General features: G+C 37.2%; 7 protein-coding genes and 1 long non-coding RNA gene across 15 annotated transcripts; 2 read left to right on the forward strand and 6 right to left on the reverse strand.

Moving 5' to 3' along the window:
* Positions 1 to 13,767: 13,767 nt before the first annotated feature.
* LOC127169945 (uncharacterized) lies at positions 13,768 to 15,063 on the reverse strand. Its single transcript, XR_007828293.1, has 3 exons — positions 15,000 to 15,063; positions 13,975 to 14,084; positions 13,768 to 13,807 (listed from the first exon to the last, which is right to left on the reverse strand). It is a non-coding gene; the product is annotated as an uncharacterized LOC127169945 (long non-coding RNA).
* Positions 15,064 to 15,665: 602 nt separating this feature from the next.
* pwp2h (PWP2 small subunit processome component) lies at positions 15,666 to 24,998 on the forward strand. Its single transcript, XM_051116244.1, has 21 exons — positions 15,666 to 15,813; positions 16,028 to 16,140; positions 16,281 to 16,375; positions 17,036 to 17,135; positions 17,234 to 17,377; positions 18,953 to 19,088; positions 19,202 to 19,470; positions 19,628 to 19,771; positions 20,151 to 20,221; positions 20,308 to 20,444; positions 20,517 to 20,665; positions 21,105 to 21,252; positions 21,495 to 21,645; positions 21,759 to 21,939; positions 22,385 to 22,532; positions 22,949 to 23,057; positions 23,204 to 23,269; positions 23,425 to 23,643; positions 23,740 to 23,890; positions 24,147 to 24,221; positions 24,299 to 24,998. Exons 1-21 carry the CDS (start codon positions 15,796 to 15,798, stop codon positions 24,486 to 24,488), a joined length of 2,814 nt encoding a protein of 937 aa, XP_050972201.1. The 5' UTR covers positions 15,666 to 15,795; the 3' UTR covers positions 24,489 to 24,998.
* A 331-nt stretch (positions 24,999 to 25,329) lies between these two features.
* LOC127169062 (nicotinamide N-methyltransferase) lies at positions 25,330 to 28,212 on the reverse strand. Of its 2 annotated transcripts, XM_051116246.1 has the most exons (3): positions 28,002 to 28,212; positions 27,710 to 27,917; positions 25,330 to 26,922 (listed from the first exon to the last, which is right to left on the reverse strand). In XM_051116246.1, the coding sequence occupies exons 1-3, from the start codon at positions 28,159 to 28,161 to the stop codon at positions 26,496 to 26,498; spliced, it is 795 nt and encodes a 264-aa protein (XP_050972203.1). In that variant the 5' UTR covers positions 28,162 to 28,212; the 3' UTR covers positions 25,330 to 26,495. The 2 variants fall into 2 exon arrangements, with proteins under 2 accessions (XP_050972203.1, XP_050972202.1); XM_051116245.1 differs by having other exon boundaries at positions 27,710 to 28,212.
* A 366-nt stretch (positions 28,213 to 28,578) lies between these two features.
* gk (glycerol kinase) lies at positions 28,579 to 41,897 on the reverse strand. Of its 5 annotated transcripts, none has more exons than XM_051110307.1 (21): positions 41,727 to 41,897; positions 40,318 to 40,391; positions 39,688 to 39,794; positions 39,516 to 39,593; positions 37,870 to 37,949; positions 37,492 to 37,629; positions 37,004 to 37,113; positions 36,117 to 36,183; positions 35,785 to 35,802; positions 35,073 to 35,108; positions 34,792 to 34,859; positions 34,595 to 34,637; positions 34,404 to 34,484; positions 34,143 to 34,221; positions 33,952 to 34,048; positions 33,606 to 33,690; positions 32,361 to 32,481; positions 32,092 to 32,235; positions 31,357 to 31,443; positions 30,721 to 30,807; positions 28,579 to 30,137 (listed from the first exon to the last, which is right to left on the reverse strand). In XM_051110307.1, exons 1-21 carry the CDS (start codon positions 41,817 to 41,819, stop codon positions 30,127 to 30,129), a joined length of 1,704 nt encoding a protein of 567 aa, XP_050966264.1. In that variant the 5' UTR covers positions 41,820 to 41,897; the 3' UTR covers positions 28,579 to 30,126. The 5 variants fall into 5 exon arrangements, with proteins under 5 accessions (XP_050966264.1, XP_050966257.1, XP_050966272.1 ...); XM_051110300.1 differs by having other exon boundaries at positions 28,579 to 30,140; XM_051110315.1 differs by lacking the exon at positions 35,785 to 35,802 and having other exon boundaries at positions 28,579 to 30,140; positions 41,727 to 41,896.
* A 5,470-nt stretch (positions 41,898 to 47,367) lies between these two features.
* timmdc1 (translocase of inner mitochondrial membrane domain containing 1) lies at positions 47,368 to 55,120 on the reverse strand. Its single transcript, XM_051118343.1, has 8 exons — positions 55,049 to 55,120; positions 52,763 to 52,981; positions 52,340 to 52,505; positions 51,997 to 52,085; positions 50,507 to 50,574; positions 50,284 to 50,362; positions 47,969 to 48,079; positions 47,368 to 47,871 (listed from the first exon to the last, which is right to left on the reverse strand). Exons 1-8 carry the CDS (start codon positions 55,078 to 55,080, stop codon positions 47,724 to 47,726), a joined length of 912 nt encoding a protein of 303 aa, XP_050974300.1. The 5' UTR covers positions 55,081 to 55,120; the 3' UTR covers positions 47,368 to 47,723.
* A 779-nt stretch (positions 55,121 to 55,899) lies between these two features.
* Positions 55,900 to 61,503, reverse strand: poglut1 (protein O-glucosyltransferase 1). Of its 2 annotated transcripts, none has more exons than XM_051118322.1 (11): positions 61,390 to 61,503; positions 60,618 to 60,720; positions 60,358 to 60,501; positions 60,113 to 60,248; positions 59,538 to 59,659; positions 59,370 to 59,429; positions 59,192 to 59,291; positions 57,571 to 57,629; positions 57,287 to 57,454; positions 56,898 to 56,954; positions 55,900 to 56,548 (listed from the first exon to the last, which is right to left on the reverse strand). In XM_051118322.1, exons 1-11 carry the CDS (start codon positions 61,463 to 61,465, stop codon positions 56,392 to 56,394), a joined length of 1,182 nt encoding a protein of 393 aa, XP_050974279.1. In that variant the 5' UTR covers positions 61,466 to 61,503; the 3' UTR covers positions 55,900 to 56,391. The 2 variants fall into 2 exon arrangements, with proteins under 2 accessions (XP_050974279.1, XP_050974288.1); XM_051118331.1 differs by having other exon boundaries at positions 60,618 to 60,708; positions 61,390 to 61,497.
* Positions 61,504 to 63,141: 1,638 nt separating this feature from the next.
* LOC127172477 (calsequestrin-2-like) lies at positions 63,142 to 70,474 on the forward strand. The gene is made up of 11 exons (XM_051121760.1): positions 63,142 to 63,490; positions 64,705 to 64,789; positions 64,931 to 65,031; positions 65,540 to 65,651; positions 68,090 to 68,163; positions 68,293 to 68,423; positions 68,518 to 68,563; positions 68,674 to 68,728; positions 68,876 to 68,976; positions 69,064 to 69,138; positions 69,829 to 70,474. The coding sequence occupies exons 1-11, from the start codon at positions 63,254 to 63,256 to the stop codon at positions 70,030 to 70,032; spliced, it is 1,221 nt and encodes a 406-aa protein (XP_050977717.1). The 5' UTR covers positions 63,142 to 63,253; the 3' UTR covers positions 70,033 to 70,474.
* A 4,088-nt stretch (positions 70,475 to 74,562) lies between these two features.
* LOC127166411 (vang-like protein 1) lies at positions 74,563 to 141,848 on the reverse strand. 2 transcript variants are annotated; one of them, XM_051111662.1, is made up of 9 exons: positions 141,693 to 141,848; positions 123,096 to 123,336; positions 112,685 to 112,814; positions 91,831 to 92,262; positions 90,772 to 90,947; positions 88,083 to 88,216; positions 78,210 to 78,360; positions 77,312 to 77,546; positions 74,563 to 74,864 (listed from the first exon to the last, which is right to left on the reverse strand). In XM_051111662.1, the coding sequence occupies exons 2-9, from the start codon at positions 123,164 to 123,166 to the stop codon at positions 74,604 to 74,606; spliced, it is 1,590 nt and encodes a 529-aa protein (XP_050967619.1). In that variant the 5' UTR covers positions 123,167 to 123,336; positions 141,693 to 141,848; the 3' UTR covers positions 74,563 to 74,603. The 2 variants fall into 2 exon arrangements, with proteins under 2 accessions (XP_050967619.1, XP_050967628.1); XM_051111671.1 differs by lacking the exons at positions 112,685 to 112,814; positions 123,096 to 123,336; positions 141,693 to 141,848 and adding an exon at positions 103,110 to 103,415.
* Positions 141,849 to 144,179: the final 2,331 nt, after the last annotated feature.

Genomic DNA, 144,179 nt, shown 5'->3' on the forward strand with positions numbered 1-144,179 from the left:
CTCTTATTTACGATAAAGTTTCACCTCTGCAGATCAGAACAGTTTGTAGAATTTAACAGTCTGCATGTTTCATCTTGTTCTACAAAATTAGAGACTGAACAAGAAGTAAGGAATGAACGTACTTTCATTTTGAAAGGACAGACAAGTTTAGCTGGACTGAAACTAGCTGTTACCTACATCTAAAAAATGTGTGCCTTACTGCAGTGAACTAAAATCTGTAAATAATAATAATAATTTAAAAAAACATATTTACATACATGGATTAATAAACAAATTCTATATAAATTTAATGTAATATGTTCAAAATCAATATAACTAAATTAACTTAATCAGTAAATTTCAAATGAACTAAAATTGCTGATAAAAATAATTTTAAAATTGTCCTCACCCATTATATTGTGGTGTTTCCAGAGTACATTCATATTTGATAATGGTCTAGCAATTGCTATAATTCAGGTTTATTACTGTTTTATTGCATTTGTTTATCTACAAGTTTGAGCATATTAGATTTATTTGTTACCTTTTTATCTCTTTTTATAGGCAGAGTTTGTTGATGTCATGTATTTGACCCAGATCTTACTGATTGGCACTTCTGAAAATATTGATCATTGTGCATATGACCTTCATTTGTTTCAGTTAAACTGGAGATCAAAGGATGTATGAGAGCATGCGACTAACCTTATGTTTGATGAAAACTAGATGATTCAGACTACTTTCAATAGACTCAAAGGCCCGGTTTCACAGACAGGGCTTAGACTAAGCCAGGACTAGGCCATAGTTCAATTAGGACATTTAAGTAATTTTTATAAATGTGCTTAGAAAAAAAACATTACTGGTGTGCATCTTGAGACAAAACAAAGGCACTGATATATTTTAAGATCAATCAGTGCAAGTTTCTTTCAGCTGAAACAGCTCAGACTTACATTTTAGTCTAGGCCTAGGCTTAAGCCCTGTCTGTGAAACCGGAGGAAGGTGTTCTAGTTTTATAACTGAAATTTCATGTGATGTTGATGAAAGGGGACAAACTGTTGTCAGATTTGTGATTTATGTAATCAGTCATGATTTTGCCAAAAGAAATCTGCTCCAAAGTCTTTAATAACTTGACACTTATTGAAGAATGAATAAAACAATTAGTCTTTAGCTCTTTTAAACTGGACTTGACCTCAGAGTTGAGGTCAATTCTGCTATCAGCTGCCATGGAAACAGCATCCAAACCAGCCATCTTGAGGAAGCTAAGACAGTGAGACAAGAGACCACAGCAGGAAAACACAGAAAAACTATCAAAGGCACTATTCTGCATAAGAGCCATCTAAACTCTCTGTTCCTCTTTGACCTCTTCTAACAGAGCGTCCTTTGAGAAGATAATAAAGCCCAACACACGCACACAAACACTTTGTAAAGACACAGGCTAAGTGAATTTAAATAGTAAAGATTAAAATGTGTATGAGGAACCTTTAACATCAATTGAATCTTTCCATTGCACAAAAGGTTCTTTATAGTGGAAAATGTTTTTTTTTTTTTTTTAGATTATTAAAAAATTAGACTAAGACAAAAGGGTTATTTTTAAGAACTAGTCACTGAAAGTTGTTTGAAGAACCACAAATGTTCTTCTGCTGCATTGCTGTGAAAACCCTCTTTTGAAAATCATGGGAGTAAATGGATTTAAATGCCTAATCATGACAGGTAAGCATTGCTGTAGATCTAAGTTAAACGTTGAAAAACTCATATAGGCCTAACATAATAGTAATTTTGAAGGAGAAGCAAAGATTCACATAAAATGTACTCACCCCCTTGTCATCCAAGATGTTCATGTCTTTCTTTCTTCAGCCTTAAAGAAATTATGTTTTTTGAGGGAAACATTTCAGCATTTTTCTCCATATAATGGACAGACATGGTGCCCCAATTTTGAACTTCCAAAAAGCAGTTTAAATGTGGCTTCAAACGATCCCAAATGCTGTTGTAAACAATCCCAGCTAAGAAAGAAGGGTCTTATCTAGCATAACGATCAGTTATTTTCATAAAAATAATACAATTTATATAGTTTTTAATGTCAAATGCTCGTCTTGTCTCACTCTGCCTGAACTGTTTTTTTCCCATTCATGACAGGGTATGTCAAAAAACTCCCATCTCATGTTTTTCCTTAACTTCAAAATCATCCTATATCGCTGTTTTACCTGTTTTGTTAAGGGTGTTTGATCTTCTTTTCACATTTACTTTGCAAAGACTGGGTCGATACTTCTGCAGTGATGTAGGATGATTTTGAAATGATTTTTGAAGTTAAGGGAGAAAATACGAGTTTTTTGACATACCCTAACTGTCTTGAGCCAAAATACACAGAGTTTAAGGAGAGCAAGACAAAACGAGCATTTAAGAATAAAAAGTATATAAATTGTATTATTTTTATGAAATAACTAATCTTTTTGCTAGATAAGACCTTTCTTCCTCGGCTGGGATCGTTTACAACCACATTTGGGATCGTTTTAAGCTGCATTTAAACTGCATTTTGGTAGATCAAAATCAGGGCATCATACCAGTCAATTATATGGAGAAAAACGCTGAAATGTTTTCCTCAAAAAACATAATTTCTTTACGACTGAAGAAAGAAAGACATGAACAGCTTCGATGACAAGGGGGTGAGTACATTATATGTGAATCTTTGTTTTGGAAGTGGACTTCTCCTTTAACTCCTCCTTGTTCCAGTTCAGCTGCTGCCAAATGCTATAGTATGTGCTGCTGTGGTGCAGCATGCATTTTTCTGGATATTAATGCTTTGGCTGTCGTCAGGACTCATTAATGAGAGGATTCACCTCTACTTATACAAAATAACATCTGTGTTCAAATACCTTGCATGCCCAGACAGGTAAAATCAGTTGTGTGTATCTGTCTTTAGAGTGTCTCTGTCTGTACACGTTTGTCAACTTTCTGTGTACTTTCAGCATACTTGTACAGTATACTGTAGTGCATTTTTGACTTAATCAGTTAACATAAACAGCTGCTACTTCATATTCATATTTTTACACACTTACATGATTTTAACTTCACTAAATATTAATGATCAAAACTCCATTAAATTCAATCTAAATAGCTAAAAGTACCCCATTATTTCTACAGGGACAAATTTAGCGTGCAGTCCTCAGCCATAGCTGTCTCTGTTGGTGGTCGCCTCATTATGAAGTAATGAGTGCAATAAGAGAGCTTTGGAACAATTTCTCTTCCTGTCCTCGTGCCAGACATTAAAAAAAAAAAGCAACACAAGGTGATGAGATTAATAAGCTTTGCATATAAGCCAAGCTTTCACTCCTAGATACGTATCTGTGCCTGGACTTATCAGTTTGTGCATTGAATGTATGTCTGCACTGGACAAATAAGAACGCTTAGTAAAGACTTTTAATCTGATTCATGCTTTTGATTTGTATTTCAACCGACACATCGGGGCAATTACTAAAGCCTTATAAGTACCTGTGATCCTCCCTCTCCCACAAGTTTTGCTGCCTTAATAAAAAAATGAATTATGATAAGACCAATAACCAAATGCACTAAAAGCTTTTTTTTTTTTTTTTCTGTATCCTGTTTTAGGTTTGCAGGCATACATTTCCCATATCTATTAACTATTACAAATGTCTGAGCTTAAGTTTTTTCATGACTGGTTGGCCCAACACAATGTCACTATGAGATTTCTATCCATTTAACTAAAGCTCAAAAATGAGAATGTCAAGTAATTTATTGTAGCTTCTCATTATCACTTAAAACATAAGGATGTTACAGTGTGTTGTGCCTGGTTGTGAATATAAACCCTCACGTAAACCTCAACAGAATAAATAATCATTGTTTCCAGCAAGGCTACATCCCACTGCATGGCTACTGTATACAAATCTTCTGTAGCTTCTGAAGGGTAGTACTAAATGAAAAAAATATGATATTTAGGCAAAATAAGAAAAATGTACACATCTTTATTCTGTTCAAAAGTTTATACCCCAGGCTCTTAATGCATCGTGTTCCCTGCTGAAGCATCAGTGAGCGTTTGAACCTTCTGTAATAGTTGCATATGAGTCCCTCATTTGTCCTCAGTGTGAAAAGATGGATCTCAGAATCATACAGTCATTGTTGAAATACACAAGAATGCTGAAAAACCAACGAATTTGTGCGACCTGAAGGATTTCTGTTCAGGACAAACAAGATACTCATGAACAGCTATCACAAAACAAATCAAAACAAAAAACACAGCCGTGGATCATTCAGGTAACAACACAGTATTAAGAATCAAGTGTACGTAAACTTTTGAAATGGGTCATTTTTATAAATTACTTTCTCTTGTGGACTGTACACATCTTTTATGTAAAATATCTTATTCAGGTCAGTACTAAATAAAAATTACATATAATTTGCATGATCCCTCTTATTTTGGTAAAATAATGAACATTTCGCAGTTTCTGCAAGGTGTATGTAAACTTTTGACTTCAAATGTATGTTCACAAAAGAAGTTATTACTTGTTATCAAACATCAACATATCAACATTATGTTATTAAACATCAACATATGAAATTATGAAATTTACTTCTTATGCATTAAAATGTAGAAATATCAAGTTTGAAAAAAAAAATTTTAAGCAGAAAGTTTTGTGTTAGGCTTAGGGGTAGAGTTAGGGTAGGGGGATAAAACATGCAGTTTGCACAGTAAAAAAACTATTATGTCTATGGAAAGTCCCTGTAATTTGCATCATCGTCAACCTGCAAATATAAGAACTCTGTTATCATTCGGTCTGTTGTTTACATATTCATCCTTCAAAGTTTCTACTCGCCTACATTGCTGTTGTCCTGCTGTTCAATAAATGGTTCAATAAACTCAGCCTTGTGTTCTCCAGTTCTGCCTCTCTCGCCCCTCTATCTGTGTAATGCATTTATAAATAAAGACATTTGAGAGTCTAAAAGTTCTATTATGAAATAAACAAATAAAAAGAATTAAAACCAGTTCATGTAATAAATTAGTTATTATTTCAGTTCATAAACCTTTTGTATTTTAAACAATGAACAGTAGGAACTAGCACAATTAAAACTGGAAGAAATTTCAGTTGCAATGCATGAACTGCCATGTTGTTCAATAGGGTCTGGCTGCAGACATGCACTTGCATTTTCACACTTGCACTCTCAGATCTGCACTCTCAGGCAACAGCACTTTCCGCAAGTGACATCACTTGAAGTCTTTTTTGTTTTTTTATTTTCTTTTATTTATTTACTATTTTTTTTAATTGAATCTCTCAACATTTTAGAACAGTAGCCAGGCGATTAAGACAAGAAAAACGAAACTAAATTACAATGTCACTCGCAATCGCCACTTGCACTCTATGCTACTTGTGACGTCACTTGCAATCCACACAAATCGTGTTTGTCGCAAATAGAGACAAGACGCTATGGTGGTTAAACGATTAAAAGTAATTTAACAGCATACCGTACAGGGTCGTGCAAGTCATCCGCAGGAGATAAAGACAAGACCCGCAAATCCGTGGCCACAGAACAGCAGAATATGAACGCAATGCGCAAAGTCTCTCGTTAAGTGTTTTCCTCCCGTATAAAACCATTAACACTTAATATGGCTTAATGTATTAAGTGCTATTAAAAGATCAAATTCGATATATAGTTTATTAATATAATGTATATGTAGGCTATATAGCGTTTTCCTCCGCAAACGTGGCATAATGTGGTATAAACGTAACGCCACGTATATTCGCGTTTTCCCATAAAGAATAATATCTACAGCCCTTTTATATCATTGTGTTTTATTCATATTGATTTTCTACGGGAGGAAAACATCTATTTAAGGCACTGCGTTCTGGGCTTGTCTGCTTGCCTATACGCAGTTGGTCCTTTTAATATCACTTAATGCATTTCTTATTGCACGTTCATATCGGCTGGTATATAGTTTCTCAGCAATAAGGTTTATACTGAATTTGATCTTTATCATCTTAGTCCGTTTTGCCACATTAAGTGTTTGCAGGGCAAGTATAAAAATGAAAGTCTGCGCATTGTGTTCATGGCCATATGCTTACCTTGAAGTACATTAAATGGCTTTCTACATAAATGTTTTTCTACAGGAGGACAACGTTTAACAAGAGACGCACTGCGTTCATATTCTGCTGTTCTGTTATGCTACTAAATTAGTTTTAAGAGTGCAAGTGGTGATTACGAGTGACACTGTAATTTCGTTTCTTTTTTCTTGTCTTCACCACCTGGCTAACTGCTTGTAAAATGTTGGGAGATTCAATAAAAAAAATAATAAATAAATAAAATAAAAATAAAATAGACTGCAGAAGTGCAGTTGTCTGAGAGTGCAAGTCCGAAAGTGCAAGTCTAAAAAAATGTAAGTGCATGTCTGCAGCCAGACCCTTCTCATGTTGTTAGATTATAGGAATAGACATTATACCAACATTGTTTGGGGAAAACGCTCTACTGTAATTAGTCATTAGTCTATTGTAATTTAGTCACCATTAAAAGCTTTTTCTAATCTATAGTTAATATAAGTTGTCTTTGGAATTCAAAAATGTAATCATAAATCATTGGATATTTAATTCAGTGATGAGATATGAGTTAAAAGGGGAAGGTTTTCTCAAAAATGTTACAATACACACTTAAAAATAAATAAATAACAACAACATAATATAGTAATAATAATATAGTAAATAATAATAATTTTTCAGAGTTGTAAATACTGCAAAATTCATATTTTCATGTTTAATTCAATGTGTTACTTGCCATTTCTTTGTAATTATTTGAGAATTTTTCTAGCAGTGTCTGTGGGCTAGAAAGATATTATGTTATAAACATGCATTTGTGTATTTAGGCAGAACTTTATGCAGAGTACGGAGAAACATTAATCTGCAGCAAACTATAATTGCTACCTTCCAGGTGTTGACATCAAGACAAGCAAATGGTCTCTGACATGAGTAAATATGGAGCAAATAACAAATCTCTTAGGGGAGTCACTGGCTAGAGATACAAGAACCCCAATTAAGGGCAGATAATTTCTCTTGTCTAGTTGAGAAGCAGGGGCATAAATGAGGAGTTAAGAACTTGACTCATTAACAGAGTTACCGCTGATCTAGGGTCAGCAACACATAGGTTGGATCCTAGATGATGCAGAATGCCTTGTGCTAATTAAAGTCTTCTCGACATGAGACTGGCATGCACCATTATTAAAAGGCCTGTGGTTAATTAAGCTGCAGTCTCTCTCCCTAGACACACTTTTTCAATGTAATTAACATACATTACATTGTAGCTGGCACTACATTGTAGAGGTCCCTGCAAATGTGCTTTGAATATTTTGGTATACTCCAATACAGCAATATTTGCAAGACAAACATTTGAGAGGTCCACAATAATAAGTTATGTGAAGGAACAGCCATAGGTTTGTCTACCTATTAACAAGTCAAATCATCTTTATTTCTATAGCATGTAAGATTGTGTCAAAGCAGCTTGTATTAAACAGGACTTAATCGTATATGAGACAGATTCAAATTCAGCTGTAAAGCAGGTCTGTACAGAAGACAATAGTGTCATTATTCAGATCAATTCAGATCAGTGTTGTTTCAGTTCAGTTCAGTATCGAGGTGGAGTTCATAATTTACTGAATGAAAGAAAACACTAATCAAGAGTACAACAAATCATCTGGTAACCTGAATATTGTATACATTTTCCTTAATGTGTAAAAACCCTGCAAAAAGTGATAATCTGCAATTGGTTAAAAAAAATATGATTTAACCCACATAAAATGGATGCATTTAGTTTGATTCAGCAATATTAAATAATATTTATTTTAACCTTTTAAACTTTTACCATTTTTAGGTTACCATTTTTTTCAGTTCAGAAGGAAGTGATAGTTAAAAAATTGAGAACAGTGCCTGTTCGTGTTGTCATGTCGCTATGAGGAAGGAGACAGTTGTCTCAGTGGTCAGCAATGAACTGTATCCTATATACACACTCTCTCTCACATGCATTGCACTACAAAGCGAAATTGTAGTTGTTCTAGTAAATTTCATTATAGCTGCTGACTCATGGACTTCTTAGAACTAACAAGTGCTTTTACTGCTAATCTCGAGGAGATGCAATGATGAAGCAGCGCGTCTTATAATGATGTGGGACTGAGAAAAGCAGACATACACTTTTGGCCTGTAGTTTCGCGACTCCATAATGGGTGAGTCTCTCACCACAGTACTAGCACTGAGTCTGTCAAAGCAACATTATTGATTAGTGCTCCTGACAATCAGTGCATCAGTTCAATACATTAGTGTCCATTTAATAGCTGCTGCACTGATTTATGTTCAGATGGCAGAACTTAAGAAAGAACACTCTGTTTGTGATGTACTGTATCAACATTGATCTTTCATCTTCACACATGACTACAGTATAATACCTCAAAGCTTTCTGTGCCTCTCCCATTTTGGGAAATGTCAGCTGCTTGGCTGGCACATGGTATGAAAAGCACAAACTATGAAGCTGGAGAAAAATGATGTCATTATGACAACAATGACTGGGTAATGTGTCACCACAAGGACATGCACAATCCCAAACCCTTCACTAGGGACAGTCCTGCCTGTTGCATTAACTGTGTTTTTGGGAATGGGAGAGGGAAGTTTAATGTTGTGATGAAATGGAAGCAGCATCAGATCTTTTGTTCCATATAGTGATATATATCTGAATAAAATAGATTATCGAAAAGAGGGTGGGAATTTATATGTGTGGGTTGTTGATTGGATGTTAAGATGCGGGTGTGGCTCACACTAAATTATTAAATATGTTTTGCATACGTCACCAGAAAGAAGACTGGAAGGTTTTACTTGGAAGATCCAGTTACAATAATCAGATCGAAATACTATGAAAAAACAAACAAATGTAATAAGATGTATAATATGCATACAGTAATTATGGATTAATTTTTTGGAATGCTCAAAAATGTTACAACAAAAACATGTACTATTATATAAGGAAATATCTGTTATTCTATGTTGCTTGCAAAAATTGTTTATTTCCTGGCTGTCTTTTTGCCCCCAGAATGGTTTAGTTATGGGATCTACCAGTGGATTACAATGTATTTAATTAATTGTTTTTTATCACTAAACCACATATACAGTCTAAGAATTTTTTTTTTAAATATGGCCCAATGTACTGTGTTAGTATGAATGGATTCTCTGTATTGCGTTGTATTGTGTTTTAGGGTTGAAAGAAATGTCCATAAGCTTAACCAAAAAGTTACTAGTAATTTTTCCCAAGGACTTTATCATTTTTTTCACATAAAAGCATACATGTATAGTAGACCAATACACTATCTGTAGACGCCAGTGATTGAGCAAAGCCTCTTGACTGTAGTTGTGGTCGTTATTGCACATATTTTAGGTTGTGTCTCTTGCTCAAAAGGGAGGCTATAGTAAGCAGAACAAAAGAAACCACAGGAATGATATTGAGTGAGGTTATGCAACACAGCAGTGCAAATGTCGTATTAGTCTATTAATTACATGATTTGTGTAAAAGAACATGTGGTGTTTCTAGATCAGATGATAAAAAAATCCAACTGAACATGGAACGTTGCTCAAATGTGGAATATTTAATCATCTCTCCAACTACCACAAACTGTACTGTTGTCTTGCTGTTTACAAACATAGCACTTTGCAATACTGAAACTGTAACCATTGTTAAGACTTTCACAATATTACACAATACTAGCCCAGCACATGAATCATACCGTTAAATAGAAAAGTATGGCTGGGAGACTATTTTATTTAATATCTGAGATGATTCAATTACTTTGAATTATACAAAGAAAAGGCAAAGTGACACCAAACATATAGACTCTAAGCAAATGTTTTTAATTTTTTAAAAGTGACTACAACACTGATACTTTGTCATGTAAGTCTGGTTACTGTGGAAACAGCAGTGCAGGCCTCTGTTTTCCTCAGCTAATATAAGAAACAAGTGTGATCAACAGATGGAACACAGCAGTGAATGGATATCTTACTAGTCTCATAATAACTATTAAAGATACATTATGGAGCCAACTTAACCACTTATATCTTTTACCTTATTCTAATTAATAAGAATTATCTGCCATGCAACTGTTAATTTGCCAATTTAAAAATCTGCTCACTTAAAATCAGAAGGTTTAAAATAATCCCCTTGGAGGTCCTTTTCCAGTACACTCTTCATTAAGTCATCCAGCATCCCAAAGGCTCAACTTCATTTGTCTGTCTGAGCCAAGCACTGAAACATGAAAGATCACTGAACCACAATTGTATGTGCAACGGCTTGTGAAAAGCTAAATGGCCTCCCATTGGCTTCAGTCGGGAGTCAGGACGCACCGGAACGATCAGTGGGACAGTCAGGCTGCAGCTTTCTGCTGAGGTCACACAGTGGGACAGCTTTGAGATGGTGCCTCAACAGATGTCAGTAACATTAAGGCAGACAGTTGGGAGAGAGGAAGCTTGATTCCACATGAATTGCATTCCACATGAAATGACTGTAGGTCTTAATTAAGAATATAGATACATATGCAGTTTGAGTTAGTGCTTTATGCTTCTTTTAAAAGGTGCTCATAACATTCTTAGCATTATACTGTACACTGTTATTTTTCTGCTAATCGCCTTATTTTAAATATTGAAATGGCTCAGCTTAATGTGCATGGCTGCTGATGTCAATCTCTTCCAGTTATTTTAGCTGTACAAAAATATAGCGATTAATATACTCTGCTCAAACAGCTATTGACAGAGTCTGTGGCATGCCTGAATTTGCACTTCATTTAAGCATCAGCCTTTGGCATTTCTTGTTTTACCAGAATAGTAATGCTTTTTTTTAATCCTTGTATATGACATGATGTATAATTGATTGGGTAGAATGATCTAATATGTAGCCCAAAGCTGTTTTCATTTTTGATTAAGATCTTAAATGGAATGGATTCAATGGATTGAGATAGAGAGTGAGAGAAAGGAAGAGAGAGAGATAGAGGGGGGTGGGGTAAGAATTAGAAAGAGAATGAAGAAGACTTACAGAGGCAGGAGAAGGGTCTGGCTGCAGACATGCACTTACATTGTTTTAGACTTGCGCTCTCAGACTTGCACTCTCAGACGACTGCACTTCCGCAAGTGACGTCACTTGCCATCTGTTTTAGTTTTATTTTATTTATTTCTTATTTTTGTAATTGAATCTCCCAACATTTTACAACAGTAGCCAGGTGGTGAAGACAAGAAAAAAGAAACGAAACTACAATGTCACTCGTAATCGCCAGATGCACTCTCTGCTACCTCCTTGCAATCCACACAAATCGTGCATGTTGTCAGTGGAGACAAGACGCTGTGGTGGTTAAATGATTAAAACTAATTTAATAGCATAACAGAACAGCAGAATATGAACGCAATGCACAAAGTCTCTCGTTAAACGTTGTCCTCCCATAGAAAACCATTTATGTAGAAAACCATTTAATGTACTTCAAGGCAAGCATATGGCCATGAACACAATGCGCAGACTTTTTATTTTTATACTTACCCAGCAAACATTTAATGTGGCAAAATAGACTAAGATGATGAAGACCAAATTCAGTATGAACCTTATTGTTGAGAAACTATATACCAGCAGATATGAATAAGAAACACGTTAAGTGATATTAAAAGGACCAACTGTGTATAGGCAAGCAGACAAGCCCAGAACGCAATGCCTTGAATAGATGTTTTCCCCCCAGTAGAAAATCAATATAAATAAAACACAATGATATAAATGGGCTGTAGATATTATTCTTTATAGGAAAATGCAAATATACACAGTGTTATGTTTATACCACATTAAGCCACGTTTTGCGGGGGAAAACACTATATAGCCTACATATACATTATATTAATAAACTATATATCGAATTTGTGGATTGTAAGTGACGTCGCAGACAGCATAGAGTGCATGTGGCGATTGCGAGTGACATTGTCATTTAGTTTCTTTTTTCTTGTCTTCACCGCCTGGCTACTGTTGTAAAATGTTGAGAGATTCAATTTAAAAAATAATATATAAATAAAATAAAATAAAAAAGACTGCAAGTGACGTCACTTGCGGAAGCGCTGTTGTCTGAGAGACAGGTCTGAAAATGCAAGTGCATGTCTGCAGCCAGATCCTATTGGGAAGAGCTTTATGAATTTATCTGCTTGTGATGTCACTGACATATAATGGACACAAACACAGAATCTTCTAGCCCATCGTCTTTCTCAAGAGATTAATACAGTATTAAGTGTAAATGACTTAACACCAATCCACTTACAAGGACACATGCTACAATCCTGGTGGATAGTGTGCTGAACACAGTTCTTCTGTAGAGAAAATCACCAGAGAATGAGTTGCTTGTTCTATCAAGGAAGTTGTGGCTGTTTTAATTTCACATCAAGAGGAAACACTATGCCCATTGTCCTCTTTAATTACATGCATACTTTGGTTGTCCATGAAGACAGAATTCAGATAACAGTGATGGTAGCAACAGTTACGGTGTGGATTAACATGTCTAAATATTACTGAGAAAAGCTGATTGTGATTATTCAGTGTCAGATAGAGCTAAAAATGGTTTACTTTGAGTTTCACTGATATCTACTGTACTGCATGTACTTTTTACTTCAAACTTTTTTTTTTAAACCTGAAGTTTGTTTTATACCAATTGATATATAGAATCTGTGTCACTATGCTAATGTAATTAGGTTTCAGAGGCGACACTAATCCATGGTGCAGGAGGCAGCTTCAGAAATCCCCATCACAATGGATCATGGTCACAAGCTAATTGCATGGTCAGTAAAGGAAGGGTGAAATGTTTACACAGTGTTAGCATTCTCATTGAACTTGATCTAGTTTCATATCTTGCATAAAGGCAAGTGACAACAAATTAAGACTAAACACAAGAAAATCCTGATAACAAAGTTTTTTATTACAACAGTTTCAGTTTTCCATTATTGATAAATGGTTTGTGGCAATATAACATGGTTGCTGAGGTTTATTCCTTTTACAAAACCCAAGAAAACAAAATTGATCTACAGCTGAAAGCGATCACATTGAATTTACATTTTGAAAGGTGATAACCGCCGTACAACAAGACAACCAAGACAGGGTGCGACACAAAGCAACCCCGAAACCACATCAATAAAAAGGGCACAATCAATTAAAATACAACACCTGGTCCATAGAAGTGTTTTCACATCTAGACTGAATTTGCTTTTTCCTCTTCCTCTTTCTTACCAATAAAAAAGCATTTCACTGAAGCAGCACTAACAAGAAGGTGTTAATCATTACCAACATAAAAACCAAAGATTGTGCAGTTTATCCTAAAATTTGAAATAAAAAATATGATGCCATAACTTTGTGAGCTGGTCACTTGTCGACAAAAAGCCACGCCTCAATCGGATAATGAGAATTTGGGGATATCCGCTAGGCCACGCCCCCTTGTCCTATGGCAACAGTCGAAACCAATGTAAAACAGCCCATGGTGGGCACCAGATGAATCCATGCCACATGCTCCTGGAAATGGAAGCGTTCTGTTCTTCTCATCGCTGGACTAGACAAGGGAGGCGGTCCAGATGCATCTAGGTGTTGCTAGTGGGGTCGGCTCATCCCATCTGACAGTGATGCAGCTTTAGATTTTCTTTTTTTTTTTTCTGTTTCATATTTTCTTTTTTGACATTTTGGTTACAAAGTTATACTGCTAAAAGAAGTGAATGAAAAGAAGGCAATGCAGGGAAGGGAGTGTGCACAGTGCATGATGGCAGCTTGTGTCTTCACGAGGCCGCCTGCTTCTCCTGTTCAATGGCTGTGGACAAAGAAGAAACAGTAGAATTCACTTAGATTCTGTGTAAGTGTCATATAATAGCATTCTAGGAGAAAATTACAAAGTATAACCTAAGGCCACAGATGTCACACCTTACTGTTGTTAATACCAGACAGAAAAAAAGTACAGATTTGTGATGCAATTCTTACTTTCTTTAGATGGCAGTGGGTTTTTCTCCTTAGTCTCAGTCTTCTTCAGCTTGCTTTTGTCAAAGCTGGTGACCTCTTCAAGGTTTGGTTTGTCAGACATGATTGGTTGTCTGCTCAAGGAACAAAAGAGAATACAAATGTCATTTCTTTTCTCTTCTTTCTTGTCTGCAAAAGCATTTAAGCCATAGCGAGGGTTGCTCCTCTAAAACACCCGAGGCAATGAAGCTCTAGAAATCTTTTGTTCATTTAGAGGAGATTTGCATCACATCCCGCTGATTTTCCTGACACTGCCACACAGCACTGAACAAAACCGCACCCTTTCTGAATGGCGTCTGAGGCAGCAAAAATTGAATATTTACATAACAATAGCAGTTCCCACGCGGAGGTTACAATATGAATAATTAAATGCGATAGCATTTATTATTATCTTTTTTAATTATTATTCTTTTTTTTTTTTAACTAAAAATCCTTCGTACTTTTGCTTATGATTCCATTTCTTTCGAGTGCACGGTCAGGGAAAGCATTCAAGACTGCCTTTCGCAGAATGTGATTGCATGCAGGAAAACCACCGCCCTGTAATGACTGCTTTATCACTCACAGCACACAATAATGCCGTTTCTTTCAACGCCCTCTTCACCAATCACACGTTATAACACATTAGCCAACTGTGCTTTTCATACAAGGCAGCAAATGTGCCAAATGACATAATGAGTCACATCCTTATTAATGCATTTGCAGCACAAAGAGGCTTAACAAAGGAAAATAGGTTATCCGCCTTGATCGCCTGAAGATATCGACTTTAAAGCAACGTTTAAGCATTCATTATTACTATTTGTAACATTCTGAAGATGTTTGAACACACCACGTTTTCAGATAGAAAGGCATATGCTTTGTTTTCCAGTATTATTTGGAAAAAAAATCACGTTCAGTGAAAAAGTGATATAACGTTAACGGTTTGCATTTTTACCTATCATTAACGCGGTACCAATAGCATTATTTCATATACGTAGTTCTAAAACACATACCTTTGTAGACGGATTAGAGTTTGAAGTCGTTAGCTGAATAACGTTGCAGTACTGTGGCGCGCCAATGCGCAAGCATGAAATATATAGCTGGAGATATGCTAATCAAACGCTGACGTCACTTCTTTCGTTCTCTTGAACAGAACAGGATTTAGGTAATAGGAATTTAATATTACCCAAATTATTCGTTTTAATCAGAGACACTCGCAAACTGGAAGACAGACGTCATATGGTTTATGACAAGGAGACCAAATCATCTATCATTTATTTTTTCCTTCTTTTTTTGAATTTTGCGTTGAAATGATTTCAGCCTCGTGCCAAGACACCATCTGGTGGACATATTAGACTGTAACTTCATTTCATGCACAAACTCTATCTATCTATCTATCTATCTATCTATCTATCTATCTATCTATCTATCTATCTATCTATCAGATAGCAACATAACAGCTTAGATCGCGTTGAATATGTGTTTTATTTGATAAATAAAGTAGTTTCTTAGCATCTAAAAATGTTAAATTAAAACATATTAAGAGTGAAAGATATTGCATATGCAATGTAAACGTTAAGTCTGTTTTTCTCTACCGTTTGTACCTACTTGTGGCAATATTTGTATTAAATACCTTGCGCAATAACTTTTGGGAGACTTTTATGTGCTGATGCTGGGTGCTTTTAGTTTGGTATTCACCCGGAAGTGTTTTTGAACCCATGTGCGTTCATGTATTCAGAATACCTCACGTGTAGAACGATGGATTTGTGATGTTTAATGGATAATTTATAATATTACATCTCAGAAAACATGAAGTTTGCATACAAGGTACTACAGACACGATTTTACTTTTGATGTTCTTCTCTTCAATAATTGTATTGATTTTATTTTTATTTTTTTGTCGTAGACATTTGTGTGAGACTTTGCCTGCTGCTTATTAATATTTACAAACAAAAAATAAGCAGCAGATTGTTTGTCTTAAAGCAGAATAATATGTCTGACAGTGAATATTTTAATTCAACGTGTTCGTATATTCTTCTAGTTTTCCAACTTATTAGGGGCATTTTATCGCCATGGGAACCTGTGTTTCTCTAAAGATGGGAATTCTGTCATCAGTCCTGTTGGCAACCGCATCTCCGTCTTTGATCTGAAAAAGTGAGTATCAGTCTTTTTAATAATAACACTGATTTAATTGCAATACTAACTGCGTTTGTGTTGAAAATGCTATCTCGTTAGCAAGTGAACGTTTTGAAACCGTTTTAACCGAGGAAATGTTGTATTTCGTATTTCTAAAGTAACAAATCAGAAACTTTACCAGTGTCCACAACAAAGAACATCAACTGTTTGGGAATCTCTCCAGACGGGAATCTTGCCATACTTATAGATGAAGGTATGGAAAAGTCCACCATTCTTAACTGCTTATTTTTTCCTGTCATAAACACTTTAAGACATTTTGAAAATAATTCCATCTCATTTAAACCCAAGAGTTAACAGTTTAGAGATCATAAAAAGTTTAAGTTACGTAAAATGTTAATCACAGAAAAAAAGGGAAAGAAAAGAAGAAAAAGAAATATTCCAAAAGTGAAATAATTTTTTATTACAAGATCTCACCAACAATGACATTTTAAGCCAAATGGCTCTTCATCATACCATAAAAGTAATCAAGATGAAGACACTATTGTCTTTTGTATTGCTGCTTAATAGGTGAATCAAATTTTTGCAACATCGACAATTATTGAACTGAATCAAATTAACACTGAGCTGAATATTGACACTGTTGTTCTTTAGAGCTGCTTTACAGCAGAATCTCAACTGTTTCCTTAGTTAAATTTGCGTAACTGATTCTACTATTTTCATGTTTATCAATGTGAAGCTGTTGCATTGACACAGTCTGTATTGTATAAAGCATATAGAAAATAAAGCATATAGAAAAAAAGACATTTCTCTTTGGAACATGCTGGATATCATGGGTCAGTGTAAAAACGAGGATTTTACTTGTGAAGTTTTGAAAAACGTTTTTTTTACACTGTTTTGTTGTGTTGTGTTTCAGATGGAGCAGCCATACTGGTCAGTTTAGTCACTCGGGCAGTACTTCACCATCATCATTTCCACAGTCCTGTTCACAGTGTGTCCTTCTCCCCTGATGGAAAGTCAGTTATTTTACACCGCACTTACTATCTTTATATTATGATTTTATGCATGAGCAGCTCTAACATTTTACCTGGTTGTGTTCCTTTGTTTTTTAAAGGAAATTTGTGATAACAAAGGAAAATGTGGCACTAATGTATCATGCGCCTGGAAGAAACCGAGAGTTCAATGCATTTGCATTAGACAAGAGTTATTATGGACCATTTGATGAGACAACATGTATCGACTGGACAGATGATTCCAAGTGCGTAACATCTTTTTTTTTTCTCTATCCTTTGATGTATAAATGCTGCCACAAACAGCATTCACTTTTTACTGTACACTTTCTTGTGCTCTTAAAGGAATAGTTCAGCCAAAAATGAAATTTTGTTAAGGATGTATTCTCCATCAGGCCGTCCAAGATGTAGATGAGTTTATTTCTTCATGGGAACAGATTTGGAGAAATTAAGCATTAGATCACTAGATCACCACTGAATAATCTGCACAGGGTTCCTACGTGGTTTGGAATAGTATAGAATTTGATTTAAGTAATTTGGTCTGGAAACGTATGAAAAAAAATGAGAGTGAGTAAAAAGAGAGTATAGAAAAATATTTTAATTTCCTTTGTTTAAAATAATTTTCTATTTAAAAAAAAGCTGTTTTTTTGTATATTAAGAATTCAATCAATCAATGAAAATACCCCTGAGAAAATAAAAATATTTACAGAGGATTGTATTAAAAATAATGCTGTATGAACTATTTTTTAAATATCATCTGAAAATTTTGAGTCTGGAGAACTATGGAATTTTGAAGTGGAAAATGTGTAGGAACCCTTGTGAATGGGTGCCATCAGAATAAGTACAAACAGCTGATAAAAACATTACAATAAAAGTGTCCATGTGACTTCAGTCTGTCAATTAACCTCTTGTAAAAGCAAAAAATCAAAAAATCCATCCATCATTTGATATTTTAACATCAAACTATTGCTTATGGCCAAGATAATAGTCCATAATCCATAATAACGCTTCCTTCAGTGAAAGAAGTTCATCCCCTGTTGTCCTCTCATATCAAAGTCCACCCACATATTTGTTTAGAACTGTTTTAGCTTGTAAACAAAAAAAATCTGTGTTGAATTTCTCTCCTGATTAAGATGGAACATCTTTTTCACAGTACATTTTATTGGAAACAGTGGTTTTGACGGTAAAATGTCTTAGTGATGGATGTGTTTCTCACAAACACGCAACTTTTAGCTTCACAAAATGTTAATTCATTGACTGGGGTCATGTGGATTGCTTGTGAATTATCAGCCGTTTGGGCTCCCGTTCTGATGGCACCTATTCACTACAGAGAATCCACTGGTGAGCAAGTGATGTAATACAAAATTTCTCCAAATGTGTCTCCAAACTCATATACAACTTGGATGGCCTGAGGATTAAGTATATTTTAACTAATTGACATTTTTGGCCTAACTATTCTTTTTCTTCATAGAGCAGGCATAGGCAACATCAGTCCTGGAGTGCCAATGTCCTGCAGAGTTTAGGGTTGGAGCTAAACTCTGCAGGACATTGGCACTCCAGGAACCGACGTTGCCTATCCCTATCATAGAGCATGTATAAATATTTGTTTAATGCATTAACATAAGTGATTTACAGGTTTAGTTTTTAATACTGGTTTCTCACATGATGCTCTAGCCGTGACTTTTCTGTAAATTTCTGTAGTAGTGTGTTTGAAATGTAATGAACTGCAAACAGTGCAGATGAAAATAATTGAAACAATAATTAGACCATATTTTACCACTATGTGACTGATTAAACTCTTGCTCTCCTTTGGCGATAACTAGGTGCTTTGCCGTGGGTAGTAAGGACATGACCACCTGGATCTTTGGAGCAGAAAGATGGGCGAATCTCATCTACTACTCGCTTGGTGGTCATAAGGACATCATAGTGGGCTGTTTCTTTGAGAAGGACAGCTTAGATGTATGTTTGGGGGAAAAAAAAAAGTGTCTGCTACATTTGTGTAGCATTGTAGCTGTAATGACATACCTGTGCTCATATATGCCACCTTTAAGCTGTTTCATGTGTTTTCACAGATGTACACAGTGAGCCAGGATGGCACTTTGTGTGTATGGGAAAGTGACACTGAGCCCCATGAGTTAGTGAAGGGCCCCAAATACTCTGAGAGAAAAAAGATGGAGGAGGAGAAAAAAAAGAGAGAAGAAAGGGACGGAAATGAAGATGATGATGTTGAGGATATTGTAGGGGAGGATGGAGAGACCAGAGGAGATGTGATTAAAGGAAGCGCAGATACACCGAAACAAGTGGAAGGCATCAAAAATGTCCGCTATTCACAGAAGAGCAAGTGAGTTAACCACCCCCCGGCCCCCCGAAACTATCCTCATTTCTTCAATCCATGGGTTTTTTCTTAAGACTTGTTTACACCAAGATCAATATTCTTGTTATGAAACAAACACTCTCATGTCTCTGTAATTACATTTTAAAGCTGTCTTTTATTGCAGACACTATTTTAATAAGGAGGGTGATTTCAACAAATTGACAGCTGCAGCTTTCCACAAGAAAACACACATCCTTGTGACAGGTTTTGCATCTGGAGCATTCCACCTGCATGAGCTGCCAGAATTTGACCTCATTCACTCACTCAGGTTTGTCATATATTTCCAGTGAATTTTGTATTTGTCAAAAATCTCCAACAAGGCTGGGAGTAAAGTTATTTTTATTTTCCGTGACTCAGACCGCACTGTTTACAGTGTATGTATTTGTGTGCAGCCCACAAGGACAATTCAACAGAAAGATAGAAAATAGAAAGTGTTTTATATAGAGTAAAACATCTTGGGAGTTGTAAGAAATTGTAAAACATTCAGATGAAGAACGCTATGTTTTTGCTTAGCCCTAACAACCAGAGTGTTGTTTATTTAATGTATCTTTAGTTATAGTAACAAGTAACAGTGTTTGTCACTACATTGCTGTGGCTTTATTCCATGCTGATTATTGAATTGTAATGTAGCATAATATCACATCTAGTATTTCAGATCAGAGGATTTCTACCATTGCTATGAATCCCACTGGTGACTGGATTGGCTTTGGCTGCTCAGGTATTGTTCTTAAACAGGTTTGTTCTTTAGAGCACAACAGTGTGCTGTCCTTTACTGTAATGCCTTGTTTCTGTCCTGTGTTAAAGGTCTGGGCCAGCTGCTGGTCTGGGAATGGCAGAGTGAATCCTATGTGTTTAAACAGCAGGGGCACTTCAACAACATGAACTCTCTGGCTTATTCACCTGATGGTCAGTATCTTGTTACTGGAGGGGATGATGGGAAGGTAAGTGTTCTACCACTAGGTTTTTGTCGAGGGAGTAAATAAGAGAGATATAGTTAAACTTTTGCTTTCTAGGTTAAAGTGTGGAACACCAACAGTGGCCTCTGTTTTGTGACGTTCACTGAACACTCCAGCAGTGTCACCAATGTTGCCTTCACCTCCAGTGGCTTTGTGGTGGTCAGCGCCTCACTAGATGGCACTGTTAGAGCTTTTGATCTGCACAGGTATCAGCTGTTCTTGTACTCACTGTTGCACAATACTTGGGTTTCCTCTGTAATGTTTATTACTTCAGCCCTTATTTTCATATAATTTTGTGGTTTTAGTTTTCATATTCTTTTTGTAATATAAATGTGGTTATAAATAAGATAACTGTGATTATTTAATTGATTTTTAAATAAAGTTTAGTTTCAAGTTTTGGTTTGATCTAAATGATCCTTAGTAATCTTATGTTCAAAACTTGAATGTTAAATCCGTTGATTGTGAGTCAAAAGTAGGCCGCTCTAAAAATGATTTGCTGATTTCTCCAGTTAATAGCTCTCTTTAATTGTAGACTTGTAGAGATACTGCTTTTAGAACTATAGCTTGAAGGGAATGTTTCCTATGCACTTTCTGTACTGCTGAAGGCTCTTCTGAATTCTTACTGTTTTCATTCTGTTCTCTCAGGTACCGGAACTTCCGTACCATGACGTCTCCACGACCGGCTCAGTTCTGCTCTCTGGCAGTGGACAGTAGTGGGGAGTTGGTGTGTGCAGGTTCTCAGGATTCCTTTGAGATCTTCCTATGGTCCATGCAGACTGGACGACTGCTAGAGGTCAGATACCACCAAATTAGTCTACTTGTTTCTGATCATGTGACAAGTGTGTGTGTAATATTCTAGTTTTTTTCTAGTTGTCAAATTGTCGATTTAGAATTTCCTTCAGATTTGGCTTTTGGCCCAGTGGGTCTGTAAAATTCTGTTTCAGCCAAGAATAACCATTTCAGGCCAAACGTCATTGTTGAGCCTTGCAGTTGATATGTAATTGAGTTCTTTGTCACACTTTATTGCTGGAGCAGGTGCTCAGTGGTCATGAGGGTCCTGTCAGCAACTTGTGCTTCAGTCCAGTCCAGTCTGTGCTCGCCAGTGTGTCATGGGACAAAACAGTCCGTCTGTGGGACATGCTGGACAGCTGGCAGACCAAAGAGACCTTGCGGCTCACCTCTGATGGCAAGTTCACAAAGTGATTGCTTATGTAAACCGGTTTAGAGAGAAATGGAGCAGGTGGATTGGAAAGAAAAGGATGTGTTATTTAAAGATGTCTTGCACCTGTTTTTATTCAGGACTTGTTGTAGCTTATCGCCCTGATGGTCAAGAGTTGGCAGTTGCCTCTCTGGATGGTGAGATCACATTCTGGAACCCTCAGACTGGAGGGCAAACTGGCTCGATTGCTGGCCGTCATGACCTGCAGATGGGCCGTAAAGAAACAGAAAAAATCTCTGCTAAACAGTCTGCCAAGGGAAAGTAAGTCACAGATAGCTACAAACAAAAAATAAATGTATATAAAATATTGTCATTAGCAACACTGAATAATATACCACTTCTTTCACATCTCTCACACCTCTGTAAAATTTACTTTAAAATGAAACCAGAGGCTTTAGTTTTAAAACTAGGCCTGTGGTGATGTTGTTGAAGTGTATATTTAGGGCAAATATTAAAATGGTTTCTTCGCAAATAACATTTTTGTCCTCATTTTTATTTAATTGGTGAAAATGTTGTGCCTGATTATGTACTTATGTGGCAAGTAGCCATGTAGTAAGTGAGATAATGTACATAAACCCCTATTTGTTTGTTTTGTTACGATAACTGGCTGGATTTACATTACTCCCAGTAAACCTAATTTACCCTGCTGAACCTGGAAATGTACAGAACTGACATTAATCACTTATTTCTTCTAACTGATTTGTAGGTCCTTCACCTCCTTGTGCTACTCAGCAGATGGTGAATCGATCCTTGCAGGTGGACAGTCAAAGTTTGTGTGCATTTATAACATCAAGGAACAAGTTCTGATGAAGAAATTTGAGATCTCCTGTAACCTCTCTTTGGACGCTATAGAGGTACATGCATATTAAGCAAACTTGTTTGTATTCACTGCAGATATAGACAAACTCTCTAACACAAAACTTCCCTTTTTGATAATGGTAAGAGAATTTCTTAATAGCGTATTCTTTTCAAATAATTTACTTATTAAAAGAACAACATATTGTATTCTGATAACTTACTTAATATGATCTTGTGACCTATAAGAGGTGCTAAAAATATAGAAACATACTGTACATTTCAGAATTCAAAACATCCTCATTAGTCCAAAAACCATGCTCCCAAAATGACTCATTTTGTACTTTTGAGTTTTTATTACTAAATAGAGGTAACACAAATCAACACATAAATCCTACTGACATTATACATGCACCTAAGGAAATATAAAATGGAAAAATTTAGCTTAAGTAATTCTGCTATGTTCTTTTCTCAGGAGTTCCTTGACAGGCGTAAGATGACTGAGTTTGGTAGTCTCTCTTTAGTGGATGAAGGCACAGGGGAAGGAGACGGAGTGGAGATCAGTCTTCCCGGAGTCAAGAGAGGTGAGTCTGCATCTGACTAATTAGTAAACCTGCCAATCAGTATAGCTGAGCATTTTGTTTTTAAGAGTACTGAATGAATTATTGGATATATAATGTATACTGGCTTTTGCATGCAACTCTCATGCCTGTCTCTCCTCATCTGTCAGGTGATCTGAGCTCCAGACGTTTCAAACCAGAGATCCGTGTTAGCTCTCTCCGCTTTTCACCCACCGGTAGAGTTTTTGTCTTTACAGCACAACACACTGATAGATATTTCAGTATATTTAACAATTCAGATTCTGCATTCAATTCTGTTTATTCAGACTTCCTAATATTTTCGTTCAATACTGAACAGAATGATGATGTTTTGAACTACTTCTTCATGCAGGGCGCAGTTGGGCGGCAGCTTCTACTGAAGGGTTGCTGATCTACTCTCTTGATGCCTCACTGGTGTTTGACCCCTATGATCTAGACATGGATGTCACGCCAGCAAGCATACGGCAGCAGGCGAAGAAAAAAGAGTGGGCATCAGCCATTTTGCTCTCTTTTCGGCTAAATGAAATGCCACTCATAAGAGAGGTTCTGGAGGCAGTTCCTTATGACCAAAGTATGTTCCCTTTTAAAAATGTCAAATATATACTTGTCATATTCTAAATACATAATTTAGTTGTCATTGTTTTCATATTATTGTTTGATATTTCAGTTACAGTTGTATGTAGCTCACTGCCAGATGTGTATGTGGATAAGCTTCTGAACTTTGTGGCCTCAACATTGGAGAAGTCCAACCACCTGCAGTTCTACCTCAGTTGGGCTCAGTGTCTGCTCACCTTAAATGGACAAAAGCTCAAGAACCGGTCAGCAACATAGCTCTTTTCAGAATGAGCTTACACTAATTTTAAGTTATTTAAGTTATTGTCCTTAAATTACCCATTTTTGCACTCACATTACCAGTTTGGCACAAATAGAAGATGATAAATATATTTGGGGGGTTAAACACTTCCTTTTACTGCTTTTTTGTATTCAGAAATGTAAGGAAAAATGTTTAATGTCCAATGTGTTTTATCTGTTGTTGGTGAGCACTTTAAGACTGTTCATGTGTCTCATTTTCAGATCTGGAGCTGTATTGCCTACTGTACAGCAGCTGCTGAAGAGCATCCAAAGACACAGTGATGATCTGTCCAAACTGTAAGCTTCACAGAAGGAAACAATGTCCTTTTTTCTTTCTGGATCAAGTTTAAATATAACTTTTGTTTTCTTCCCAGTTGCGACTGGAACATTTACAACATTCGTTACGCCGCTGCTCTGTCTAAACAAAGAGGGATGAAGAGAACAGCAGCAGAATCTCTAAGTGATGAAGAGGAGGAGGAAGAAGAAGAGGAAGTAGCAATGGACTCTGGAGGTGATGAGGAGAATATAATGAATGAGTCTTTAATGGTGGAAAACCAATCATGAACACTTCATCTGAAAAATAACAGAGCCATGTCAGGGCTTGGACAAGCAGTTAGTGTGCAGGTTTATGCATTTTGTCAGTGTAAACATGGACAGATAGCACCTACAAACTTGTTATAAGTGGCATGACATAAGTTTAGGTTTATATATATAGAATATGAACATTGATAAACGTGTTGATGATACTTTCTTATTTTTGTATGATGAAAGATGTGGAAGCTTGTTTTCTGCGAAGTGAAAAAAATAATAAATAAGGTAATTGCAACTTATTTCAAAATTCTGACTTTTTTCTTGCAATTCTGAATTTATATCTCTCAGTTGGTTCAATGTTACTTTATAATTGCAAGGGAAAAAGTCTCAGTTTTGAAAAGTTGCAATTACCATTTTTATTATTCTTTTTTTTTTGTTATTATTATTTGTTTTTAATCATTGTGGAAATAAGCTTCTGTAGAACGATGTTTTTTTCTTATTATAGAGAAATGTTGATTGAAATACAGAAAGAGTGTTCACAGAGTTTGTTTCACTGGATTGTTTTCAAATAGAAACAGGCCACCACTGCTTCTTTACATGCCTAATAATGGTGTCATTGAGGACAGTGTCTCCCAAATGATTTATGTTCCATTTTGCTGCAGCTGTAATGTCAGGTTGCATGGCAGACTGACCATAGAATTTGCATAGAATTGTATGCACAGTATTGTTTTCATAATGTATACTTTAAATTTGCTGTGTAACAGGATAGTGCTTTGAAACATCAATCCTTAATACAACCTCCCTACATCCCTAAGGATTGTTGATGAAGTCTCAATTCGGTCAATCTTCATGATCTTATGCATGGGCATTTCACCTACAAATATTAAACTGAAAAATGCAGGCATTTGTATATAATTGGCACATTTTAATATATGGTCATATGACAAATGGTCACCCCATTAATCTGCAACATACGTCTTACCCCACTCTCGCTTATTATCACAAAAATTAAATAGTGGAATCAGTTCAAGATACAGTGAAATTAAATTAGTCAATTCCAAGCAGAATGTTTGAATTTGTACTGAAAAGTTGAGAAAATATCTCTTTTGAATGCACACAACTTAAGCAGTTTTCTGTATTAACTATATGAACTCTCCACGAGAAGCAGGCTATTAAAGTATTATAATCAAAGAATGAAGCCTGTGAGAGTCACAAATTTCTGCTTGAGAGCAAGAACCAATCAGTTCATTTTTTTTTTAACTGTCCATTTGGAACACTTGCTCTGATATAAAGCAGATTCTCACATTCAGTTTGATTCAATTTTATTTATAAAGCACATTTAAAATCAACTTAGTTGGTCAAAGTGCTGTACATAAAGGTGAGAAGGAAAAGAAACATACATACAAGAAAAACATACACAATTACAAATAATTAAAAGCAAAAGAAAACTGTGTTTTAAACATGGATTTGAATTCAGCTAATATAAAAGCAGTTCTGACAGGTAATACTGCGAAGACTGGGTCTCCCCTGTGTTGCTGGTGAGATTGTGGTACTAACAAAAGATGCCCATGACCTGGAGTCATGCTGACCGATACTACACAAGCTTAGTCTTGGTTTATTTCCAAGATATACTTGCTTTATTTCCTTCGTGCTGTTGGTTGTTTCGTTGGTTATTAAAATTGTTCATAAAGAGGAATGTTTGGATGAATTCTCTAATATTCTCCGAGAGCACAGACGAAGCTCTCTTTTGTACTATTTGTGTAAAGAAACAAATCATTTAATTACTTCATTAGTATATTTTAAAAAAGCGAACATTTTAACCAAAATGATTTTCTTCTTATGATCCATCTTTTTAAAAGCCTTATATTATAAAACACATTACAAGTTTCAAAAGTCAAAACTCATCTAAAATGCCAAATCTAGGGGGCCGCTGTAGCGCGAATGTGATGCAGACGCATTTTTAGTGAGCTCCTCTTTGGTATGCTTTAGCTTTAAATACAACTGTTTTGCTGTATTATGTAAATCTTTCTGTTTGCTCTGTCATTCAGAGGGTTTTCTCGCTACAAGATGAAAAATAGCCTCAAAGTCAGACACAGCATTGTTCTGTCTGTCTGCTGCAGGCAGTATTGTAAACTCATGGATTGAGAGGCCTAAACCACTGAGCACTTCTTTAATGTTATCTTGACTCAGTCTAAGACAAGAAAAGAGCTGTTCATCCACCTTGTAGAAGCTCTCACCCAGAACACCTATCATGACCAAAAGTCCACCAGGACCCAGTAGTTTGGTCAGCCCATGTAAAGCACGACAGTATGTTTGGATGTCTTTACACGCTGCTTCCAGACACAGAGATGTAATGACACAATCAGCTGGTTCCAGTGTGTGTGGATCAAATGGATTCTCCAACCGCACATCACATTTTAAAACTTTCTTGACTCGTTGTTTCAGTGTAGCCTCCAATTTGGATGGGCTGCCATAGTTCAAAGATGAATTAAAAGATAAATAAATTAGGTCAAAATACAGAGTCAGTATTATAAGATGTAAAAACTGTAAATTCAGAATTCAGAGGGGAAAAAAAGAGTGAAAACTGTGTAGCACTTCACAGTAAGATTCATTAGTTAACTACATTAATTAACATGAACTAAGAATGCTTCTCCAGCATTTATTAATTTTGTTTGTTCATTTCAGCATTCACTAATGCATTAAAATCTCAAGTTGTGTTTGTTAACATTAGTTAATTGACTGTATTTTTATTAACATTAACAAAGATGAATAAACAGTGTAATAAAAGTATTGTTTATTGTTCATGTTAGTTAATACAATACCATTGTTAACAAATGACACTTTATTGTGAAGTGTTACCAAAAATTGCAACATGTAACATTGTAGGGGAAACGTGAGAAAATGCGCAATTACCCTTTAAAAATTGGTTTGTTTGGTATAACAATACAATTGGTATTGTTATTAATATTAGTATTAGCTGAAAAGTCTACAGAAAAATAAACTGAAATAAGAGCGTGCGGTCAAAATTGTGTAACTAATTACTGTCTGTTAAACATAAAAACAACAACAACTCTGTTTATGAATTATGAATATGTTGGCTACCATAAGGTATAAATAAAGACTTTTGATGACATGAAACTGCGGTCGAAGTTCAATCATCGTGATGGGGTAGGGGGGTTATCTGCTGATATGTCCCCACCAACGTCAAAATCAAATCTACGCCATTTCAATATACAGTATAAAAATATAATTACATTTTCCCGTCCAGTTCACAGACATACTGCAGCACAGGTTTCCAATCTAAACTTCCTTCTTGGTTTTTCAGCCACTTTTCAATTTCTCTGCGATTGTTACTTGCGAAATCAGACAGCACGATCTCGTCATAATGGTCGCACGCGCTTAAGACGCTGTGGATAGATGGTCCACTGCCCACATCGATCAGCAGCTTGCCTTTATGTTCTCCTTTAAAACAAACATTTGTGCCAAAATAATCTCGGAATAACAGAACATTTAGACCTAGCGATTCGATTGATAGGGATTGCTTACCCGCTGAGAAAACTCTACTAAGGCATCTCAATACGAAAGTAAGGAAATTCTTCTCGTCAGCCTGACCGCTAGGGCAGGAATAAAAATTCTTCGCATATGCTCTGGAGTCAAAATGCCCCTCATAGAACTCTCCCTCAGTGAAGGTCGTGGGTTCACTCATAATTACAACACGTTACAAAACTGTAGGCTACTGTCCGTACTGGCGCAAATATGGTTTCCAGACTTGCGCAAAATTATGACGTGAATTCGAAATATACCTAATCATATAATGTTATCAGTAGGTTACAGGATGTTGATTACAACGCTACGATGGCAGACGGATTAACAATTTGAAAGAACTAGCCAATTAGAAATTTAGACCTGCATCTCTCTCTCTCTACATCTATCTATCTATCTATATTTATGTATCTATATATGTATATCTCTCTCTCTATATATATATGCTATCTTACCTTAAAAAAAATTGCTCTTGAATTTAACTGGACACTATATTATATATGGCATGTTGACAGACTAAATAGGCTTTTCTTTTAATCCCCAGAAGCAGTTTCAAAACAGTGAAGTACTAAAAGTGTAGTAATAGAAATGGACGAAAATTTATTTGAAATCCTGGTGAAAGAACTGAAATGCAGGAAGATGTCCTAATGAACATCACAGCGTGACTAACATCTACATCCCTGATGTAACTTATGTAAGCATCTTAATTTTGAATTCACCTGTTCAACAATCAAAACCACATACAGTGAAGAAAACAAATTACTGAAGTGTAATACTGGCTACTGTTTTGTAAAACAATTTCTTAAACATTACTTTTGCATTTCAAGTATTCATGTACACAAATCAAAGACAAAGAAAGTACCATTTAGAGTTCATTATACAAATGCTTCTCACAAAACAGATTGGCTTTTTAAAATGCAAACTTATGCATCAAAGACGACCACTAAATAGGCAATGGTATTATTAAAATTAAAAAAGTTTAAACATTTACGTTCATAAATTCTTCATTGTCGTGGAACTTGTGACATTTCATTACACAGACATCATGTATGATGGAAAATTTCCTTACCAGTTCAAGTTAGATATTTAAACAGAAATCAGTTGCTTGAACTGAAAGGAAATACTTTTATCAAATTAATTTTATATTTTAACATCATTGCTTCCTTGAGCTGCACAGTAGTGTAATTTACACACTCAATTTTAAAGATTAAATTACAGTGACTTGACAAAAATAAGACAAAATAGTGCTCTACAATTGTTAACAAAACAGTATGTTTGTTCAAATATCATTACACAGACTTTCTAGTAATTGTTCAGATGTTGACTCAATACTGCACAAGTGACATCCTGTTTTAATGGTCTCTCTTATAGGCAGAAACTATGCAGTAGTGCAACTTCGATCAGGAGGGCCACAGTGTTTTGGACTGGTTAACTTGACTTCTACACAGTGTTTTTTTTTTTTTTTTTTTTCAATGAAATGACAAACATTTCCAAACAGGCATATGAAAATGTAAAAGAGGAGGAAAAACATCACAACTTTATGTACATGAGATTGTACAGTTCCCTTGCTGTTACACACAACAGCATAATACATTATAAAGTGCACTAAAACTCTCCTGAATAGGTTTGAGAAGTAACTAAATTGTACTTATAGTACGTCTTGCTCTTTTAAACTTCAAATTAAAACTTCACCACCATACACAGACACACGTCTGTTAATGTATGACCGTTAGTGCCATTAAAAAAAATTGACAATGACTGATTTGCACAGCCAAGTTTCTTTGACAATTCCATTAGAATGTACTGTAAAATACATGCAAAATATCAGAAACACCAAGCCACAGCAGCTTCAGCGCCAAAGTATGGAGCTCCTTCTGGAGAACAGTATGCAGTAATACAGACGTGAGAAATAATGATGTCATCGTACCAGATACGGTCTATAAGCTTCCTGCTACACGGTCTTAATTTATAATTTTGAGGTACCACATCTGCAGGAAGCTTTAACAACTCTTTCAGTTGGAATGTCTTTTGCCAAGGCCACTACAGCACATCTTGAGTTTGAAGGGGTAAGCCATGGACCTTCTAATGACTTTATCTCCTGTCTTCAGAAATGCAGAAAGGTTCAAGTCTACTTCTGCCCTGCTGTAGTGAGGGGAAAATAAAGAAATCTTAGAACAGCAAAAACTGCATGTTTGCTCAAACGATGAGCAGAGAAGTTTTGAGCATGCACACAAATGTTTAAGATAGTTTGACACTAGATGAGGAAAGAAGAATGGAGACTGTGAAGAAAGGAATAACCAACAGTGAACAGAAGTGACAGCAAAAGTAATTTGGGACAGACAGGGAGATTTTTAGAACAGGTACCTTTTTTTTCCCCACCAAATTCACCAAACCAGGCCACATATTTACAGCCAATGCACTGTCGAATTGATCAAATAATGGAGAACTGTGGATTTTTTTTTTTTTTTTTTTGAGTATATCCCATCACACATGAGCAGGTCCTGTTCTAGAATTTCCTCCTTACATGAAATGCTATTCTATGCCATTCATTCACACTACTACAAGAAATCTACTGGAAGAAAACGAATGTGTGGTGGTTATCCCGTGAGTACACTCATGTTCACCACTCTCTCTCAGGCCGATGGACTTTAAGCAGGACACACATACGAAAACATGCATCTGTCTCTTTCACCATCTCTCATTCACTTGCTCTTACACTGACCTGCAATGTACTTTGCTCCAATTAACATAAACATGCTACCCAGAATGTAAAAGCCCAAGGGAACACTACTGAAGATACTAGTCTCCTCTGTTGGTTGTCCAGAACACAGGTCCATGTCACACAAGACAGTGGAAAGAAAGAGAAAACAAGTGGGACGATTAAGTAACTACTGATTTTGTCAAACCAAAAAAAATATGTTATCCTGTTCTACTTGAACCAGATAATCAATAACTTTGCCGAAAACTAGATATCCAGAAAAAGGACTTTGTATCATCGCTTAAAAAAAAAGTCTTGCAAAACATCCATTCCCCCTGACTTTGGACATTCTGGGTCAATACCTTTGGTTATTGATTACTACAAACCTACATCAATCTTTGACTACTGTTGTGGGCCTGGTTGAATTTTTTTGGGGGAAATGAAACAAACAAATTTGAGCTAAAAAGATACAATTTTCCGGATTTGAAAAAATAAATAAGTAAAAATATCAGCATGCATGTCATTTTGTTACTCATTAAAAAATAAAACAAGAACATTTAATTACATTAAATTATTCTTTTCTTGTTATTTATTGCAGTTTCTCTGATTAGTTGATTGGTCAACTGAGTCAAATCAACAAAAAAATAAAAACATACACACCATTTCCATTGTTTACTGGCTCTGTGGTTTCCCAGTTCATAGCCCTCTGAACAGCTTTCTTCCAGCGAGCATATCGCAGTTCACTCTCTGAACAGAGAAAAAACACAAGTTTCATCTGCAGCTAGAGTGCTAATCAGTTTATGGGATTTATTTAGGGCGTTCACACTTAGCAGTTTTAGCTTAAACAAACTCTGGTGCAACTGCTCTGTTAGTACAGTTAATCTGAATAATTGTGAACGCTGCCATCCAAAACTTGGTGATCACCAAACAAGGGAATAGAGATCACTGAAAAGGTGGCTCTCAGTCTGCTTCCAAACTTGCAGTGTGACTGATATATGAATGCAACCTGGACATAAGACATCTAAACTAACCAAGTTGCGACAAGTGATGAAATATACGATGTAACAAGATGCGAACTTAAAAAGGACAGAATGCTCAAGCATACCTCATCATCTCATCATAGGAGCCATGTACCCATATCCTTATGCTGTTAAAAATTACTGTGTAAATAGGCAATGATGTATTTGCCGTTTTAGTCCAGCTCAAAGGAATTAAGAGAACCAAAAAATGTGATTGCACCCCTAGTCAAGAACACAATGTTATGCCCTGGAAGAATCCATTAGGTTTGTCCGTATTACACTGAAACATGCTGCAGATTTAATAACCTCAGCAAGTGTTGTAAAACTCAGCAAATTAGTTATGCGTTGGAGTGTGGTGCACTTTAGATTTCTTTACCCTCTGGGTTAATCTGGGGTTCAAATTTTTCGGAAGTGACCTCTGTGAGATCTTCTGGGTTCAGGCTCCACACACTGACCCCCTCAGCTGCTCCTGCTGCCATGGCAGCACCCAGAGCTGTGGTCTCAGGCATGGATGGCTTTACTGTAAATAAATACAAATTATAATCACATATCTGCCCATCTGCAAACACTAGTAAAATCACATTTACACCAGTGTTTATGTACATCCTCTCATAAAGATTTACAAGCTGAAAATGTCCATCTTACCAACTGGGATACACAGTATGTCGGCCTGCAGCTGCATCAGTAACCGGTTGGACGTCATGCCTCCATCAACCTGGAGCTGGGACAGATGAATACCACTGTCCTGGTTCATTGCATCCAGAATCTGAAATAAATTTGAACATCCTTTAGCATTCTACATTCTGCATTCTTTTTTTAATAGTCACTGATTTATTTGTGACATATTCAAATTTAGAAGCACCTCTACCCTTAAGAGTGTAGGGATAACATACAGTAAACTGACCCTACAAAATACAGTAAACTGACCCTGCATAACCTCAACAGGGCAATTAAGAAATTAACTGGACTGTATATTATCCCACATATTACACATCTATTTATAAAACAAATTATCATGAAATAAAGATTCTAAATTATATATTAGTTTGCAGAGACAACAGATGCTATGTAGAACACAAAAACATTTCCTTCGACAAGTTACTATTCAGAATTAATTATTCCAGAGAGCCATGTAATAAGTAAGGGAAAAATTAACGGCTTGCCGAGCATTAACAGATTTTAAATGCAAGACGCAGATGCCTTTGTGAAGTGCATTTAAAATCCTTTAATGCATGGCTAGCCATTGATTTTCCCACTTATTCCATGGTCATCTGCCAAGTTCCAGACAAGTTAAAACTAGCATTGCTCTTTGCAGTGCAATATTTGACCAAATAGGTAAAAATTGTATTTTTGTCAGTTACAGCACGTTAGCTCTAGCATTCTGCCCACTTCAAACCAGACACAGAGATGAAATAGTGTGGTAAAATCACATTTATTTGAATGAATTATAGCATTTATTTCAATTAATTAATCGATCAAGAGAGAAATAGAGAGATGACAGTTGTGTGTGTGTTACCTGCATGCTGCGTCTGCGCGCCATTTTACCACCTCGTTGCTGAGGAATATAATGTAGCGATCTAGTATTTAGACTATTTTAAATTTATTTTATTAATAAAAATCACAGGAAGCATTAAAAAGTTTGTGTGTGCAGCGTAATCTGCGATCTCCGACCTCTCTTTCTATCTCGCTCTCTTAATATGTGTGAGTGTGTGTGTTGTTAGTGTGCATTAATTAAGAGCACTAATATAGAACAGTGATCAAACTGACTTGGAACTACCTGTGCATTAAATGGTTTTACTGCACACCTGCCAGCCAATCAGAATCCAGTATTCAGACAGACCATGGAATAAGAACATATAATCATGCAGTGGTCAGTTCATGAAGGGATACCTCTCGTGTCTGGAAACAGACAGCTTCATGTGCTGCGAAGGCCAAATGACTTCTGTTGGTGAACTGTGTTAGACCACAGATGATCCTGTTGTAAGCAAGAGATAGAGGTTCAGTGCTGTACATTTCACTTGTAATAACACAAAAATTGCAACTGGACTTTACATTATAATCGGAATTCATTATGAAATTCACAAAAGTTTTTTTTTTCCTGCGTATTATTAAACTCATTAAACATTAAACTAATGGCTTCCTCTAATGTAATGGTCATTATTCTCAGGCTTTAGTGTTCCTACATCTCTTACATCAGCTTGAAATGATCTTTTAAATGGATGTGTCAGTCACTAACCCTCTAGCACTTGGTTCCCAGTAAGGAGCATATAATCCAGAGAATGCAGGGACAAAATAACAGCCATATGATGTGCCAACGTCAGCAGCTAGTTTCTCTGGGGTGAAAAGTGAAATGTTTAAAATGAAATATTCCAAAACTGGGCTAAATGCTCTTGTATTATGGTATAAATAACCTTTACCAAAACACACCTAGTTCTGTAGAGGTTTGGATAATTCCGAGATTATCCTTTAGCCAACGCACAACTGCCCCTGCAATAGCAACAGAACCCTAGAAAAGAAAAAACCCAAATAAGCAAGAGTGGAGAACTGGTTACATCACTATAAATCACACTTTTCATGTTTTTGAGGGGTGGAATAGCTACCGCATAAACAAAACACATACATTGCCTTGGTAAGAAGTTATCTGCCGGGAATATGAAATAAACAATGTCAACATTCAACAACATTTACCTCTAGTGCATAGCAGGCTGGCTTGTCACGCCCTAGTTTATAGGCGACCGTTGTTAGAAGTCCATGGTCCGACATTACAGGCTTCAAGATATTACAAAAAAAAACAAAAAAAAAAAACAATGTAGATTAAATAAAACAAACAAACAAAAAGAAAATGTATTTTTTAAGCTACATATATGTATGTTGAATACCTTTGTTCCTACGTTCTTAAGCAGGAAGCAACCGGTCCCATAACTGTAAATAAAAACTTTAAGTTACACACTGTAATCAAATATAAAAATCATAACATCTTAATTTAGTTTAAGTACACATTTTTGCATGTTGACAAATTATAGTTATACTACTGCATATGAACTGAGAAGACAGATTAACAAAACAAAAATCATACGTATTTTTGGCTTGTCCATCCTTGAAACACATCTGTCCCACCAGCGCAGCAGACTGGTCACCAAGACACTGTAAACAGATGTAAAGTTACTTTAAAAGGACATCAGAAAGTATTTGAGAATTTGTGTGTTATTTTTGTGTTCAATTTAACTGTCAAACAATTTAATAACTCAACTTAAATAACTCATGACCCAATGCATTATATTTATATACATACAACTAAAAGTAAGAACAAGACAGAAAGAAGCTGTAATCTTTCCAATAATACTCTAATGATCTTACCCCTGATATGGGGACACCAGTTAAAGGGCCAGATTTCTGTAAGGGGAAAAAAAAAAGAAAAAAAAAAACAACAAAAAGTAAAGCATTAGGGAAAGACTTTAATAACATACAATTTAATGTAATAATTAACATGCATTATACAGCCCTCTGCTTAAAGCCAAAACTCAAACACTTGAATCAGATTAATAATTATCAAGTGTAATACTTTAGTGGACTTAATCATCTTTGGCAAATCATCTGCTGCTGTGTGCTGCAAGTATCTGCTCTAAACAAACTCCACAAAAAAAGAAGAATCAGTGGCTCTACAAGTATGTTAAAAACTAAAATAGCTGCTTCATTTTCACCACTGCAACTCAAGATGGTGCGGCTTCAGCCATAGTGAATGAATAAAAAAGAAAAAAGGCGACAAAGAAGAGGACCACAGCCATAAAACTAAATGAAAAAAGTTCCTAAACTTCAAGAATGGTTGGGAAGGACAGGCAGTGCATCAGGTATCAAGCCAAAACACAATGAAAAATAATGACAAGTTCACCATCCAGTACATTTCCAATAAGACCTTAACTCAGGAACATATAAAATGGATTTACAACCAAAATATGAAAAATATATATTCCATGTGCTCCCTATTGGAAATGCACCAATTTCTGTGATGACAACATGACACAGCAAAATTTTCCCAGACATGACACTGTGGACAACTAAAGATACTCACCAGATTAGAGCTGATTTTCTAGCAGTCAGCCCAAAGAGATCACAGGACACAAAATATAATCAAGATAAAGAGGGACACACTAAAATCTCCAAATGGTGTGGGCTTGTGGGTTTTGTGTATGTACAGTTAAAGAATAAACAGTTACTGTTTGACAGGTACAGCTCTGGAGCAAAGATCATTTCTCTCTTGCCCTGCATTCAAAGTAATATTTATATTGCACCCTGAATAGGACACATTCACAGCAATGTGACAATTTACCACATCAGAATCCTACCAATGCATCATGTAACAAGTACAGAAAGCAATTCTCTCTTCGAAAGTAAAACACTTACCATTAAACCATAAATCTCTGAAGAACTTCTCACTTTTGGCAGTATTTCCATTGGTATATCAAAATATCTGTTTAAGAAATATATGTTATAGTAAAAAGATTTTTAAAAACAGTAAAGGCTAGAATACTTTTTATATAGACAAGAAAAAAAAAAAAAAAGTGTATGATGGGTGCAGACAAGATTTTTTTATTGTCAGACTATTCCAGAGTCAAAGGATGTCTAACAAAAGCATAATGAGCATTTTGGGCAGATTTTAGAACAATATTGTTTTCATTTGCCAGGTGTCTGCTAGAAATGAGGTGCATGTTTCTGTGCGAGTTTATGTTTGGAATGACCTGAATGTCTGGTAGTGTTTGATAGTCAATTAGTGTATGATGGTCAGTTTTTCTCTGTAACCATTTACAAACAGGGAAGTGTGTAATGTGCAGTGATTTTGAAGTTTATTCCAGTATTAAAGAGATATTCCATATCCAAAATCTTCTCATAATTTACTCACTATCCTGCATATTGTTCCAAATGTATGACTTAAATTCTTCAAATAAACTCAAACAAGTGAATCAAACTCTTAAGGTTTACGCTTCAAAAACCACAAAGAACAAACATGATGGTAATCCATATGACTCCAGTTTATGAGTCTTCTGAAACAAAACAAAAGGTGTACATAAGAAAAATATATTTTAAACATTTGTTTCTGTTTCAGAAGAAAAAAAGCTGTTTACATCTAGGGTGGCATGAGGGTAAGTAAACGATGAGAGTTCGTTGGTGATTTTCGCTGGTAATTTTGGGTAAGGAGTATCAAAAATTATTTTTCCTATTTGCATATGCAAATAAGCATTGGTCCAGAAAAAAAATGATATAAAACTGTATGTATGCACATTTGTACTTACGAGCAGAGCTCTGGATCCCAGTCCATTGTGTGAATATTGAAGAGCATTGTTCGACTGGCATTGGTCACATCTGTGCAGTGAACACCTCCCTTCTTCCCGCCCGTCAGGCACTAAAATTAGGGATTATCACAGATTATTTAAACAAGTTAAAATGTTTACATCATGTCTTCTTTGTCTGACACATCCATTTCAGGTCTTAGAGTCTCCACTAATATGCTGATGAGCTGAATCAGGTATGCTTGATTAAGGAGACAGGCAAAATGTGCAGTACTGGGGGGCTTTAGGAATGTGGTTGAGAACCACTGGATTAGAGCATTTGAAATCAATCCATGACCAAGTGCTTGAGTTTATTTTGTAGTATCTGCAAGCGTGAATGTTATCATTAAGCAGTCTGACAATCTTGGATTGCCCCTAATCCCTTAAACCTCAAAAAACATATACACAAACATTAGAGATGCATAAGAGAATGACACTGCCACTGCTCTTACCCAGATAAGCCAGGAGTCCACGGTTCCAAACATGGCCCTGTGAGAGAGCACGGCTTCATGGACCCTTTCCACATTATCCATCAGCCAGCGTAACTTCACTGCACTGAAGTATGTGCTGATGGGTAGGCCAGTCTTGTGCTGTATGAAGTAAAAAAACAAATATATTATTCACTTTTGCCAACTTTGTGTAAAACAACATAAATTTAAAACAACCCGAGTACACTTAGAACTGGCTTTATAGGTGCAATTTTTCTCAATGTTTTGATATATTTCCATTTGAAATACAATAGCCAGTTTTCATTTGAAACTTGAAATTTGCAAATTATCTTGAAACTGAAATTTTCAAAATAATTTACAAGGAGACACTGTCACTCTCACCTTGAGGTGGTTTTTGTTTCTGCCTGGAGTTTTGTTGATGAGCCTTTCTACTGTCGACTGGGTCCGCAGATCAAGCCAAACTAAACACATCCAAACAAATCAAGGATTATTTGGTTATTTGATTCCGGAGAGTAAAGCAGTAGATATGATCACTCATATACAAAATGATGTTCATATACAGGGGTGGACTTGGAATAAAAAGTTGCAAAAGTTGCCCACCACACCATAACACCAGCTGATCATGCATGGAGCACTTTAACCCCACTTACTAAAATGTTTTAATTTAAATAAAAAAAAAGCTTATTAACATGAATTACTGACATTCTTCTTTAAACTATACTTTGCCTATTCTTTCCTGTTGTACATGGCAAATAGAAGAATTTTTACAAAGCTCTCTTCTATACAGGGTCGCTTAAGATGAATTAAAGTTAAAATCAGCCCATATAACAAAATGCTCAAAAGTGAATAAAGTGCAGAAGTCATGTGCACTGTCTTTATGGTGCCTTTCTAGTAGTTATATTTGTTCTTTTTGGAGCTTGATAGTCTCTGCTCACTACTTCCTATGGAACAAAGAGGAAACATTCTTCTGTATTCTTTATCGTTTTTTCATAAAATTCTTTATTTTATAAAAAACTGGGCCACGTGGGTTCAAAATGATCTAAGGGTAATAAAATGCTGACAGATTTATCATTTTTACGTGAATTTAACTGGAGGCTTCCGTTTAAGCACAGACTTGAAAAGAACAAACCCAAAATAAAATGTTCAATAACCCTTGTGTGAAAGACACTTGAATTTGTTTTTTTCTAAAATGGAGAATTACCACTGTAAATAGTTACCTTATTTACAATAAAACAATGCATGTGAACTATTTGCAAATAATATTTTTATTTTAATATATGACACCATCCAAACAATGACACGCTTGAGTGAAAGCCACAAGTTACCTTCTAAAGATGATAACATTCCCACTACGAGTTGTATGAATAATTTTCTTAGACAAGTGAAATTACCGAAAGCCTACCACAAAGGCCAAGTAACATTCACAATATGCAAACATTCACTCTTTATCTTATGCCTAATATGCTGAAAATGGCTATAATTCTTTGTCACTGCTTGTTATACACAATTAAGAATTACATTGTGGGACAATTAGCAAAAATGACATTCAAATTGGAGAAATTTGCTAAAGGTCAACAGTAGTTTGCATCCCTGTAAATTACTGTCAGTTGTTTAACATTTTTTATTCTAAACAGCTGGCAAATATTTCTAGATTCAGCCTCAATATGTTCAGCTGCTTACTGTTCTGGAATTCCTGCTTAGCTTATATGAACAATGTCATTCCCACCTTCTTTGATTTGTTTGGCCATCTAAATCATTTTGACATTGACAAGCACTGTTTCACTGCTGCACGGAGTCTGAGCACACTAAATAGATAATTCATTTTGATTTAAGTGCGCTGTGCAGGCCATATGTCTGGTCCAACAAAGGAAACGTCACTGTATTATCATTCATTCTTTATAGATTAGAGTAGCAACGGGATGGCCAACGTTGTCCAAGCGCCCACCAGGAAAACTCCTGGTGCTCCAGATGGCCAGTCTGCCCCCGGTCATATAGGTCATATATAATACGAGGGTAATGTTACTTACCTATAGCATTATAAAGTGGTTCTCCTGTTTCCTTGTCCCAAACAAGGGTGGTTTCCCTCTGATTGGTCACACCAATAGCTGCAGACAGATTAAAACATATGAAGAAATTAAAATAAACAACCAAGAGCATTTAACAGCAGATGAATGTAGAAATAACAAGTTGTCTTCACACCTTTTATGTTCGAGATGTCAATGTTGAGCTGGGTCAGTTTCTCACAGGTTCGGTCCATACACTCATACACAGATTGAAGAATCTCTTTTGGATCCTCCTCCACCCAGCTGAGAGAAGACAATAAATTATTTTAATAGGTTATTATAGTTAACTAAAAATAATAAACAATTTTGATATTTGAATTAATAAGATTTAGGTAAAATAAAATATATGTTAGCACTTTTTTTTATACAATTTTCATTTAGTCTACTAAAATAACTAAAAAGAAAAAAGAAACATTTACTACAACTTTAATTAAATTAAAATAGAAAATATAAAGTTAAAAAAAAATCAAAATATTAATAAAAAACGATAACAGTATCTCAATGAAACTAAAATAACACTGGTTCTCACTCCAACCAGCCACATAAAATTTGCATGATTCTTAAATATAGCACACTGTGCATAACTAAACACAGCTGACACCTTTGCCATCAATGTGAATGGAAGAAATCCTATTCAGCTCATCCAAAATAACATTATGAACCAATAGTAAACTTGTGATTTGAATCACAAGTTGTACTCCTACTTTATTGCACAATGCATTGCCCTATTGAACCAGTGCGTCAGCACAAAAGACACAATACTCACCCCTCTTTAGGAAAGCTCTGTTTGATCTCAACCTGATGGTGACTGAGAAGCTCTGCTGTTTTTGCATTGAAAACCTACAATTAAAAGAACAGAGAAATTTTAAGTTATCAAAAACCTTTATGTTTTTGATAATATAAGAGTCAGTTATTTGTTTTTCCCTCCAATCTGCCCCTGTTCAATGTACAGTATTAGAAAGACAGAAATCACAGGTATAAAAAGTTGTGTTTCTCTAATTTATATCTGATGCATTTCAGCATAGTATTGCAGTGAAATGTCAGTCATGCGGAAAACTGGAATTTCCAGCAACTAGTTACAAAAGAATTAACCACAGTGCTTGACATCATTCTGAGCTTATCTGTTGAGTAACAATTCTAGCCACAACATTTTAACAATATGAGGAATGTTTGCAGGCCTTGGAATTACAAGCACACCCTTTTTTTTTTTTAAACACAAACACACATCCATTTTCCTATTTTACACACAAAGAGAAGATGCTGAATTTCGTTGTCCACTGTTAGTGCCACAGACTTGTCAGTTCTAAAATGTACAACCCATAGTAGCCATCAGTGACATTTCTAAGAAAGCAACACAAGCAGGGTTTCTTCAGGTTTTATGAAGATAAACTACCTAAGACCTTCTTAAGAAAATTTAACAAACACAAGTTCAGGATCCAAGAACTTCCAACAGAGCTTAAGGGTTGAATAGGTCTGCTGCCAAATACTAGAATTTGGAAATTTTACTCTACCTTCTCATCACTGCAAAAAAAAAGAAAAAAAAGTAAAAAATAAAATGGTGTTTGTGTTTAGTATTTCTGTCATGTTTAATTTGTGGAAAGGCAAACCAGAAAAAAACAGAAATCTGCATAAGACACAAACAGAATCAAAACACCTAATGTTACACCATACCTGGAAATATCTTGCACTGTATGGAGAAACAAGTCATTTAAAACTTTCGGACGTTCACACACACACACACACAAAAAATCATAATTTCAGCTCTCATTACAGTGGCACTTAAAGTAAGTTCTAAGCAAACATTTGAACTTTGTAGTGCTGCTCAAATACAAACATTGTGTAACTGGGTAAAACTACAATATTACGTCCGGTGTATTAAAATAAACGTGCATATAAAGATATTCTGAGACACAAGCACTGAGTAAATAGAAAGCTACCTAGAAGGATTAGTATATGAGCATGTATATGACAGGTATATAACATGTATATGAGTAGACTCAGAAACTAAAAGTAATCCACGTGTGTAACTTGCATGACAGAACTCCAGCTGAACCGGCTCCGGTATATTTACCCACACATGTTGGCAAGGGCACGGAGGACTCTCCAATCATTGTCTGCATGCCAGCCACTAAGCTCCACCACAACACGATGACATGTCCTTAAGATGCGACTTACCAGAAAACGTGTGGAACTCGTGCCTTGGTCGATAGCAGCTACGAGGGGGCCCAGCATGATCCTGTTCGACGAAGCAGCCATTGTGCCGTTCATTGAATCAGTGCGTGACCAAAGCAGCCAGAAATATAAGACTGGACACTGGCCTCACTGCTCTGCGCTCCGCCCTTTCTCCCGCTTAGACGTCTGCGAGTGCGCAGCACTGACGGCACGTGATGACGTAAACACACGCCCCATTTCAGTAGAAGGGTTTTTCTAATGAACATCATAAGGAACTACACTATTCACCAAAGGTATCATACGTTGGAATCTAATCTTTGGAGTTTAAACTTTTTATTATAGAGATATGTAATAAAGTTTGTAATAAAACAGTACAAATGTAATACATTAGGCCTATGTAATGTGATGTTTTGGTTTTGTGATTACGCAGCAATGTTTTATACATTACTTAGCACATGATTCTACATTAGATATCATCATTTTTTTTATTTCTTATAATCAGTGTTGGGAAAGTTACTTTGTAAATGTAATAGGCTACAGATTACAAGTTACTCGATTTAAAATGTAATAAGTAGTGTAACTTTTCAATTACTTTATTAAAGTAATGTAACATTACTTTTGATTACTTTTTGATTACATTTCTAAATTTCTAATATTTTCAACTGTTAATCATTTTGAAACATTTAAACCAGGCAGAGTTAACCTTACAGTAGCACTCAACACTGATTACTGTCAGACTTTAAAAATCCTTTATCACTTGAATTAAGATTATAATAAGTAAGGGATAATATACATCTTTATTTTGCGATAACAACTGGCTGGATGTACATTATCCCACTTATTACACAGCTGCTCGTAAAGCTTCCATGAAGAAATGAGTTGCTAGCAAGCGGCAAGTTCAAACTAGACATACATTTTAGGGATACAGTGCAATCATACCACTTTTATTACACAACATTTCACCACATAAATAGTTAAGTAATAGTACTTACAGTACTAGTTTGTTAGTTAATTTATAATCCATTACAGTGTACAGAACAAAATGGTAGCAGCTGCCTTTGTATGAAACAATAGAGCGAGTCCACGATACCGGGATGACAGAATTAAGAAGTTGTACACATAATATTAAATTGAGTTTTAATATTGTATTAGCTAACCAAACACAAAGCTTCCACCAAGAAAAATTATCAAGCGTCTAGCGCCGACTTAAGTTGCCCGGATAGGTCTGTTATTAGCTTTTACCAGTTGTTATCGGGAATAACATATCTTTAAATAGTCATGACCAATCAGAATCAAGCATTCCACAGAGCCGTGTAATAATTTAATTTAAAGCGCAGCCACCACAAATTCAGACGTAACACATTTTATTTACTTTGAGATCATTGTGAGGTTAAATACAGATTTAAAATCATAACAAAAAATAGTTTAATAGCTATGATACTGGTTTTGAAATCAAATGTTTGCATAGTTATGACAGGAAACACTGCCATCTAACAATGCCTTGGAAAAAACAATTTATCTTAAAAAATAAAGTATATGCATAAACCCAAATAGGAAATAAAATAATTATCAAATATGCATGGTTCCTATTCTGTGTCCTAAACTCCTGAAACATTGGTGTCTCATTTTAGAGCAGTCAATGCAATTTATGAAAGAAGTCAATTAAATCTGTATGTGTGTGTGTGTACCTGGTATTTATTACGTTATGGGGACCAAATGTCCCCATAAGGATACCAGTACATTTTGACCTTGTGGGGACATTTGTGAGGTCCCCATGAGGAAACAGGCATATAAATCTGGCAGAATTAGTTTTTTTTTTTTTTTTTTGAGAAAGTAAAAGTGTGCACAGTCTCCTGTGAAGGCTAGGTTTAGGTGTAGGGCGATAGAAAATACGGTTTGTACAGTATAAAAACCATTACGCCTATGGAATGTCCCCATAAAACATGGAAACACAACGTGTGTGTGTGTGTGTGTGTGTGTGTGTGTGTGTGTGTGTGTGTGTGTGTGTGTGTGTGTGTGTGTGTGAAAAAATTCAGATGTAACCCCCATTTGTATTAACATTTTTCAAAAGTAACTGCAATTTAATTACACATTTTTGCTCAGTAACTGTAACTAATTACAATTACATTTATTTTGTAATTAAATTAAGTAATCCCAGTACATGTAACTAGTTACTCCCCAACACTGATTATTATTGGATTATTATTGTTTCTACATAATTTATTATTAGTAATAATATGGACCAATGATGATTTTGAAATAAAATGCGCCAGGAATCAACTGTTGCTATAGTAAAGAAAAACTTCAAGTTCATTATTTTTTCACCTCAAAACAGTTAACTGTGCAACCCCCTAGGTAAGGGGCACATTTTTATTGCAGAATTTAGAAACACCCATCAGCTTGAAAACACCCACTTTTGTTCTGCAGAGACTTCATACTTAACTGGTTTGGGGAATAAATCATATATTTATCAGCCCGTTTTAGAGGTGAGCAAAATTACAATTCAAAATTCAGTCTGAGCTATGTAGAATTGTATATCATATTTACAAGTAAAGCTTAAGAATATATTACGAATACTCATCCTTGATAGGGATCAAACCTTATTTAGTGGGCTCAGTCCCCAAAAAACCCAACCCAATTAGCTGTAATAAGATAATGATACATTTTAAAACAATCATAAGCTTGTGTATGTCTCTGTTTATTCCAAATCTGTGTATTTCACAAACTGTGCATGCCTTCTATTTGGCACAACGCTGGCATTTTGGATGATTGAGACAGTTTACTCTGGCATTCTGACATAGGCTACTGTAGATGAGGGCAGGAATAAGCTTTATTTCTGAAAAATGCCAACCTTTTGCTGCTGACAGAACATGATTCTTTTATTCTTTTTCCAAGGTCACTGTAGCCACCCAGATCCAATCGGTTTCAAAACCAGATGGTGGATGAGCACCTAGATGATATGACCACAACAGCCCTGAATGCCAGTGAAGACCACGACAACTAAATGCACCCCAGAGACAGATCCCCTGCAAAGACCTCATCAGCCATTGGCACAAATCCTCAACATGTTGTCAACTTGATTCCAAAGACACTTTTGGAAGAGAACTAAACTGAGCTGGATGATGGCATCACTGAATCAACAATGAACTGACTTTAACTGAAAGCTTTTTACTATTGTCATCTTTTAAAAAAGTGCTCTACAGCAGAATTGAATTTTTTTTTTTTTTGCATTATTGCCACTGTTTTCTTGTTTGACACTGTAAAGCTCCTTTGACACAATCTGTATTGTTTGAAGCGCTATATAAATAAAGGTGATTTGATTTGATTTGATTTGACTTGACCTGTCTTCAGCTGCTTGTCCAGAGTTTGGGTGGAGTTTGGCAGATCATTCTACTAGAGAGGAACAGAAATGGGGAAGGTTTTGGAAAGTGACTTTTTGACTCGTTGTGAAGGAACATCAAGACATTGCTCTTTCAGTAACCTGAACTGACAGGAGGAAGAATACGCTTTAAGTAGTGAATTAAGGTAAAGGGAGGTGCTGTTCTAGTAGCAGTCTTCAAAGCCAGTGTTAACACAGTATTTATTTATTTAAATTCTGGTCACAACTGGGAGCCAGTGGAGTGAGATCAGAAGGTTTATGACTTGGATTTTCTTGGCAAATTGCAAAAAGTTGTGTTGCCACATACTGGAGTGAAAACATAAGCTAATTTCACTGGACTGTTGAGAGGCCATAGGGAGTTAGGGTCGTGTTATCAGTCTGAATTTTGCCTTTAGAAAGCAGAACAACAGGTTTCTAATTTCTAACTGATTCTGATATTGGATTCAAGGTCATCTCTTCCATCCCTGTTGTCACTGGAAATATGAGTACCTTTTTATAGTGGGATTCCATTACTGTTTTTGTTTCTGATATTTGTGAACTCACTGCAGTATTTCATTTACTCAGATGAGAATGGAAGATTACCTCCTGCAGAGGTCATTTTGTGCAAAAGCTGCAATTCACAATTTGTACTCATGGTGTTGCTATTGGTCTACCACAATTACAGCGCTAGAAGCACATGGAGCACTGAGTCTTGTCTGTTCTGTCAGTGACTTGTTACAAGTAGTGCTGCTGGGCATGTTCTCACTAAAATGATTAGGTTTGCTTGGAATAATGAATAATATGAGAAATATATTTCACAACCATCCAACTTTTCCCATCAATCAGATGGCTCCACTGATTAACTGCACTGCACTGGTTAATCAAATCAAATGTTCCTTGCTTGGGCCAGTAATGAAAAACTTACTGGTGTATCAAATTTGGTTGTAAACTTCATAATATGTATTTTACATAAATCTGTCTTTTAAATGTGTATACATTATTCACAGCCATTTTTATTACTGGGTTAATTCTTTCTTGCCTGCTGTTTGGCAAAAGTTAACTACCCTATTTGGAAATGAGGAATACTAGGTTGTTTGTTACTGTCTCTTGGCCCTTGAAATCTGTCATACATTCCAGACTGTTCTAGGCATTACTGTACATATGAGAAAGACCCAGCTGTTGTCACATCTTGTTTACAGAAGAGATCTAACCAAGCAGCTGACAAGCTCAAGGCATCATCCCTGCTCAATATGCTGTATTGTCAAAGAGTAATTTTGACATAACTATCCTCTTTATTTTTATTTTTATTATTATTATTTATTATTTTTTTTTTTGCAAAAAAAAGTCTTTAATTTGTGCTTTCACAAATTAATTAAAGCCTTATAAAGATGATAAATCAGAGCAGAAAGTCGTAAATTTGTGGCATTAAATGCTGCATGTATTGCAAAAAATCTTGCTCAGTGTTTTTGTTTGTTTTTCAATACAAATACCCATTTTTTTGATTTCTCAAAAAAAGAGTTTTTAATATTATTTAACATAATTTTGCTTTACAAGTAAATGTGTGTTAATTTAAGAAACTTCCTTTTTGCAGTGCGTTTCGAAGGTACAGCTATTTCCATATTCTAATGTTTGGGAGCATAGCTATTTGTGCCATGAGTTAAAAAGTTATGGAGATCTGTAGGAAGTTGCATTGGCAAACAACTAATTTCTTGCTCCCTAGACATTTACAGTTTGAGACCATATTGTTGTATTGTGTTACTTTTCAATTTATCTCTTATATTTTCCATACTTGGTCTTAAAGGTATCTTCATTTACCTTCTTAAAACCTTTTCAACTGTATAAAAACTCAGCAAAAAAAGAAACATTCTCTCACTTTCAACCAATTTTATTTTTATTTCTTAGCACATGTAAACATTTGTTTTAACATAAAATGTTAAATAACTGCTCTTCCTGTCATTCTGTAGCACCATCTTAGGTGTCTTACATTACAGACATTGCAGTTTATTGCAAGCCCTCATGCCTCCTATTGTATGTTCACCCAGGTGAGCAGGAACCCTGGCCATCATTCTTCAGCTGTTTTTCTGATTTTCAGAGTCAGTAGAAAGGTCTCTTTAATTTTCTAAATTATTATAAAAGTGACCCTAAATGTCTCAAGGACAATGCCGGTGCATGTGCAATAATTTTTAAGGTTTGCTGAACAAGTATAAAAAAATATTGTTTTGTAACCGTAAATTGGATTTTATAAATTACAATTAAAATACAGTATCCTGAAAAAGTCAAGCGATGTTGCATTTTTCACTGAGTTTATTTGGCACTGATATTTTACACTGGTTAGACCCATCAGTTAGAATAACACACAAAACATTTGTTTTTTGTAAAAGTGTCTAATCTATCTCTACTGCATCTAACTCTAGCCAACTGCATCAGCTTCATCAGTTTTTTTGCAGGTTTTAAAATAAATAGGGATATGCGCATAACATTTGCATTTGAAAACAAGTATTACATTGACGATGGTGACTGACACAAATACTAGGAGCAGGTACCAGGAATTTAAAACCTAGATCAAGTAGAACATCCTAGAAAGATGGTAGTCAGAATATTGAGCAAGGACTTTTTGTTAATGAATTTTCAAGTCTCTGATGTTACTGGCTGTCAGAGCTCTTTGCACCTTTTTCATTCCTAGGTTGATTGAGCAGCTCCTCTATTCGTTGAATGTCTTTATCAGTGTCCTGATGTTTCTCACACTTCATTTCTCCAATGAGATCATCTGTAAGCTTGAGACGAGCATTCCTGTAATGGACACATCAGCTCAGTTTTCTGTTCAAAGTGACCACTATATCACATCTGTCCAAGTACAAAAAGATTATCTTTTCCTGGTGAAACTAACCATTCAGCGACTCGCATCTCATGTAGCTCTCGTTTTTCCCGTTGTCTCTTGTCATGCATGGTCTCGCCCCCCAGCTTCTGCAGACCAATAATTATAACTCCAGCCGGCAGCCTGTTATAACATCACATGCTTGATCAAGAGCAATTTATCACATGAGTAAAAGTGCTGCATATAAACACAAGATGTGCAGGTAATCACAGTCATGATTATCTTTAGAACGACAGTGTTTAATTCTCTGGTTCATTACAGAATAACTGATTTTTTAGACATGGTATAACCATGCATTTTGTTCATTGTTTGTAAATAAGTTACTCAGTCAAGATTTTTTTTCTTTTTAAATACTTAAGTACAATTTAAAGTTTATTTTTACTTATACTCAATCATGTTTTCGGCCAGGTACTTGTACTTTCAAATGAGAACAACTTTCCACTCAATGGGCCTCATTCGTGAGCAATTTCTGAGAAATCTGCGTGTAAAACAGACCTTCCCGAAAATTCTCCTCCGGGTTCACAAACGCTTCGTAAACGTCCGATTTGCTCGTTGAACGTGTATGTTAATGAATTCCATTCATTCGTAAACAGTGCGCACATGCACGCTCATTCACAATTAGCATAATCCCCGCCTATGAATTACAGCTACGCAAAATGCGTGTCCAGGAACGCAATGGAATATCTGGTCTACTTTCTCACGTTTGGCTCCAGTATATTGCATAAGTGAAAAAAAGATTAATAGGCAATATGCCTAACAATAAATATTTCATTAACGTGTGTCGACCAAAGAGTTTTTAGCCAGATGCAAAAAATGTCAGGCGCTCTTCTGAAAACGGCCAGCCGGTGGCGCAATTGAGAACGCTTTGGTAGCACAGCGTTTTTCCAGCTGAGAGCTTTGGTTGCTATGATTTAGGATATCCACAGCGGCAACGTATTACTAGCATTTCATTTTTAAGAATCTTATTAAATATAAAAAGCACTAACCAGTAATTACGGCTGGGTAATAGTGACACTGACGAGCGCGGTGTTTTATTTAATTATCAATACAGGTATAAAAAATAAATAAAAAAGAGGGGCAAATGAACTTGTATTTATTATGGCAGTGCATCAAAATTCAGTGTCATATGATTGTTAAAAAAAAGAACACAAAACATTTTACGCACCATTTACACGTGGTAGGGAGCAGGTGTACATTTCTTTCATACCAACTAACATTTGGAAAATACGAACATTTTCATGAATTCGGAAGTTTACGTCAGAACGGCTTTACGAACGGTTTACACACAAATTCGTTCTGCTAGTGTTTCATGAATGAGCCCCAATATCTGTACTCTCAAATTATAGATACTGAGTATACAACTGTATACTTTGACACTTGGAGATGGGATAAGGCATAAAACAGCTTTAACTGTGGAGCCTTTGCAGTCTTTTCAATTAAATTAGCAGACAGAAACTAACTGCTGTAAATATAAATTCAATATGACTCATTATTAGTAGTAGCAGTAGTAGTAGTACTAGTATTGTTTGTGTGTTCATTAACATGTGGACAAACGTCAAAACAATCCAAAATTAACCTGTAGCCAGTAGTTGTTTTGGAATAATTAAAATGTATTTCAGTGTTTTTTTTTTTTTATTTGTTAACAACAACACTGATGAAATGCTCCATGACCTTTCACAGAACCTTTTTAAGTCCAATAATAGTGAGCATGTTAACGTGTAACAGACTTCACATTATGTAGAGCATAATGCAAGTATAGCATTTTTCACTTTGTTGCACCTGACTGAAGCATTAAAGTCTGTCTGCAGGCACACTGTGTGCTCCAGGTGTGAGTTAAACAGCTGTGTGAGGCTCTTCTAACTTATGCATCTCTGCTAATGAGGGGAAATAGAGAGAAAGTAGTAATGAACCTAAAACAAAAAGAAATTTAACAGATAAATTGAAAGTAAATAAAACCACAGCACAGCTGATAGTTTTTTCAGATCAAAGACTTCTGTTTAGCATATGGGTACCTCTGGTAATGAGAAAGGAAGAGAAAAAAGAGGAGGACTGGAGGAGCAAAAGGGGGGAAGGGAGTTGTTTTGGCTGGGGGATGCAGATGTAAGACAGAGGGTTACAGGGAAGGCCACAGCTGACTGACAGAACGCCCTCAGAGAGGGAGGGAGATGGTAGTGTGAGGGGGCAAAGAGTGCAGTGTTGCTCCAGGGTAGACACATCTCTCCAGAGAGAGCAACAGCACTGATACTGACTGACTAAGATGTGCGCACACAGACACACACACACACACACACACACACACACAATCTCTCTCTCTCTGTTCTACTCACCCCAGTACAGCTCCTATGGCTGTACCAGCCAGCAGCCCTCTAAATCCCAGATTCAGCCGGAACACTCCTCCTGTCAGAGCTGAACACAAGCACGTGAATATTGTCATTCTTTCCTGTCACCTTAGTATGACAAGCAAAAATTCTTTAAATCACATAACTTGAGGAACAGACACAGGCCTACTAAAGTACCATCACCCAGAGGATAAGGTGTTTGTGAACCTACCTCCTGCAACAGCAAAATGGCTCAGAGCATTTTTATCCCTGTACACTGTCAGTCCAGTACTTACAGTGCTGTAAAAAATAAAAAAATAAAATAAAAGATTTTAACAGCATGAAACCTTTTTTCATAATTGCGGAATTTGACAGGCTATTAACTCTTCTGCAGCAAATCCTAGTACAGTACTTTAAACATGCTGCTCAAATAATGCTGCTCATTGTAGAAGTGTAGTTTGCAATAGTTTGTAAACAAGCAGTACCTATAGAAACTGCAAAATAATAACTGTTTCCAAACAGTTTTCCCCAAACAGTCCTACCACCCTTCTTAGCGTTCCCCAAAATCACACCACTGGCTGAATCAGTAGTGTTTTCACAACTTTCAAAAAGAGGAAAAAAATAGAGAGAGACTGCCACTGGCAATCATAAGAGAAAACTATGTCAAATTTACAGTCACTCCCATAGACACTGTATTAGAAACACCCTCATAGCAGCATTAAGTATTTTTTTTATTTGATGCAAAGATAATATATATACAAAGTGTTATAAATGTACATACATTTTTTTTAATGAAAATACAAAAATTAATTGTTACATTAAAGAAATAGTTCACCCAAAAATGAGCATTTGCTGAGAATGTCCATTGTCTCAGCCATCCATGTTGTGGATGAGTTTGTTTCTTCAAATGAAATTTAGCACTAGCTCACTTGCTCATTAATGGATCCTCTGCAGTGCATTGGTGCCATCAGAATGAGAGTCCAAACAGCTGTTAAAATTATCACAATAATCCACAAGTCACACAATGTACAGATGTTTCAAATAACGTCTTGTGAATTGAAAAGCTGCATGTTTGTTAGAAATAAATTCATCATTAAGATGTTTCAAACTGTCACTTCCGGCTCAAATAAGATTCCAGAATCTATAATAACGTTTTCGCTAGGATAAAAGCCCATCCACTGTTGTCCTCTCAGATCAAAACCCATCAACATATTTGTTTAGAACAGTTTTGGCTTTAAAGAGCTTGATCTGTGCATATATTTATTCTTGTTCAGACACATCTTTTTTTCACTGGAGAAAGCAATATTATGGATTATGTAAGACAAAACAGTCCAGAACAGTTCTAAACAAATATGTGGGTGGATTTTAATGTGAGAGGACAACAAGGTATGGACAAGGGAGGAAGCGATATTATGAAATATGGGCTTGTATTTTAGCCGGAAGTGATGGTTTAAGGTAAAAAAGTCTTAATGATGGTTTTTTTCCTTACAAACATACAGCTTTGCACTTTACAAGATGTTAATTGATGGACTGGAGCCATGTGGAACACTTGTGGATTACTGAATCAGTTGTAAATCAATTTTAAATCTGTTCTGATGAAGAAACAAACTAATCTACATTTTGAATTGGCTGAGGGTGAGTACATTTCCAACAAATTTTCATTTTTAGGTGAACTATATCTTTATGTAAGACAAGTTCATTGAAACATGTATCTAAACTTACTTAAACATGGTCACAAAAGCTGCTACCCTCCAGCTCCACCTCCAGCCAAAGCGTACAAACCCACGAATAGCTGCATTATGGGCTGAGCGCTGGAGAGACAAAATATATACACAAAACATCACTGTATGCACATTTCAGCTCAATAAAATATTAATGCACTTTTCTCAGCTATACAAATTGTAAAAACAAAGCAATTCAAGTATCAAAAAAACACGTTTTCCGGTGCTAAAGTATATTGATGCATTTATGAGAGCATATGTCTGTGTGAATGAAACTGGACTTTGCTACAAAACAGATATATATATGATATGTATATGTTCAGCCTCTGTCCTTTCTGTCTTACCACTGCATCCACTCTGTTTTGGTAAATTTCAGCCTGGTTGAGCTGGATGAATCTCTCGCGGGCATGTCTTGCTCCTGGTAGGCCTCCATAGACCATCCCAACCATGGCTGCAGCAATGCCACTCTTTACTATATTCCTTAACTCCTCTGAGTACATCTGACCCTCGCTGTGTGGAGAGCAGAGCAGAGTCAAAAAGAGGCAAATACATCATGCCCACAAATATTCCATAAGAGTGTCTCTGATATTGTGTTACAAATATGGCATATCATCTGGCCATGATTAGTTAATTTTGAATTAAATATTATATCACATGCATCAAACAAGACTGGTGAAAGGTAAAGAACTACACATTTAAAGTCCAATTACAACAACAGAGCAACACAACTGTGTGTTGTGCATACTGGACACATCACTAACACTCACCCCCTGTAGAAAAGATCTTTGATACGATCCCATCCTGTGTCAGGGAACTCTGGTTTGCTTAGGTGCTGTGGTAAGGTCTGTGTGGAGGTGCTATCAGACGCATGGACACTAGGTAGACTGAACCCCAGAGGACTCAGATGTGAGCCCTCAAGTCCATGTGCATCTGTCCCCCCACATGTGGGTGATGAATCCTGCCAGCCTGCAGTACGCATCAACAAGCTGTTCAATCACAGAAACACAAGGCCAGAGGTATAAGTGCGTGTTTATACATGTTCATCCACACTGACACGCATGCCCTATGGTTAGATGACAGAATCAAACAGACAGGCAGCATTTTCCACCTGAAGCAACACAGCTGTCAAAAAGAGTTTCTGCATCACAGAGGAATAAATTATGGAAGCTTGCTTCTGCCACGGGATAAAAAAGTAATTGGCACTTTCTATATCACAATTCAGACTTTATTTCTACCAATTTTGAGAAAAAAAGTAAGATAAACAAAAAATTTCGCTTTTTTTTTTGCACTTACGAGTTTACATCATTAATGTAATATTTCAAATATTTCAAGGAATTGTAACCTCCCTGGTGAAATATATATACATATATATATATATATATATATATATATATAGATCCATTTATTTTGTGTTACGTATACTATGAATACTAGGGATGCAACAATACAGTTAGCCCACGGTTCAATACGTATCTCGGTTTTTAACCACAGTTTTTGGTTCGGTTCGGATATTTGGCCACTTCAGTTTTTTTTTTTTGCAACAAATTAACAAAATATTCCCGTATATGATATAATAAACCCATTTAAAAATCTTAATAAAGCATTACGCTGTTGTAAATTCACAAACGCTATGATATATGCGATGCAGGTTTAATGTATTTTAAGTATTTTTTTTTAAAGGCTATTGTTTGCTTAGGTCTATTTTATTTTCCACATAAAAAAAATTAATAATTATAATAATAATAATAATAATAATAATAATATATATATATATATATATATATATATATATATATATATATATCATTTACCTAAATTCATTACTTCAGACTTATGTGCCCTCTAGAAGCTTGCACTCTGCAAGTAAATGGCACATTATTGTGCCATCCCAAAGACGCACAAAATCGTTTTTACAGACTTTTACATGAAATGTACCATCCTGGTGGAATGACCTGCCCAACTCAATCCGAACAATCAGAGTCTTTAGCCATTTTCAACAATTGGCTAGAAACACATCTCTTCCATCTTTATTTGACTCTCTATCTCAAAAAAATACTTGCCCTTTTAGACTTATACTCTATTCATTTACATTAAAAAAAAAAAGAAAGAAATTAACACTAGCTTCTCTGTTCTTTTTTATTTTTTTTTTGTAAGGTATATATATATAGCCGATTACTGGTCAGAATAATCGACCGATCATTTGTAAAATAATAGTTGGTGACAGCTTTAATAAAAATGCCATGCAAACCAAACTGTATACCAAACTGGTATACTTAAAATGAAATTTTACTAATTAATTTGCTAATTTTGTGCTTAATGCACTTTAATTGTGCATAAGTAGTGCCAACTTAATATACACATAAATATATTTGATTGTGCTAAAGTGGAACTACTGCAAATATAGTTCCGTTACAATTTAACTTTTTGCATTTAAAGAAATATTATAATTATATTATACAGAGATCATACGATCCTTATTAACAGTGACATTAAACATATTTTAGGCATAACATTATATTATATATATATATATATATATATATATATATATATATATATAAGAATAAGTGCAATAAAGAAGTACTCTAAATAAAGCTTAATTATAATTTTATATCAGTAAATCTTAAGTGATGTCAATAATTATGTTAAAAGATTTGAAGTAAAGTTAGTATGAAATAAATGTATTTTAAATAAATGATAGCATACCTTTTTATCTCACAATTCTCCCTTTAAACCAAAAGCAATATGAATGCTGCTTTGAAAGAAAAATAGCCAAACACAAAGTAAACATATTCTAAACAAGTGCAGAGAAGCATGTTAAAGCACAAAGTTATATTCTACATTTGAAACAAGCACCATTCTGGTCGTACGTATTCTACAGTAACGTTACTGAGCATATTTAGCGGATGACATCGCTTGATAATTTAGAATCATTTGTAAAAATGACAAAAAAAAAAAGTAGATTTTCAGATTGTAAACGTCAGTAGATATACAGGAGCAAGCGTAGTATAAATCTATATGAACTAACTCTCACAAAATCCGACTTATCTCACCTGCTTTCATTCAATGCTCCTTCAGCGACCATTACAATGTCAACATGTTCACTTCCTTACACAATGGTCCAGTTCCGCCATCTAGGGGTGGAGGACCCAACTAATTGGCTAGTTGTGCTTAAACAAACGATTTGAAATGTATTTTTTTAGTCAGGGGTTACTTAGGATTTTGAAACCTAAATATTAATTGTAAAAGCATGTTCTAAATGAAAGTGTGTGACCTTCGCACTGGTTGCGTCGTTGCATTTGAAGACACTCACTCAATAACTTTAAGACGTCTTGGGTCTTCCTTTATATTTTTAATGTCTTGTTTATCTTCCTTATCAATAAACGACTAGTTTGAGGTCATATAAAAACGACAGAAAAATGTTTAAATCTACAGACAGTGACAATTATCTACTGGAATACTAAAACATATTCAACATCTCAGTATCACTTAAACTCTGCTTACATTCAAATATTACTCTACTGGCACTTAAGTATGGAATCAAAATTAACATCGATACTTTACTACTAATATTGTTTTACTGAGGTTTTGCTGGTATTGTTCCACTAATAGTGACATAGATTAGATGTAAAATGGTATGAGCTCATCCATATTCACAAATCATCATCCGGATCAAGAGATTCTTTTTTACTACAAAATTCTGCATTCTGCACTTGATCAAAGTAATTTACTAACATTGTTTCACATATTCAACTGAACTAACACCATAAATCTGCAATGTAAAAAATGTCTACATACAAAACATCTGACAGGAGAAAAAAAAAAAAAAAAAAAAAAAAAGTGTTGCTTAAACAGTAACAACTCCACTTGGGCCATGACAAAACCAATCATTTTTAAGGAAACGTTTCTTTCTTTCTTTTTTTTTTTTTTTTGGCAGGTCGTTGTTATGTTTCACAATAAATTCTTTTTATAGTTTATTACACCTGCATCATATTTAATACCACACTTCATACTGACTTCTTATGACCTTAAGAATTTGTGTTGAGACTGATGAATACTATGAAGACACAAAGCATATTTTAGCTGTGTTATATTTCTGACATCCAGAGGATGAGGGTCTGAACAGGTTTTTTTTTTTATTTTTTTTTATGCAGACTGCTATATGGTAAATTAACTGTAACTTGACTGATTTTAAAACATTCAAGAGTCTCAACCTTTAAAGCAATATAGACAGTCTTAGAGACATTTGGCAGGATTCACTGTATTAACTACACAGAGCTGCCTTTAAACACTCTTTTCAGCCATTTAAGATCAGTTTAAAGAGCAAGAGAATGAAAAACAAAAATAAAGGCATACAAAAAAGGAGGATGATCTCCCCCTGAATAATTTCTTCATGTCAAAGTTCAGATCTGCTGGCTGTGTGAATGATCTGATTGTAATTTGATTTTCTCTGGGGTTTGTATTTGAGCAGCTTGCTGAAGTCAGTGAGGAGCCTCTCCCAGTAACAAGACACGTCCTCCATACGGAGATGATCCAGAATAAACTTCTGACCCCTAAGGAAACACAGAACCATAAATATGAGTATTAACACAGACAATGTCTTAAAGGAATAGTTCAGCTAAAAATGGAAATGCTATGATCACTTACTTATACTCATACTCAAACCTATAAGCACTTTTTTTCTACTGCAGAACAAAACAAACAATGCTAAACAGTTTGCCATTGACAACCATTATATGAACAAGAAAAACACTAAAACATGTCAAAATATCTTCTTCCAGAGAAAAAAGTCATACAGGTTTGGAACAACATGAGGGTGAGTGAACCATGATGTACTCTCTGTATACACCTTACAAACTAGAATAAAGGATAAACTCATTAAAAGACTGACCAATTTGTTACCTTATAGCAATTTCTTCTGCTACACCATCATTTTCTTTCACAAACTGAAGCAGCTCTCTAACAAGAGAAGGAAAAACAGTTTATATGCAGTTCTCTGCTGGTGTTCTCATTCCTTTTTACCATTCGTTGTATATGTAAGAAAATCTAAAAACTGAAATTGGCACATTGACTGCTCATGGTCATGTCATTTGATATAGAAATATAGATATAACATACTTTGTGATATGCAAATGATTTCGAGATTTGAACCCTTTATCATTGTTACTAGGCCCATTAATATAGTTTGGCAAAAGTGTTAATGGAGTCCAACAGGCTAATATTATTAAAAGCACAGAATGTAAAACACATTTACCCAAAAAAAAAAAAAACTTAAAAATGTTAAAAGTTACCTGAGATCAGACAAGTCCTGTTTGACAGGAATATAGTGAACCCAGGGCTTGAGCTGAGGGTAGAAGAACTCAAGCCAGTCCTCGCCGACATGAAAAACCAACGATCCACACAGGAACAGATGTTTCAAACGGAAACTAGCAGCCACACCTCGGAAGTTAAAAAGGTATCTGAGAGATAGGGAGAACAGACAATCTATAACAAAATATCTTAATGATTGGTTCACTGACAGACATCTGTTTCAGTGCTACTGCTCATGCAAAAGCAGAAATGAGACAGGTCTTACTTGTATTCACAGTGGTCAACTAGGGGGATTTCTTTGGCTGGGGGTCCACCCAGAGTATCCTGAGGAAAAACAACAAAACAAAATTGTAGTTCTGACATGACAAAGTGTAGGGCAGAAATATAAAACAAATGATTTTGAGTTTGCTGAAGATATTAAAGCACCTCTAGCTTAGTCTAGAATAGTGTTTCCCAAGCCTCAAACTCCAAGCAATGTCAATATATACACTCGGAAATACAGCACTATATAGTATATATACACTTTGGTGTCATCATGCTTTTAATCTACAGTATTATGCAAAAGTTTGGAAACCCCTTACAGAATCTATGAAAATGTGAATAATTTTAACAAAATAAAAGAGATCATACAAAATGCATTTTATTTTTTATTTAACACTATTTAGTAAAAGATGTTTACATATAGTCCACAAGACCAAAAAATAGCTGAAGTTATTAAAATAACCCCCTTCAAAAGTTTGGGAACCCTTGGTTCTTAATACTATGTGTGGTTACCTGGATGGTCTACGACTGTTTTTTGGTTTTGTGATAGTTGTTCATGAGTCCCTTGTTTGTTCTGAACCAGAGTCCTGGTCTTGCAGATTCTTCAGTTTTCCAGCATCTTTTGCATATTTGAACTCTTTCCAGCAGTGACTGTATGTTTTTGATATCCATCTTTTCACACTGAGGACAATTGAGGGACTCAAACACAACTGATTGTTCTCCAGAAGGAAACACGATGCATTAAGAGCTAGGGGTGAAAACTCTCTGAATTTGAAGATCAAGGTAAATTGTACTTAATTTGTGTTCCGGGAAACATGCAAGTATCTTCTGTTGCTTCTGAAGAGCAGTACTAAACGGAAAAAACAGATACTTCTACTAAATAAGAAAAATTTGTACATCTTTATCCTGTTCAAAAGTTTTTATCCCCCGGCTCTTAATGCATCGTGTTTCCTTCTGGAGCATCAGTGAATGTTTAAACCTTTTTTGATAGTTGTGTTTGGGTCCCTCAATTGCCCTCAGTGTGAAAAGATGGATCTCAAGTCACTGCTGGAAAGGGTTCAAATATGCAAAAGATGCTGGAAAACTGAAGAACAGTATTCAGTAAACTCATGAATAACCATCACAAAACAACAACAAAAACAGTTGTAGATCATCCAGGTAACCACACACAGTATTAAGAACCAAGGGTTCCCAAACTTTTGAAGGGGGTTACTAAATAATTTCAGCTTTTTTTGGTCTTGTGGACTATATGAAAACATCTTTTATGTAAAATATCAGTACTAAATAAAAAAAATTAATAATAATAATAATAATAATAATAATAAGCATATTATATAATCTCTCTTATTTTGTTAAAATTATTCACATTTTCACAGATTCTGCAAGGGGTTCCCAAACTTTCGCATAAAACTGTATATAGACTACTTCAACAAGCCTTGTCGAGTCAAGTTATATTTATTTCAATAGCACTTTACACAATACAGATTGTTTCAGGCAGCTTCACAATAATAAACAGGAAATAGCAGAATCAATGATGCAAACTCAAAGACGACAGTACCGCTTCTTCCATTAAGCAACTCTAAGACACAAAATGCCTTTCATATGTTAAATAAGGATAAACAAACCTTCTCTGACTTCCAGGCCTGGTTCTTAGTGTACTCGGCATCCACAAGGTCTGGGGCTTCTCTTGAGAGAAGGATTAGTGGGTCCCTTTCTGAACTGGTTCTACAAATATTGGCAAAACTGATCAGTTTATGCTGAAAACAACACTGCATTTAACTGTATGTTGGAGACACAACTGACCTAGAGCCTCTAAAGAATCCTTTTGGACTTTTTTTCTTCCAGGGCCATCGAGCAGCTGATCTGAAGAGTATGAACTAAACATTAGAATATATCTAATGGCCTGAAATGGACTGTAATGCAGTTAAACCTCTGCATAATCTCTAGCATTCTTAAATCTTTGTTACCCACTTTTTCAGGTCATCCCTCATGAGGTCCCATCGGCCCAGCCCAGTGGGGTAAATGGGCCATACAGCAGGACCTCCCTCCCAAAATGTCCATGCAGGGTACATGATGTCCTGGTAGTCTGCTGTCTAAACAATGAACAAAACTACAACTATGTTAATAGACATTAATACAATTAGAGCCCTACTAATATTAATTTGTTGTGGAAATAAATAAACCAAGCACTTTTTGAATGTTGAAAATAGGATTTTCAATTCATGCATAAAAAAGATATATATTTATTTTCTGCATTAATAGAAAGTGGAGCTATGGAATCAGTCAGTATTAGTAATCTAAAGGCAGAGGCACAAAGTAATGTAACCTGCATTAATATAAGTAAGCATGATAAATCACATACTACTGATGAAATTAGTACTTTGTTCAGTGGAGCTATAGTAGTCAACATTTGAAGTGGATCAAAAAAATTCATCAAAGTTGTCCTAAAACAAGAACGGTTATTGTTTTAGTTTTAGGACAACTTCGATGAAAAGTTTTGATCCATGTAAAATCTTGACTACTGTATACTGTGTGGTTGTACACACCTTACTGAAAGAAAGTACAGGCAAGACTGGCTGAACCCATCCAGGAACCTGTGGATAGTCACGAACATTAATCACCACCTCCAAATCTGGCAACCGTCTAATCACTTTTAGGATGAAGTGCTCAACACCACTGCATCTGCAAATAAAGGATAAATATTCAACATGCATAAGGACACAATAGGATCATGATTTTGCTAAAAAAAAATAAAAATAAAAAAAAAATAAAAGAAAAACACTTCACCAACCTTGCTGGAAACATGCAGCTTTGTTCTCTGTACAACTTGTTTCCGATGATCTGGTAGTGCGTACCAACACCTCTGTGCACTGTGTCTGCCATCAACCCCTCAGATATACCATTTTTAAATGGCCTAAGGTCATCTTTCAAGACACTGCAATCAAAAGAGCGATGGAGGATAGTCTACATTATACAGCTGCATCTGCAATGTGGGTATTTATTGGTAAGATCTGCTATGAACAATGGCTACTTTAGATTTGTAAAGCTGACCTGAGATGACAACTGCAGTTCTCCAGACTGCATGGCTGGTAATTTTGTGTGGCTTCTGTGATCTTCGTGATGAATGACTGCCAGCGTTTGGCTGATGGAAAGACTGGGAAAATAAATCTTCAAAAAATCTGTTCAAAACTCTCTGTTCATTCAATATTTATTCTAAACACACAGATCGTTGACTGTAACAGTAAGATATGCTATATTTTCAAAACAGAGTTTTTACATTTATGAAGTTACATTTAAAACTAGGAAAACAATATTTAAGGATTAAATTAAATGGAACACAATACATTAATAGGGTCTCTAAATGCAAATGTCTTGTATAAGCAATACTTGAAAGTTTGAAAATGCATTTTCAAAAACCAATTACCTTCTGAGTAACAGATCAAAATAAAGTGAGTTTGTGATAAAAACAAACATATTTGCCAGTGGTCTCAAAAAATAAAAACCAAAAATATTCCCCCACTCAAATATTTATTGTTTTAAGCATAAACTTCATGTCGCATCTGTATCTTGTATGGATGACTTTATGTGGCAAAACAAGACAAATACTAATGCAAAAATACTAATGAAGATTTAGGGCCAGGACTATGAATTTAAGACCTGCAAAAACATCAGTAGATTTGCTGTCTAAACTTTGCTAATGCTAAAGACGCAGGTACAAAAATCTGCAGTATTAAGATTCAGATGCGAAAATTAACAAATTAACACGCGACCGACCAAAGACAGATAACTGTCAGAATCAAACCAAAATTTTGTAAGTTCTTACCGTTATCTGAAAGACACAATTCAACTCCATTCAGCAAAAGAATAAAAGACGGCAAAATCAGCCATGGCAGCTCCATTTTTCTGCATCAATTAAGCGTGACTGGCTCGATTTGAGGAGAAGTCGATGAATGTACTAGTATGGTCTGAAACTAGATTAGATCCCACTTTGACATAAAGGCTGTTAAACATAATATAATATTTTAGTGGATCTCTAAACATCGGAATTTAAGTGAAGTAATCATGCTGCACTTAATAGACGCTTTCTAGGAACACGCAAAGTGTTCTTCATGGGTTTAAATCTAGAAAAGGGGCATTTATCACTACAAAGAAATTCCAAAATAGCTTAGCAGTTACTATATATAATTACTATTGTTGCATTATTAACATAAAGTTGTAATTTAATAAAGTCCTTGACGTCTCCCTAGGCACCAAAAAAAAAAAAAAAAAAAAAAAAAAAACTTCACATCGGCCTGCAGGTGGCACTTTGGCTCCATGCAATGATATATCAAACTGTAAATCAGGGGTCACCAAACTTGTTCGTCGAGGGCTGGTGTCCTGCAGAGTTTACCTCCAACTTTCCTCAACACACCTGCCTGGAAGTTTCAAGTATACCTAGTAAGACCTTGATTAGCTGGTTCAGGTGTGTTTGATTAGGGTTGGAGCTAAACTCTGCAGGGACACCGGCTTTCCAGGACCGGGTCTGGTGACCCCTGCTGTAAATCAATATCCAATTAAGTAACTAAAAAATAATTTAGTAGGGGCCGTTGAATTATTGAAAAATAATGCACACCCGACGTGTTAAAAAATAATAATAATAATAATAATGCGCTGACCGATGAGATCAAAACACTTCACCTCATTATTTTTCAAATTTCCATTACCACATTACCAAGCCCTAAGAAGCCTTACAGTGAATTTAGTGAAAATAGTGAAAATAACACTGGTCTGAACCTAAATCTGGAGATTATAGTTTCTTCTTTTTTATTTCTTCCTATTCTACCTAACCATATTGTTTATTTGAATGCTATAAAACTATCTACCCGTTCTATCTTCCTCCTATTTTTTTTTTTCATTTGTTGCTTAATCATACCCTTGTAATATTTAACATTTATGCCTGTATCTCTTTGCTTTGCGAAGTGCTTCTCTGAGTTCCATTTGCTAACTTCTTTCCATTTTCCTCTTCATGAGTAGGTACCCATCATTTATATCCTATATACAGTATAATCTTTGTAATATTTCAATCAAGATGTATGCTCTTCTGTCAGTATGTTCCCAGCGTTAACCCTATATTCCTATTAGCCTACACTCTCAGAAAGAAAAAAAAAAGTATAAAAGCTGTCACCAGGGCTGGTACCTTTTTTAAGGTATAAATATGCACACTTATGCACACTTTCGGGTAAATAAGGTACAAATGTGTACCTTTTAAAAGAGTACCGCTCCCAAGACAGCTTTTGTACCATTTATTCTGAGAGTGTACCCTAACTGTGGATACATAGGACTCTTTGTCATGTGTTCAGGTGACCTATATTTTGAGTTTTTTCACAATGATTATCATCTACATGTTGAGAGATTTGTACTGTCATTCCCTATGGTACTCATGTCTGTCCTCCTTTTCTTCAGATCATGATTATTTTTAGCTTTTAAATGACTGGGTCACTAAAAGAGGCCTAAATTCATCAGGGGAATACTCATTGGAATGTCTATCAAATATCTTATCCTATCATGTCTTTGCCTATTGTTGGGAAGAGGTGAGGTGGTAGAGTGAGAAAGAGAGCTACACATTGAGTCTCACTGTCCTGCAGGATCTTACCTGGACTCTTTCCATCAAACTCTTCTTTTCATTCACCTGTTTAATCATTGCTATTATGCTGCCCATCTGGCTTGTCTTGGTTTCCTGCATGGATTTTCTCCTGTTCTCTTCTGCAGAGGAGGGTCTGGAATTTCCCAGTTTCGATGGCAAGGACAGAGTTCTTAATGTCAATGAGAGGAACTATAAGAAGGCATTAAAGAAGTATGACATGATGTGTTTGCTGTATCATGAACCCCTGCGTTCAGATAAGGAACTCCAGCAGCAGTTTCACATGAGAGAGATGGTTCTGGAGGTAAGAAAGCATTGAGCGAAAGAGGAGACTGAGGAATTTAGTGGATGATTTAGGTTAGTTTGTGTTGTAAAATATTTTTACCTTTTAAAAAATATATTGCAAAACCTAATTAGAATGGTTAAGATCTGTACACTCATATGTTTACAAGGTATATAAAAATATGTATCAGTTTTTACTTCATGGTTATGTAAGGTACATTTAAATGTAAATAATAAAATTTTTATTTAAAACTGTATAAAAGTTTTTTAGCATTTTATAGTATGATACAAACATTATATTTATACCAACATGGCACATGCATTTATAGTACATTTTTAAATATTTTTATCTTCCTCATTTTATTGTATTTATTTATTTATTTATTTGGACATTAACCGTTTGTCATTGACCCAGTTTCAGTTTTTTTTACCTAAGTGATCTCTGGAACCTGTATAAGCACCCCCTGGTTTCAAATGCTTGAAAACACTAGATCTGAGGAAGGCTCTTTGGGATAAGCAGCTGAGTGAAGTGCTATAATCCAAATATCAAAAATTGTGTTAGATGTTAGCTCCATAAAAGAGTTACAACTGACTGGATCAGGGTGTCAGATTGTACATCTGCTTTCTGTGTCTAGACAGTACCTGATGTGCAATTTAGTGTGAAGACTGACCTGATTTTGAGGCTGACAAAGGCTCCACAAACACCAAACACAATTCTGGGTCTGCTTATGATAACAAAGTTGATCAGTATAGGATTTGACTAAGCAGATATCAGCCATACATGTAGCGGCCTAAAAGCCAACCAAAGCCGCAGGAGCTGAGTGCGAGAATAACTTGACATGTGTCAGTCATCCATTACATTTGCATCTTGAAGTTTATTTGATTGACCAAAAACTTAACATTGAAGGATTTCTTGAAGCATTTGAAGATTATTTTTATCAAGGCAAAATTTTATTAATTTACGGTCAACAAACCAATGTGTGCTCCCCGGCTCCTTCCTACCAGCCAACCTCTCCCCACAAAAGGTGCTTTAATTCTTACACAATTAATGACACTCTCAATTTTTTCCACGATCACAAGACATTACACATGAATGTTTACATGGCTTCTATAATACATTATACAAAATTCCTTAGATATACTGTGGTGGTGTTGCTCCAGACTAAATTGCTATTATAGACAGCAGCATTTCTCACACTATGAATGTACTTATGCGTCTCTTCCATGCATCACCAGCTTGCTGCTCAAGTTCTCGAAGACAAGGATATTGGTTTTGGATTGGTAGACTCACATAAAGATGCTAAGGTTGCCAAAAAGCTTGGTAAGCGGCATTGAGAATTGCTATTTAGATAATGAAGTTTTCTTACATTGCTGTTTCAATAACAAACACCTAATATGTTACGGTATTGTTGAGGTTTGACACACAACATCCTCACTGAATCATGTGATCTTTGTCCATTAGGTCTGGAGGAGGAAGGAAGCATCTATGTGTTTAAGGACGAAAGAGTGATTGAGTTTGATGGAGAGCTCTCTGCAGATACACTGGTTGAATTCCTGTTGGATGTGAGTAAAATTTGCTGGGCTGGATAAGTGTCGGGAAGTTGATTAAGCAATATTAAATTATTCATTTATATTATATATTTTTACTAGGGCTGGCAAACGATTAATTGTGATTAATCGCATACAAAATAGAAGCTTGCGTTTGCCTAATATATGTGTGTGTACTGTGTGTAATTATTATGTATATATAAATACAAGCACATTCATGTATATATTTAAGAAATATTTACAAATATATGTATTTATTATATTTTTATGGAATTTATATTATATATAAATAAAAATATTTTGTACATAACATATTTCTCTTAAATATATACATTAATTTGTGCGTATTTATATATAAATAATAATTACACAAAGTACACACACATATATTAGGCAAACTCAAACTTTTTATTTTGTATGCAATTAATTATTTGACAGCCCTAATTTTTACATATAAATAATATTTTTGACTTAATTTTGTAGTTAATTTTCAGTGATGTGTGTGCTTCACATCATTCTTCAGCTGTTGGAGGACCCAGTGGAGTTGATTAGTAACCCCATGGAACAACGTGCCTTTGAGCGAATGGATGAAGACATACGCCTTATTGGCTACTTTAAGGGTGAAGACTCTGAACGTGAGTGGCCTTTTTGCTTCCCAATAAATGCTGCATGTAAAATTATGATTTTGCAGCTATATGTTCTAATCAGTAGCGTGTTTAGGCACCACGCAAACCAGTGGGGCCCCATGGTCCATGGTGGCCTCCCGGAATGCTACTTCTATTGAGGGGGACCTCGATAAAAATCTAACAAAGAAAAAGGAAAGTGGGAAAAACCAACTCAACGTCCAAATCAAACTCAGACTAAAATGTAGTTTACTGTGATGTTACCCCCCTTCTAAAAGGCGTGTCCATGTGCCTTATCATAAATCCAACAGAGGAGGGAAGGAGGGAGTTTGGGAAGGGAGAAGGGACACCACGGTCAAGGGAGGATCCAAGGAGGAGAAGAAGTCAGGTGGAGACAATGGTGGTAGAGACCAAGGCATAACTACTGAGCCGAAGACCCAGGGTGTCTCCGAGGTAGAGACAGGGGCTCAGCAGGCCACGTCAGAGCTGGAGGGAGTGAGTACTGAGGTGGAGACGGAGGGAAGGAGGAGCCTGGCAGAACAAGAAGGATGGAGGGACAAGGCACAGCCAGAGGACTGGTAGACCGTGGTGGAGGCAAGTCAGCGACTAACCAAGCCAGAGCCAGAGGAACGAGGGAGCCCAGTGAAGTCCGAGGACTGACAGAACTCAATGGAGCTGAGGGAGCATGGAGCCAAGGGAGAGCCAAAGGGTCAGAGGGCCTAGGTGGAGTGAGGCTAGGAGGCCTGAGGTATAGCATGTGGGACTGAAGGGATACAGTGGAAGTAGGGCTGGATTTATCAGAGGAAGAGAGAGAGAGAGGCTGAGTGGGAGCAATGTCACTGAAGGGGAATTCGTACTGGTTAATGAAGTACTGGTTAACAGAGTACTTTGTACTGATTCACGCACCTGGTCAGACTGGTAGGCTGGCTTTGTCCCCCAGGATGGATGTGTCTGCAGGCTCTGGCTCCTTAGAGGGCATAAGCTATGGTACATGGTTTGTGGTGAACATCAGCTGTGGCTCTGGGTCTGTTTTGTAAATGGAAGATGGAAAGATGGAACACAAATAGACAGAGAACAAGCTAAATATATACTACAAACCACTGAAAGCAATGAAAAACAGGTGTGGTGAATTAATCAAACAATTATGGTAACAAAAGCAAACAAAGGAAAACTGGAAACAGTGAAACTCAAAGTCCAAGTTGAACTCAGACCAAAACATGATTTACCGTGAAACCTGGTAAGAATCATCAAAAAGTAGAAGAAATGTAATGCAACCATCCATAAGTTGTTCACATGATGAGAGTACAGCAAGCTTTACTATCATTCAGCAGACTTGAGTGTTTTTAGGAAATTTGTAACAAATAATGATAAATTATGTGTTATGATTATGAGTTCCCTGTTGATTATCTGTGCTTTGATAGTGTGTGCGTGGCATGAATTATGGCCACAGCTCTGTTAGGTATTTTCACAGTATCTACATGTCATTTTAACCTTCTGGTGTTTTTCTGTCATTTTGATTTTGTTTTGTATTGTTTTTGTTTTTTTTCCCCTCCAACTTCATTGGAATGGTACGAAACTTGAATAAAAAAAAATCACGGACTTGACTTGAAATAGTTAAATGGTCCTAAAAAAAAATAGTCACACTTGTATTGCTCATGGTCAAAAATGACCACATTGGAAATTAATGGTAAGTTCATCTAGTGGAAATGTTTGGTACAGTGCCCAAAAAAATTTACTGAAAGCATTTTTTTTTTTAGATATCAACCTCAAATTTGAAACAAATTAGATTTAGATTAAGCTTAGAGTAAAAAAATGTTTAATAAAACATATTTCATATATTTTTTTTTTCAACAATTCAACTTAATTCAACTTAAATTCACTAAGTGTCTTCCAACTGTCTTCTTTAAAAAGAGACCGAATTACATTCTGTGCTCCAAAGCATTCAAGATTCACTACAGTTTAAGTTGGAAATTTCATTTTTATGTCTATGCTCAAAAAGTGGTTAACAGGTAATAAATGGATCACTATTCCATAAAAATATTTAGTACCCTTTTTTAGTAAAAACATTATCAGTCTAAAATATAGTACATTCATTTCACTTGGGGGGGAAAATGTCACGCACAGCAACATCACAGGGTTAACCAGGCACTACGATAACCACACAGACTATTAAATGCTGTCTAATTGGTCTAAGATTTCAACACAGTTATAGAGCCATTCCCCAAAAAAAGGCACAGCAGAGAAATGGCAAGAGGGTTTATTTTCATTACATGACTGCTATAAAGCTTTTATTAAAAATCCCATTTCAGCTGGGAAGACTTTGCTGTAACCTCTGGTTATTTTGTAAGAACAGAAGCTGTGTGGTGCTTCAGCACTCCAGTGTTTACCATGTTTTTACAGTTTTTTTAAATGTGTGTTTGTATTCTGCTAACTTTCTTTTTATTTCTCAGATTATAAGGCCTTCCAGGTGACTGCAGAGAAGTTCCAACCTTACGTGAAGTTTTTTGCCACTTTTGAAAAAGGGGTGCGTAAAGTCCATTCCTTTAAGAGAACAAGAATGAAACCATGAGATGTGTTATTGTGGTATACAAGAATGTGTATTTATAACCACAAGAGTGAGAGGACAATAAATTGTAAATGTTTCATGCTGCAGGTGGCTAAACAACTGACTCTAAAAATGAATGAAATCGATTTCTATGAGCCCTTCATGGATGAGCCTGTCACCATTCCTGGGAAACCCAACTCACAGGAGGAAATAGTGGATTTTGTCAATCAACACAGAAGGTGATATCAGTGGAATCCTCAGAACTTTGCCATTGCCAAAGATCATCTAAAAATGAATTTAATTCTAAAAACAAAGTGTTTGATCTTCACTCAGGCCCACTCTGAGAAAGCTTCGTGCTGAGGACATGTTTGAAACTTGGGTGAGCAAGACTGGATTGTGGGAGCATCTGTAGGCCAACTGAATGTTAACTGTCAATTAAATGGCTGCTAATTCTTTGCTTGAAGTGATCTGTCTCTGCTCAATCAACAGGAGGATGACATGGACGGAATCCACATTGTTGCCTTTGCTGAGGAGGAGGATCCAGGTTTTCAGTTCCTTACAAGAGAGAACAACAAGCTGACAATTACTTACTTACTTACTGCCATCACCAAGACTAGATTTAGTAGCACAGAATGATTTTCCTAATAGCATTTAACATTTAATTTGTGCTTATTTCTTTTTCATTTCATAGACGGTTATGAATTCCTGGAAATTCTAAAGGAGGTTGCAAGGGACAATACTAAAAACCCAGATCTCAGCATTGTCTGGATTGATCCTGATGAATTTCCTCTGGTGAGACAATATTGCTACACGTTTCTCTGCTTGATAAAAAAAAAAAAAAACATTATGACAATGGTGTAATGGTTAATTTGTCTCCAGTTAACTGCATACTGGGAGAAAACATTCAAGGTGGACCTTTTCAGACCCCAGATTGGTGTGGTGAATGTGACTGATGTAAGTTGGTTATGATGTTATTTTATTCTTTCTATCCTCACCTTCATCACTTTGTTAAAACACTTTCATTTAAAAGCATCTCTATCCTACATTGAAATGTATGACACATCATACCCTTTTGAGAGAAAGCTTCACATAACATATTAATGACCTATAACATAATAAACCATTTTAACACACATTTTACAGGCCTAACGACTGCTGAAATATTATTTTCACAGATTTGAGAAGCATATGCTCTCTTTATGCTTATTTAATAGCTAAATAATTCATTCATTTATTTATTCGTTGATTTATTCAAGATTTTTTGTGGCCAGCTGCTTAGACTAGGCTTAATTTAGTCAACTATTTTGTTTTAACAAAGTGGCTATGTTTATGCAAGTGGACTCTGGTTGCTGTTTGTAACTTGAATGTGCAAGTCATTCCTCATTCGCTTCCAGTTATTTGCTGTAAAAACAGTCCATTGTGCTGCTTAATATTGCAAACTGGTATTTCTTATGCTATTTTAAAGTATTTAAAAGTTTTAGTTTACTGCACTTTGTTACTGTTCTAGTTATTTTCTTAATGAATCAAAAGTCTCACATGTTCACAGAAAACAGCTTACTTCTGCTGTGCAAATTAAGATATAAAGCCTAAGTATTCTAAATTCTTCCATCATCTTTTACGTGATTGTGTGTGTGTGTTAACTAGGCTGACAGTGTGTGGTTGAACATGCCTAATGATGAAGCTTTACCATCAGCTGAGGAGCTGGAGGACTGGATAGAGGATGTTCTCTCTGGAAAGGTCAACACTGAGGATGATGATGATGATGATGATGATGATGATGACGATGACGACGATGATGATAGTAGCGATGAAGACCATTATGGTGATGACGATGATGATGATGATTAAGTGGTATATAGAAAAACTATAACCACAGAGTTCTGTAAAAATCTTTCCACAGATTGTATTGATTCTTTTCATTTTACTGATGGTTATTAATTGCAGAGTTTACTTGATTTATTATAGAACTGTCTGCATTGCCAGCAAGAGACAATTGATAATGCAAAATGCAAAAACATATAATGACATATTATAATTCTGGTGCTGCTTATTCATCTGGAACTGTATATGACTGGAACTGTAAGATGGCTGCAAAAAATAAGGTGTTCTGTAGTATTACTTGTGAATTTTTTGGCACACTTGAGATGTATCAACATGTTCAATAAAGGACACAACATATTATTCTGTTATATAGTCTGTTTTGGTATATACCTGTATGCTTAATCATATTTCAGGGGCAAATTTGTACCTAGAAATGAGCTAAATATGAATAAACTTCCTTTTGTCGGCATCCAGCAATACCCTTATTTGTAAAAGCAATATATAAAAATATATGAAGATTTCTATTTGGATTAGTTATAGTATTTCTGCCATGACAGCTCTCGGAGTGATTGGCATGGTAATGTACATGACAATGTTAATGTATTTGGTCTTGGCGGAATAGATCTGCTACGCTGCTGCTGTGGCAGATCAAGTACCGAGACTTGCTGCTGCCAATACATCCACAACATGCTACTGTGAGCATGTAAGAATACCGCTGATGCACATATAACACTCATGAAATAACCCCCACTAGGCATACATGAAACATCCCATAGCAGATCTATACAGGTGGAGCTGGGAAAGGTGGAGGATTTCTGAAGGACGTGGCAAACTGCTACAAACAAGCACCAGTCATATATTTAAATGTTGAGCATTTAGCAGTAGCTTACTGGCTACCGATACGGGAGAGAACCAATCAGCTGTGCCATGTGATGATGTCATCAGATTAAGTTAGACCTATCAAACTGTGCCATCTAGAGTTGCATGCCAGAACTTTGTATTTATAACTAGTTGTGTATAAAAATATCAGAAGTCTACACTGTCAGAAAAAAAGGTACAGTTCTGTCGCTGGGGCGGTACCCTAAGGTACAAAGTGAAAAGGTACAAATATGTACTTGTGTATACTTTCAAAGTACTAAAATGTACCTTTAAGGTACTTATATGTACTGTTTAGGGGTAGGTTAGGTACAAAGATGTACCTTTTCACTTTTGTACCTTAGGGTACCGCCCCAGCGACATAACTGTACCTTTTTTTTGAGAGTGTATGGAACAGCTCTATTTAGATAGCTATGTAAATGTGTTTGTGGGTTTCTTATGAACGTGAGAGCAGGGTCTCATAATGATTATAGAACTTAGAATTTTTTTGACATCTGTGGAGGAACATCTACAGACGAAGCCGCAAAGTAATTTAATTCTGCAGAAACTACATCTATGCACCATCAGATTAGGGGATTAAACTGGAATGCAAAACACTTACACTCACCCTCAATATGTATGCTCTTTCCAATGAGATTTATGACATGATCCAGATGAATCACACCCATATGACTCGCCCATATGAAGCAGACCAACCACATGACTGATGCAACCTTTGAGGGCAGCCAATCTCTAGCAAAACTGAGGTGAAAATCCAGTGTGGCAAGTTTGAAATAGCAGCTTTACCTCTGTAATGAATCATAGAAAGGCTTCTTGAGTGATTTACTACCACGGCATGTGTTTGCACACAGAGTACAGTGTCTCACATGATTAGAAGTAAACTCTAAACTTGGAGCGTGACATTGCTGATTGGCTTACACTTTAATTATTTGCAATCAGAAGGAATGAATATTTATAATCTGGCCCACATGAGTAATAAGCTCATGAACTAGTTCAGAACAAAAGATCAAAGTACAGTTGTTATCATGTAATCAAAACATGCCTATAGTTCAACAACCTCAACAAGTACAGTATACATACTTGGCAGTAAGAAAAGTTACAAATGAATTTCAGTGTTATTCAAAATGTCTGTTTTATTCAAATGTTTAATGTGAGCTTTGAAGCATATTTGTTATAACAAAATCAGGCATATAAACAGTGGCCTTCGGCAAGTGAGATGTGAGCTGTAAATTGTGAATGACTTAATAACACACATACATACACACACTGTGTAAAAGAGGCACAGTCACATTATGAGTGGTTTATATAAAGTTACCCAGTCCACATCATAGTCTTAAAAAACGTATAAAAGTTTTAGCAAAAAATAGCATTCGATAACATTGGAATATAGAATGAGGGACAAGTGAAGAATAATAATAATCCATGATAAAAAGCCATAATAAAAAGTGTAACTTAAAATGCCAGACTACATGAAGAAAAGAAAAAAAAACAGGTAAATGGCAATGTTAACACATCAATTTTTCCCCTGAAGAGGGTGCTGTGATGGGTCAATTCTTCCAATGACAGAAAAACGTAAAGTGATGAAAAATAACATTGTCATCAAACTTGCATGAACAGACTTTCTTCTGTGTAACACAAAGAAGATATTTTGAGAAATGTCTCATTGTTTGTATTACGCATATAATGGAAGTCAACGACAACCAAAACTGTTTGGTTTCAAACACTGCTTCAAAAGACCTGTGTGTGTGTGTGTGTGTTCCTCAGAAGAAATAAAGTCAAACAAGATTGAAATTTTAGTTTTTGGGTAAGTTATCCCTTGATATAGATTTCAAGCAGTCTTATGTTTCTAAATAAAATAAAATTAAATTGTATTTGTTATGCATAGATATGACATGTTACTTGAACACTTTTTGTGATAACCCTTTGAAATTCCCCACTCTGAAAAAAATATGTTTTAGAACTTTTTTTTTTTATATATACCAATTTTTCTGTCCTTAACAAGGGCTGACAGCAACAACATTCTAAATCCAGGTAAAATGACCAATGGTCATGATGACCAATCAGTTGTTTTTCAGCAGTATCTCAACATTGATAGACAAAACATTCCAGTTCTCTAAGGGCAAAGACATTCTTAAATTTCATAGACCTAGATGACATTCTCATGAGCCATTCATGACAGTTTTTATAGCTACACTGCTGTGAGGCATAGAACAAGAAACAGGACAGGACACAAGAGATCACACATCATCTCTACTCATCTGAACAGCTCAAATTGAGTCCATGTCCAATTACAACTCCCTACAGTCTGCTGTAAAGAGCACTTCTTAAAATACACGACATACAGGGTATAGGCCAAGCACCTTTTTATTCCCAGAGATCTGGGATTTAGGCATATGGTTTTAGTGATCATATTTCTAATTGTCATGAGGACAAATAAAAATAAATAAATAAAAGCAGTACAGGTACATGTTCTCTGTAAAGTCATAACAGTATCCTTAAGCACCATTATCTTAACTGTATTCTTATCCATTCTATTTCACCAAAGCCTTTTATCTCAATATCAGCTTTTTAAGCCATAACTATTTTTTTTGACTTTGTCAAAATTATGGCTTTTCATTTCATAATAGATTTTTAATCCCATAATTATGGACTTTTATCTTAAAATTAGACTTAAATCACAATTAAAAAGTCAGTGACATTAATCAAAATTATGACATACTTTTTTCATTCTTTTTTACTTTTTAGAAATGAGGTCCAGTTCTTTGATGTTTACCAAACAACATGTAATGTTATAGTGTGCTATCAAATGTGTCTGGTTTCAACATTTGCCTTAATGCTTGAGAGCAGGTTGTGATTTTTTTTTTTTTTGTCACCTCTCGTGCTTAAATAATCCAAAACTATACAATCTTCACAAGTCCAACATTTACTTATAATAGAAATGATTAAATAAAAGCATTAGGTCTGATCAAGAAATTTAAAAATGTAAAAATGAAAATATGTATGTGGATCATTGTTTTGATTGAGCAATGTCGCTCTCTTTCACATACACACACACACACACACACACTCTCCAATATATATATCAGACATTAGAAAACAAAGACATGTTCCTATCAGCAGAAAAAGTTTGTTAAAAATGTGCACTGGGAATTTTTGATGTGCATTTACAGTAGTAGAAAGTCATTTGGCTGAGATGATGTGCTTGTGATCCATAAAATGTGAAAACCTGTTGCTTTTAACGATACAGTAATTGGCCATGTGTCTCAAAATCTCATTTGTGCAGCTCCAACTGCACTATGGTGGATCTTGCAGAAAGTCTAAAGATTACATTCCCAGACTCTTTATGAAGAGTAGTGAGGCAGAGAAAATATGCCCACTTGAGTCCATCCATTTCTCTGTGGTCCATTGAAGAAGTATTTGATTGCACCCACTATCCTCCATCCTTTACTATTTCTGTATTTTACAAACATTGATAAGTAGTCTTCAATTATTATTCAACCTCCATAACAATTTTATCTAATCTGATTTTGTTTGGTTTGACTGCAAATGTGTTAATTCCAAAGAATATGTAAGCGCAAACAAACTGATAAATGAAAAAGAATATACTAAAATATTTGATATATATATATATATATATATTATTTGAAAGTCAAATAAAAATACATCCCAGAGGAAAGAGTCTTTGCTGAAAAAAAAAGAAAATGAAAAAAAAAAAAAATTCTCTAAACTGAAGTCTCAGACTGCAGTCGAAGCACAAACTTGTGTGACTTTGGGTCGATGAATTCTTCAGCAAGCTGAATGTAAGGTATCTTTTTGGTAGTGACCACTAGACTGAAGTCAATGCATTTGAGCAGAAAAACGGTCCCATCTTTCAGACCACTGGTAACTGACGCTTCGCTGATAAGGGTCCACTGTCTGGCTAGCCAGCGGTCCTTTCCATATTGCAGTGTAGGGCCTGTGGTCAAATAACTCTCCAGAAATGCCTGAGAAACAAAAAGACAAAAATACACAGCACTTCAGCAATACAGTCATCTAATATTAGACACAAGTTAATAAGAGCTTGATAATAATGAGTCAACATATCTTTGCAAATACATCTTTGACTCCACTAAAGGTTCCACTTACTTTTTCTGAAACCTGGCACATTGTATCAGTCTTAATCAATACATTTTGCATCCTAGATTCTGCTCAATCATGGCATACTGTTCTCAAATGTTTGTTCATGAGACTAAAACTGTATATTTTTCTAGTTATAAGTCTCTCATAGCACTCATAATAATTAAATACACTTAATGTCTATAACTGCATCTAAATGCTTAAAGTAGAAGTTCACTTCCAGAACAAAGATTTACAGATATTTACTCATCCTTTCACGCTCGTGTGTAGGAAGGAGACGTAGAACGACAAAATATAACAAAATGGCTTTAATAAAATCCAACAAGGGGTACATCCAGACAGGAACAGCAGGGAAACACACACTAACATAACTTTAAGATCGGACGACAACCACAGAACTGAATACAACTTATAAAGGGGTGCTAACGATACAAAGACAGGTGTGGGTGATTAACCAATAATGACTTAACAAGGAACGGAACAGGAAAGACCATATAAGGGCACAGAAGGGAGACACCAACAAAACAGTCCACAGGGGTGTGACATTACTCCCCCCTCCCGGAAGGCACCCTGGAGGCTGGTGCAGGGGGTGGGCGCCCTGGAGGCTGGTGCAGGGCAGTCACAGGGCGGAGAGAAGGAAGGCCTCCAGGGCGGATCAGGGAGCTCGGGAAGCCATGGCGGATCAGGAAGTTCAGGGAGCCATAGCGGATCAGGGAGCTCGGGGAGCCATGGCGGATCAGAGAGCTCAGGGAGCCAAGGCGGAGCACACAGTCTGGGAGGTCATGGCGGATCAGGGAGCTCAGGGAGCCATGGCGGAGCACACAGTCCGGGAGGCCATGGCGGATCAGGGAGCTCGGGGAGCCATGCTGCAGCACACAGTTCATGCATATGCCCCCCCCCCCCAAAATTTTCTTGGGGGAAATGAGGGTACTACAAGCCTGGGAGAGTACAGGAGGACCGGGCTCTAGAGGGCACTCAGGAGGCGCGGGCTCTGGAGGGCGCTCAGGAGGAGCGGGCTCTGGAGGGCGCTCAGGAGGAGCGGGCTCTGGAGGGCGCTCAGGAGGAGCGGGCACTACGTTTTCCAGAGGGGGCTGGACGACGAGACTTAGAATTCTCCCTTATTTCTTCGACTTCAAAATTAGAACCGTTTAAATAAAGGAAGAGATTAATCAGTTCGATCAGGGGATACTCACACACGGGAAGATCGCAACGGATAGTCTCGTTGTCCAGCCCCAGCTGAAAACACGCACCTAGAGCAGCGTAATGCCAGCTCAGCTGGTTAGAAATTATGTTTCTTGAGGAAAATATTTCAGGAATTATCTCCATATAGTGGACCCCAAGTTTGAACTTCCAAAATGCATTTTAAATGCAGCTTCAAATGGCTCTAAATGATTCCAGCAGAGGAAGGAGGGTCTTATTTGAAACAAATTGACAATTTATATACTTTTTAATGTCAAACACTCATCTTGAGTATGTCTGCGTGAACTCTGTTTTATCTGGTTCAAGACAGTTAGGGTAGGTTGAAAAACTCCTATCTCGTTTTCCTACATCGCTGCAGAAGTACCGACCCAGTGTTTACAAAGTGAGCATGCAAAGAAGATCAAAGGCGATGTAGGATGATTTTGAAGTTAAAGAAGGAAACGAGATGGGAGTTTTTCGACATACCCTAACTGTATTGACCCGGATTACACAGACTATGCATGTGCATCGCAGAGACGAAACAAGGCGAGCATTTGAGGTTAAAAAGTATATAAATTGTCAATTTGTTTTGAAAATGACAGATCGTTTCGCTAGATAAGACCCTTCTTCCTCGGCTGGGTTTAGAGCCATTTGAAGCTCCATTTAAACTGCATTTTGGAAGTTCAAACTTGGGGGCACCACTGAAGTCCACTATATGGAGACAGTGTTTGTACATGAAGGTGCCTCACAAAACTGATTTCAGACAGACTTTAGAGGCAGTAGAATAGTTCAATGATTTACAACAAAACGGTATAGGTTAGGTGATAACTTTTAGGCACCATCTTTATTTATAAGCTCAACTGTAACGGAATAGAATGCGCAGGATTGTGGGGTATCATAGGCAGTGAAGGACATATTAATGCTGCCTTCAAAAATCATTCAGATGAAAGCATCTCAGCCGATAGGATATGACATGATCACTGTATTCAGACATGCCTGGTTGCCTTCGTACCTCAGTTTGCTGCCAGTCTTCATTGTAAAATTAACTCCTTCAGAATTATACATGATCACCCTGTCTGTGATTATTTTGCAATAAAAACCACCTGAGTGGTATTCTCACTGTCAGTGGTCTCACCTTGGGTGTCATGTTGTTTGTGATGCAGAAGGCCAAGTGCTGCTGTATGCTCTCCATGCTGTGAAGGTGCTGTTGTCTGGTGGTGCGGAGGTATTTCTGCAGTGCTCGAGCCATGGAAGGGAAGATGGCTTGAGCTGCTTCACGTGGGTCCATCACGTCACCAGGTGCCTTCTTCTGCTCCTCCTCTTGCATGCGACGAATGTGTGTAAATGCCTCCTCCACTGCCACCACCAGCCTGCAAAGGAAACCGTGTCGTCAAACAGTCCAGATTCAACATTTCTCTACGTTTCACAATCTTTCAGTTCTCTAGAGCAGTGGTTCTTAAAGTGTGGGGCATTATAAACTGGGAAATGCAGTAAATTTACACTAAGTACACTGTAAAAAAAAAAAAAAAAAAAAAAAAGATAATTCAAAGTTGTGTTTCTTTGTAATTATTTGTGTTTCTTTTAATTATTATACTAGCAATTTCTTAATTAAAAATCAGAGTAAATCCTACATCAAACAAACTACTTTTTTGTGTAGTTCTCAGATCATGCTCACATTTAAATCTACAGTGTTGACAATATATTTGTGTGTTATTTATTCTCTGTCTTCTTCCTGTTATGTTATATGCTTATATACTGTAAACTCACATTCTCATGTGTGTCAGATTCAAATAGAATGTTCAACTACCTTACTAACTATTAATAAGCATGGCCATATTCTACATCCCTAATCCTACCCTATACCCAAACTTAACAAATACCTTACTAACAATTAACAAGCAGCAAATTAGCAGTTTATTGAGGCAAAAGTCATTGTTAATGGTTTGTTAATAGCGAGAATTGGACCTTAAAATAAAGCATGACCAAATTATTTGCAAAATATTTTTTAAATCTCTATAGCAAAGTTCTCTCACCTAGCCCTGCGTTTGCGGACACGTCTCTCATGCTCGGCCTCCTCGTAGTAGAGTTCATTATGACTGCTGTCTCTGCGGCGGGCAGCAGCAGCAATCATTGCTCGAGACTGAGACTGGGCTATACCAGCAGGTGCATTATTCCCTCCTGGACCTGACCATGATGGGACACACATGCATTCAGATTGTTTAGTCAAGTCAAGGCACCTTGATTTGTATAGCGCTACATTTACAGATTGTGCCAAAGTAGCTTCACAGAGACGAACAAGAAAAATAGCAAAAATCATTTATGGAAATTCAACTTTGGAGACTGTTTTGAGAGATTCTGCTGTAAAGCAGTTCTAAAAGACAACAGTGTCACTGCTCAGAACAAGTTTAGTTTAGTGTTGGTTCAGTTCAAATCAATAACTTTGTGAATTTTATAAAAGGCTGTAATATTGTTATTCAGCTTTAGTCAGTTCAATGTTGATTCTGCTCAATTCGTTAACAGTGTCAGTGTTGCAAGTACAGCTTGATTCAATACAAGCGTTTGTTCTCATCTGGTGATGTCAGTTAAATAGGTTTATGCTGAATCACATAGTCTGTATGAGAAGCTACTGTGTAGACAGGTGTGTATAGTGGTTGCAACTTAAATCATCATAATAGATGAGATTATGATCAGGAAAATTAGTAATGAGAGAAACACCTATTACATCTAAAAGGAATAGTTCACCTAAAAATGAAAAGTCTTTTACTCTTTTACTCTTACTCTTGCCTAATATGGCTACATGACTTTCTTGTTGTGCATATCAATAGTCTGGTGTCAAGTAACAATGCTATTTAAACAAAGTTTCTTTAAATTTTGTTCTATAAGGAGTGTTATTTTCTTTCAGCCAAAATGAAAAAAGTTTAAACCAGAAACGTCTAGGTTACGTCTGTAACCCTCGTTCCCTGAAGGAGGGAACGGAGACGTTACGTTGAGTGACGTATTTGGGATCATACTTGGAGCCCTATCACCTCTGAACTAAAGAGAAAAGGCTAATGAGAATTGGCGAGTGGAATTTGCATCGCAAGCCGCTCCCCCGTACATACGGGTATACAAGGCGGCTGTGTGCATTCACTTACTCAGGTTTTTGCTGAGGAGCCGAGCCGAAACCCGGCCTTCAGCGTAGTTCAGGACTGGGGCAAGGGGACGTAACATCTCCGTTCCCTCCTTCAGGGAACGAGGGTTACAGACGTAACCTAGACGTTCCCCATCAGTCGTTCACTCTGACGTTACATCGAGTGACATATTTGGGATCAACCCATGGAAAACGCCACAATCCTGAACCACGTTACGTGGCTGAACACAAAATGCTGACAAGCAAGCGTGTCAGAACAAAATGGTTCGACACATAACCTTCCCCACGCCCTGTAGGCCAGCAAGGACTACCGGGGTGCCAGATTCTGAAGCTATTTTAGGGGAATCGGAGCACATTAAGGAATTTTGTCAAATGTGGGATAATGAAAAATATATATCTTTATTAAGGGAAACACAGACTAAGGGGTTTTCCTGTGGAAAATATACTGAGACAGGTTGCCACAACCGGAGGGTGAAGGAAGTCCACTACCGGAGCACAGTCACAGACTACTCCATCCTATTCCGGGCTGCGGGGCATGGAGGACCCAGTGTTGAGAAGAGAACAACTGGGAAGACGGCGCACGGATCCAGCAGGAATGGCGCAGCAAGCCGACACCTAGCCTACCTCCTTGATTGGTGTTATACCAACACACGGGAGGAAACAGGCTCTACGTGGAGATTATAGAATCTCGCGAAGGTGTTGGGTGTCGCCCAGCCTGCAGCTCTGCAGATGTCTGCTAGAGAGGCGCCGTGCGCCAACGCATAGGAAGAAGCAACACTCCTAGTGGAGTGGGCTCTAACTCCTAAGGGGCACGGCTCACCTTGAGACACGTACGCCAAGGTGATGGCATTTACCACCCAATTTGCCAACCTCTGTTTGGAGACAGCATTCCCCTTCTGCTGTCCTCCAAAGCAAACAAAGAGCTGGTTCAGAGCGTCTAAAGCTCCGGGTGCGGTCCACGTAAACTCGCAGAGCGCGAACGGGACACAGCAACCCTAAGGCTGGGTCTGCCTCCTCTGAGGGCAGAGCTTGCAGGTTCACCACCTGATCCCGAAAGGGGGTGGTGGGAACCTTGGGCACATAGCCCGGTCTGGGTCTCAGGATCATGTGAGAATCAGCCGGACCGAATTCCAGGCACGCTTCGTTAACAGAGAATGCTTGTAGGTCCCCTACCCTCTTGATGGAAGCGAGCACGGTCAGGAGCGCTGTCTTAAGTGACAGAAATTTCAGCTCCACTGACCCAGTTTGCTCGAATGGGGCTCTCCGTAAGCCCAGGAGGACCACAGAGAGATCCCAAGAGGGAAAGAGGCGAGGTCTAGGAGGATTTAACCTCCTAGCACCTCTAAGGAACCTAATGATTAAGTGATGCTTGCCCAAGGACCTGCCGTCCACTGCATCGTGGTACGCTGCAATTGCTGCAACGTACACTTTGAGGGTGGAGGGGGACAGCCTCCGCTCCAACCCTTCCTGCAGAAAAGCAAGCACCACTCCAATCGAGCATCTCTGTGGGTCCTCTCGGCGAGAGGAACACCAAGCAACGAACAGACCCCACTTCAGGGCATAGGCCTGCCTCGTAGAGGGGGCTCTAGCCTGAGTGATAGTATCTATCACGGCCTGGGGAAGACCAGCGAGGTCTGCCGCGTCCCGTCCAGGAGCCACACGTGGAGGTTCCATAGGCCGGGACGCGGGTGCCAGATCGTGCCCATCCCCTGAGAAAGAAGGTCTTTCCTCAGGGGAATTTTCCAGGGAGGGGCTGTCGCGAGGAGCATGAGGTCGGTGAACCAGGTTCGGGTGGGCCAATGAGGCGCAACCAACAGAACCTGCTCCTCGTCCTCCCTGATCTTGCACAGAGTCTGTGCAAGGAGGCTCACTGGGGGAAAGTTGAGAACTTGAGAAGCCCCCGTGGCCAGCTGTGTGCCAGCGCGTCCGTGCCGAGGGAAGCCTCGGTCAGGGAGTAAAAGAGCTGGCAATGGGAGGACTCTGGAGAGGCGAACAGGTCCACCTGAGCCTCTCTGAATCTTCTCCAAATCAGCTGGACTACCTGGAGGTGGAGTTGCCATTCTCCAGGGTGAGTGAGCTGTCGTGATAGCGCATCGGCTGCACGATTGAGCTCCGCTGGAATGTGAATAGCGCGCAGCGACTTGAGCCGCGTCTGACTCCAGAGGAGGAGATGGCGGGCGAGTTGCGACATGCGACGGGAGCGTAGACCCCCTTGGTGGTTGATGTACGCTACGGTCGCTTTGTTGTCCATGCAGACTAGCACGTTTTGTGACGCAGCATCGGCAAAAATCGCTCAAGGGCGAGAAACACTGCTAGCAACTCGAGGCAATTGACATGCCAGCGCAGTCGAGGTCCTGTCCAGGAGCCCGAAGCTGCTTGCCCGTTGCAAACGGCACCCCAACCCGTCATGGAGGCATCTGTGTTGACCACTATGTGCCTGGACACCTGTCCTAAGGGCACTCCCGCCCGTAGGAACACAGGGTCTGACCATGGGCTGAAGAGAAGGCGGCATTCCGGGGTAACGCCGACCCGGAAAGTACCACGGTGCCATGCCCATCTCGGGACCCGGTCGTTTAGCCAATGCTGAAGCGGTCTCATATGAAGCAAGCCGAGTGGCGTCACAGCGACTGTGGCTGCCATATGCCCCAGGAGCCTCTGGAAGTACTTGAGAGGGACCGCTGTCTTGCATCTGAAAAGTTTCAGACAGTTCAGCATTGACTGCACACGATCATTTGTGAGACGTGCTGTCATGTTGACTGAATCCAACTCCATACCGAGAAAAGAGATGCTCTGCACAGGGGAGAGCTTGCTCTTCTCCCAGTTGATCCGAAGCCCCAAGTGGCTGAGGTGCCGGAGCACCAGGTCCCTGTGCTGACACAACAGATCTCGAGAGTGAGCTATTATCAGCCAGTCGTCGAGATAGTTGAGGATGCGGATGCCCTGATTCCAAAGTGGAGTCAGGGCACCCTCTGCGAGTTTGGTAAATACTCGGGGGGGACAGGGACAAGCCGAAGGGGAAGACTTTGTACTGATATGACCGACCCTCGAAGGCAAACCGAAGGAACGGTCTGTGTCGAGGTAGAATCGAGACATGAAAGTACGCGTCCTTCAGGTCGATGGCTGCAAACCAATCCTGGTGACGCACACACGATAGGATACGCTTGGAAGTGAGCATTTTGAACGGTAGCCTGTGAAGGGACCGATTCAGTACTCGAAGGTCCAGGATCGGTCGTAACCCACCGCTCTTTTTGGGCACAATGAAGTACGGGCTGTAGAAGCCCGTCTTCATCTCGGCTGGAGGGACGGCCTCGATTGCATCCTTCGCCAGTAGGGCTGCAATCTCTGCACGTAAGACAAAGGCATCTGTGTCCGAATGGACAGATGTAAAATGAACGCCTCTGAACTTCGGCGGGCGCCTCGCAAATTGGATTGCGTAGCCGAGTCGCACCGTCCTGATCAGCCAGCGAGATGGACTGGGGAGCGCTAACCAGGCCCCCAGCCGACGTGCTAGCGGAATCAGGGGGGATGTACCCGCGGTGGGGCAGCTCGGGAGGGGCAGGGGGCTGACCCCAGAGGAAAGAGTGCTCTGGAGGAAAGCCGGGCTGCTGTGAGCAGCACTTACCTGCTGCTCTGGATCCTGCGTTGGCAATTTGAGGCTCCGGGTCGGAAGCTGAGGAAGCTGAGTGTCGCTCAGGAACCGAACTCGGGGCCGAAGACCTGGAGAAAGAGGAAACTGCTCTTTTTTTGAGTAGGTGGGTACCGCTGACTCAGCAAAGATACTGACCCCCGGCCCTCTGCTTTTGTACTGCCGAGAACTGCTGGGCAAAGTCCTCGACAGTGTCGCCAAAGAGGCCTACCTGGGAGACGGGTGCGTCGAGAAAGCGAACTTTGTCGGCGTCAGACATCTGTGCCAGGTTGAGCCAGAGATGGCGCTCCTGGACCACCATGGTGGACATCACCTGACCCAGGGTCTTGGAGCCAGCACACACACGATCAAGAGCTGGTTTGGCTTGTATTCTTCTTTCTTCTCTAACTTCAAGGCGAGAGCTCCGAAGCAGAAAAACCTGAGTAAGTGAATGCATGCAGCCGCCTTATATACCCATATGTACAGGGGAGCGGCTTGCGATGCAAATTCCACTCGCCAATTCTCATTGGCCTTTTCTCTTTAGTTCAGAGGTGATAGGGCTCCAAGTATGATCCCAAATACGTCACTCGACGTAACGTCGGAGTGAACGACTGATGGGGAACCATAATTTTTGATTAGAACAATATAAAAATGTGGTCATTTCACTTTTTTTTCAGTGCACTGATGGTAATTCAGTGCAGAAATGTAGACTGTGCTTTACCAATCAAGCAGTGGTCTGACTGAAAATATGTTTTGCCTTGTAATATATGGTCAGTTTTCATACCTGGCAGCAAGTCATTGACATGTTTTCCCTAATTTTTTTCTAGTTCAATGCTTTTGGGATGCTTCTGATTCACAAAACTGAAACTGGTATGAACAACTGATTTACAATTTCAGTTTGTTCTACACACAAATCTTTGATACTGCTTTCAAAGTCTTGGAATTCAGAGCACAAGTTGCGTGGATTACTTTATAGTGCTTTTGCATACTTGCTAAAGCTTGAAAGCTTCACCACTGTGCGTTGTAACTGCGTGAAAAAAACGCTACCAGTAAACTTCTTCCTTTGTATTCCACAGAAGAAAGAAAGTCATATGGATTTGTAATGACATATAAGGGAATAAAATATGACAAAACTTCATTTTGGGATGAGCTATGCTGTTAAAATTCTTTCACCTTACCCGCTTTTTTAAGGTATTCAAATTCAGCCTCTCTTGTGTCTAGGTGTCAAATTCTCTTCTCATATTCATCTATAGAAACTTCAAAGATAATATTTTGTGCATGTAATAAATATGCAGCTGGTTAATATGCAGCAGAATCTGTGTCTACCAGGAACTGCTGTCAGTGTGTTGATAGTGGGCTGGATGGTGAATAAGTCATGAGGAAGTTCAGAACTCATCTGTTTCTTTATTCATCTCTGAAACTGAAGGAGACAAGCTGAAAAAATATACTTAAGATTATTACTGTCCATGCAAGAAAAACTCTTGTTTATCTTCAAAAGCAAAAACAAATGATTATATACAACATAACTGTTACATCATGGTGGGTGTAGAAAAGCGCACAACGAGAATCCAAACAATGTTTAATAACATATTGGAATACTCAGGAAACAGGAGCCTCTAGAGACTCAGGAATTTTTGAGCTGGATAGAACCAGTCAATGCTTTAAGCTGGGCGGAACTAGCGGAGTTACAGACGATTTGAAGATGGCTGGGACAAGAGGGGATGGGAGATTAAGGGTAGCATCCTCCTCCAAATCATCAAGAAAAATATTATGGGTTGGAATCTTTTGGAATCTCATGATTTGATTTAAATCTATTATTGGGGTCATGCTTTGATTAAAAATGAATTTTGAAAGGAAATTCGGTTAAATATATGCATAGATTTGATTCTAAACTTTGAATTTTATTTTAATTATTCTAACTAAAATTAAAATGAATATAAAGGAAATGAAATTATTTAATTTAAAGGTGTAGTTCAACCTGTGTGGAAAGACTGATGAACTGTACAAGTCCTCTACTGATATAAAACTGTTTCCGTTATTGTTTAACTTATTAATATCTAGGCTACAAATTTATTTATAATAAATGACTAACTTCTAAGTTACAAATTAAGCAAATTTGTGACACTGATTATGTGAGCTTTTTTGTACAATAGGTCAGTTTTCCTTAATTAAATGCAGAGACTTTTAAGAATATTCTCAAATCAAGCTGGATAACATGATCAAGTGTTTTTTATGTGAAAGCAAATGCAAGACATTCTAAATAATACAAAATGTAAATTTTTCAGGTTAACTCTTAAAATTTCTTACTTATAATTTGTAATAGAAAAAAATATACACTGCTCAAAAAGATGAAGAGAACACTAAAATTACACATTGGATATTGAATCTTAATGTTTTTTTATACGCTTACGCTTTTATATACGTTAACAAAACACAAAACTAAAGACAACTCAGTCAGGAAGGATAAAGAGAGAGCAATTGTCTGTGGGCTATTACCTGCAAAACCATTTCCTTTTTGGAACGTTGTCTTGCTGTTGGTTTTCCAGTGCACCTGTCACTTTCATTTGCACCAAAGTAGGTGAAACGGATTCATAATCACTTATGCTTCTCAACTGGACAGATTGATATCCTTGAATTTTATTTGACTTGGTTTATATTGTGATATGTAAGTGTTCCCTTCATTTTTTGAGCAGTGCACATTAAAGAAAAAAAAAAGGCAGTCTCAGACTTTTGGATCCCACTGCACATATTATACCTTGATGATTGCACAATGACACAAAATAACTAACATGATTACTTTCATTTTGCATAATATTTCCTCAAAATGCAGAATAAGTTTGTTAATTTAATCTTGCTAATCACAATGCAAGAAGAACATAACAGTACACAGTCATCCTATCACCACCCAACTCCTGACAGATTTCATGAGTGATTTCACTATTGAGTAGTTCAGGGGAATTTTTTAGAGTTCAGTCTTAAGCACAAGCTCTCTGTCTTGGACAACAAGCCAAATCTGTTTACTTAATCACTCTTAAGGATTAAATGAGAAGACAAGTACTTGTGAAAAAGAGTCCCTTTCCTAAAATGTTGTTATTTAGGCTCTGCATGTTTCTCCTTCAACCAATATAAACATCTGTTGTGATGTCAATAAAGTCCTCACAGTAAAATTCGGAATGGCCACAGTAGTTAAGTGATAAAAGCAGCAACACAAAAAAATGCTCTGATGACTATGACTAAAAAAAGTAACATTAACATTAATTAACATTAAATAACATTAATTGACTATTATCTGTAACAAAATCAACTTTCTTTTTCTTTGGCAAAGCCAAAGAAATGGCCGTAAGGTGTCTAAGGAGTTTTTACACAGGCAAAATGAAGACAGATGCGGTTTAACAGAAGTAAGACAAAAGAATGTTGTTGTACTTCTGCAGTCTTAAGGCCATGACACACCAAACTTGACAACAAAGAACTGGCAGTGACAAAAGTGTTGTCACCTCACACCACATGCGTATGGGATTAAAAAAGTTGTGTTTAAACACTGCAAAGAACTACAACCAATGGCCAACTAGCATGTACATTCTGCACCTGTGTGAGAGGAAATAACTGTCTATCTCAGCAGGTGGCAGTAGTCTATATTTGTCATTCAAAAAGAGAAAGCAAAACTAGGACTGCAGATATACAATCCCTCAGCAAAGCAGCATTTGCATACCGTTTTGAATATGAATTATGTTGATCAGTTTTTTCATTTCAGACGGCCATGTTGTTATGAAAATATAAGCAAAATTATATGCTCAGGAAAGATGGCATGACAGGAAAGAAGAGTTTCTGTTTATGCCCTTTTGACTTGCTTGCTTTTATCACTTTTTTTTTCTTCTCATGCACTGGTTCGCTAAGCTGAGCAGCCAGTCAGAGTGATCTCTATCACTGGCTGCTCAATGCTGATTCAACCATGCTGAATTGGCTAGTAAATCCTCTATGACAGCTGACTGTCAGCTTGGTATGTCACGGTCTTAATCAGAAGCCAGGATGAAGTTTCACTAAATGTCTGTTACCATGAACAACTCTGCAAACTAATAACAGCACAACCCAACCATTTCTAATGCAGGACAGAGTGGAATTGTTTGTGGGCATCTTGGAATGTGTGTCTGGTCAAGTACAAGGAGACAGACAGGAAGATATACAGATCAAAGTAAAAAAGGAGTGTGGAAAAGAGTATGGAGTGAAATGTGCTGGAAATCATACTTACAGAAATGTATTTTTGGATTTTTTTTGTGGAAACCAGTGTGAAAGTTTTCTCTTAGGGCATCTAAAAAGTAGCCAAAATCCCACAAAGGAGGACAGATTGCGCTACAGTGGTAAATTATTCAGCACATATATTTTATTGCCTCAATCAAACCCAAATCGTTTTCCCATGCTGAAACGATATATCTCATATAAAATCTACCATTCTTCACCATGTTTTTCAGGTGATTGTCACCAAAATTTCTTCAGAACTACTGTACATACGAAGCACTGGTTATTCTTTATATATAGTAACTGCATCAAAAATGTGGCAATTAAATACATAAGTATGTATGTATAATATACAGTATACTCCGGGAACTTTTTTGTCCAGGTGCTATTACAATATTTGTCCAGGTGACATTACAATATCTGAAACTTGGGGGATATGAAATAACTATTATGCGTTCTGTGCAGTTTTTAGGGAAATATGTGATTTCACTAGTGCAGACAAACAAATAAATATATGTACAAATTTCTCACAAAACTTCCACTTTGGTGCCCAGCAAATGTGCTCATTCATCAGGGATTACTGTGCAGCCACAAAGTGCTCAGGGCCAAAATAAATGGACAATACAGTTTAATGATCAACTTACTGTCCAAAAGGTAAGCTTTCATTTTCATTTTAAAGACTTTTAGGAGGAGACACAAAATAAGAGAAGATAAATGTTAACAATGGCATGATCTTTGCTGGTCACAAACAATTCATCACAACATCACTTCAGTACCACTGGTACAGTCATGTCAAAGTCAACAAAGCTCTGGGGTCAGAGTTAAGAATCACTGAACTGGAAAAGCATTTGACAAGAGAATAAGATTTTCTGAGCTAATGGAAATGATTTCTATATACTTGAGTGGTTGTGAACTCACCATCCACGTTGTAGACTTTGAGGCCTGCCAGGTGTTTGGCGGCACGGGACTTGGAAGCTGTTAGCGTTGCAGGATTATGGACAGGGAAGTCTTTGTAGTAGTTCTCTAATATAACCACTGCTGCCCTCTGGATGCTGCACATAGAAAAGACAAGTAGAGGAAGTCAAGTGGTCAGTTCAGTGTTGATTCAGATTCGTTCAATAACTGTGTAAGGAAAGAATAGTATGGGGTTAATATTAATTGTAGCTTTATATTATTATATGTTCCTTTAGAGGACAACTTTATACGGTTATCTCATTTTAATGAAAAACATAGTAAATATATATATTTATTTTGTTCTACTAACTGAGAACCAGTTATCAGACAGCTAGTTTTCTGTGATTTCTATTGATTTATTAATTTATTGTTGAGTCTGTTGGATCATATTATGGGTTATATCCAGCACCATTTCGGTGGAAAAAAGATAACTGCGAACAGTTGATTACACGTGAATTAAAATGTTTAACTGTTTAACAAATTGTAAATGTTTATTTCTAAATGTTTGGTATTTGATTTAAAAAACAAATAAATATGACTTAAAATATTGTTTACATTAATAACTAGTAGATTAGAAGAAGCTAGTATTCCTATTAAAAAAAATTGCATGAATCATAAATGAAAATAACCCACGGCTGGGTTTGTCCATATTTTACTTGCATTAAGTAACACTGCAAATAAAAACTCAACTTGGGTTACTTTCAACTCAATGGTTTTTAGAGTGCAATAATATGTATTTGAGTTTTGCTGCTGTGGATCTCTAAAGTTAAGTATGTCATTCAGAAACATTAGTCAAACAAAAATACATTTTCAAACTGTAGACATTACACAAATGCAATGCTGCTTTACTGAAAATGTGTGCTTTGGGTTTATGCCAGACAGTAAACATAGTAATATAGTGTTGTTCATGTCTCCCAGACAGAAAAGAAAATGACACACTTGGCCTCAAATCAGGATAACAGACTCCACCAGCTGCTGAGTGTGAGTGTGTTTGGGTCACTCAACACGGCGACAGTTATATTGGGGCCAGATGCCTCAGACAGAAGCTTGTATGATTTGTTAAGCCACACTAACCTGATTATAGTGAGCTTGTCCTTGATCATGGCATGGGCTTTCTATTTACATACATGCTACAGATGCTATACTGTCCACCCTGAGGATGAGCAGACACCTCACCACACAACAGAAACTCGGGAGGAAAGAAAATAAAAGGGAGAGGTGGCCTACTTTTCAAAAACAGGTTTTTGTGCCTGTGGCACTTGCTAAGTGTTTTAGGATCTCTCCTTTTGCAGCTAATCTGGGACTAGAACTGCAATGTTTTCAGGATGACAGTATAAAGATAAACAAGCCACTGGGTCCATGGAGGTGTGTAATTATGAAAACATGACAGCATCCATGCCAAAAGCCTAACAAGAGACACAGAAGGCTGTGCTCCAGCCCTTCTAATGGTGACAAAGTGGAGCAGAACAGAAACGCCAGGAAGAGCTTCAACATAATAACATTAGAGGGAAAAGGAAAGGATGTGTAAATCTGAAAGGATCTATATGATTGGTGGATTTAGCATAGATATATTGGAGTTGGATATGATTGGCTATCATATCGTTTCTTGCAAACAAGAAAAAGGAAGGGAAAAGGAGGATTAGAATATGAAAAGAAATAGGGAGACACAAAACTGAAAATGCAAAGCACAAAATAATTGTTTAAAGAATCAATCAAAAATAAAATGTACCACGTCCATATGGTTTCAGAATAGTATAAAGTTAACCCAAAAAAATGTAAATTCTGTCATGATCTACACAGGTTTGATTTCATGTTCCCTTTTTTTCCAAATTTATGCACATTCTTATTCTCAAATATTTTGAGCCTTAATGGACACAATATAAGAAAGAGAGTGAAGTGGTGATTGCAGCCTAAAACTAAACCAACTTTTGTGACAAGTCAAAAATAAATTGCGGGAATTGTGCCATTGGTCTTTTCTCTTATTTTCTCAATTTTTAGAAGATTTATCTAATAGCGTAAAAATTGTATACATCTATTAAAATAATTCCTAAATGTTAATGTACTGGCATGTTGTAATGGGCTTCATTAGCATAAAATGTCAAATTGTTACACACTGCATTATAAAAATTACATGTAACAGGGTGGACAAAATTCCAAGAATGTTAAATATTTGGTCAGGATTATTATGTCATACTAGCCTGAACCTATTTTTCTAATGGACAGTTTATTCCTATGACAGCACTAACAACAATTCAATTAATATTTTTTTCTACAAATCTGTTCAGTCTAAAGTCCACCAATGTGAGGACTGGATACCCAACAAATCTTGTATACGGTACCCTAACCACTCACACAGCAGCTGAGCTCTCAATGGTCAGTGTCTCTTTCAAGAGCTTCCTCAAAACAGTCCTCATGTCTGATTTTACAAAATGCCATGTAACCATGTCTGAGTTTGAAGGATTTACTGAAACACTTTGATCACAAGTAAAGCTGAATGTACAAAATATACATTTTTGTAAATATTTACACTTATGGTATATTATACAAATTGCAAAAGAGAATAAAAATATGTTCTAAAACCCAAATCACTTTAGATGGGTATTAAAAAGGAATTAACTACATAAATGTAGCAGTTTGTTGATGATGTTCTTACCTGAGTAGACCCAAGTTATAATGTTGTGTTGCTCCATCCGTGGAGCGTGTGACACACAGAGAGAAGAACGGTTGTAACTGTCTAAGCTCCAGCAGCACAATGGCCAGGTAGTGGATAAAGAGCAGAGCGTCCACTAGTGAAACGGCATACTGCACAATCCCCTGGTAGTCCTCATCCTGGAACATATAGAGAAACTGTCAGTGCCCGTTACATATAGTAATGTGAGAATTAGCTGGTACATAATATTACTAGAAATTTTTTTTTGTGATATGTTAACATGTTGATAGTTTAGCTACAAAGTTACAAAGTAGAGGAGATTGGGACTAGTACTCACACAGAAAAGAAGTTATTAGAGATCGGCAAGAATGGGATATGCTAGTGAGCTAAATATTTTTAGTGTTGGTGCAGTTAAGCCCAAAGTACCATTTTAACATGCAAAAGCAGTTACACTGCATGTCTTTGTTCAGTCAGCCACATATTTTAACTGTAGGTGATTTTATTATTATTTAAACCTCCTTATCTGTAAATGTAAAATTCATCCCTGGCTGAGATTTAAATCAAAATTCAAAGTAATGGAGCAATAGGATTTAAGATAATATATCAAAATTGTAAATTAAAACCAGGATCAAAATGTAATAATCCACATAGTTGCAACCCACCCGTATTCACAAATATGACTCCTAAGTTTGTGTTAGAGGTAGTCTGTATTTAGTATGGGCTACACTAATAACAGACAGTTTTGGAATGCACATTTCAGTGCACACATCCGCTTTAGACTGAACAGTCCATTAAAAAATGAAAATGCTGTCATCATTTACTCACTACTGTGCAATTCCAAACCAATAATAAATAGGGAAATATTTAAAAAGAGGCTCTTTGTCCATACTATGTTGTGACTTCATATGGACAAAACAGTTGAATTAAAACATTCTTCAAAATATATTACTTTTTGCTCTGGAGAAGAATGATAGTCATAAAGTTTTCAATGAAAGGAGGGTGAGTAAATGATTACAGAATTTTCATTTTTGGAAAAATATGTAGGCACACTTGTAGCCTTACCTGTGAGTCTAGGATGCGTACTCCATAAAACAGCCAATAAGAAAGCACAAACAGTAGCACCAATGTAGCTAGTAAGGCTCGAAAGACGAAGATTCTTGGCAAACCAGCCCTGGGTGGCCTGAAGAATAGAGCCCACACTGCCAACAACAAAATCAGCAGTTTAAATGCCACAGATATAAAGAGACCTTCACAGGCCGTTCCACAGGCTTTCAGTCTATCATGCCAGAGGAGGTGAGGCAGGATAAGGAAGGCAAGTGGAGTCAGAAAAACCACAAGTCCCAAGATGACAGACAGAGCCACATTCAGATAACGTTTGCAGTCCAGGCCCACGCTGTCGTCGAGGTCTTTGCTGATGCGAACAATATCCTCCTGAGATAGAGAGTGTTCTGAGGTGCCAGTGACAGCTGTCGTAGTCTCACCCCAGTTATCATCCTGGAAAGAAAGAGGGATGAGGGCATGGGGAAATAGAGAGAGATTAAAGTCTAGTCTAGTGTATAGTTCAGCATCACTGGCACATGAGGAGGGTTAACCAATGGGACGTGACAAATAAGAGCTAGAGAGGTTAATATAACATCAACATTGTATTAGTTGATGTTTATCTCACCATTTCATTAGATCATCATAGTTTTAAAAATACAATAATTAGTCTTATAATAGATTTCCAGAGTTTAAGACTGAAGGTTTTCTAACTTTGGAGAAGAAAAATTAAATTAAGAAAAATTAATCATTTTAATGTACTCTTTATATAGCAAAAAGTTCATTTAAAAGTTAGTTAATGTGTTCATGTCCTCATATAATGAGATGACAGATAAGCATGCTTCAGTATGTGTAGTAGATTTACACAGCATTTTTTCTTCAAAATTCAGACACTTTCACAGTCTACATTGTGATCTGAATTTGACTAATTGTATTTTTAATTTATTAATCCAAAATGTGCCCAATGTTGTGGATTTCATCAGTTCAATCAATTCTGCTCCAGTTCTGCAGACATCAATCAAACTGCTTCTGCAAGCAAAAATACTGACATAAATCTAACAGAATCTTGTTCTAGCTTAGCTACTGGATCGTAGCTTTGTTTACTTTCCTCCTTGCTGAGTATAATATAAACAAGCCTACATTTATGAGATCGCATCAGCACACACTGAACCCAGAAAAAGAGTCAATGAAGTATTCAGTGCCTCAGGCTAAAGTGATAGCGGTGTGGTGAATACAGGAGTACAAGGGAAACTAAGATGAGTTGTCTGTGTATTCCAATATGCTCAGAGACTGAAAGATCTGAAATTAGCATGTTTGTTTAATTAGTCTGAAGAGAGCTATGTACTGTAATTCAGAATTAATGATATAAAATTCATTATCTACAGCTCTACGTAGGATAAGCGATTTGGAGAATTGATGGATGTGATGGAAAATTCATTACTGTCCGGTAAGGCTGCAGAAATTGAGGAGTGTGAACCAATTACAAGGACTTTATTGAAGATTTTCTAGAATGCATAGGTAAGTAACAGAATAACAAAAAGTATAATAAAAACAATAAGTCAACAGTCCATTGAAAAATTAATCAATTTAGCTTAATTATCTATGTTTCTATAATCATTTAATGAATCTGTTGATTATCTATATTAACTATTTTAAAAAGATGTGTTTTAACAGTTTCTTAAAAACCTATGCACAATGTGGGAGTATTTCTAACAGTAAAAGGAAGTGAATTCCATAGACTGATGTAAATTTGATGAGCTGATGTAAATTTAGGTATCACCAGCATTAAAATGATACCCTAAACCATATTTCTTAATAATTTGCCCTAGAGGAAGCATATAAATACTAAAAAGCACAAGACAGGCCCCTAAAGAACACTGTTTTAGATCTGTTTTAAAAGACGACAAACTGGGAACAATCAGTAAGGTAGAACTTGAAGCATTTAAGCATAGTACTGGAGATATCAAGTCAACTCTCCAGTCTATCAAGTAGAATAGAGTGACACATAGTGTCAAATTCTGCGGCTAACCCTTGAGTGTGCATTGGTTATATACTCATTATTAAGATGCACTGTGGGATTGAATGAATGCATTCAAAGTTTTCTACTGTAACCATATAATATTAAGTAGAGTTGATACACTCTAAAAAACGCTGGGTTGTTTTTTCAACCCAAATGCTGGGCTGAGACCGCTGGGTAAGAACACTGGGTTAATTTAACCCAATTTTGGGTTAAAACTGGTCTTAATTTATAACCCAGCGGTGCTGGGTTAGGAACGCGGACTCGAGAGAGAGCAGTCACGTCGTGTCCACCGTACGTCAAAAAGTGCGAGAAGCGGCCATTTTCTCAGCGTCTGCAGATGGAAGCGACTGAAGGACGATTTTCGGTAAGTAAAGATTAAAAATGTAAAGTCATCATTCATTATGTGTGTCCGGGAGTATTTTGAGACTTAATGGAACGCGGGAAAAGTCGGAAAAGAGCTTTTATTGTAAAATACGCAGACGCGGTTTTTGCCTCAGAAATAGTCTTAATTATAATACAACGTCTGTGAGTTTCTTATGTCATATTTACAGAAGATTTAGGTGTTAATAGAGGATTGTTAACAGATTTACATGTTAATTCGTAAACTTTTTTTCCGCGATTAAACTGAAAGTAGTTTCCTAAAGAGAACGGCGTCGTGTAATGAAGACTAGCTTAATTATTTTAAGGCTGATTAAGTTTTAACTGTTAAAAGTAATGCTTTGCATGTAATATTTCAGACGTGTTGAGCTTTGCGTCTTCATTGTGCCCGCGGCGGGAGTTAACGGCACAGAAGACCGCGTGTGAGAGGAGGCGATCGGCTCGGCTTCTTCAGAAGAGACGGAAAGACGGTATAAGGCAAGTAAAGGTTGTAATTTCTATATTATCATTTTTTTTTTGTTACTATTGTTAAAAGAATGTTTGGTTTTTTTGTAGATGTTTAAAGCCAGAGACATATAAGAGCTTCATTCTTTCAGGATTAATGTGAGTTATTTTTAGAAAATACATGTTTCTGTTGTCTCCTGCCTGTTTACTTTACATTTTGATACAACAACAGTATGGTGACTTGTTCACATTTTATTTAAACCATTGATGTCTGTTTTTTTGTAGAACTCAAACCAACTTTGAGGCTAACACCACAGGCACCTACTTGTGTGAGGAGGCGATTTTCTGACCTTTAGAAAAGAGGGAAAGGTGATTTAAGGCAAGTAAAGGTAATAATTTAATGTTATCTTTTATTTTATTTATTTATTTGTCTAAGAGTAAAAATATGTTTTATGTAGATGTTCAAAGCCAGAGACAGGATAGATTTATTCTTTTTTGATTGATATGAGCTATTTGTAGAAAATAAATGTTTCCATTGTCTTCTGCGTGTTTACTTAATATTTTGATGCAAAAATAGTATGATTACTTGTTCACATTTTAATTAAATAATTGATGTGCGTGTTTTTCATTGCAGAACTCAATCCAGCTCTGGAGTTAAAGTGCCCCTATTATGCGTTTTCAAATATGATCTTTCATGCAGTGTGTCATGTAGCTGTATGTGAACATAAACTATCTGCAAAGTTGTGAAGCCGACAGTGCACGATACATAAAGTTATTGTCTATCAAAAAAAAGAGTCGACTCAGATTTGCCTAAACGAGTCATCAGGAATTCAAATCTTTGTCTGTTACGGCCACACGTCACGAAGCAACAGATTTGCATAATGTCCGCCCACGTTCTACATCGCGAACAACTTGCCCGCCCATATCGTTCAAAATACGTAGTTGTGTATGTTATGTTGTGTAACAACCCTGCACATGTCATGTTAACCGGCTAAATCACGCTTCTTCTGTAGTTCTGTTGTTCAGATGTGGACCCACTGTAGTCTGACAATTTGTGATTGATGCAGCTTGACTGTATGTCTGTCTCATTAGTTTAAGTACTGATAAAAGATGGCGCACGAAGCGGCTTTCACACCGAATGCGGAAAGCGCTGTGCTATGAAACCCATTCGTTTCAATTGCTTCCGCCCCTGCGAGGACGGCTTGTTTGGTCTCGACCAAAGCGGACGCGCAGCGGAGCAAAGTTCAAATGAGTTGTTCAAATGAACTTTTTCCGCTGTGCTCCGAAGGGCTGCACTGAACCCAGCGGCCAGCGCAGCGCTTTCTACGTTCGGTGTAAAAGACGTTTAATGCATTATACAATGTTGAAGTTTACAACATAGAGGTGTGCCCGGTTCGGTTATAAAAGCAAATTGTGAACACTTTCCACGGTAGCCCGTGCTAACTTGTCGATCAGCCACTTCAGCCGTTTCATTGTCAGACTCTGGCTGGAATTGTTATGGTAAAATCGATGCCATCTTTTCTATGTATTGACAAGTATCCAGGGCTGTCAATCGGTTATGGCAATGGGCGTTTCGTTCTCCGACACGCTGTACGCGGTAAACCAATCATAAAGGACTGCGCCATCTGACCAATCACAGCAGTGAGGGCTCACGGAAAGGAGGGGTTTAGAGAGACTGATTCTTCGAACTGCTTCGCACGAGTCGTTTATGAATCATTTAGAAATGGGCAGTGTTGGGGCTAGTTACTCAAAAAAGTAATATATTACATATTACTCTCAAAAATAGTAATGCCTTACTTTACTTTATTACTCCCTGGAGAAAGTAACTAGTTATATTACTAGTTATATTACTAGTTACATTTTTTTTCTTAATTACTCTATAATTGCCTGAGATGCATCAGATGGAGGGAGAACATACAAAGGAGGAGTGTTCTTTAGGGTCTTTATTACGCCAACAACAGACTGGCACTGTCTAGCACAAATAACTACAAACAACTGTACTTGTGCAATCAAGTACAATGGGGCTGCTCGTTCATGTCACTCTGTCGCTTCGCAAGGAGCTTGATGTGTCCGTGCTGTCGCTGCAGGTGCTTCTTCAAGTTGGAGGTAGAGTTACAAGCGGTGGAGAGCAGCTTTCTCCCCGGGCAGAGTGTGCACTTCACCGTCAAGTTATTTTCCTTCCGTTGAACATATTCAAAATAATGACTGAATCTCCACCCGTCAAAACTAGTTTTCTGTTGCTGGGAACTAGGGCTGCACGATTTGGGAAAATGTTCATATTGCGATTATTGAGGTCAATATTATACGCGATTGCGATTATAATAAATGGTACTGTGAGTCAACTTGATGGGTTCTTAAAGAAAATGCACACACAGATTAGTGATAATGCGGAAATGTGTATTTGTAACACTAGAAATGGTTTCAAAATAAATTATTTTTACCAAATGAAATAGCATTTGCATTAATGTAAACTCTCAAAAGTATAGCTAAATTAAATAAAATAAAAACATACACAGTTTCACAAAAATAAGATATTTTAAAGATTTTGCCCAAACAAACGGACATTTATGAAGAATTTAACATGTACTCTGTGTAAAATCTTTTGAAAAGGAGACAGGATATGTTTTTGGTCGATCGGATCACAAGTGGACAATGGAGACACAGTCGTTTACACCTGGCGTTTTAATCCATCTCTTCTGTCCACTTTCGACCACTTCTGACCACATTCCTGCATTTACATACATTACAAACTCCACTGACTGGCGTCTCTCCTGTATGATTTCATGTGATTCTCTTCAGACATTAGAACTGTACATGAATTATGAGCTTCTAGAACGTTTGACCTCCTAACTGAAGATCTTTTTTACAAATATAAATAAAAACAGTTTAAATAAAAATAGTCTAAACAAAAGAATAGCTGTATTAAGTGCAAACAATAGTGCAGCCATAATCAAAGTAGGCCAGGCTACTCTCTCAATGTTCAAAGTGCAAATAGAGACCAATTTTTTTAAGCCTGATACAGAGCTAGACAACTACACAACCTATTATAGGATACATACAAATAACAACATATATATGTTATGTAGCCTAATTTGCGCGCACTGTGGAACCGCTCTCTAAAAGCGCGTGTTAAAATTGCTTTTGAAGGCGCGTGCGCGTTTTACTTTCGGTTTCGTTTTAAGGATCGTGCGAATTCTCAGCGGCGCTGAGCGTGCTTTCTACAATACGAGACATTAATTTAACAAACGAATTTGAAAGTGAGGGGCACACAAACGGGATTTTGAAAAGTAGATGTGGTCAAAAGTGGACAAGCTGAAAACGTTTTACACCCCTATTTACACCTGTACTTAGCATTGTCCACTTGTGATCAGATCGACGCATCAGAAAACGCATGTTAATACCAGGTGAAACAGGGCCTCTAATTCTTGCACAGTACCTCTCTCTGGTCAGTGTCAGTAATCTCAAATCCAAATCCAAAACAAAAAAAAAAAGTAGGTGTTCTCAAGTCCAAACTTATTTAATATAATCACACAGGCTGACATCGCGATTGCGATACGATTAATTGTGCAGCGCTACTGGGAACCTTCCTCTGAAAAAGAGCTTGCCGTTGTTGACGCTTCCATTTTTCCCCATCTGTCTTTGCGGGTGCCGCTCTGCTGCCGGCTGCCGGGTGTCGACCAATCGGTGATGGTAAATGATACCTCGTGCCAAACCCAGACCAATCACTGTTCCATTCACGCCCCCTCCCCTCCCTTCTGTTCTCTGTGTTGTGTGCCTTGTGTGTGATGAAGGTGCTACTGGCAAATGTAACGCAAGTAACTAGCTCGGGAAAACTGTAATAATATTACCATTTTCAGACGAGTAATGCCTTACACTACTAGTTACTGAAAAAAGTAATACTATTACAGTAACGCGTTACTTTGCGAGACGCGAGACATTATGTTAACGACACAGAATCCTGCTTGTGTGAGGAGGTGATATTCTCAGCTGCTTCATAAGAGAGGGAAAGGTGGTTTAAGGCAAGTAAAGGTCATAATTTCTTTTTTTTTGTCTAAGTGTAAAAGAATGTTTTATGTAGAGGTTAAAAGGCCAGAAACATAAGAGAGCTTCATTCTTTTAAGATTGATGGGAGTTATTTTTGAAATTTTTGAAATGGCTCAGTGTTTCCCATTCATTAACTAGAGTGTGGCGGCCCGCCACAGTCTCATCTGTCCCGCCACAGTTTCATAATTAACCGAAAATATTCATACTCGTCATTTTAACATAGACGTCTTTAACGTTGTTTCGTGCCATCGCTTTGGAAAAGTGTCCGTCAAACGAACTAAGCGTTATATGGTTTTATCCGTTCATCAAGTCTGTTTCGCTGCTTGTTTGTGAAGCACGCACTTCATTCAGAGTCAGACGATCAGTTCGTGATTTGATGTTTGCCGCGTCAGAGTCAGCGCGACTCTTTGATTGACAGTCAATGCGGTGAACATTGTTTTTGCCAGGAGTTTAGCGCGCGTTTGAGAATGCAACGGCAACCAGTTACGCATTGTCACATTAGCATAATTTCCAACATTTTAATGGGCAGATGTTTACAATATTTCACTAGATTTGTAATGAGAGGCGTTTGTAAACCTGTTTGCACTGAAGCTGGAGTTTTCCGCCAAAATAAACGCTCTACTGCAGTTTCCGTCAAAATAAAAGCTCATAGGTTTATTTCTTGGAAGCAAGGACTAAAATTAACAGACGCGCACAGAAAATACTGTACAAGCAGAGCAAGCGCGTTGTTTCGATGGCATTTTCCCCTCTATTTCACAAGCGCCACCTGCTGTCAGAGAGTGAAATTCAGTCTGTTGTTTTTGTTTTATGCAGGTTTTAGCATAGTTTCACAAAGCTTTAAAGTCAGACCATTCTGTTTTTGATTCAAATCTTGAAATGATACAGACAAATTTAAATTAAAAAATGCTCATGCTACATGTGTTTCATCTTTGTTTGTATTGTGATTAAAATTCAGTGGTTGGTTCTTTGGTTCATTATTAAATATGTTTAGTTTTTGTAGTAGTACAACTGCAAAAACAGATTAATGGCCAGGAAAAAAAATATTTAGGGCTGATAAATTTTCTCAAATCACCAGCCATTGGCAGATGTGGCAAAACTAGTTTTAGGCCCTGCTTGCAAGTGTAGAAATTAGGACAAAAGTATTGTAATTTTCCTACAGAAGAATAAGGTAAAATAATATACCTGAAAAATACAAATTTTATTTCATTTATTTTATTTACTAATTACTAATAAGTATTTATTTACTAATTTATTTTACAGTGCAATTATTTTACAATATATGGCTATTCCTGTCATAGGAATAATAATATAAAATTATTATTATTATAATATTCTAATTTGTTTGGCTTCCAAATTGACCAGTGTGAGTGTACTTTAGACTGAGACACTATATCATAACTGACTGAGTTCTCTGTAAACTTTAAGAACAAGTCAATTCACCAGATTTCTTTCTTTGTTTAGTTTGTACACTGACCTGTTTTGGAGCTCTTAATTTTTAACTCTCAGAGTGCACCAGAGAGATGAATTTAACTTTAAAATGTACAAAATTTTCACACCCCCCTAGTGGGACCAAAGTCCACCACCACAGTCTCACAAAATTCTGTGGGAAACACTGTGGCTGAAATTTTTTAGAAAATAGATGTTACCGTTGCTATTGTAGTATTCTAGAGCACTGTGGTAGACAAAGACAATAAACAACTACACAATATGGCTGAAATTATAAAACAGTCTAGTTACCTATCCTTACAGAATTGGATGCACCTCTGTTTGAAAATGGTTACATTTGAATTAAATGTTTTCTTTTTTAAATGTTTTTCTCTTTTAGGCCACTGATGAAGAGCAGGTGGTGACTAGGATGAATGCTGGACAAAGAGGAGAAATGATCTTTCCCCCAAACTGATGCAACAGTGGAGGAGGCCACCCTGGATAATGTCAAAGATGTTGCATGCCTTTGCTGAGCTGATGGGGCTTCATGACTACATTAATTATCTTAAAGAGATAATGAAAATTGGCAGTGATGCGTTTTCTGTATGCAACCATGGACTATGAAACAAACCGTAAGTGTATAGTCTGCAAAAACAAAATGTCAAATGCTTGTTCTGTGTTGTTCAGTAGAAATGGAGTTCACACTCATTCATACACATGCTCACAATACTTCACACATTTGCTTGTGTTAAATGTTATAATGTCAGTGTTAATGTTGTGGTTTTATTTTTAGTTTGTGTAAAAAAAAAAAAGAAAAAAAAGAAACTATTAATTAATTGTACAATTATTGTAAAGTAGTGTTTTTGTACAGTAGTTTTATACAATATATAAAATTTACCAGACAAAATAGTCAGCAAATGTTCAGTGCTTCATTTATAAACTCTGTACCTGCTAATGCCACTTTTTCTGCATTTCTTTTCACATGTATGTTACTTTTGAATGTTTTCTCTTGTTGTAGTTTTTAATAAACATTTATCTTTTGATAGTCATTCTGTGTGTGTTAAAGTGATTTTATAATGAACAAGATTTGTAGATTTAATGCCTAGCTCAATTTTGGGTTCATTTTAGCCTAGCAGTGTAGTAATTTTAAACCATAAAAAAAGCAACCCAGCATGCTGGGTAATAATTCAACCCAACTCGCTGGGTCAAAACAACCCAGCATTGGGTTCGTCCCTTTTTTCACCCAGCGCTGGGTTGCCAAAATAACCCAAATTGGGTTGTTTTTAACCCAGCATTTTTTTAGAGTGTAAAGCAGGATTCCATGAAGGGATGAGGAGCTATGTAAAGAGAAGAGATGGGGAAGGAGAAAGTGCTGTCTTGAGACATTTGAGATAAAATGTATATTAATATAATATTCATAACTACAGTACTGTAACACAAAGACATGCATTAAAAGACTGGATCCCTTGGAGAGGAAGCTATATACTGCATCTGGGGTTGAGAGATACACTAACATGGTTTCCACAAGACCTGCAGAGCATCCCGACTTGACAAAGGGAGCATATAGACTGAGACCATTACAGCTTTGTAGACTAACATTTTAGTGTTGGCCTACAGGCCAAGATTTTCAAAGACCCTTTTTCACAATTCTTAATTCAATGTCGATGTTTACTTTTAAGGAGAGAATGCTGGTACGATATAAAACTATATCTATATTTGCAAGTCTAATATTGTCAGCATGGACTGCTGAATTTATAAAAGTGTTTTGGTGGGTAAAGACCCATAGAAGATGTGGTTTTTGTTAATATTAAGGGCCAGGATAATTAGATTTTTCCTAAGGCAACAAGAATACATTGTAGGTTTCCATGTGAGAGGAACACTAAGGGACTGAATCTACACGTGATCTGATTCTTCTGCACATGATTTTAACTTTCTGGGGCAGATTTTCACCTATGATGTGCAGGATTGTACCAATAAAAAACATTCGTACCATTCAAGCCCTCTTGGGAAGTTTGTATTTACTAGTTTGGAAGTCACAATTATGACGTCAGGTGCATTTTAGTCCTTCTGGTTAGAGCGAGAACTTTTCTACCAAAAAAATCTGCAAGATTTTTGTGCTTTACGTATTTATTCAATTTATTATTTGTTTTTATTAAATATATATTCTACTAACAATACTCACAAAATATACACTATTTGGTCTCATATTTTGTAATTTTTGTTTTATTCTTGTACTGTGAATAATTTTCTCATTCACAGAACAAAAACATAAATCATTCACATAGTGACACAGATCTGACTGTAGCACTGACACTGTTAATGCCCTGCAGTTCTTAAGTGTACAGATGCTCTGAGGACTATATATACACAGAATAACATCAGGCCTACACAAGGGATGTGATGAACCTCAATCTGATTGGAGCTCTTTGTTTAAAGCTTTGTTCAAAGGTGCACTTTAGAGGCTAAAAGGAGAGAGAGAATGTAGTAGCTCTCAGATGGAAAGATATTGACTTATATATAGCACAAAAAGAAGAAAAACAAGGACAGCCTTTTTCCACACAAAATTCACCTATTGTGATTTTTTAAACTAACAGACATGTATGAAACATATGATTCAAGGTAATACCATTAGATATCTGACAGCCAAAAAAGAAAAAAAAAAAAAAACTATGTAAGCTGTCCTCAATATCATTAAGCAAATTGTTATTGACAGTTTCAAAAGAGCAATAACCTATCCTAACACACATCATTCTATTGGATCCCAATTAATGTATATTTAACTTCCTTGTAGCTTTATAAGATTATCTATAACCATAGGTTGCCTGTCTTCAGGGTCATGTAGAAAAAAAAATACAAACTCAAGACTGACTTACACAGCTCTAAGTAAAAAGAATTGTTGGCAAACCTCAAGCAGTCAAGAGATTTCAGGCACCTGGACAGCATACTGTAATTTCTTCTGAATTAAAGAGCTACATGGCAATAGATGTCCTACCTGATGAGGTTGTGCAGGCAGTGATCTGTGCTGTTCTGAAGGTTTACTGTCTAACGCCAGTTCTTCCATACTGATCTCAGCCTGTCCAGGTTGTGCCATTACAATGGAAATTATATTTGCAATCGTGGTTTTCTACTCTAGCAAGCGAAACAAATATTCCACACGTAACCCGGTCACTGCTCACTAACTGACTTTTGTCTTTCTGCAAAAAAATGTCATGAAATCTATGCTGTTTCATGCCCATGTGCTGAGGTTTAATAAAAGGCTTTGGAAGAGTCCAAGAGATGAGGGAGAGTATGTCACATGTGATGTCCAAGGAGAGGAAAGAGAAGCAAGGAAGAAGGAGGAGGGAGGACAGTCCATTAAATAAACAATTCCACTCGCCAGGGAGAGATAGCAAAACATCATAATCGACCAATTAGGGGCTGCGTAGATGCCCGTTGTAATCCTTCCTGTTATGATCAACTCTCTCTTAGAATATATCACTAGAAAATCTTGTTGATGTTTAGACAACATCTCTGTATCTCTCTGTTCATCAGTTAACTGTTGTCTGTTATGTTCCTTTCAATTTTTTCCGAGTCATATTATTTCGCACGCATATCATCTTACTAGTATTACATACTGTACTGTATTAGTCTGCAGGCTTGGATGAGAAAGGATGTGTGTGCGTGAGTGAGAGAGACTTGACTTTTAAATGTCTTTTATTTATACACTTAAAAAGTCAAAATTACACACCAAAAAAAAAAAAACTATATATATATATATATATATATATACATAAACATAAACAATTTTAAACATTAAAAAAAAAAGGTTATTAAAACATTAGCATGTAGCTTTCAAGTATTGTTCAATTACTGTTCAATTATGTAAACACTGAAATAAAAAGATCAAATAAAAGTAATAAAATAAATTACAGGTACAGAACAAGTGGCTGGTCTATTGCACTTGCACTCTAAGACTTAATGCACAGAACTGTTCTGACAGATTTTTTTGTCTTGTCCATTGTTAATGAATATCACTATGACAGACATCAAAATTAGATAGATAGATTTAGTTCTGCATTTCAATACAGTTGCCACTTCCAAACCTTCACAGTACACTGTAAAAAACAAACAAACAAAAAAAAACAACAAAAAAAAAACTTTCAAGCTAAAAAAGTAAGTGTTCGTGCTGCCTTAAAATTTTAAGTTTACTCAACTCAAATATTCAACTCAAACTGGTTTTCATGTAGTACAACTTAACACTTCATGTTCACTAAACTTACAATTTTAAGGCAGCACAAACACTTTTTTTTTACATAGTAAAGTCTTCATTAAATGGGTTATATACAGAAAGCAAGCAAAGAGCGCTATCTTTACAATCACCAAAGCTGATATCACTTCATCTGCCATTTTTAGGAATTGTGGCTGATCATAATAGGGTGAATGTCTGAAATGTGACATTACATTTGCATTAAGCACCCAGGTTGCTTTGTATTAAATGTAAATAATTAGTTTACATTTACAAAAATGAGCCTACAATAGCAGAAATAAGACTTGAAAGTAAATGTCCATGTTTACTAAAAAAAGGGCGACAATCTCCTGTGTACAAGACACATACATGTGGTAGAAGCAGCCCCAGGCCTCCATACAGAGCACAGAAAGTCTTGGCCGCTCACTAGTTCACATGATAAAAGCATTCCCCTGTGTCAGAGCAGTGGTATGCCGTGTAAAGATCACAAAAACCTCTGGCTGCTCACTCATTCACTCAATATACACAGCCCCTCCCTTCAGAGCGGTGATCGACCATGTACAGAGGACAAAAAGCTTGACTTTTTCACTTTCACTCACTCACTCAGGCAGCCCCCCACATCAGAACAGCAGAGTGCCTTGCATAAAGAAGTCAGATGATACAGACACCAATCACAACAGACTGGGCCATCTAAACAATCAGAGCAGAGAAGGCTCATGGAAAGGAGGGGTTTGGAGAGACTGAATCTTTGAACTGATTTGAACAAATAGCTTGAGAATCGCTGGAAAATAAGGTGACATTAAATGCATTTTTTGAGAAAACAAAAACGTTTTTTTGACCTTTCATGCGTGTAAACCTATTGTAGGAGACTCACAAAACAATATTAGGGACCGTAAAAATGACACAATAAGGGCAATTTAAGCAGCGAGCTCTCTATAACAAGCTCAAAGTGGCCGAGCCCCTGTCAAATACACAGAGGCGTGGCATGCTCTGCTGGTGAACCCAAAGTGAGTTATGGAAACAATACGTACAGTCCTGCCATACAGTTCTTTTACAGGATGGCCCATTACAAGGTATTATATGACTGCTGTGCAAGCTCTAAAATGCTCCTGGAGTTATGAATGCATTATCATGCTGGAGGACTGATTATATCAGTGCATCTGGAGAACACTCTATTTAATGCTTTATTTAATGAGTTTGTAAACCATTTTTTGTGACCTTCATAACCATACTGAAAGCAACAATAGATAGTTTACCTCAACTCTTGAAAATAAATTAAAGCAAACATGTACGTTAAAACTGAACTTAAAGGCAGGGTAGGTGATTTTGTTCAAAAACATTTTTTGTTATGCTGGTTTAAAGTCTCCTCACATCCTGATAGCAACAGTCAAGTCCACCCAGGAGTTTTTGTGCACTGTAACCCTGGCAACTTTTATCTGAACAAGAGAGTAAAATGGCAGAGTTAAGCCAGTCGGTGTGTGTGTTATATGTGCAGCAGCAGTGTTTCTTACATGCTCACACCAGCACGTTGTGGATGTATTGGCAGTAGCAAGTCTCGGTACTAGCTCTGCCGCAGCAACAGGCAGCAGAAGCATAGCAAATCTATTCCGCCAAGACCAAATAACTTAACACTATCATTACCATGCCCATCCCTCCGAGAGTTGTCATGACAGAAATGTATTTATATTATCTGTGGAAGGCATAGAACCATAAAATGTTTGTCCAATCAAAATGTTCGGTCCGAACATTACAATAGGCTGTCCTGCCTGCCTATCAAAATACGTATATGCATACCTCTGTGCACCCTGTTCGCACAGACATGACATGTCATCAGCACCTTCCAGCGCGAAAGAAAGGCGCTATTATTGTAATATACGCTTTGTAATATGCGCTTTGTCCTGTAACGTTTTCTCACTGCTGAATGAGTCTGGTCTTCCTGAGCACGCATAGGTTTTGGGAGAAGCGTGGCTTTGCAAAGTGATTATGCAGGGAGGGTGGGGGTCTTCTTGCATTCAAAGCCATCTTGCTATTGCTAGCCTTTCCGAAATTGCCTACCCTACCTTTAATGTGAACCAAAAAGTGTATTCCATAACAAAGATGGTATCAGTCACAGAATGTACTCAGTATGTACTTGTACTCAGTTATTGCTTGTCGCTAGAATTGTGTCGCATCTGGTTGGGACACAGTGTCAAGATTAAAAATACTACCACATGCAACTTACATGCTGCACTCATAGCCAATAAGACTTTCAGCCTACAGGGGCTTTTTCCTAGCCACAGACAGTCATTCACTGAAGTCACAGTGATTCAAGCTCTTGTAATAATTCATTTGGTGATGAATTGAAAGTGAAGAGAGCAGTCGGTGGGGAGTGAATGAATGGAGGACTAAAAAGAGAGTAAATGATGTCTGCATGTCTTTAGTGTCTGCAGAACACAGGATGGAACACCATTTACCAAGGGGGGAATAATCTCATTTCCCCAGGGGCATGGGAGTACTGTACTGTGGGACATGAGTTTCACATATTCCATGCCGTAATACACTTCAAACTATATCATATGGCTATTTAAAAAAAATACAGCTACTGGCTATATTTACACTTACAGTATGTTATGACCAGTTCACAATGCACTGACAGACAGCGACAGAGACTTTGTTGGGTTGTGTTGAAGCTTGTTTTTGCTGAAGTTTGTTTTTTGAACATGCTAAATTGGCATTTGTCGGGTTGGTGCAATGTGATTTGGCCTTAATACAACTAAAAGTGGGAATCTAGAATGTTTTTTTTTTATATATTTTACATTGTCTGTACTTATCCGTACTTAAAAATAAAATGTATTAGCTTTTCTTCACACAGAGAAAAATAGCAAACATGAAGTGTGTACATATATATGTATTTACACAGGAATCATAATTGCTGGAAACAAAGAATGTCAAATATCGTCAGTCATGTGTTTCATTTAGTTTCATTTTCATGGACTTTTAGGTTGTTTCTATTCAGTTTCCTTTCCTTAGTTCTAGTTCTTGCCAATGTTTAGGTGCCATTACTAAGCTGATTGTGTCATTCTGTTCAGGTGTTGCAGTGTTGCCAGATATTGCTATTAAAACATACAAAAACCAAAAAATAAATAAAAATGATCCTAAATTATTTAAAATCTTTTGCAAATAAGACAAAATAAAGATATTGCTGACCATAAACTGCAACTTTTCACTTTATTAATTCTCTAAAGTGTCAAATTAAGTGGAAAAGACAAGCCCAAAAATGCTTATTATAGCTGGATCTGGCAACACACTGCGAGGCTGCGCCCGTGCTCTCACGCTCTCTCTCTCGTTTACGCCAACTGCGTCTTGCAGCGATCATTTTCATACCACGGATGCTAAACATTATTGCAAACCGTTTAAACTGAATTGTACATGGCATGCAGACATCCATATGAGGTAAATTAGTAATTCAGAGAGCAAATTTTAAATTCGAACATGAAAAATTTACAGAGGTCCGGACCTTGGTGACCTCATAGCTGGCTACCGGCCTGGTCAAGACAAGTTTGTAAAAGACGTATTTGTAGTTAATGCATCTTTTCTGCAAAGATATTTAACAAGTGATTTGTTTAACATTTCAATTTATTTTAACTTCATGTGTGGTGCACTTGAAATAGAATTTTTTTTTAATTAGAGGGTGAATAAAGAAAAAGTTTTGTTGTAGTTACATTTTTTAATGGACTAGTTAAAAATCGTAGATTTGGTGGTGGTGGTGTTTTTTTGTTTGTTTGTTTGTTTTTCAGGCAACAAATCAAAAATTGTCAGAAGGCTTAACTTAATGTGACTAATTCAACCTTAACAAATAAGGTTACAATAAAGGAAATAATTGTTAGGCGAAAAGGTGAGTTTGTGGCAACCACAACTGCAGTTTTTTGTACAGAGAAGACAACACCAATACTTAAAGTTATGGAGGACAGCTAAAAATAATCTTGTGTTGTGCCTTAAAGGCTTTAGGAACAACAGCTCTACACATTAATATTACAGAATCTGATTCTCTCGGCACTAGTCAAACAACAAAACCTGACCATTAAAACACTGCTGCCAAGTAGGTCAGAGAGGAAGAGAGTAAGGAAAGAAAAATGAAAAACAGAGGGTGTGTTTGGGTTGTCAGAGGTGGATATGTTACTAAGGGTTTAGCACCATGCGTAAATGGCTGGTTGACAGTCCAACACAGTCGATGGTGAATTTGCATCTTAACACTGGTTGGCAACTGCCATAAAGCAGAAAAAAGATGATGACGATGTGTAGCTACTAGTGCCACACAAAATGTTATTTGAGGAGATTACAGGGGGAAAGAGATAAACACACTCTTTGACTCTTGTGATTCATTGGTCAAAAAAGAAAAAAAAATCTATAGACATCAGGACAATTATTTAGCAAAAATCTGATATTGTGACAGCCATAACATAAAATCTGTAAGATCTGTAAGTTGGCCGTTTTTTGTGTGCACTTACTTTGGCGAAACTGGAATATGATTTTTCACTGGATTTAAAAAAACACTGAGCAGTTTGCTTGATATGGCACATTTGAATTAAAGTATGAGTCAGGTCTAATTTTTTGTGACTCAAGTATGACGATCATATTTTTCTGAAAGCAAGAAGCAAAAAAAGTAGGCCAAACTGCATCATAAGTATGTTTCCTAACCTTTTTGTCTTGTGTTTTTCCACTAATCTAACACTGATTTTTACCTTTATGAAGTTATTAGTCCAATAAATAAATACATACATACTAGTGTTGTCACGATACTGGAATTTCTAACTTCGATACGATACCTTGAAAAATATCGATATTCGATACCATTTTCGATACCACGAAAACTGCCACAATATTAAGGGGGTACTTTTTTTTTTTATTTAAAGATAAATATAACAAATCTAGAACATGACAATGAGGTATATTTTACATGAACAAAAATGTTTTGAGGTACTACACTGCTACAGCCCTGTTCAGCTTCTTAGCTTCATTTGAGTTTGCTTCATACTTTCTTTGCTGTTCATACAGCTGGTAGTGTAGGTTGTGAGCGTGTTGTTTTTGTTGCAGATCGAGTCTTATCTTCTTTCTGGTGCCAAACTTTAATAAACTTTTTTTGTTTTGTTTTGTTTTTAGACCACACTTTTAAAATGAACTGAACTATCTAACTAATCTTAGAACTTAAGCTAACGGTAATAGATATTTGTTAACATTAGTTAACATGAATAAACAATGAAAAATACTTCCAAAACATTTATTAATCTTAGTTAAAAGTTAATTTAAACTAACATTTACTAATACATGAACTAATTAAAATCCAAAGTTCTATCTGTTAATATTTTTTCATTGGACCAGAGCTAACATGATCCGTTGTCTTTTTATTACCTACCGTTATCAAAGATCAAAATATACTGTAACTAATGCATTGCTCATCGTTCATAAATGCTGGTTAATACATTAAAATTATCTGATGAACAGATTTTAATGCCGGATTCACAGATAATCACCGATCCACGCATACAAACGTGCGTGCATCACACGCGAAAACAATGCTCAGTTGCTCACTGGATCGACATCAAGACAAATTGCAGAATTTAAGTAATAATTTTTGAATAAATTAAATAAGCACAAGTTGATTTACATTAAATGTAGTAACAGAGCTACAGCAAGCGATTTTAGTGTTATAAATTCGTTTGTCCTTTGAAACTTCCGCGTCTTCATTGAGTGCGGGTCATGGTTGCTTAGCAACGGCAGACGCCACAGAAGCGCAAGCTACAGAGCGCTTTGGAAAGGAGGAGAAATCGGTGCACCAGCGTTTTCCACGCGTTTTTAGGCGCGATATGTGAACGGCCCCTTTTAACCAGAGCCAATGAGACTAGACAGACACTGCGGTCACGTGTGGTGTTTGTCAACGCGCCTTTGGAGAGAAATGAAAGTGACAGCTGGGCTAGTATCGGTATATCGATACTTCGGGAAATTAGGGGCCAAGCACCGAAGGTGCGATGGCACCTATTGTATCCGTTGCTGTTCTTATTATTAGGGGCCAAGCACCGAAGGTGCGGTGGTACCTATTGTATCCGTTGGCGTTATTATTCTTCTTCCTCTTCCGCCGCAAGTCTATGGCAGCCCATAGAACCGCTTGCGGGAAAGTTGTATAATTTTGCACAGTGATAGAGGACAGTCCCAACATTAACCATAGCAAGTTTGGAGTCTCAAACTCTCTAGCGCCACCACTTGTCCAAACTTTCAAAAGATTTATGCTAATAACGTTTGAACCGTAAGCCACACAACAAAAATTCTTTTTTCCTCTGATTCCTTGGCTTATGCCGAGTCGAATGGACACCAAAATTAAAAAATCGTAAGGTTTAGTTTTTTTCGCGATTCTCAATTGTTCGTAAAACCTACTTTTTCGAACTCGTCCTAGGCCGTTGCACCGATTGTCACAAAAATTGATCCAGATCATCTTCAGACCATGCTGGCAAAAAGTTAATGGAATTCAAGTCGATTCGTCCAGCCGTTCACGAATAACACGCGAAAGAATTCTACGAAAAGCTAGCAAAAATCAATGTGAGGCTATATCTCCGTAATAGTTTGTCATATTGACACCAAACTTGGTGTGTGTTATAACAAGCATGACCTGAGCCTACCTGCAGTGTTTCGGTGCAGTGCCCCCCTAGTGGTCAGGAGATACGAAAAATGGCTATTTTTCTTTATAACGTCTGAATGATTTGTCCAAAAATCACAAAACTGGTCTCTTTAGATTCGGTGTGTCATACCGAGTCGAACCATATCCAATTTTCCCATGTCAGCCATTTTGGGTGTCGGCCATTTTGAATTTAGCTTTAAAATGCTGTATCTTGAGAACGGATTAGCGTATCGTTTCGACATTAATTACAAAAATGTTCGGCACCATGCCCAGAATGTACATAAAAATTTTGGGGCCAGCGCCACCTTGTGGTCAAAAGTTATAACGAAATTTCAAAAAATGCTAATAACTTTTGCGTACATTAGCCTATTGAAATGAAACTGATTTTGATAGATTCCTTCGGTCATGCTGAGAACACCGATACCAATTTTGCCAATTTTGGCTGAACTTCCTGTCCGCCATTTTGATTCATGTTAAAAACCTACTTTTTCGAACTCCTCCTAGACCGTTAGTCCAATTTTCACCAAATTTGACTCAGATCATCTTCAGACCATGTTGACAAAAAGTTATGGATTTTGTGTCGATACACGAAACCGTTTTCGTTTAGCGCATCAACGAATTTACTGGAAAGATGCCAAACTTCCTCTGAGGCTGTATCTCTGCAAAGCCTTGACATATTGACACCAAATTTTATATGCGCTATTGTCACCACACCCTGACCATGCCACATAAATTTGGTAACAGCGCCACCTACTGGTCAGAAGTAATACACCATTTATTAAACATTAATAATGAAATTTCCAAAAATGCAAATAACTTGTGATTCCATTAGCCTAATGTAATAAAGCTGGTCTCAAAATATTCCTTGGGTCATGCCGACAACATACATACCAATTATACCATACTTGGCCGAACTTCCTTTCCGCCAATTTGATTAATGTACAAAACCTACTTGTTCGTACTCCTCCTAGACCGTTGATCGGATTTTCACCAAAATTGAGTCAGATCATCTTTGGACTGTCCTGACTCAAAGTTATGGATTTTGTGTTGATAGACTAAACCGTTTTCGTACAGCGCCACTACAGATTTTAGGCTTGATGCCAAAATGATTCTGAGGCTGTATCTTTGTAAAGCTTTGGCATAATGACATCAAACTCTGTGTATGTCATTGTCCCTTCACACAGAACACATCACATCAATTTGAAAACAGCACCACCTATTGGTCAAAAGTGATAAGGCATTAAATGATATTATTGGTTGTATTTATGATTTTTCAGCCATTTCAACTGATATCATTCTAAAATGACTTCAGTTACTTATTGTTACAGTTGGTCTGTTGCTCCTTGCCATGCTTAGCTCCTCATTCTGCCTCTGTTGTGCTTGGCCCCGCAATTGCTGCTTGCAGCTATATTTATCATTATTATTATAAATTTAGCTACAACCAACAATTAAGGGCCCAAGCAAAACAGAGACAAAATCAGGAGCATCAGACCAACTGCAACAATTAATAACTAAAGCCATTTTAAATTCTTACAGTTTCTCCAGGATTTCGCAAGTTTTATTTATTAATATTCATAAATTCATAAATTATATTAAACATTTAATTAACATTTTATTAAAGTTATTAATACAATTAAAGTTAACCTGTGATTCACACCATATAGTCCTGTAAATAATAGAAAACCTCTCTCACCTGAACCTCTTCTTCTCGCACTGATTGGTCCCCTAACAATGGCTCTGCTGGCGGAGCGTTGATAGTGACAGACTTCTCCGAGCGACTGCTCTCCTTACTGCGAGATTTGTGGCGGTCTCGGCTACGCTCTCTGAGAAACATGGACACAACAGTGAAGTTAGGCATAGGTCCTTCTGACAGAGAGAAGTATGTCAATGAGATTTATTTGTCTTTTATTAAGGGAATAATTCATCCAAAAATGACATTGCACCTACTGGTTAGATCTGCCACAGAAGTGAATTCTGTTTATATATACATATATATAAATTCTATTATATATACATATATATAAATATAGTGAATAGAATTTGGTGTAGACAAATTAATGTGGCCATGGTTAAATGGAACCCAGTCAGACAGCTATCCCATATACCAAAAAACACACAGTAAATGCACTCTTTTTCATGATGCACCACAAAGTGGTCAGTCAGTCAGATGCATAAAATCATCCCTCCTCCCTCTAATTCACTAAGCATCTCCCCTGTCTCAGCTCATTATCCCGTCATAAGCCAGACCACCCAGCCCCCAAACCTCATGTCTGCCCATTCTAAATCACTGCACTCTGGAAAAACATTAATCTGAAACAACTTTTAGCTGTGCTGTCTTCATACCCACAGTCACCATATGCTGAGAGCAGACACAGGCAGTAACGCTCTATTCCTCATGTCCTGCACACACACTCCCACCTCAGCACACATAAAACTACACAAAATGTGATCATGACAGGATGACAAAAGCTGCTATCACCCATCCTTTAGAAGAGACACTAAAACACTACATGTCCTGACTCACTGTGGTCACTAAAAATTCAGTGTTTTTTCTTGAAAATAACGGGGGTCTAATTCTGCCATACTGCAGAAATTTGCTCATAGGCTTGTATGAATAATGCCATACTAATCATTCTTATATACACAGACTAGCTACATCTTTTATGGATGCTGCACACTGGTGCTGGTGGGGCATATTCTCTCACTCACTCTGTAAAGTGCTTTAGGTTTGAAGTTAAGTAGTATATCAAATGTAGTGGATTGACTTAATAATTGGCATGCAGGCATTATTATTAAAGTGGTCAGGAAAAGTAAAATCAAAATGTTCTTGATATTAACAAATATAAGAGTTTACTCTGCAATAAAAACTGCAGATTTCAGAACACAGAGCTCCCTAGTTTAACATACCAACTTTTTTTTTAATCCTTCTGAATCTCCAGGATTTCAAGTCTGATATTGTCTCGATTTCTCCTAGACATACCTCTTAACATATGTTATCATCCTATGTAATCAAGGATGAGTGTTCTAAACAACTTGTGTCTGTCAGTCAAGCACAAGAGTGGTACTGCTGTTAGGTAAATAAAGAACTTTTTTGGTCCAAAAAAAAAAAACACTAATATTGAGAAACATTAATATAACATTTTGAAATTGCATCTAATGACCATCATGACCTGTGATCCTTGTAATATATGACCCTGGACCTCAAAACCAGTCATAAGTAGCACGGGTATATTTGTATGGGTCAAAATTATCGATTTTTCTTTTTATGCCATAACTAGGATATTCAGTAAAGATTATGTTCCATGAAGATATTTTGTAAATTTCTTAATGTCAAAACCTAATTTTTTGATTAGTAATAAGCATTGCTAAGAACTTCATCTGGACAACTTTAAAGACGATTTTCTCAATATATAGATTTTTTGGCACAGATTTCAGATTTTCAAATATTTGCATCTCGGCCAAATTTTGTCCTATCCTAACAAACCATACATCAATGGAAAGTTATTTATTCAGATTTCAGACTATGTATAAATCTCAATTTCAAAAAACTGACCCTTGTGACTGGTTTTGTGGTCCAGGGTAACATATATAAGGGCTCAAGGACAGACGCTCCTTTTTGCAGTGGTCTACTGCTGTTTATACATTAGTGAATCAACTTTACACTTTTCTGAACAATGACTGAACAATCAACTTCACACTTGTTTAGTTTCCACAACTTTCAGTTCCACCCTGCTTCGTACTACAGTGACCTTAATAAGTATTTAATACATTAGCTTATCCATGAACGTGATTTCTGCCCAAGTCCTGACAGACTGCATCAGCTGTGGGGATGAAGATAGCACAATCATTGCATCAAACTACGCCTTTGTTTTTGTCTTTCTTTGTTTTGAATATGGCGAAAATGTACGTACTGTGCCTTTAATTTGCCATGCAATTCAAATTCTTAAACAATTTTTTCCTTCTCTAAACAGTTCTTAAATTGGTCTGCTGTTTACAGTAGCAGTTTATAAATCAGTTTACGTACAATCAAGCCTTCAAGAATCCTCAAGTTCATTAAAACAAAAATCAATGAAATATGCAAATCAGTTAATTCTGCAGAGGTTAATACCGAATCATGAAAAACCAGCTGACAAAGCCACCAAAATAATAATAATAGTAATATTAATAAAATGTATAAAAAAAAATAAAATTAAAAGCAATATTTGTCTTGTCCAGTCAGTCAAACAAATCATTTGCTCTCCACTGTTGTTTAAAGTGCCCCTATTATGCCATTTTAAAGGTTGCTAATATTGTTTTAATAGACTCCCAAAACAGGTTTTCATGTATGCAAGGTCAAAAAACACTTCAGTTTTCTCCAAAAATAGATTTAATTTTACCCCATTTCTAATGATTCATAAACGACTCGTGCAAAGCAGTTGGAAGAATCAGTCTCTCTAAACCCCTCATTTCCGTGAGCCCTCACTGCTGTGATTGGTCAGATGGCGCAGTCCTTTATGATTGGTCTACCGCGTACGGCGTGTCGGAAAACGAAACGCCCATTGCCATAACTGACTGTCAGCTCTGGATACTTGTCAATACATAGAAAAGATGGCATCGATTTTACCATAACAAATTCAGCCAGAGTCTGATGATGAAACGGCTGAAGTGGCTGATCGACAAGTTAGCACGGTCTACCGTGGAAAGTGCTCGCAATTTGCTTATGTAAGCGAACCGGGCACACCTCTATGTTGTAAACTTCAACAATGTATAATGCATTAAGGCGGCTTTCATACCGAACGCGGAAAAAGTTCATTTGAACAACTCATTTGAACTTTGTCTGTGGTGTGCGCGCTCCGCTGCGCGTGTGCTTTGGTCGAGGCAGAAACAAGCCGTCCACGCAGGGCGGAAGCAATTAAAACGAATGGGTTTCATAGCACAGCGCTTTACGCATTCGGTGTGAAACCCGCTTCGTGCGCCATCCTTTATCATTACTCCAACTAATGAGACAGACAGTCAAGCTGCATCAATCACAAATTGTCAAACTACAGTGGGTCTACAGCTGAACAACAGAACTACAGAAGCGTGATTTAGCCGGTTTGCATGACATGTGCAGGGTTGTTACACAACATAACATACACAACTACTTATTTTGAACAATCGCTAGAAAATACAATCTTTGTAGATTCATCATCTTTTGGAAGTGAATATAAAACAATTTTACTCACAGCATAGTATATAGCGTCTTCCGTATAATGTATGTGTAAATTTCCATGTGATGTAAACCACATGGAAATTTATGGGCGGGCAAGTTGTTCACAACGTAGAATGTGGGTGGACATTATGCTCTACGACACTGCGTCATAACGTATTTGGGGTCTCACTTGGAATTTGCTCTTTTAGGCTGGATTGCCCAGGGGAGGACCACCACACTCATCTAAGCGCAGAGGGCGATCTCTCCGCTGGAATGCAAAGAAAGGATGTTCCACAACGCTGAGAAACTTCAGAGTCTTCTGACGCTGAAGATTCTGCTGAGCGGGTGCCCGTTGTGGCGGCTGCACAGTCGGAGTCTGAGACTAAGTTGGCAGCCATGTTCCTACAGGCAGCAGCGACCACCAAGCTGGAGGTTGGGCTTCCCGCCTTCCCAGGGTGTTCGCGGTCTGTCGATTGGTTTCCGGCGACGGATGTGGCTCTTGCTGCGCCCTCCCTGGTACCTTTCCTCCTGGAGGTTCATGAAGAGCTCAACTACATGTTCGGCTCCTCCCCACGCACTCTCCTCGCGGGTGGGGGTGGACTGGAACACGTTGACGTCCTCTGGTGGAGTGTGCAATTGCGGTGCACTCGTGCTCACAAGATGCCACCACCTGGTGGGGCTGTCCGTGTTTTCCTCCAAGCTTGTAAGCGTTGCCAGCCCTGGCTGTAAAGCGGGGCTCACAGCACTGCAGGCCATGCCACCTCTGCCCTGCATGCCATAGCCCTTCTGCATTATATCCGTCCATGATTCTGACATGCACGTGGGATCGTGGATCAGGTAAGCGCTGCCTTAGCAGCCTGGCGGTACTTCGGGAAGTTTGCTTTCCTTAAAAAAAAAAAAAAAAAAAAAAACAAGCTGTTGTCCCACCGCAGGAGTGTTGATGCCGTTCCTATATCCCTATTTAATGCAGGCAGCAGCCCGGTTACTACTCTACCTAGCCTGTCTGCTGGTCGATTTGGTTGGTCCATACATCCTAAATGAGTGGTGGGCTTCACCCATTCCTGGTTCTTGAGTTCTGAATCGGTCCCTTCTTCGGGCTACCATTTGGGTGGCTAAAACAGAAACACGTTTTTTATTTTTAGCACCAGAGTTGGGTGACAGCTTCGACCCGAAGGATGTGTGCTGTTATATTCTGATTGCCCTGATGCATATCATTTTTTGGTCTGCTTCAGGGGTCAGACGTATCAGTACAGTTCTCCTCTTGTCTTTCCTGCTTTTCAGAATGGTCTGTTTCCCCGCGTTTTACAAACTCGCGGGCGGCGCCCTGCCCCACTTGGGAGAAGGGCACCTGGGTCCTCAGCTATCTCAGTGACTGGAGTATGAATACTCCACTCGTGAGATTTGTTGGACGAATACAGGAACTTGGTGCCTTCGCACCTTAGCCATTGGGACTTCGGGTCAACTGGGAGAAGGGTGAGTTCTTCAAGGAGAACGGAGCTTCCTATTTTCGCTGTATGGTGTTAGATCGGGTCTAGATACGTCAGCTAAAAGGGTTGGTGCTGAACTGGCTGATTCTTTTCAGGCAGAGGACAGTGGTCCCTCTAAACTTTCAGAGGCTCCTAAGGCATATGGCGGCCGTAGCCGCAGTTTGGCCGCTCGGCTGTCCCATACGAGATCGCTTCAGCACTAACTATACGACCGGATCCTGAGATGGGCATGGCACCATGATACACCTGAACTGTGCTGAATGCCGGGATGTGTCTCGGTTCCTCAGCATAAACCTGAATGTGTGGATGCAAGCCGCCATCTTATATACCCGTATGTACGGGGGAGTGGCTTGGCATGAAAATTCCACTCGCCAATATTCATTGCCCTTTTCCAAATAGCTCAGAGGTGATTGGGCTCCCAAGTGAGACCCCAAATACGTCAGTTATGACGTAACGTCTCCATTCCCTCCTTCAGAGAACGATGGTTACAGATGTAACCGAGACGATCCCAAGGCAGTCACTGAACATTTCAATCTAAATTAATGATGGGTGCTTTTGAAACACTTCTTTGTGAAACTTTGTGAATCATTTGTTTCAAACCAATGATATATCATTGCAATGCATATCAGAGTTACATGATTTTAGTAAAAGAGACTTTGTTACATCACAAATGCTTTGAAACATTTCAGGGCGATCTCTGAATATACAGTGATCAGGGAGCAGGAAGCAGTGAACACTGCGTATGAAAACTGTCAATTAGAAGACAACTATATCTCAAAATCACAAAGACTTCCAAACACTTTTTTTATAAACTTTTCATATTTAGAACTATTCCTTTAAATGGTTATCAAGCTGTTAATTGTGAGCTTAAAAAAATAAATCATAGTGTGATGCTACAACGGACTATGGAAAACAACATTTGTCATATCCAACTCAGTGTAAAAATACAGGTTAATTATAAACAGCAGTGCTCTCACAGAAAACAGGCTCAATCCTGTCAAAACAAGCACAGCATGTTAAACCCTCCCATTCTCATCTGCTTCCATGTGTCCTGCCCAGTATTAAAGATGGGAACAAGAAACTAAACTAAATGTGACAAACTGTTATCATCATCTTGTTTGCAAGAACTGGCTTTCCAGGTGATAACATAAATTATTAGTGACAAAAGAGAATCATACACACACACACACACACACACACAGACACACGTAACACGAAAGCTGCGGAAATGCACTCAAATATAAATGTTGCAAAACAGAAACGAATGAGAGACACTCTTGCAAATAACACCTTTGGAAGTCTTTGGAAACCGGTCCTAATCCAAATTAACACGAAAATCGCTTATTGGGACCCTATAAATCCCAGTGTACTGCAGATGAGGGCTTGAATTTTTTATTTCATTCATTTTCCTGTATCATAATCAGCGTGCTGTACCATATAATTAGAATTAGCCGAATCAAATAGCTCAATTTTCTACATGAGTAAGTCTTAATGTAAGACCGAGTGTTTTCTAGATCTGAAGGAATATTGGAATCCATGCTGGAACAGAATGAGTCCAACCCAACCATAACCATCCACCCATTGTGTTACTGACAGATCACATGGCTTAACGTACTTCTTTTTTTTTCAGATCCTTTTAAAATATGATATTAAATCAATTGTAACATGCTGTGAGGTCTGATTTCTGGAAAACTGCCATACGAGCAGATGATGCAACCATCTAAAAAAATCCAAAGACAAACTATTTGTAATAATTATTACACAACAGCTGATAAATTCGCTGGTAATGATTTAACGTAATTCAAGTCAAAACCTCCTTCCATTTGAAAGCATTTCATGCAACAGTATGTGGGGCCAGTCACAGTCTTACTGTGTTGTACTGCACATGAGCAGTGTTTGTAACTGATCATGTATGTGTGTGTGGAACCTGACAGCATGCATTACTGGGTTTGACAGTAAATTATGGTTTCTCCAGATGCTTGTGACCATAAATCAAAGCTTGGCAGGGTGTCGAAGGTGAAACCAGGATAACCAGTTTCATGTTTCAAATGCAATGCACTTCTACTTTCACCTAACTGAGTATGGCCTGTAGATTATCAGTGCACTTCATGATATACGGCATGCACTTCTACTTCGTTTATAGTTTGTTTATATACATAACAACAACTAAAAAAGCACATTTAACCTGTGTACCATTGTTTGTGTGCAATGAAAAAAACTATTTTTGACTCATATAAAATAATAAAATAAAATAAAATAATATAATATAAAATAAAATAAACATCATAATAACATCATTTAGCATAAACAACATTTAAACAGCGGTTAAGAACTGTCAGACTACTGAGACTGCTTGTTTTGAAAACTGATGCTTAGCAATGAGGAAGTCATTTGCAATACAATCATTTCCTATGTGATTTTCACAGATACTTTTGGCTTAATTTTAGCAATATTTTGGTAAGTTAATGTTTAGTGTTACTACATTTTTTTAATACTATAATTTCCATAGTCAATACCAACACCAGTGAAATTTCATGATTCTCCAATTAAGATCTTAGTGCTGCGTTCGACACTATAGATCATGACATACTAATAGATCGAATACAAAATTATGCAGGTATCCAAGGGCAGGCTTTAAGATGGTTTAGATCCTACCTGTCTGATCGCTACCACTTTGTTTATTTAAATGGGGAGTCATCTCAGTTATCACCAGTAAAGTATGGAGTGCCACAAGGATCTGTTCTTGGTCCTCTACTATTTTCAATATACATGCTGCCCATTGGTAATATTGGTAATATTATTAGAAAACATGGGATTAGTTTCCATTGTTATGCTGATGATACTCAACTATACTACTTCTGAATTATCAAAGTTAACAGAGTGTTAAAAATGTAAAAGATTGGATGACCAATAATTTTCTGCTATTAAATTCAGATAAGACAGAGATATTACTTATTGGACCTAAAAACAATACACAGAATCTTTTGACTTACAATTTACAACTAGACGGATGTACTGTTACTTCCACTACAGTCAAAAGCCTGGGTGTTATATTAGACAGCAACTTGTCTTTTGAAAATCATATTTCTCATGTTACAAAAACAGCATTCTTCCATCTTAGAAACATTGCCAAGCTGCGAAACATTTTACCTGTTTCTGATGCAGAAAAGCTAGTTCACGCATTCATGACCTCTAGACTGGACTATTGTAATGCACTACTAGGTGGTTGTCCTGCATCTTCAATAAACAAGCTACAGATAGTCCAAAATGCAGCTGCTAGAGTCCTTACCAGGTCAAGAAAATATGATCATATTACCCCAATTTTAAAGTCTCTGCACTGGCTACCTATTAGGTTCCGCATCAGCTATAAAATAGTACTTCTTACCTATAAGGCACTTAATGGTTTAGCTCCTGCGTACCTAACTAGTCTTCTACCACGCTACAATCCATCACGCTCCCTAAGGTCACAAAACTCTGGACTGTTGGTAGTACCTAGGATAGCAAAGTCCACTAAAGGAGGTAGAGCTTTTTCACATTTGGCACCCAAACTCTGGAACAGCCTTCCTGATAACGTTCGGGGTTCAGATACACTCTCTCTGTTTAAATCTAGATTAAAGACACATCTTTTTAGCCAAGCATTCAAATAATGCATCTCATAAACTTTTCCTGCAGTTATATCTGATCAAATGTTCATAATCTTTTAGCTCTGGTTTAACAAATCTTTCTTTTCTTAGTTTGAACAGCAGCAACGCTAATTATGTTCCTATTTGTTCTCTGTTTTTGCCATGGGATTGACATCCCGTGGTAACTAGCAATTCACAAGCTCCAGTGTGGATCCAGAACACTTAAGAAGAGATGACGCCAACCCCACAGAGGACTTCAGATGATACCAACCCTGAAACAACATACAGCACTACCGAATTCTGCTACTAATTTATAGTGTTCTTTGTCTGTTTGATTACGTCATTAATTGATCCTTACCACACATCTCTGCCATATGTACATCAAGCTACTACTACATATATTGTAAAAATGTCAATTTGGTGTAAAGTTGCTTTGTAACGATATGTATTGTGAAAAGCGCTATACAAATAAATTTGAATTGAATTGAATTGAATTGAAGATACTGCAGCTAAAACTACTTGGAAACTGATAATTATAAATAAATAAATTAAAACAATGGCATGTAGTCACTGTCAATAAATACAGTAAACATAGCAACAGGACATAACAGAACAAAGTTTTTCTGTATCTAATTATTGAAAATGTATTTAAATGATCCATTCAAGAGCAGTGTGTTTTTTTCTGTTTTTGATTGTAAATATTGTTTTATTATCATTATTATTAGTTACTTATTAATTCATTGATCAAGTAGCTGATCTTTCAGATATTTGCAGTCATGCACAGCCATATACTGCAAAATGCAGGTGCTCTTCACAGCATATCAGCCTTTGAAAGCAGCCATCTGTCAGTCAGACAGCTCACGGGTACCACATTGAGTCATTACTTGGCAAAACTAGCACTGCAGAAAGGCTGTTATCATCACATATTTCTAATTTTAGCATAGGCTGACACTGTATAAGTACTTCACTACTTGTATAAATACATAACTAGTCACTGGTCATTACTGACTAGGACTGTGTCATTACTGTCCTACAACTTTGCAAATCACACTTTAATTCACATCTTAATTATTGTTGGATTGCTGTTTCCCAAACCAGCATAAAGATCACTGTCAAGTCTAAAGGTGCTGAACTAAGGTTGAAACTTTCACCCAGTGCGAAAATGCTGCTAAACATGTAAATACATGGCATAAATATAAAAACATGTAAAAGCATGCTAAACATTTCATGTTAGAAACATTCAAAATTCATTTGTCAACATTTGTGGTCAACTAAACTTCAAAATGCATGCTTACTGAACTTGGATCTACAGTGTAAATCCATTATTTTTAGGTAAATGTATTATTGTAGCACAAACCAACTTTAAGGAAAAAATATCAGTATAGAATTGAAGTTGAGTAAATTCAAAGGACTTCCAAAAGCTACCTTAACTTTCTCCAAGTTTATCGCTCAATGTGGTGACACCAACAGAGAATGAGAGTGAGACAGAAACAGAGGGGGTGCAGCTAGTGGGACACATTAGGCTACATGCCATGTCTAAAGGAAATTTAAAGTGTTCAGTATAGGAGACATAGAAGAGTGAGCCATAGAATAAGTAACCAGATGTTGGTCCATCTGATGAACAAGAAATTTAACAGACAAAGGAAAGATGAAAGGGAGGGCAAAAAGAAAACTGTGACAATGATGTAAAAAGATGAGACAGACAGACAGAGAGGAGACAGTATCCAGTGACCTGCTGCATATCACACTGTAGCCTCTTTAGAACTTGCACTCAGCAACTGACAGGCAAACAGGAACCAGAAAGTGACCCTCATGGAAACTTACCCGTGTCTGTGAGATCCCCTCGACCGGCCTGAGTAGTATGAGTAGCCAGAGTAGGTGGACTCTGTATCCATGGCTTCACTGTTTTTCCCCAGCAAATGGCTGAGGGCTTTTTGGATGTTGACAGGATTGAGGGCAGGCAGAAATTTTTGGGGAGTCTTATCTGGAGGAGCTTACTCAGCAGAAGAACAATGAGAGTCAACTCAATCCTGGACTTGTGCCTGGGGGCTCTACACAGTTCATTCTGAAAAGACAAGAGAGTTCAGTTTTTAGTCGTGGGACTACAAAATTCAAAAGAGCCTTCCCTCAAGAGCAGCAGAATTCACTTTCTACTCCTGTTTCCTCTATTGCAGTCAGGAGAGATTTTTTTTTCTTTTCTAAGATTCCTATCCGTTTCCCTGTTTCTGGTACTTAAATGTGTGTGTCTCTGTGACCTGCTCACAATTGGACCACATTAAATACAGGTGTAAACATGCTCTAAACTGTTTTGTGACCTGATTTATCAAATGCCTGTGTTTGCACTTAGCATTAACATGTGTCCAGTATCAAAATGCTGTCCACATACACATATGCATTGTGACCAGACCAGAATGTTTCAGGTGTCTCACTAATTCAACTCATCAACTTCTTAGTGTGTTGAATAGTAAGACATCTAAAACATTCTAGAAGGTGAGTCCAGAGGACCAGAGTTTAAATGCCATGTAGACCAGAGGTCCCCAACTACCGGGCCGTGGAAGAATTTCTACTGGGTCGCGAGAATTTTCTGGGGAAAATTTGTATAGATATAATGCTCTGTTATTTATTGTAAATGATTGTTCTAATTATTCTGTACTTTCACTGAATGTAATTGATATGGAGTAGCAATTTGACGATTTAATGTTAAATTAGTAATTAAAAGATTGCTCTGATCTGTCATATAGCCTCTGTCTCCTCTCCACCAACAAGCTCGTGTGTGGTGGGCGTTCTGGCGCAATATATCTGCCGTCGCATCATCCAGGTGGATGCTGCGCACTGGTGGTGGTTAAGGAGATTCCCCCCTTCTATGTAAAGCACTTTGAGTGCCCAGAAAAGCGCTATATAAATGTAAGGAATTATTATTATTATTATTATTATTATTATTATTAGGGCTTAAACATATTGCAGTTAATCCGTGATACGTACGGACCAGATCCAGACCCCACCGTTTGGCATGTGATTTGCAGATTAATATGCCAATTTACACATTCAAGCTATTTAAAACCACAAGAAGAAGAAACGAAACACAACTCAATTTGTTACTTACGCACGGTTTTTGCACACACCCAAAGCGTGCACAAGCATAGAGAGTGTTTCAGACAGTGCAACATTCCAAGTTGATTCCTCTTTCATGTCTCCCTGCATTTAAGATACATAGCTACACTTGGGGGTTACGTTGCAATATTGGAAATATTTCTGTTTTAAACCACGAAGGCGAGCCAATGGATAAGCAACATGCAAACTTCGCGCAATAGTTATGCCGGTGAAGTTCTTAACTTCAGTCAATTCATTATACAGATTCTAATGCTGCATTAACAGCGCATATTCTCTCAGAGACGACATCAACATATGCTGATAACCGTGTATAACTGTATAAAATTAGTGCCCCCCATACCCCCTGGTCCGCGAGAATATTTTCAAACCGTAACCAGTCCATGGAGAAAAAAAGTTGGAGACCCCTGATGTAGACAATATATTTGCACAACGAAACACAAAATACCACCACTATCATTATGGCTTCAAAAGTTACCACATCTGCATAATGCCCGCCTACGCTCCGTACGGAGAATAGAGAAGAACTCCAGACATACTTATTTTGGAATCACATCATTGTGAGACTTCAGACAGACATGTTTTATCATTACAATCTCTAAAGATTGGTGGATGAAAAACTAAAGTGCACAATGACATGTTTTCGACTGAAAGTAACAAGCTGAGCCTTGTCTAAACACATAGGTGTGTGAGCGAATTTGTGCATTTGTTGGGTGTAGCTACATGAATTAAAAGAAAAGCGTTAGCTCCCCTGCAACACTTGGAACCAGCGTCTGGTGGTTTCATGTTATTTCATGTCATATACATAAAGTAGAACTCTGTTCAACTATGTTGAATTGTCAATGATTGCAATTGCTTCTATTGTAGGAAATCAGTAACTCTTAATTAAATTTAATGTTATGAGGTCACTTCGTTTGTGCAGGTTGCTGTGTTTGTGAATGCCCTCCCACACTCACCTTTTTGTAGCTCAAACAGTACTATGGTGCAAGCAATGCCAAGGTCATGGGTTTGATTTCCAGGGAAAGCAAGAATACGTAAAGTGTGTACCTTGAATGCAATGTAGGTCACTTTAGATAAAAAAATGTAAAATGTCAGAGCATCATGCAGCAGCATCAAAACATGCTCTCTGTAGGGCTGCCCCTTAATAGTCAACTAACTGTTGGACTGTTGGTCAACCAGAAAAGGCTTGGTCGGCCAAAATCACTTAAAAAAAAAGATTATTAGCGGCTGGTCTAAGTGATTTGGGCAGGACAAACGCTCACCTATCATTCATCAACCTCAAATATGGCTTATCATCATCGTCAAGAAAAAAAGAATTACCCTAAACTGTGTATATTTGCCTAGACATTAAAAATATATCTACAGATAGAAAAAGGTGTACTTTTAAATGAACCAATTAAACTGGAAATATTCTCAGTTTTTGTAATCCATATGAAACATGCATACAGGCGCATCACTATATGAGTTAGTATCACCGACTTCATCTCGTCAGCCGGAAAAACAAAGAAAGCACTAGTTTATCAACAAATTATTAAAATGTTAATGCAGCCTCCTTACAGTTTTTCCCTGACACATTTATAATCATTACTTCTGCTGGTGTGCTGTGGCAAGCTTTGTGTGGGCTATTGTTATTAGGCTATGTAGGCAATTTAAGGCTCATTATTATGATTTATATGGTTTATTAATAAACATACGATTAGTCGACTAATGCTTAAAATGAACAACTACTAGTCAAACAGAAAAAATCTGTAGTCGAGGCCAGCCATAGCTCTCTAAGTTGAACTGTGCCTTCCTTTAAAAGGGACCACCAAAGAAAAAAATCTTAAACTCACTTTTTCTTATTTAATGGGAATTAGTCTTGTACTCAGTTTTCACACATTTTGTGCTTGTTTGTTAAGAAAATATAAGGCAGGCTCCTCTGAGAATATAACTGCCTTCATGAGGAGAAGAAAACAAATGGTGCACATCCCAGATGCCTCTGTTGGGAAAATTTCACTATGCTTTCTTTTAAGCAGTGTTGCAGGAAGCCTGCAACCATCGATAACGGTCAAAGAACTAATGGTACAGTAATGGTAATCTGTCTGGTTATGCTAGGGTTGAGAGATGGTGTGAATTGGAAGCAAAAATAAGCTCTAGGCTTCACAATGAACATTTACGCAAATCACCAAAACATTTACTAATGCCAGACAAAGACCTTCAGAACTACAGCTGACAGAATTAACTGAGCTTTTTCTCTGTATCTGATATAATCCATACCATGTGCTTACATGATCTCCTCCCATGGCTTACCACTCATACATTACAGTACATCTGTCACTGTTGTCACACTCCCTCATTAGACCTTCTTGCAATGGCAGCTTTTCTCATGGTTGTTTGTACTACGATAGACATACTCCAACTTAAAAAAAAGACTTTCAAAACACATTATTTACATTTGAGGAGCCAATTAATTGTTATTCAGGCTCAAGATTTATTGTTCCTGCAGTGTAGATGCAACGTAATGCCATTTTTGTATCGACAAAATGTTTTGTGAATGATTATTAATCATCTCGTCTCGTAGAAAGACAAAATTATTTGATTTGTTCACTTATGTGGAGTAATTTACTAATTCTCACCTACATGTCATAGCTAGTAAAGGTGTAGTTGTTACCTGCATAATATATGCAAAATTTGCAGAAAGTAATACTTTTTGGTGGAATATCCTTCTTGCTTTAACATTTCCACATACTTTTAGAAGGTTATCATATCTGACAATAGAAGTAATGTAATCTTGATATTAGCACATCGTAGGGATGGGCGATATGGGCTTAAAGGAGAGCTCCACTTCCAGAACAACAATTTACAAATAATTTACTCACCCCCTTGTCATCCAAGATGTTCATGTCTTTCTGTCTTCAGTCATAAAGAAATAATGTTTTTTGAGGAAAGCATTTCAGGATTTTTCTTCATATAATGGACTTGATTGGTGCCCTGATTTTGAATTTCCAAAATGTAGTTTAAATGCAGCTTCAAATGGCTCTAAATGATCCCAGCCGAGGAAGAAGGGTCTTATCTAGCAAAACAATCGTTTATTTTTTTCGAAAAATAAAAATGTGTATACTTTTTAAGCACAAAAGCTTGTGTAGCACAGGCTCTGGGATGGATTGAAAAGCCAGCTCTATTTTTAGATTATGTTTTAGTCATCAGAAAAGAATGAATGAGGAATTACGAGAGGTAACGGGATTACACATACATTCCTAACATGTAAATTATTGAAGCCAAATACTTACATTTCCCCAAGCTGCTTAGCTGTAGTACAGTGTTCATAGGCTTAATCATGAAGCATACAGTCAACGGGGATGCAGTGACCCCACTTTTATCTCTCTCTTTATATTACCCTTATTGTAGATGGACGCACAGAGGTAGACAATACACTCAATTAACACCAGGAAAGGCAGTTTTCGTCAGAGCACTTGTTATTCTTAATTTTGACATTAATTTAAATTTTTACACTAGACATATATATCGGTTCAAAATATTGGTTATCGGTAAAATGATCCGAACTTCCCACTACACTACAACGAACCACGTCTAAGTTCATCCTCTGTGTACATCTTTTTGTTTGTAAACAGTGTTCGACTTACTTGCACTTTCTTAGTCTTTGCGCATTTGCTTTGTAAACACTGGGTCTGTAGTTCCGCCTACATTTGGCGTGACCTTTCGACATGATTCAATAGTACGTGAACGCGCATCCCAGAACCTGTGCTACACAAGCTTTTGTGCTTAAAGTATACACATTTTTATTTTCCGAAAAAAAATGACAGATCGTTTTGCTAGATAAAACCCTTCTTTCTCGGCTGGGATCATTTAGACCCCTTTTGAAGCTGCATTTAAACTACATTTTGGAAGTTCAAAATTGGGGCACCAATCAAGTCCATTATATGAAGAAAAATCCTGAAATGCTTTCCTCAAAAAACATAATTCTGTGGTATGAAGCCATGTCTGATCGCAAAAGGATATTTCAAACACTCGACTATGTTATGAAGTTAATTTAGAGAAAAACATGTCAATAAATGATATCTTTGCTGGACAACAGGTTTGTAAACAGGCTCATTCACATGCAAAACTGTATCGCACACATGCTACTGTAGACTTTATCAATATTATCGCAGGAAGACTAATTCTTATCGTGGGAAAAGATTTTACCGGTATATCGCAAACGATAAGATATCGCCCATCCCTAGCACATAGGAGGTCTTATGATGAAGTCATGATGTTATCTGTGGTGATGTAATAATGATGTATTTGAGGAAGTGGGTTTACTTTTGTATATCTTGTTCAGATTTGTTGTGGTTAATACATGAAGGGGTTTTGAATTGTTTAAACATTGTTTTATTGATTATTAACTATTCCACTGATATTGTGACCAGAGTCTTTAGAAGGGTGAGTGTTACACTGCCCTGAATTTCCATTTCACTTGATTTAGTTTTTCCATTGCTGACGATGCGGCTAGATCTTGGCAAGGTCCAGTAATCATACAAGGCTTTGAGCAGTTGGGCAAGGTAGCCAATTTGGTAAAGTGACCGGATGTTCCACATGCCAATGAGGGTATTAGTCTTTGTGCTGAAGAACGAGCCAATCATGGGGTGTTGGGAAGCCGTAGGGGGACTTTAACGAAACTCTGTCATTGGGACTTGTTCATCTTCTCCACCACTGATTGAACTTATTTCAGTTATTTTCACAGTTAATTATACCCATTAAGATGTATTATACTTTCACCTTTCATTTTATTGCTCTATCATATTTCATCTTTAATTTAATAGCACATTAGAGCTGCTCTTTTGCAGAGGATCAGTACTGTAATCACAAGGCGATTTCTTGTAACAATACAGGGAATGTTATACATGAATCCTGTAACATTGATGAACATATTTTCTGAAATATAAGTCGCATTTTTTATCATTTGAAATGTGCTGTATCGGTATCGGTGCATCCCTAAGTAAGGTTTTAAAGAGATGAGAGCTAGCCCTATCCCAACCCTCCTCCTTTATCCGGTCGCTGCAAAAGCAGAATTGGATCAAACAGAAAGGCCAAGAAGCACTAGAAGCTGCCAACAGAAATGACACGAACATTATAACAAATCATCAGAGAGCTCAGCGGATTCCTTTGTGGGAACAGATTATTGATCAGTGATCAAGATCGTCCACTGTTGCCGGCCGAAACACAAGAGAGACATTGGGTGGAACACTTCGAGGAACTCTTGAACCAGCCTGTACCGGTGTCTGAGTTTGCTTGCAGTTCATCTACCTGTGGAAGACGGACCAATCTCAGTCGCAGAGACTAAAGCGGCAGGTATGGTCCTCCAGACTGGCTGTGGACCCGGCGTTGACAAAATTTTGGAATTTTGAAATTTGAAATGCTCTACTACAGTGGCCATGCCCTAATCAACGAATGAAACTTTCGAAAAAGGGAAATCTTGCCGATGACAACAACTGGCATGGTATCATGCTACTCTCAGTCCCGGCAAGGTTTTGTGCTCAGATCTCCTTCGATGCCTCCACCGAGCGACTGATGCACAATTGCGAGAGGAGCAGTCTGGTTTTAGACAGCATCTGTCTAAAGGTTTTCGAACACAACAACACATCTTGTGTAAAAATATGCTAATATTACACCAGATTGATTAGCTGATTAGCACATTCCAACTACATACAAAGTTTTACATCAAATCCCTCATGATGCTTAAATTGAGCTATGTCAGTCAGACTTTCACATGCTTTCACGCTTTCTCTGCATGCACTTCATTCAAATCCTTCTCTCCATTCCATTACTTTAAGGGATTATGCAAATTCTGTGCCATTCATTAACATGAAGTTGGCCCAGACAGATCAAAAAGCCCCTTTCTATAATGAATAATTCAATCCCAAAATTTAAACTCAGAGACTCTGACTCAATCTTGTTGTGATTCAATGGCCATGGTAAAAGGATGTAATAATGAGAGCGCAATCTGTGCCTGGCATCACAAATTTAGCACATCTTTCTCTCTCATTGCAGCTATTAGAATTACAGAAACCAGAGTCTTCTGTCAGTTAACACTTGCGAGAGCTTTATGAAAGAGAAGCAATGCTGAGGACAGTGAAAATAGTCCAACAGCTAGAGTTCTGTCATGACAACTACATGGTCGCAGGGTTAAAGTATTTGGTCTTGGAGGAACAGATCTGCTACACTGCTGCTGCAGCTGTCGATATTATTACTGCTGTTGGCATGTACAGAGACTTGATTCTGCCAATATATCCACAAACATGCTGCTGCTGCACATATAACATACATGAAATTACCAATAGTAGATGTACACAGGCGGAACAGGGAAAGATGGAGATTTTCTGAAAGCGTGCTACAAACAGCAACAGCAAACACTGCCCAAGTGTTTCAATGTTCAGCAGAAAGCTCATATGTCCTCTGCTGCAACAGTAAACAGTCAGCTCCTGTCAGCTCATGTAGATAATGATGTGATTAATAGCAAATTGAGTTTAGGACTTAATAGTCCGTGCCATCTAGAGTTTCAAGACAGAACTTTGTATTACTGTCATGACAACTCTCGAAAAGATTGGCATGGTAGTGGACATTTCAATGTTAATGTATTTGGTCTTGGTGGAATATGTTACTGCTGCCTAAGAGCAGATACAAAGTCTTGCTACTGCCAAGTAGAATATGCTATGTGAACATGCAAGACATGCTGCTGTTGCACATATAATATACACGGAATTACAAAGCCGACTGGACATGCAATTCATGATATTAAAGCGGTCATCGGATGCAAACTTCACTTTTTCATGTTGTTTGAACATTAATGTGTGTTGGCAGTGTATGTACAAATCTACCCTATAATGATAAAAATTCATGCAGTGGTTTTTAATTAATCTGTAAAAATAATATCCCCTTTTTCAAATCGAGCCGTTCTCAGATGCCTGTCGGTGTGCCATCACATCCACAGAGGCCACTCCCATGATAGTTGATTGACATGAGCTCTTACCTTAGACCAGCTGTCACAGTCCAGTAACTTTCCTTGTTTCGATGTCGGAACAGGGATGTAAGTTAGACAAGAATATCTCCGACTGAGTGATTGAGGTGTTGTGTTGCTGGATGTAATAATGAACATAGTCGTCGTCATTTACTCCCGACATCTGAGCTGCTGAAGATGCAGTGGATTTCATTTGTTTGTGAATGGAATGTGCCTCCCGATCTACATATATCCATCTATGTTCGTGCGAATCATTCATGATCCAGCTTCACTTACAGCTGGAGTGTGTATAAGCATTTTTTTTATGAATCTTAGCGATCGCCTTTCCTTATAACGTGGTAGTTAGGAAGTTTAGTGGCTAAACGCGGCTAAAGTAAACAAGATCGTTATTCCACAGAGAGAAGAGAGGGGCGGGGTGAGCAGAGCTCATTTGCATTTAAAGGAACAACCCCTTAGAACAAGATGATTTTTGCAGAGCTCATTTTGACAAGGTAAAAAGGGTGTTGTTTTACAAACCATTGAGAATTTTTAATCAAAGTATATTAGAGACTTTTCATTAAGACCCTAAAGAATCATATCAACTTGTGGAAAATGGGCATCCGATGACCCCTTTAACAAATAGCCAAATAGTGGCCAAGTATTTGAATGTTGAGCAGCAAGCTCAATGGTTGCTGATGCAACAGAAATCAGCTGCACCATGTACAGAGTAGCTCCCCAACATGCAAACTGGGGAGACATTTGATTTACTAGAGGGGGTCTACTGGTATCACCAAGGGAGGGGTTGGGGGGTAGTTCATTAGAGTTTTCTCTCTTTTTCCACACTTTTCTTTGCTTTTAAATTGCTTGTAAATGTCTGTGCGCATTTTACTTTCAGTTTCCAAATAGCAGCAATTCGCCGCCAAGTGACTGAATCGACAACAACAAAACAGTACAATGACAAACTCACTTACATTAAAGATAGAATGATTAATTTATTAACAAAATGAATAGAAATACACCATGGTATAGGCCTAATATAAAATAAAAAACAACTTCCACAAAGTTAATTTAATAAAAAACTGAAAATCAGCAAACAATCAATGGAATCAAATAAATAAGAAACGAATGTTCTTCCAATAAGCTGCCAAAATCACCTTCTCCTCATGTGATAAACGAAATTTGACTCCTGTCACTGATCTGTGATGTGACTGTTGTTAGGCACACTGCATTGAGCAGCCACATTCAGTTTATAATTGTACTGTCTGTTCTCTAACTGAGCAACATGATTTTATTACTACAAAATAAATAAATAAACAAAAATGGGGTGGTGTCGCGATGGCCAAGTGTTGCAGCTTAACACTGGTAACACTGGTAACACAGACTACCACAACAAGCCCAGTCCATACTATGGAGAAAATACTATGAAAATCAGTGAAAAAGAAGCGCTAAAGAAAGGGAAGGTCACCACCAAGTTTTGCTTTATACTTGGCAACAAATACCCATTATGGAAAACAGTTAAGAGCCTGGGTAAGATGTTTGACCGATCCCAGCCAAGGAAGAAGGGTCTTTTTTAGCGAAACTATCAAAATAAAAATTTGTTTACTTTTTAAGCACAAAAGCTTGTGTAGCACAGGCTCTGGGCATACTACTGAATCACTTCCAAAGGTCACGCAGAACGTAGGCGAAACTACAGATAGATAAGACCCTTCTTCACCAGCTGGGATTGTTTAGAGCCCTTTTAAGCTGCATTTAAACTGCATTTTGGAAGTTCAAAATCCTGGCACCAATGAAGTCCATTATATGGAGAAAAATCCTGAAATGCTTTCCTTAAAAACCATAATTTCTTCAAGACTGAAGACAGAAAGACATGAACATCTTGGATGACAAGGGGGTGAGTAAATTATTTGTAAATTGTTGTTCTGGAAGTAGAGTTCTCCTTTAATATAGAACTGACTGTCTTTGTGTAAATACTCGCCAAGACAGACATTTTGACATATTTTGACACTATTACTGCTAGCTCACGATGAGTTGATATGTCACCATGCACCAAGCACCACGACACAAGTCGGGCTTGATCAACCTTTCCAGCATTGCCTGGGTGAGAATGTCTGACTCGAAAAAAACCTGAAACACCTAATGACCTCAGGACACACAGAGTCACTGTTAAAGGGGTCATCGGATGCAAAGTTCACTTTTACATGTTGTTTGAACATTAATGTGTGTTTGCAGTGTATGTACACATCTACCCTATAATGATAAAAATCCATGCAGTGGTTTTTAATTTATCTGAATAAAAATAAAATCCTTCTTCAAATTGGGCCAGTCTCAGATGCCTGCTCCCACAAAAGTTGATTGACATGAGCGTCTTACCTCAGACCCGCCCTAAATCAGCTGTAACAGTCCAACCTCCATTGTTTCAATGCTGGAGTGGGGATGTAAGTTAGACAAGAATATCTCAGACTGAGCGATTGAGGTGTTGTGTTGCTGGATGTAATAATGAACATAGTGGTTGTCATTTACTCCTGACATCTGAGCTGAGCTTACTTGTATTTAATGGAGCAATCCATCAGAAAAGGTTGATTTTTGCAGAGCTCATTGTGACAAGGCAAAAAGGGTGTTATTTTACACTACCACTGAGAATTTTTAACCAAAGTATATTATAGACTTTTCAAGACCCTAAAGAATCATATCAACTTGTGGAAGATGGGCATCCAATGACCCCTTTAAAAACAGCAAATTCTGATCTCTTGGACAAAGATGCCAGATTCAGGGCCAATGTGACCACCCAAGATAGACTATCTGATTTGGATAAATCCGGCATGGAGAAACAGAGCTTCCTAGACCAGCAGCCAGAAAAACTCAAATCAGACTACCAGCAGTTGAAACGAGCCTTGATAAAAGAATTCTCTGACCCAGAGTCAGATTCGCTGCTCTGGTCACCAAACAGGGTCAGCATGAAACTTTTAAGGCTTACTATAACTGACTCCAACAACCCTACTTCAGAGCTCAAGGGTGTGACATCTTCACACTTTAAAAGATCACCAATCACAAGATCACAGATTCTGAGAAACTGAAGTCTTGTAGGGACCGCTAGGTTTGTGCCAGGCTGTAGCCTTGTCTTTTCCGTTCATCAAAGACCTTCTGTACCAAACCGGTTCTATCTCAACAACAAAACCTCAGCAAAGATCAACTGGTGGGAGCTTTAACTAATTGCATCAGGACTTTGTTTTGAAATGGGTGAGACGTGCAAGTACTGAACATAGTCTCATTCTCATTTACTTTGAATGGTGTGAAATCAAGTGTTGCCAAGGTCCGTTGTGTCGCTTATCTGGCGTTGCTCGTGGCAAAAGTTTAAAACTTTTTAACTTTTGAAGCAACAGTGCAGGCGTCAGCCAATCAGATCGCGTTCATGCAACACCAGAAAAGTAATGTGACTGGCTGTTCTCACTATGACGGTCACGTCAGCACCAAGTTTCAACCACTGTGAACGTGCCGTAAACTGACACCTTAAGTATCGTCTTCCCCTTTCACAACAGTGTGTGACTATAGAAATGATGCTTCCTTTAGGCTGCAGATCTGCTGAGTGTCAACTGCTGGCCATAACTCCATGCTTTTATTCTATAATCATATCTTAACACTTTAATTCTACACTCTGCTTCTGCATAAACCCTCTTTCCATACCAAACTGTATGAGGTTTTTCGTAGTTTTGCAGTCTCTAATCATGCCGATCACAGCTACATGCTGTTAAAAGTGTGATGGATGAGGATATTTTTATTTATGGCCAAAAGAGTAATATTCTAATATAGACATTCTTAACAAGCATTTGTTAGATGAATGCAAGATGGACGTCTAAGACTGATTGTGTCAGGAGTAGGGGTGGGAATCTTTCAGTACCTCACGATTCAATTCAAATCGTTTCTAAGGGTCACGATTCAATTAAAAACCGATTCATGGTTTTTCAATTTTCACGATTTACAATTTTTAATCAATTTTTTTGTGCACACTGAACATCAAATGCACCAGTTTTTCAAAACAAAATGGGTAGTCCTGACTCAGGAAATCAGTGTTTCCTATTAACTTCCTAATAAATCATACCGTGTTCATGAACATGTTTCTTTCTGCAGAAAGGAAATGACACATACTACAAAACCCCTAAATACAAAACACTGGGTAATTATACTGTATATAAATTGTGGGCATCAAGGAGGCGATATTAATATATGGGGCATTGATACCGCTTTTGAATGTGCATTTGCATTTTGCTTTCATTTTTGAGATTAGCGATCATATGGAGTGGCAGTCAAGTCGCTTACACACAAGGAATTTGTCTTGGCCACAGAAGCTTCCAGTGCACAGACAGGATCACAAGTGACAAGACACAGATAACAAAAATGAAAAGACACAAACAATAGACAAATAAACGAGTGATTAGAATAAATATGTGAAAGACAATATACAATAGACAATATAATGTAAGTACAGATGTTCTACATATTTTACAAAATTAGATTTTTGTCAGTGGTGTTCAGGATCTGCAAATCATTCGGCATCGTCCAATCAGTCATCTCTCCTTACTCTGTTTATGTGGTAAGTAAAATATATATTATGTACTCTAATGTAACAGGCTATCACTAGCAAGCGGTTAACTATGTCCTTCTAGTGGCTCCGTAGAACACGCTGTTCCTTTTCCGTGTCTTTCCAAATACAGATTCACTATTTGGGCACATCCCTACTTCCCTTAATAACAAAAGATCAGTAATATAATATTTTTTCCAAACACTTGCCCTTGATGAAAATGGGACAGGATGAATTTCACTGAACTTTATCCTCACATCATTTCTTGTGATAATAAAAATAAACAGAAGTAACAGTCTCATTCTGTTTTGGTTTAGTTGTAGTATTCCTTGTACTGTACCTATGGTAAGTTTGACCTAGCTTTGATCCATGTTGATACCCTGATACCCTAACAGTTAGCCTGCCCCTGGATGCGCAGTATACTGGTATTGGAAAAATACCGGTATATATTATATTTCAAACGGTACGATATCATAAATTTGCTCAATTCGGTATTCCATACGCTGCTGTTGCTGCGCAACCGGTAAATGTGACAACAAAACGCGATGGATCAAACAGATAAAACTCTATCAACGTGCCCGAAATTAATGAATAAAGAGAAGAGCAGAAGTGAAATATGCCATTACTTTGCATACAAAACAGATGATAAAGGTGAACTAACTGACCTTACTGCACCTGTATGCAATAGGGATGGGACGATAAATCGTTGCAACGCGAATCGAGAAATGATTCAGTATTCTATTTTCAGAACACATCGCGATTCTTTCTCAAATCATTTCTGTGTTTAGTTTTGAACAGCAGATGGCACTGCTTGCTTTAGAAACAGCCGTGCTCTGCTTGTTCCAAAATCCTTACATGCACTTGAACCTAAAATAATCATTTATACAATTTGAAAAGGTTGAAGCGAATTACAAGGGTGTTCACAGTGGGCTGTGTTTACAATAATCTTGCGTCATAAAAGCATTCTGAGCCGAGGTGAAATTGCATGACTCAGCCGAACGCACAAGTGCTGGTCAGCACTCTTTTTCATGAGCATTTGAGTGTGCGGATAAAACTAAATTAGAGCGCCATCTTCTGTTAAAATCTAAGCTCAGAATCGATTCCAAAGAGAATGGCGACGCTTTCGAAAGATCTCAGAATCGATCCACGAATCGATGTATTGTCCCATCCCTAGCATGCAAGCGTAGTTATAAATCATGTGTTGTCAGTTCGACAACAACAGTTTGATACAAAGGTATTAAAATATAAATCTGTTTTTATTATTATTATTATTATTATTATTATTATTATTTATATATATATAAAATTATTTTCAATTCACTTATCTTTTGAGGCTGCTTATTTGTCACCTATGGTATCTATTTAGTATTGATACAGAGGTATTACATTCTGGCATTGTACCGAAGCTGAAATTATGGTATCGAGCTATCCCTAGCCTTACTAGGTTAGTTTCCTAGCAAAAGTTGCCATAGTGACTGAGCTTGAGCTATGGTATATTTGCTTTATGGAAACAAATCAACTGACAATAAGTCAGACAAACTGAAATAAGCCTGTCTTATTTGGGAAACTTGTTTTATGAAAATTGTTGAATTAATTTGTTACTGTTGTTTTCTTTGTGCACAAAAAGTATTCTCATAGCTTTATAAAATTAAGGCTGAATCACTCCCGCCACATGGACTATTTCAATCAATGTTCTTACTACCTTTCTGGGCCTTGAATGTTTTTTTCTGTCTGTGCAGGGTCAGAAGAGTTTCGAATTTCATCAAAAAAATATGAATTTGTGTTCCAAAGATGAACAAAGGTCTTACAGGTTTGGAACAACAAGATGGTTGTTAATGATTGAATTTAAATTTTTGGGTAAACTATCCCTTTAAATTGCAGTCAAATGGTTGAATTTTGACAGGCTACAGAATTTTGACAATCTGGAAGACTTTAAAATGGAGAAAAAACTAAAACGGGAAGTAGGCTGTTCCTTTGTATATGTTCACATAGTGTGCTAACGCTTTGTTTTCTCCTGTTAGAGGCCAATCACACAGAACGCGTTTTTGCATTTTAAAAAATGAGAGAGGCATTGCAGCAGAGTGAGAAAAATAAAAGGTCTAGTAGTTTTTTGTTATTGTTTATATATATATATATAAAAAGTCAAAAAGCAACGCAGTGGAATGCAACAATGCATTCTGTGTGAATGCCTCACACTGTTATGCTGGGTTCACACCGCACGATTTTCAGTCATCGGATTCGCTGCTCTTTTCACACTGCATGACTGTCTGGGGTACCTTAGTTGTTGTGTGCACACCACACAATGGATCAGTGACAGGGGGGGTCAGACATTACACAACTTCTCAATAAAAGGAATCTCCGACAACTTCATCAGGTCTACAAACTACGTTTCACAACCAAACATACGTAAGATTTGATACAGAAATCACACAAAAGAGAGAATGGAGTTATTCTTGTCAAAAACAGTATCCTGCAAAAAGTTTGCAGTCCAAGATGTTTGTACACTGATTTGCAGTGAAAAATAAAACAGAACAATATGAAGGAGAGATGTTTGCAGAAGCCATGCATGCTGATGTTCTGTTGCATCTATGACCACCCCCTGAACGTTCCCTTGTCTTGTATCTGGCTCTCTCATTGGCTGTAGGGTATGGCTGCACAATTAATCGAATTTCTAATCATTGATCACAATTTCAGATGCCACAATTATGTAATCGTTCAAAGGCACAGTTACAAAAAAATAAAATAAAAAAAACAATTATTCCAAAAAAACATCTATTGGTGTTAACTAAAAAGTAAAACCAACATATGGCTCTTTTTATAACACAAGACCTTAGAGGAATCAGACTCAATCTGTTTTTTGTTTTTTTTTTGGATTCAAGATGGATTCAAGACATTGCACTGTGTGACCAGCTGGGCTGCCAACTTTTGAGTTCAACTCGGAGTGAGAATTTCCACAGTGGGTTGGGTGGGGGATATATATATATATATATATATATATATATATGTACACATTTGTGTACAAATAATTATATCCACAATTTTTTCTATTAATCTATTAGTCCACATTTACATTGCTTAATGAACTTGTTTTTTGTTTTTTTTGACAAACAAACTTCTCACAATCAAAAACGAATCCCGCAATTATGTGAGGGATGAGGGATTTATGTCACTCCCTTAAACTATGCTGCTTGTACAGGGTATTCTGTAAGGTATCCTGCTATAATTCTGAACAGATTATATATATATATATATATATATATACACTGTATAATCATTAAAAAGGTGTCACTTACAGACTGTGTTTGTTCCGGTCTGTGACAGTTAGAGTATGTCGAAAAACTCCCATCTCATGCTCTCCCTGAACTTCGAAATCGTCCTATATCACTGTTTTACCGTTTGATCTTCTTTGCATGTCCATATTGCAAAGACTGGGTTGGAACTTCTGCAGTGATGTAGGATGATTTTGAAATGATTTTTGAAGTTGAGGGAGAAAATATGATTGGAGTTTTTCGACATACCCCAACTGTCTTGAGTCAGAATACACAGAGTTCATGGAGAGAAAGGCAAGACGAACGTTTGAGATTAAAAAGTATTTACATTGTATTTTTTTAATGAAAATAATTGATTGTTTCGCTAGATAAGACCCTTCCTCCTCTGCTGGGACCATTTACAACCGCATTTGGGATCGTTTGAAGCCGCATTTAAACTGCTTTTTGGAAGTTCAAAATCAGGGCACCATACCAGTCCATTATATGGAGAAAAATGCAGAAATGTTTTCCTCAAAAAACATAATTTCTTTACGACTGAAAAAAAGAAGGACATAAACATCTTGGATGACAAGGGGGTGAGTACATTATATGTAAATCTTTGTTTTGGAAGTGGACTTCTCCTTTAAGTTCATCACAATCTCTGAACAAATCACTGAACAAAATTTGGGGTTTAGCCAAGAGCGAATTATGACTGATTTGAATGAAATGGCCAATCAGAGGTGTTCTAGAATCAACAGGTATGTTTGATTGGCTGCATTGCTCAGTGCTACAAAAAACAATCAAGAGCACAAACACAAGTACACACTGGAGCCTTTACCAAATCTGTTTTGCTAAAATCCTACTATAATATTTTCAATTTGTGGTTTTTACTGCCTGAGAAAATGGACGTGTGGCATGAGAGTGTGAGAAAAGTGTCAGTTGCGTGAGTCTCACGCTGAATGTGTAAAAAGTTGGCAGCTTATATTCAACAACTATGAGAGATAGGCCTGCCTACCGTTTAAAGAGCCATTTCATTGCTGTCTTTCAAAAAAGGGTGTTGCCATTATTAAATCGCTTTGAAATTGTAGCTGCATGACAGGTATGTAGCAGACACTGTCACGGTCCTGCGTAATCCTGTGTAAACTGTACAGATAATAATCATGAAATTTCCAGCCATCAGAGGTTCAAGCACAGATATAATCTATATAACTGACAGTGCTGAATAATTCATGGGATGGCAGGAATCTCCATGTTGCTAAATGGTTTTCTCTTTGGCAACAGGTTGTGCATGTTTTATAACAAAAAAGTCATCGCAACACAGCATTTTTCTGTGTGACAAGCTACAAAGAACTGAGCTTCAGGAAATGACTGCTAGAATGTTTTGGATAATCGAAGATAAAGAGCTGACAAAAATGACAGATTATTCTGCAGATAAATCATATAAAAGTTTATGGTGCTCAGTGAAGCATAAAAGACAGTTTTAAAAAATTACAAAGGATAGATATTTTAAAAATTTACTAATTTTAAAGTTTTATTGAATTAAACTTATGGAAGATGGATTCTGGTCATGAGAAAGTGTTCTGATGTGTTGTTTACATTGAGCATTTACAGGATTGACAACCATAACCCTTTTTCCCTGAAACTGACAGTTCAGTTTTGGCTTTTTGCTTAAGCATTGTATACAACAGTCAAGTGAAGCCTTTGTTTTATTTAATGGTGAGAAACCAATAATTGTTTGTTTGCCAACTCTCAGTTGTACCTGTAGCCTCCTACAACTCAAATAAATGGCCGACGCTGTAGGAAAAGCCCCGGTCTGTTCTGGGCCTCAAGCGTCTTGCCTTACTCCATTAACCATAAATTGAATTATATAGCCTATACCTTACGACTAACCGACACAGACAGGAGGAAGACCGCTGTAAACCCTTCCCAAACAGGAGAGACTTAAGTTTGGAAGAGAAGAAGCGATATTTAGCTTGTCACGTAAGAAGCGTGTCAGCGACACCTATGGCTGTGTTCCTAAAAAAAGGTTATTAAACGTAGCAACACAGTTTTTTACAATGTGTCCATGTTTCGATATGCCGAAGTATTTTGTCCGACATGTGTTTCAGTAACAACACTGGTCCTAAAGCACTCAGCATGTTTCTCCAAAGCTGTTTCAAACACCGGGACATTGTCCACTGTTACTGTGGGAACTCGCCGCAAATAAAGTATGTCATTTTAAGTCCAGTAAAAAAAAAAATCACTGTACAGCGTACATGTATGGGCATCTGGTCGTGTTCTGCTCTCTAGCTGGTGGCCGACAGGATAAGACAATTGTCAAAATGAATTCTGTGTATACCCACAGGGTAAGGCTAAATAAATAAAACAGTACTGAAAAGATTTAATAATCAGTTGATAATAGGATATTAAAACAATACAAGTTTGAGAATTCACAAGTGTCATAGCAGTTCTATAGCAAGCTAAGCTTACAGCGGCAGAACGCTTTATGGCATTCCGTCGATATAACAACTCACCTTTACCGAATCGTGGAGTTCTAATGGAGAGAATGGAACAGCGAATTTGTTTGATATATAATCCGTGAATACGTCCCAGACTTAAAGTGACCGATATTCCAATACAGAATCAGCTCAATACATTGGGATTTGCCGAGGGGCAGTGCTTCCTTTAGAAGTGAGACGAAAGTGCAGTACGAACATGAAGCGCTAGGGGAACAACAGTTACCGACTATATTAATAACGCCTACTGTGGGTAACTAGACACTTAGAATAGAAATAGAATAGAATAGAATAGAATAGAATTTCATTATGCAACGAACAAAAACGATGTACAACAATATACAACAGCACACGATTCCTATGCCAAAAAAAAAAAAAAAACATTCCCATGTTCTAACACAACATCTGTAAAAGGATATGGACGTTAAATAAAGGCAGTGAGGAGAAAAAAAACATACAGTACATACATAGAGCACATACCTACACTTTAATAGGCTATATAATATATAATTAAGCAGGTACAATACAGAAAGAAGTTTGAAATTGTCTGTAAATGCCCAGGGACAGTGAAATATTAAATTTTATTTTTAGAAAAGTTACAGACCAGTTTAAACTTCTTTTTGTAATTTATCTATATGGCAGCGTTGATTGACACCATTGGATGAGAACAAAACTTGAACTGAATTAAGCTGGCACTATTGTTTTCTGTAGAGCTGCTTTACAGCCGAATCACAGCTTGCAACATCAACACTAATACTGAACTGCATTGAATCAACACTAAACTGACTCAAACTGAATAGCAGCATTGCTGCCTAATGTAGAGCTGCGTCTAGCTGACCGATTTACTTCACACTGTTATTGATTTGAACTAACCAAAGATATGAAGGACACTATTGTCTCTTAGCTATTTTCCAGCAGAACCGTCTTCATAGTATAAAAGTTTCCTTAATTGTTTTTGCTATTTATTTCTGTGAAGATGTTGTGTGGACGCACAATCTGTATAGTATAAAACACTACAGAAATAAGGGTGACTTGACTTGATTTCACTGTGGGCTTTAATTTAACAAAACTTTAATGATTACACTTAAAACTTGTTGTCACATTTCTATTATAATGTTAGTCAGCAGACACTTACATTCAGATGGTTTTTTGACTCATTTCATCTTGTTTTTTACTCATTTCACACATAACACTAATGATTAAGAAGGTCCTGGGGTCATGCTGAGTTCATGACCTTTGACTTAGACCTTTTTCCGGCTCCATGGGGCTTCACAAACATGGCAAAAGCAGTTGCATTACAGCTATTGCAAAATTCATGCCAAGTCTCTGGCAAACTGCTTGAGGCTGCAGACAGATATAAATATGAATGGTAACTGAAATGAAGCAGAGTTACAGCAGTTTCAGCCATTCAGGTTAATTTGCAGTTTTTTTTTCATTTCAGTTTTAGGGTAGACTGAGTAGATTTGAGACATGTGTACAGTTGAAACACCTTAAATAACTTGCATACACAGGAACCTTGAGCCGTGATTTTTACTCCACACATGTGTATTAATGTTGTCTTTGATCGTGGGAAATTTTAAATGTGTGCTTCTTTCCACTCCAGAGATATCGGGAAAAGTTTTCTCTTCCAAGGTGAGATTTTCATTTCACCATGTCCCTTTCCCAATGAATAGCTTATTATTCTTTTATGATTGTTAAACTTAACATATACCATTGCAAACATTACTCTGCACTCTAAAAATGGAGATATTTTATGATATTGTGCCATGCTGAATCTTTTCAGTTGGGTATGGTTAAGACACAGTACACACAGTGTCGTCAAAAATGGTTCTTTAGATGTTTAAAATGTTCTTTAAAATGGTTCTTTTAGGAACGGTTCACTGAAAGGTTCTTTGGGGAACCAAAAATGTTTTTTCTATAGCATCACTATAAAAATGACACCCTTTTGGAACCTTTATTTTTAAGAGTGCGTCAACTGTACCCGGACTGATGTCCTATTGCTTTACGTGCTGTTTAGTTGTACAGTGTTATGATATAAGGTTAAAAGTCACATTTACACATATGCTATGCAAATTATGGTTAAAAAAAAAAGATATTTGTGATATTTCAAATGTCTATTATTAATGGACATATTTTTAAATATAAATGTTAAAAAGGATAACATAGCATTTTAGGAAATATACAAGGTGGTAGGTGGGTACAGTTGATATACCCTTTATAGGTTGCTATGTATACAGTAACAGTTCAATCATAGAAAATAAAATGCATATTCACAGGCTGTGGGTGTGTACTGGTATTACCTATATTATGGGGACCAAATGTCCCCACAAGTATAGTAATACCAGTAAATTCTAACCTTATGGGAACATTTTTTTAGGTCCCCATGAAGAAACAAGCTTATAATTCATACAGAACGATTGAAAATGTAAAAATGCAGAAAGTTTTAAGTGATGGGTAGATTTATGTATATTGTTATTTTTACTGCTATGTCTACATTTGTACTGT

The sequence above is a fragment of the Labeo rohita genome, chromosome 1 (assembly GCF_022985175.1).
Source record: "Labeo rohita strain BAU-BD-2019 chromosome 1, IGBB_LRoh.1.0, whole genome shotgun sequence".
Lineage (NCBI taxonomy): Eukaryota > Metazoa > Chordata > Actinopteri > Cypriniformes > Cyprinidae > Labeo > Labeo rohita.

Excerpts from the sequence above, each read along its gene's own strand:
- LOC127172477 (XM_051121760.1), top strand. The coding sequence starts at position 63,254 with ATGCTGCCCATCTGGCTTGTCTTGGTTTCCTGCATGGATTTTCTCCTG. Across the intron at positions 68,564-68,673 it reads AGGACATGTTTGAAACTTGG|GAGGATGACATGGACGGAAT; the intron begins GTGAGCAAGACT and ends CTCAATCAACAG. Across the intron at positions 68,977-69,063 it reads ATCCTGATGAATTTCCTCTG|TTAACTGCATACTGGGAGAA; the intron begins GTGAGACAATAT and ends ATTTGTCTCCAG.
- LOC127169062 (XM_051116245.1), bottom strand. The coding sequence starts at position 28,161 with ATGAGTGAACCCACGACCTTCACTGAGGGAGAGTTCTATGAGGGGCAT. Across the intron at positions 26,923-27,709 it reads TGTGAACTGGACGGGAAAAT|CCCATCCAAATTGGAGGCTA; the intron begins GTAATTATATTT and ends GAACTATGGCAG.
- poglut1 (XM_051118322.1), bottom strand. The coding sequence starts at position 61,465 with ATGGAGCTGCCATGGCTGATTTTGCCGTCTTTTATTCTTTTGCTGAAT. Across the intron at positions 60,721-61,389 it reads ATTGTGTCTTTCAGATAACG|TCTTTCCATCAGCCAAACGC; the intron begins GTAAGAACTTAC and ends TTATTTTCCCAG. Across the intron at positions 56,549-56,897 it reads GCAGAAGAAATTGCTATAAG|GGGTCAGAAGTTTATTCTGG; the intron begins GTAACAAATTGG and ends GTGTTTCCTTAG.
- LOC127166411 (XM_051111662.1), bottom strand. The coding sequence starts at position 123,166 with ATGGATACAGAGTCCACCTACTCTGGCTACTCATACTACTCAGGCCGG. Across the intron at positions 77,547-78,209 it reads GTCCGCAAACGCAGGGCTAG|GCTGGTGGTGGCAGTGGAGG; the intron begins GTGAGAGAACTT and ends TTTCCTTTGCAG. Across the intron at positions 74,865-77,311 it reads CAAACAACATGACACCCAAG|GCATTTCTGGAGAGTTATTT; the intron begins GTGAGACCACTG and ends TTTGTTTCTCAG.
- pwp2h (XM_051116244.1), top strand. Across the intron at positions 16,141-16,280 it reads TCCGTCTTTGATCTGAAAAA|TAACAAATCAGAAACTTTAC; the intron begins GTGAGTATCAGT and ends GTATTTCTAAAG. Across the intron at positions 24,222-24,298 it reads AGTGATGATCTGTCCAAACT|TTGCGACTGGAACATTTACA; the intron begins GTAAGCTTCACA and ends TTTTCTTCCCAG.
- timmdc1 (XM_051118343.1), bottom strand. The coding sequence starts at position 55,080 with ATGGTCGCTGAAGGAGCATTGAATGAAAGCAG. Across the intron at positions 52,982-55,048 it reads GGAGCATTGAATGAAAGCAG|CTTGTTGATGCGTACTGCAG; the intron begins GTGAGATAAGTC and ends GTGATTGAACAG. Across the intron at positions 50,575-51,996 it reads GCTTTTGTGACCATGTTTAA|CACTGTAAGTACTGGACTGA; the intron begins GTAAGTTTAGAT and ends TATTTTTTACAG.
- gk (XM_051110300.1), bottom strand. The coding sequence starts at position 41,819 with ATGAACGGCACAATGGCTGCTTCGTCGAACAGGATCATGCTGGGCCCC. Across the intron at positions 32,236-32,360 it reads CATACTGTGTATCCCAGTTG|TAAAGCCATCCATGCCTGAG; the intron begins GTAAGATGGACA and ends ATTTATTTACAG. Across the intron at positions 31,444-32,091 it reads ACCCCAGATTAACCCAGAGG|AGAGTGAACTGCGATATGCT; the intron begins GTAAAGAAATCT and ends TTCTCTGTTCAG.